General features: G+C 31.7%; 13 protein-coding genes across 15 annotated transcripts; 5 read left to right on the forward strand and 8 right to left on the reverse strand.

The window, feature by feature from the left end:
• Window positions 1–3,627: 3,627 nt before the first annotated feature.
• Window positions 3,628–73,662, forward strand: LOC113394430 (prohibitin 1). 2 transcript variants are annotated; one of them, XM_064220745.1, is made up of 5 exons: window positions 3,628–3,641; window positions 71,994–72,083; window positions 72,280–72,441; window positions 72,615–72,796; window positions 73,093–73,662. In XM_064220745.1, exons 2-5 carry the CDS (start codon window positions 71,996–71,998, stop codon window positions 73,483–73,485), a joined length of 825 nt encoding a protein of 274 aa, XP_064076815.1. In that variant the 5' UTR covers window positions 3,628–3,641; window positions 71,994–71,995; the 3' UTR covers window positions 73,486–73,662. The 2 variants fall into 2 exon arrangements, with proteins under 2 accessions (XP_064076815.1, XP_026487522.1); XM_026631737.2 differs by lacking the exon at window positions 3,628–3,641 and adding an exon at window positions 71,563–71,673.
• LOC113394422 (uncharacterized) lies at window positions 68,396–69,832 on the reverse strand. Its single transcript, XM_026631729.2, has 4 exons — window positions 69,746–69,832; window positions 69,358–69,522; window positions 68,723–68,852; window positions 68,396–68,532 (listed from the first exon to the last, which is right to left on the reverse strand). The coding sequence occupies exons 1-4, from the start codon at window positions 69,830–69,832 to the stop codon at window positions 68,396–68,398; spliced, it is 519 nt and encodes a 172-aa protein (XP_026487514.1).
• LOC113394426 (inactive peptidyl-prolyl cis-trans isomerase shutdown-like) lies at window positions 73,147–75,694 on the reverse strand. Its single transcript, XM_026631733.2, has 4 exons — window positions 75,520–75,694; window positions 74,962–75,265; window positions 74,683–74,882; window positions 73,147–74,602 (listed from the first exon to the last, which is right to left on the reverse strand). The coding sequence occupies exons 1-4, from the start codon at window positions 75,567–75,569 to the stop codon at window positions 73,873–73,875; spliced, it is 1,284 nt and encodes a 427-aa protein (XP_026487518.2). The 5' UTR covers window positions 75,570–75,694; the 3' UTR covers window positions 73,147–73,872.
• Window positions 75,695–76,585: 891 nt separating this feature from the next.
• Window positions 76,586–84,659, reverse strand: LOC113394424 (myosin-VIIa-like). The gene is made up of 11 exons (XM_026631731.2): window positions 84,509–84,659; window positions 84,167–84,424; window positions 83,241–83,425; window positions 81,921–83,128; window positions 81,582–81,826; window positions 80,681–81,508; window positions 80,258–80,596; window positions 79,945–80,159; window positions 77,529–79,852; window positions 76,947–77,443; window positions 76,586–76,812 (listed from the first exon to the last, which is right to left on the reverse strand). The coding sequence occupies exons 1-11, from the start codon at window positions 84,530–84,532 to the stop codon at window positions 76,615–76,617; spliced, it is 6,321 nt and encodes a 2,106-aa protein (XP_026487516.2). The 5' UTR covers window positions 84,533–84,659; the 3' UTR covers window positions 76,586–76,614.
• A 182-nt stretch (window positions 84,660–84,841) lies between these two features.
• LOC113394429 (26S proteasome non-ATPase regulatory subunit 7) lies at window positions 84,842–86,337 on the reverse strand. The gene is made up of 2 exons (XM_026631736.2): window positions 86,002–86,337; window positions 84,842–85,717 (listed from the first exon to the last, which is right to left on the reverse strand). The coding sequence occupies exons 1-2, from the start codon at window positions 86,174–86,176 to the stop codon at window positions 84,912–84,914; spliced, it is 981 nt and encodes a 326-aa protein (XP_026487521.1). The 5' UTR covers window positions 86,177–86,337; the 3' UTR covers window positions 84,842–84,911.
• Window positions 86,338–89,647: 3,310 nt separating this feature from the next.
• Window positions 89,648–90,603, forward strand: LOC113394431 (inosine triphosphate pyrophosphatase). Its single transcript, XM_026631740.2, has 2 exons — window positions 89,648–90,366; window positions 90,487–90,603. The coding sequence occupies exon 1, from the start codon at window positions 89,773–89,775 to the stop codon at window positions 90,352–90,354; it is 582 nt and encodes a 193-aa protein (XP_026487525.1). The 5' UTR covers window positions 89,648–89,772; the 3' UTR covers window positions 90,355–90,366; window positions 90,487–90,603.
• Window positions 90,408–99,378, reverse strand: LOC113394425 (protein artichoke). The gene is made up of 4 exons (XM_064220605.1): window positions 99,246–99,378; window positions 94,720–94,942; window positions 92,030–94,653; window positions 90,408–91,954 (listed from the first exon to the last, which is right to left on the reverse strand). Exons 2-4 carry the CDS (start codon window positions 94,860–94,862, stop codon window positions 90,441–90,443), a joined length of 4,281 nt encoding a protein of 1,426 aa, XP_064076675.1. The 5' UTR covers window positions 94,863–94,942; window positions 99,246–99,378; the 3' UTR covers window positions 90,408–90,440.
• Window positions 99,379–103,928: 4,550 nt separating this feature from the next.
• On the forward strand, window positions 103,929–110,879 carry LOC113394428 (L-threonine 3-dehydrogenase, mitochondrial). Its single transcript, XM_026631735.2, has 4 exons — window positions 103,929–104,140; window positions 107,523–108,047; window positions 109,471–109,737; window positions 110,705–110,879. The coding sequence occupies exons 1-4, from the start codon at window positions 104,041–104,043 to the stop codon at window positions 110,839–110,841; spliced, it is 1,029 nt and encodes a 342-aa protein (XP_026487520.1). The 5' UTR covers window positions 103,929–104,040; the 3' UTR covers window positions 110,842–110,879.
• A 1,004-nt stretch (window positions 110,880–111,883) lies between these two features.
• LOC113394423 (transmembrane protein 18) lies at window positions 111,884–121,407 on the reverse strand. 2 transcript variants are annotated; one of them, XR_010309981.1, is made up of 5 exons: window positions 121,188–121,407; window positions 120,504–120,621; window positions 118,652–118,800; window positions 113,731–117,070; window positions 111,884–112,384 (listed from the first exon to the last, which is right to left on the reverse strand). XR_010309981.1 is itself a non-coding variant. In XM_026631730.2 (4 exons), the coding sequence occupies exons 1-4, from the start codon at window positions 121,242–121,244 to the stop codon at window positions 116,951–116,953; spliced, it is 444 nt and encodes a 147-aa protein (XP_026487515.1). In that variant the 5' UTR covers window positions 121,245–121,407; the 3' UTR covers window positions 111,884–116,950. The 2 variants fall into 2 exon arrangements, 1 of the variants encoding a protein (XP_026487515.1); XM_026631730.2 differs by having other exon boundaries at window positions 111,884–117,070.
• Window positions 121,408–123,102: 1,695 nt separating this feature from the next.
• On the forward strand, window positions 123,103–128,561 carry Glg1 (Golgi complex-localized glycoprotein 1). Its single transcript, XM_026631562.2, has 7 exons — window positions 123,103–124,093; window positions 124,171–125,867; window positions 126,218–126,365; window positions 126,436–126,662; window positions 126,946–127,129; window positions 127,208–127,314; window positions 128,069–128,561. The coding sequence occupies exons 1-7, from the start codon at window positions 123,331–123,333 to the stop codon at window positions 128,231–128,233; spliced, it is 3,291 nt and encodes a 1,096-aa protein (XP_026487347.2). The 5' UTR covers window positions 123,103–123,330; the 3' UTR covers window positions 128,234–128,561.
• Window positions 128,239–129,985, reverse strand: Prim2 (DNA primase subunit 2). The gene is made up of 2 exons (XM_026631563.2): window positions 128,617–129,985; window positions 128,239–128,538 (listed from the first exon to the last, which is right to left on the reverse strand). The coding sequence occupies exons 1-2, from the start codon at window positions 129,857–129,859 to the stop codon at window positions 128,282–128,284; spliced, it is 1,500 nt and encodes a 499-aa protein (XP_026487348.1). The 5' UTR covers window positions 129,860–129,985; the 3' UTR covers window positions 128,239–128,281.
• A 273-nt stretch (window positions 129,986–130,258) lies between these two features.
• LOC113394320 (endoplasmic reticulum transmembrane helix translocase) lies at window positions 130,259–136,087 on the forward strand. The gene is made up of 10 exons (XM_026631583.2): window positions 130,259–130,734; window positions 130,806–130,895; window positions 130,976–131,182; window positions 131,274–133,223; window positions 133,296–133,554; window positions 133,741–133,937; window positions 134,432–134,574; window positions 134,946–135,078; window positions 135,367–135,510; window positions 135,765–136,087. The coding sequence occupies exons 1-10, from the start codon at window positions 130,465–130,467 to the stop codon at window positions 135,873–135,875; spliced, it is 3,504 nt and encodes a 1,167-aa protein (XP_026487368.2). The 5' UTR covers window positions 130,259–130,464; the 3' UTR covers window positions 135,876–136,087.
• Window positions 136,088–136,284: 197 nt separating this feature from the next.
• Window positions 136,285–137,965, reverse strand: LOC113394342 (cuticle protein 7-like). Its single transcript, XM_064220747.1, has 3 exons — window positions 137,844–137,965; window positions 137,275–137,346; window positions 136,285–136,954 (listed from the first exon to the last, which is right to left on the reverse strand). Exons 1-3 carry the CDS (start codon window positions 137,859–137,861, stop codon window positions 136,397–136,399), a joined length of 648 nt encoding a protein of 215 aa, XP_064076817.1. The 5' UTR covers window positions 137,862–137,965; the 3' UTR covers window positions 136,285–136,396.
• Between the last annotated feature and the right edge of the window lie 4,150 nt (window positions 137,966–142,115).

Below are 142,115 nucleotides of genomic sequence, written 5' to 3' on the forward strand. Positions count from 1 at the left end.
TTTTGAATACCAAGTAAATAAGCAAGTACATAATTATGTAGATAAAACAATAAACAAATTTATTGAATAAAAATATATTTTATTAACATCTAAAATATCCCTATGTACATATTATGTACTTTGATCACGAAAACACATAATTGTATGTGTACATACAACGCGGCGGTGTGCGTGTGCACGCATGCGCGGTAAGGAAGCTGCGCGTGAGATCCGCGCCGCAGCTGCGGCGGCCAGGTGTGCAGCCACCCCTCGCCCCGGCCCCGCTGTACTGTCGCTCACTCATTTATTAAGCTGAGATTTATAAATTGAATGAAAATAACTGTTTATTATTTATAAGCTTTTATAAAAATTATATATTAATTAGAAGAATAAAGTAAAACCTCTATTGAGACAATATTTATATCATATAAGATTTATGCATAAATAGGTACGAGTGTCTTTAAGCTTTAAATAGTTAAATACATTTACTATCTACAGTTCGTAATATTTTAATTTGTATCGACACAAATTCGCATAGAAAGTTAATATGCGATCAAGAAATATAAATGATCTAAGCGAAGAAGTAAAATTACTAGATTACATTTACAAAATATAAATAGAATCTCATGAAATATCTTCACGACTGTACTCCACTACCCTCAACTAAATCTGTGAATGCTTGCACAAACCCGCTTCCATGACATAAACAGCCCGTCAAGTATAGTATTTATTCAAGCCAATGTACGCTCGAAATATCTTCGTACTTTATGTGTAAGCCCTCATGGGGCACCGGTCCCGCGAGTAATTATCCTACGTGTTTTTATATCAGATTTTTAGTGAATTATTATTTACGGCTTGGACTACAATGTTCTGGAATTATTTAGATTCCGATACGTTTGTCTATTTAATTTGACAATGTACACTTGTTTGGCAATGTTTGACAACATTTTTAATTAAATAATTATTTATAAATAATTTTATGGATGTACCTTCTATTTTTAAAATTTAAAGTTATTGATTATTTATTAACCATTTTATATGCACAACAAACACATCTTGATTAATATATCTTTATTTGTAATAAAATATTCCATTTAATTGCTTACGTATTTTAATTTTAGTTTCATAGTCGCGTTGGTTAAGCCGCGATTTTTTTTTTCGCTAATCTATATATTTAATCAAGACACTCCGTTCATTTATATCGCGTTAATTCAGAGTTTGTTTAGTTGTAATAGGTTATAGATAACCTATTTTTCTTACAGTACTAATCTTTGAATGCAGACTGGATTCACTTACAATTTGCTCGTATACTATCCTATTGCAAATTACAAAAAAATAATACAATTGTTATTCACCAGGAGCTAAGATTGCCAACCCGTAGATCTTTGTCAAATATATGAGTTTTCAATCCGAACAAAAACAATATTTTTTTATGGATTTAACTTATTATTTATTTCGAACTCGATGGTGTAGGTAAATTACACTAGGAAAATTGCATGACCGACACATGAAATTCCATCAAATGTATACGCTTGGCATTGTGGTGGATAGATCCAAACGTATTTAAAACTCGCCATGAACTCTTCGAAATCTACTTTCATTATTATTAATATGCCGTTTACTAAAGACATTTTTCAGTTTTGAAAGAAAATGACCTCATAGTTAGAAAAGGGTTCGGAAGAAAAGTCTGACAGAAGTGTCACCAACATTTACGAGATGTAACTTACTTTTATATAATGAACTATTAAAAATGTAATCAAAATCAAAATATACTTTATTCACGTAGGCTTTTACAAGCACTTTTGAATCGTTATTTAACAAACTATTTAAAAAAAAGCTACCTCCGGTTCGGAATGTAGATTCTACCGAGAAGAACCGGCAAGAAACTCAGTAGTTACTCTTTTTCAACATCTAAAAATACAGTAATGTCAGTTAAATACAATTATATATGTATGTTATGTCTCCTGCCTGGAAGTCAACAAGCATTAACTCCACGCTTTTTTATCATCTATATAATCTTGTATCGAATAATATGCCTTCTTTACCAATGTATTTTTTACAAATGACTTGAATCTATGAAACGGCAAAGGCAATACCATATTTTTATAATTGAAATTATTTTCGAATAAAATTATAAAACAAACATTGGGACAAATGATCTTCCGTTTACTTCTGACCTGAATGTACGCGATGCGTTTAAATTGACCTCGTGCGATCGAAAGGTGACAATGCGAGTGATAATCACTTTCTGCATGATTTCGTGAGTTGCAATCTCGGAGCGACAATGAAATAAGAAATTACTTTTTTCTCTTAACGTTTTTGACGATACAGTGCATTTAATTCCTTGCTTATATTTCTCTTATACAGTTACATAGCACTAGATTTGATTAATACTTTAAATTTTATTTAATATTGTTAAACGACGATTCAAAAGTACGAAGAGCATTTGTAAATAAAGTAAATGTTCTTCGTTAATAAAGTTTACTTACTTTTAACTTATTTATTTTCTTTTAGATACGAGTACGTATATATCAATAATCAGTGCACGTAGCTTCCACCAAAAAAATATATAAGTAAGTAACTATATAAAAAAAATCATCACGTTAGGGTTTAGAATTAAACGTAAAGCTACCACCGGTTCGGAAAGTAGATTCTACCGAGAAGAACCGGCAAGAAACTCAGTAGTTGGTCTTTTCCACTATTTTAATTACATATGTCTTGTTCAATTTTTTTTTTTTTGACCTGAGGTCTAAACGTATTAATAGGCCAAGTTATAAACAACTGTAGAAATACCTACAAAGTGAGTTCACCTTTTAAGTAATACCTATTACTAAAGGGATAATTCACCGATACTTATTTAACATTTAAATATGATATTTTTCGCACATTAATTCATCTCAATCATCTTTTTCATCCAAAATCCACTTAACAACAGGAATCATTTTATTATAATTGAGATATTAGTACCTAATACGTTAAATTTATGCACTCTTACTCCTGTTGTTTGAGTTATTGTTCGTTAATAGTAAAATACATACTTGCGAAAGTGTGGCGACGGATAATTTGATAAGCGATTAGGAACGTGCGAGTCGGGCCACACATGTTCTTTCTTTTGGATATCAAGAGACTTTTGTTATTTACGACTCTTTAAACGTTTAAAGATTTCTTCCTTCAAATATAATATAGATATATCTTATGCGAGAGCTTTACGGAGAAGTGTATTGGAAACAAGCTTAATTTTTACCTTGACAGATCTTTGCCACATAGTTGAAGATTTCGCTATTGTTAATATTTTTTCAAATATTTCACACGTTCACACTACAGTATTCTCAATGAGGATACGAAATGATTAACACTTAACTATAGATATAATTTTTATTGAGTATACAATTCAATGTACGGTAAATTTCATATAATAATAAGATATTGACTGCTTCGTTTTTGTTGCAGGTTTACAGATATTCAGCCTTCAGTATGTAAACCCTACGATAGATCGCAAGTTATAAAAGTATTAGGAAAATGTATAGCACGATGCATCGCGGGCGCACGGCGATTTGTCGCATTTCACGGCGCGGTCGCGGGTCACGGCGTGGGGTCACGCCGTGATGTCACGCGGACTTTCAACCGGCCACGATAGTCCGATATGCCACAATTTACTATTTGTGAAGATCTAGAACAACCAAAATTTGAGCACGCTGATAGGTCATTTTTAGGTAAACGGTTGATGCCATTCGACCTGTGCTATAATAAACACATATAAACATATCATAATACAAACATAATATTTTCTGACTTCTTAGACTTCAGACTTAAGACAGACTATAGACATATGTCTATGATTTATAGCCACAGAACATATAATGTGCATTTTCATAAATATAAATTTTCTTTATAATTAAAAAATAACGTAAAACAATTAAATTCTATTTAGATTTTTTTGGTAATAATTTTTAAACAAACTTTGATATCCTGCAAGTGTGACATATTTATTGATCAAGAACATTTGTATTCATTAACTAATTTATTTAAATAAAATTAACTTAATGAATTGTGTATATAGTTACAGAAAATTCCAAAAGTTTATTTATGTACCTATATAAAATACAGTAAATGCTTACTGCGTATAAAATATTATGATAAAATAAAGTACACCGAAATATTATCCCATATGTACATTTATAACAAATTTATACCTACATGACTTGGGCTCATATAGTTTTAAGCATATTCACATATATATGTATAATTTAATACAAAAGTTGAATTCAATGAATATTATCAAAAATCACTTGATTCACGTTTATACTAATACTTAAGCTTATAAAATCGGGGTGAGGAGGGACGTGGTCACTAACAGTCATCATCATACGGCATTCCTCACACCAACAATGCCTCGCCTGTCACGGATCTCTCTGTTCACTGAGATGCCTTCATATCTCTAAATACACCGGTACTCAATAATAAAAATTAATGTTTTTTGTCGGTAGAATGAGTTTTATGTGGACTGGCCATATATTATATAAACAATAAATAATGAATATGTTAACGTAAAACTCAAATATATTAACTTAACTCAAGAAGTTAATATTATATTTCATCATGACATCAAAATATGTAATGTCACGTATTTGAAGGTGATGAAACTATATGATTTTATTTTGCAATGAAATATTTTACAAAAATCATTGTATTTTAAACAATTTGCTCTATTTAACACGCATAGCTAACACACCGTACCTTTATAACTATATGTTCGCATCCGACCTACCTAGTGATTCCGTTTTCCACAGCTGAGTGAGAACGCGCCTGACTTCCGCTTCCGGAGCCGCGCCCGCGCAGCATCCGCAGCCACCAGACCGACACGATCAATGCCTGTGAGTATCAGTTTAGTACCTATTTTTCCATAAATATGTATCATTCTGATCGTTTTTAATTTTATTACATTTTTTTTTTTGGTTTTCGAAATTTTTATATGAAAACAGTTTGAAAGAATATATTACGTTGCCAGATACTTTTATACTTTCATAAGTAATATGAAGTAACGAGATAGTCAATCTAGCCACATAAAATATTACATACTAAGAATTATTTTACTTGGAGGTAGGGCTTTGTGCAAGCCAGTCGAGGTACCACTCATCAGATATCCTACCGCCAAACACCAGTACTCAGTACTGTTGTATTCCGGTTTTTAGGATGAGTGAGCTAGTCTAACTACAAGCATAAGGGACATAGATCTTAGTTCCCAAGGTTGGCGGCGAATTGAGGATGTATGTAATAATGAATACTTTTAACAGCGCCATTGTGGTGACCACTTATCATCAGGTGGCCCATTTGCCCGTCCGCCTACCAATTTCATAAAAAGATGAGAAAATAAAATCATTCAAAATACAGACAGTCAATTGTCAATGTTTTTATTTGTCTTTTTAATGAAGAACGTATACAAAAAAACTACAATAAGCGAAAAAGGCTGTGAAAGGTACTCTCTGTGTTATATATATTGCTTGAAACGTAAACCTATATTAAGTATATAAAGGAATTACTATTAAGTGCAATTTTTTTGTCCCTTAAGGCAGATTGCAGATACTCGTGTGTCAAATCGGCTGAGCCGTCGGATGTCTACCCATTAGCCCGTCCGCCTTGACGCTTCCGACGCACAGGAAACAATGTCCTGACGTCATCCGCGTCTCATGTACATGTCATGATTAGGGTATAATATCCCGTTACAGAAATACGACAATGTTGCTTAAACAGAATTAAATAATCAATATAGATAGACTAGCTAGTATCAGCTTCACTAGGCGTGAATGATGCACTGTTTTTATGATTTAAAAATAAATATATAGGTATCCTACATCCTGCTCCGCGGCTTATTCGTGTATATAGTTCTATATGTCCCTAATTTGAACCTCTATAACTAATGACTTAGAACACTTAAAACTCAACAGAAGATTACGAGTTGAAATCCGGTAAATTTAGGCCAATTTTTTTCGTATGCAAAGCTCAAGTGCTTGCAATTTATTTTGTGCTCTACGATAAAGAAATCATGAAAAAACTTGAAATTAAATAAATAGAAAAGGAAAAAGGTCATTTACCTTCTAAACTACATGACAAAACAGAAGAATAGCTTAAAACATTAATAATATTTGTAATTATATCTATAAGTACTACAATTTACACACACATATGCATATCATACGAGTGGATGGATGTGAAATACAAATCGTCATGTCAGTGTTGCCATATTTACAAATCATTACATCGACGTTACAATATCTCTATATTAGTTATTAGCTGAAAGATATTCAGTATAATAGACGCGGAGACGTTGATAAACGATGTAATTTGAATTAGTCATATCAAACCGTTATAGAAAGTGCGATTAGATTCATAGAGGTCGCTTATACTTTATACATTCCAAAATCAAATCAAAATTTTATACCAATTGACTTAAAGTATGTGTGCAAAGTCACTTTTATATTGAGATTTACCGCAAATTCAAAATAACTTTGACAGAATAATCGGCAGGAAACTAAAAATATTTTTTTAAAAAATAACTAAATAAAAATGATTGTAACAATTACTTATATAAAAAAATACTTAACAGGAATGAAAGCAATGACTATAGGCGTATTACTAAAAAATGTAGTATGTGTTACGTCTGGATAAAGTAACGCTTTAATGGTGAAAGTTAGAGAGAAACAGGGTTTATCGATTACAAACAAACAAATCTCTACTCTTTGTAATATTAGTCGAGGTACATTCTTATTAACAATCCTTCACTTTGAAATCGAATTTGATTTAATAGTATTTCAATATAATATGAATACCATGAGATTGTGGCATTTATTTAAAAATATTAGTTAACTAATACTCGTGTGTTATCAATTTTTTATCAGTCATAACTCAACTCAAGTACTCGTTAATAATGTGGATTCACGAAAAGATCAACGTAATTAAATATTCTCGTATTCACCGACAGTACAAATGAAGAACCTAGCTGGCTTTTGACCGTTTCGATATCTGCAGGTGAAATATAATATATATAAAAGTTGAATGAACTAAAAAAAAAATATTATGATAATAAATACTTAAAATATGTTATGACAATTCTTATATCTCTATTCTATAACCTGCCTCGCTGGCTCATAAACCTGCAGATATCGAGGCATTGGAGAAAAAACCAGAATTGGCCCAGTAACAAATTTTTGGGTGTTTCTGTCAAATATTCTCAGTAGAAGTCCGAAGATTGGAAGGTCCGCAGTCATAACACTCACATTCCTTGGAAAGGACGTAAAGCCGTTGGTCCTGCGCTTGATCTCTCACCTGTCGTATCGGATGTACGAGAGCAAATTATACTTTTTTTTTTTAACCTTTTACAAATTAAATTGATAAATGTATTAAGTTTTCCATTCTTGCCCATCATTTCATCGAATCAAACTGATTATAATGGAAATAAAAATTCCTAGAAGACCGTTATTATATGCTTAGTAAAAAAACAATCAATAAAGCGTTCTATTAAAACGTTGAACACAAATAAAACACTGGTAGTACTAACTGAATTGGTACATTGAATTCCATTAACTTTTTTGTTTATCAATACCAGAGAGAATGATCGCGAATCTATATCCGTGGTATACAATTAAAGAAAAAAGTTATCAGTCGTCGTATCACAACATGTTTAATCTATATTTAAAAAAAAAAAATAACACAATAATTTCAAAATACTTTATTATATACATTTACATATTTATCTGATGAAAATTTGGTGTCTTGAATGTATTAAGACAAGTATTGTTTTCGTTCGAAGCTCCGCATATATCTGCAAATCTGATTTACATCAGTAGTGTAAATATCTGCACTACTGATATTGTATTCTATATCTACAGACAAAAACTCACCGCAGACAGAATACACAATACAGAAATATGACTCGCCTAGTATATTTTTTCTCAAATCAATATCATTAATTGTGATTGAGCTAGATTATGACGGCTAAATAATGTTTTTATGTCTATAAATGACATCCATAATAGTGTTTAAAATAAAATTGTATATTATTATTAAGTCAACAAGAATTGAACATACTTTGGGACATTTATTTGGTAAATTTATTTCACAGTTTGCTGGGCACGCGTTCTAACCACTGGGCCATGGAGTGGTTAGAACGCGTGCATCTTAACCGATGTATACGGGCTCAAATCCAGGCAAGCACCACTGAATTGCCATGTGTTTAATGTGTTTATAATTCATCTCGTGCTCGGCGGTGAAGGAAAACATCGTGAGGAAACCTGCATGTGTCTAATTTCAATGAAGTTCTGCCACTTGTGTTTTCCACCAATCCGCATTGGAGCAGCGTGGTGGAATATGCTCCAAACCTCAAAAGGAGGGGAGGACTTGCCCAGCAGTGGGATATTCACAGGCTGTTAATGTAATTAAAAAAAAAATTACAGGTTGCTGGACGCCTTAAGTACCTGGGCAAATGAGATTCGCTCGGCTCTAATGTACCTACAGTTATTAAAAAAATATGTTTTTTTTTTTTTCGAAATATTGCGCTTTTTCTGGACACACCCGCCTATGTTAATTATAGAATCAAAACCAGTCAGTCACTAAACATCTAATTCCCGAAGTATAACTATAATATAAGACAAAATTCACGGTAAGTTTTTTTAACTAAGATATTACGCCCCATATGCCTGCATGTTACGTTGGTCCTCTCACAATTCAAACCAAAACATAACTATACTAAATATTGCTGTTTAGTGGTAGAAAATGATGAGTCGGTGGTAGCTAGCCAGAGGGCCGGCATAAAATAAAAAAGTATTTTACTTTGTATCTAATAGGGTAAGTACCTACTGTGATTATCCAGTACATTACACAAAATATGAAACATTCTCAATAGGTCTTATTTAATATTTTTTATTATACCCTTGTAATAACTAGTATTCACCCAGTGGTCGAGATTACACCATAATCATTAATGAAATATTGAGGAAAGCACATTAATTTGCACTTTTCGTCCATTTTTTTAGACCAAAAGCTCAACAACATACCACAGAAAAATTAAAATAGTTTTAAGGCGAAAAAAAGGTCTAAACTGTTTCGTCTTTACCTATAACATAATTATGAACTGAATCTTGAATCGCTTCCTTTCTATCACTCTAAATAAAAAAAAAATCAAGTCAATTGCACAATGTTATTTAATCTATTAATTAGTCGTATGCGCAAAGCATGAAGGGTCAGTGGTCAGTAAGAGGATAGATCAGCTGGTAGCTCACATAGCACGCGCAGCCGCATCCTGCGAGATGAGACGGGCCTTCCTGCGCTACGCGGTTGCACGCGCCGCTGAGCGCGACCGGGGAGCGAGGGGAAAATAAACCATGATTAAAAATAAATGTTATGTTTGTTGTACGTCACATATCCGTAATAAACGTAAAATAAAAAGTAATTGATTCTTCGTCTGGTACTTATGTGTATTATGTAAATGTAATCATTTGTAGGACATAAATGATGACTGATATGATATGATGATGTACATACAAATATATAGTAATCATTATTATTATTATACCTATAAAAGTATATAATATTTATTAACATAAGAATTGATAATATTAAGTGCTTAAATATATACAAATATGAATTGAAAATAGTTACTGTATAAATGTTGACGTCGTGGAATGGTGGCAAGAATGCTAGCAGCATTTCCCCGTTGAATCGCAATTCCGATCATCTGCGCTAAAAACGAACCAGCCCTCCTGTCACCAGTGGAGGCAATAAAGCGAGGTGTTATACTTTTGATGAAGTTTTTTGCACCATTACGCCAAGAGCATTACTCATAAAAGTTGTTTACTTACTACAAATAATTTGTTAGAAATGGATTAAAATAGAAATAAAAAATGAATTAAAATTATTAACGTTGTAAGATAACTTAACATTTCTCATTATTTTTACTATAATAATGGGTTAATTTTTATGGCTCAATGTTCCCCTACTTCCCCAACTTGTGCGCGCTGGTATAACATTACGCATAGCGGCCGGACATCGCGCGCCCACCGTGCAATCTACCTCGGATTTAATTGTACCTACAGCATCACCTCACCTACTTTATAAACAATTCAAATTAACCTTCCATTACATATAAAATCGACTTATTCTCATCTAATACATACATATTATATTTATTATAACAATCAAATAATATAGTTATGTAAATTTAGCATGATTTTGCAATTAGTAATTTTAAATAACAGTAGTTAGATTCCTTTTTCTTTTTTCTCTATTTAGGAAAGTTACTCGTTAAACTCTTTCTGAAAGTACTTTCACTTCTACTTAACAAGTATTCTTAAAGTAAATATATATTCAATTCTAGTTATATCACGGTTACTTCTTTTGTGGAAAAGTTACAATAGTATTTAGGTATATAAAGTATAAAATTCATAATTTAAGTAATAATAATATTTGTGTATTTGATTTTTTTATATTATTCCGCGATGGCAACAACAAAAATAATCCTTATATATTATACACATGTCTCGTAAATATATACTTTCATAATTTCAATAATAACCAAAGGGGTCAAAAATAAAATCAGATCAATTCGAATACTAGGAGTTTTGGCAGTTAGTGTTTACACAACCATACATTTTGCAAATTGTTCCTGGTTTCTAAGGTTAACTATATGTTATGTTGGGTAGCTCTCGGGTGATGGGAATAAGTGCACAGTTGGTACACCTGAATTGGCGCAAAAACTTGTACACAATAACATACCCTGCCCAGCGCTCCGTTAACACGTCTCCATTGAGAATATCAGTTTTATGAATCGAACCAAACAAATATATATAATCAAAATAATTACATTCGAGACTCTAAATAAAATCATAATAGTAAGTAGTAAGCACAGACGATATTCTAAAACTTTTATAATGATATCTTCTGTTATTTTCGCAGTTCATATGCGTACTTTAAGTATCAGATCAATTAAAATTAAATTTAACATGATGATAGCAATTGTTACTGAATACTTTATCGAACTTAATTTCAGATAGTATAAAGCGTCTTTAAGATGGTAAATATCTCGTATTCCCAAATAAAGAAGCCGCGAGCACAAAAGCTTGTATAATATTCAATAGATAATATGGTTATACGCACACGCTTATTATACTTCACGCTTCTTATATAATAGTACCTTTAACGCGTCAATATTATATTATTATCGAACATGAAATCATTATTCATAAAATCTATAATTTTATGTAAATAAGTAGCACGCGTCTTAGCACCTTTTTATTACGAGCCAGTGGCACAATATTATACAAAAAGGTTGCCACGGGGACGAGATATATTTACACATTAATACGTCAAATTCGATAGTTATGCAAAATTTTATGTCACCTGACGATACTCAAATATTTATATCATGATTTTATATTCGTGGTCATTGAACTTTGATGTCGGATACAGTCGCCGCAAAAAGCATTGTGAACGTTCATACAATTTTTATTCTTTTTTCTGAACTAATTTGTTAGATAGTGCAGTGTTTTTTCTTTTCAGACAAAATTACACTTTCTCCGATGGAATGAGATTGGGTCTATTACCAATTGCAAGTTATGAAAACCCTTAAAATCAACAAAGTTTATCATAGAACAAATATACATCGAACACACTAATATATAATAAAGATAATTATTAAAAAAAAAAATATCTACGAATTATCGACGGATCTTTAAATAAAAGAGAACAGGTGAATCAAAGGCAATCATGGGTCATTGACTGTTTGAGTGTCATTTGTGTGCGCGACTGTAGTTCTTTCAAATGTGCCATTGTAACCTATTGTGTTATCTATCGGTGTAAATTGTTCAAAATAAACACAATGTTTAAGCATTGTAGTCCTTTGTGTTGTTCTATTATGATCTCTCTGATTATAATAAGGACGAGTACAGACATCAGGCTCGTCTATTTCCTAATAGACTTGTTAAAGAGTCTCATTTTTATAGAATACCTGTGTGTTATAGAAATGAGCTCAAACATTCTATTTTCAAGCTAAATAGATCCGTTTCGAGATGTAAAGAGACTTGCTTAGAAAGGCTTTGTTTCTCAAATTGTCGCGACTCGACTTGTCTGCGTCGGACTTAAGATGGCAATGAATGCTTTTTATGTAGTCATTGTTGGTTAATTAAGACGTCGTTTGTAGTGTTTTATTGGTTCTGTGGGTCACCGGGTGAGTGGTGTGTCTGTTTGTGTCTCTTGCTGCTAAATCGATTCTTTTGTTGGTGGATGGGTGCAATTATGTGTTTTATGTAACGGTTTGAATTGAAATTGATCGGAATCATCTGTTGGCTTTGTTTTATTGTTTATGTTTATTGTATTTGTAATCATACTATAAAAATATGTTATAAGCTTATAAAAAACTTTTCTTTATAGATTACTTAGGTATTGTTTTGTAAATTTGAATTGTGATTTTTTTGTCGAGTATTTTACTAAAAACGCACGGAACCTTAACATTTTACCGAACCAACTATTAATTTCTAACAACCAATTTGTAACCCGAAGATATAATTTAAAGATAACGCATAAACACGTGTTGGAATTCACATAAAATCTGCGCAACAAATAAATACCGTCACACACAGAATTATTTCTGCCCTGAATGAATTTAATACGCATTTTAAAATACCTTTTCACGTGGGATTTATGACAGCGAAACCCGTTCGAAGGGTGGTCCGACTTAGGGTGTCGGCGAGGGGTACCTTGGACCCATTTTCTTATATATTTTTTTCTCCTTGACAAACCCCAGCTGCTATAATACGACATGTTATAAATAAAATCGCGATTTTGACCCGTCACGCGTATAAGGGATGCTCGTTATATTCGATGTCACAAATCGTTTTATCGCTTTGATCTTGAACTGTAATCTCTAATGAATAGGAAATAAAGTTTAATATCACGTAGACATATATTTTGTGAGTGTATATCAAAGTTGGGTTTGCGCTACATATTCGACACAGGACGTCCTTTCTGTTTTGCAACAATTATTTTTGAACCGAACTGGAACAGCTTGAATACGTATGTTATGATGATGTTAAATTTTTAAATATTAGCGATATAATACAATTTTAATACGACAAACAACATCTATAAAATCTGCAACACCACCCTAAGAAAGCTTGTATTAATAATAAATATTTAGCGCACATTTAATTGCATCCCCAGATTCAAGACTCTTCCGCAGCACCGTGGGAACTGCCTCGTCCCCTCCTATACACAACCTCTAGCCAATCCACTCACTAGCCAACCGAATTGTTGCTTAACGCTTACTTCATAAAACAATATCGATATAAGCTATTTTCTTATTATGCGATCCTAACGTAGATCAATTCGAATTTCGAATAATATTTAAATATTCTTAACATTTTTTTTCGAATAAATATACAAGCTATTAAAAATATATATCTACGGATGCTTTTAAGTGTAATATCATATTAATCAATTGGTCTATGTAAGGCAATAAGCCGATTATACAATATTGATTAAAAATTAATTATGTATCACAAAAAAACAAAATTTAATTAACGAGATGTAACAGTCTAAAAAAAGTCCTAAATTTATCCGATTTTTTACCACTCATTACCTCACAAAGGCTATCGTAACGTTATTATAACGAAAGTAATAATTTCGGATCGCACAACCGATCGGGTGTAAAATTACATCTACGAAAATAAATTAAACACCAATCACGTAACACCATCTCTTTAAGTTACGTTGAAATATCGTTATAACGCATAAAGCCGGCTGCACGCACAGCGTCTTTTTCACTGATCTAAATTCAAAAATATTTTTTTTTTATTTGAGTTGTATTTATAGCTATTACAAATAAATTTAAAAAAAGAATTGATTAATTAGCTGTTGCTTTTTTGAAAATATATTTAAATAAAAAAAATAATGTACGTAGATGTAATTTTACAAATATATATTGTATATTTATGAAGTGGTAAAAATTCAATCAAAAGACTAAAAGTGATGAAAGTAAAGTTGTGTTAACGATTTTGTTGTTGTGGGTATATGTAGATAATAGATAAAGGTTAATTTAATCACTTACATACTCTTAGAATCTTCATTTCTTTTAATAGAAAAATACATGTCATCTAAATATATTTAATATTTTCTAGATAATGCTCATCGAAATTAACTTTGCTTTTGGACATATTATATCCATGATACTAACAACTGTGACTTAATATTATATATATATTTTTTAATTTACACCCTGTAAAGATACAATTTATATATATGCTTGTTATGTAGAATAATAATAATAAAAACCATTACAATTTTTTCGTAATATTCTTAAGCGTTTACTTTTGTAGGCGTTAATCGGTTTAGTCTGTAGTAAGCCTTAAAACCAGTCATAACGAATGGACCGAAAAATAAACTTTTCAAAGCACAAATACGCGGACGTAAAGTTTATTGGAAGGAAAAAGTAACGGCAAACAGTTCGTAGTCGTTCGATAGTATCACCACAATTAATATAATATTTGCGATTTTGTTTCTAAGAAAAACATTCAAATATTTATTTTTCTTTCTAGGAATCGTAATATAATTTCAAATCGTTCATTTCGTATTTTAGTATTAAGCAACGCATGATGCTTAACGATAATAAATTGGCATTAATTATATTTTTCAAGGGCAGTTTGAATTATATTATACCTATGAAATTATTGAGACTCCCGACCGTTTTGTGACGTCATGTCGCTTGCGCATACTATCTATCCCAACGGCGAATGTCATCTTGTAAATCGAATATGATCGAGATATGTATTATCATTTACGTTAATACTTTACTAGTACTGTTAGTTTCGTATAGTACTCTTAGTTTTAATACAAGATCGTTCAAGTATAAATATAATCTGCAAAAATAACTATTACCTTCACATTTGAATAAAATCCTTCTTTTCTATACACTTACAAAACACAACGGACCTGTCAACATTAATTATACCTTATTTAACGTAAACCGTCCAACGGTTTGTAGAATCAACCCCAACAGAACGTCCATTCTCAAGAATTATCGTAATTTAATAACCCAGTCTTAGACCCGTTACTGCACCGGTCCGGTTCCCTTTGCATTAAGCTCTATTCACTTGCGAAATCGTACAATTGATCACTTGTCTGTCTGTCATTGTCGAAATTCTATGGCATATGTAAATTTAGAAATCGCAAAAAGTGTTTAGAGTCATAAATTCGTAGAGTATTATGTAGATCGGCATCTTACCACGTGTTTATGAGAAAGATTTAAAGATAAACGTAATGATCTTGTTTAACTTGCTAATCATTTGTACAAGTTGTAGATGTGGCGATAAAACTCGCCCTAATTCCGTAGTGAGGGGAAATGTTATGTTTAGGAAAGATTTTATACGTAAAATGTATTAAGTTACAATAGGTACCTGTTAAATAAAGTACAATATGTTTACTTTTTATTCCTGTGTGTTGATTTAATTTGATTAGATTAAATTAATAATGTCATTCGTAATTACTTCTGAGGAGTATTTGTACTTATTCTTATATTTCATTAGGAAAGGAAAGACTAAAACCTCCTCTATTTTTAGTAAGAAGGTATCAAGCTTATTCTGTTCCAATACAGGTTGATGTGGTAAATTTTCATCCAACGCTTCCATGAATTTCATCTCAATATTTTATTTCATTAATAACAAAGAATTAAAAAAATAAAATTAATCAAAACATTCAAAGATAAGGAATAAACAAAAAATATCTCACTCTGGACTCTCGCACCTACGAAATTATTTAAGCCCGTCACTAAAAAAAGTGAAGGTCATAATCCAATACAAATAGCACCATGTGATAGCACGTAAAACAGGCGACCTTGCCAGCTTATGATGATAAAAAAGCTTCATTTACACTGCAACTGTTATTTTGAATGAAGAGCCATTGTGCGACACACGCCCACACGCGACGACCTAACAGGTGTTGCATTGTTATATGCAAATTACACTTTCCCTCTCGAACTATACAATTTTTGGCTACTATGTTGCTACAAATGATTGAATTAAAAACTATGAATCAATGATCGTGACTCGGAGCTTAGGAGAACATTTTTACGAGATTACATTACATGACCTCCACAAGTAGTCCGAGATTATAAGATATAGATTTGTATTCGAAATACGAATATAATATGTTCCGTGAAAGGGTTTTTTTTTTAAGTTACGCAATTAAGTTGTTTGTTGGCAATGTTTTAGTTTGTAATGTTCAGTATTAATGAATTGTTATTTTCCACGTACTTACAATAATTAAACATCACCTAAGTAATGAATGAGAAAACATACTATACATGGCTTTATATGGTTTAATATGGCTTTTCGTTATTGCTAAATAATATTTCGCAAATGTCACGTCGGATGAAGAAACCGTATAGGTACATATTGATGTAACTTTTACCAAGTTTCTATGACATCCTGTAAATGTTCCACTGCTGGTTTAATCGGTTTTCTTTTTGAGGAGAAGGATTGGAGCTTATTCCTCCTTATAGGAGAAGGTTTGGTGGATATACATGTGGCAGAATTTATTTCAAATGAAGCCTATACAGGTTTCCTAGTAATGTTTTCATTCACCGCCTAGCACGAGATGAATTATAAACACGAATTAGTATATGAAAATTCAATGGTGCTGGATAAGGATTGAGCCCACAATCATCGGTTAAGATGCACGCTTTCTAGTCGCCGTGCCATCTTTTCTAGCTATATATTTTCTAGCTATATTATAAGAAATTAGTAAAGTATTCAATTATTTTGAAAATCAATACAATATTTTATAGATAGGTTTCCGAACAATTATTTTTTCTGAGTTTAATTGTCGGTTTGGTTTTTGTTTTAGTTCTAGAAACTTCCTATGTTACTTAGATTTATCGACGGTAAAAAAAATTCTCACAATCTTTAACCCCGACCAGAAAAATATTATGGAGGAATCTCGTCGATGCTACTTCTTAACAATCATATTTTCAAATAATCAACGTACATACATAAACGATAAATTAAAAAAATACATATATCTATTTGATCATATGTATGATTGCTATATAATAAATTCATATTACATATGAACAGCAAAAAATTCAGCTTCAGCCATACTTCCCCGAAGAACATATAACTATAAATCAATCCTTTAAACTAAAAGTAGTTGCCAAGTATAAGCTGAACACGACAGACAAGCCAAGGGCTTTGTTAACGTTCGTAATGCGATGTACGTGCGAAGTATCAATTTAAGGAACTTACAAGTTATATTCGCAACTCTATAAAGGGTCAAACTAGTATTCAAATGGTTCTATTTAAGTACGAAGGTCAGACGGTCATTATCTATCGATTTAGTTTAGTGATGTGACCGTTACGACTATTATCGTGGGAATTGAAATAAAATACAATTTAAATAAAGACTCGGCAACGATAGTTTTAACAGTTAGTATCCTTGTCAAATTAATTTGTAAATGCAAGAAGTTGCTTTATTGTTACTTTTTGGAGTTGAAGCTGTGGCGTTTGAAACGTCATAGAGCGTTTTTGGATGCAAGATTTTACTTGTGTCCTCTTGAATGTATGCTCTAAATACATTAGTTCGTTGTCGTAGTCTTGCAAAAATTGTACCAAATAAACTATGCGAATATCTATTTTGACCATCCACAAAAAATCTAAATTGTTTCTGTATGTATTTTATTACATAAATTAATTAAAATAATGACAGTGTATGTTTACAACTATAGCGTTTTCAATGTCAAAATAGTTCAAGCCTTTGCTACGGTCGAATTAGTCCCTCCTACATCAATCTAATCAAAACTAGCAACTGCGAAACTTGAAACGGCCAAAAAACAAGGAATCATGATAGCTTTAGTGCAAAAACACTATGTAAAAGAAGCTGCTAGATTTAGGTAAAGATTCTTGTCTTAAGGAGAGAGTTTCTACACTTTATCCGCATATAAAAGGGCGGTCCTTTTCTAGATAGGCTTGTATGTGTATGATGTGCGTACTATATTCATTTACGCAAAGTAAGGGTGCGTCTCACTTAGTGGATAAGTCTCGATTGTTCTCGACCGTCTAGTCCGATATTATTGTTAAAGCAAATTGATCGAAATTTTTGACGTAACATTAAATACGTATCTTTCGGGTGTGACCTAGCAGGTTACTATATTGGCATAGCCAAATGTTAAAGCACCTTTATGGCATGTGCGTGAAGGCTTCTCACATAGTGTAGCATTAACTAACAGGAAGTATAATTTATAATATGTATTTATATATAGATAAATATAATAACGTATTACTTTTCCATTTAAATGATTTTGAGTACTTTCATTTACTTTTTAAAGAAGAAAGAAAACACATGCTCAATCGAATTTAAAGTCGATATCGTTTGGTTTATAACCTATGCGAGCAAAATGAAACACATTAAGACCAAACATACGAAAATTATAGTAAGGATTTTTCGTAAGTATAAAAATATATATATAATATATTTATGTGTATGTTACAGTAAAGGTCTGACAGCTAGACCAAGCCTCTAAAGCCTTATTATTCCTTTTAAAGAGAAAACTATGTAAAAAAGAAGCATTTATACAGGTTTCCGCATGCTTTGCATCTTCACCGAGCACGAGATAAATAACAAACGCAAATCAATCACATGCAAATTCAGTAGTAGTTACTTGTCCAGGTTCAAACCCACAGTCATCGGTTATAATTTCCGAGTTACACTGGCCCTTCTCACTTTTCAGTAGTGCCTAAGTTGATCGACATTTAAATATCTGTTACTATGCATGAATTTACCTAGTTTTAAAATAAATGACTTTAAAACTAAATCGTTGAAAAAATATATGAAATTAGCGATATTGTAACGTAGCCTCATATGCTGAGAACATTGTGTGTGATATTACAGCGTTAGTAAACAAACATACGTATTTGGAACACACCTGAGTCAACCGATATCACTTGAAGGACATTTACTCAAGTAGAAATTCAAATGTATACATGCAAATTTATACAATGTAAAATTTTGTTGTAACTAAATTATTGTAATAATAGATATGATCTGCAAAAAAAATTGATTGTTGATAATGATTAAAACTTATGAGAGAAAATATTTAGATTACATAAAAAGTATCTAATTTTAGGCAAAAATAATTAATAGCTTATAAATAAAAAGTTGCAGATACTGTACAGTCAGACTTCACTCCATGCTAGGTACTTAACACTTAGGCCTCGGTCTAGGCCTACTGTTATCTGTACGAAAATTCACAGTTCTACGTTTGCTTTATTATTATTTTTTTGTGTACTTAGTAGAAAACAAAAGGCTAACTTCGTCAGGCGACCCGAGATTTGAATCCGGGACACTGGAATCTGCAGCCATATAAACTAGTTAGAAGTCAACCGAGCAGAGCGAGTTTTTAAAAAACAAGCTTAACAAAAAAGTTCCCATAAAATATACATATTTAATTTAACGTCATAAGTATTCGTCCGTATATTAACACTGTAATCATTTAAAATTGAAAATGAATTAGGGTATATCAACAACAAAACTCCTATTAAATTTTATTAACATTTTGTAAGACTCGACTAAAATATAATACTCGATATTAAATATTGTATGAATTATTATTATCTGTATATTAAAGATGAGTATCTGTCTCTTTGTGTATTAAACATTATAATATTGTATTTTTAATCTGGTAACATGAACATTGACAGATACTCGTCATGGCGGGAAAACCTAATAAACATTGTTTTATTTCTGAGTTAAGTTCTAATAATTTATACCGTTAAATACTTAACAAATATTTTAATGATAATAAATAAACGTAATAAAGCATATCCACGTATTTAAAAACCCAAATCAACAACTGCTATACTTGACTTTATTTTAGGGGTATCATTATAAAGGGTATCATAGTTAAGTTAATAAGTTCATTAGAATATTATCAATAGAAAGCATGCAAAAAGTATTAATAACAACGAAGACCTCTTATCTAACTACCTAAAAATTAATCTACCGTCACAATATTTGCAATGGCAACATTATTTAAGTGAAAACCTTAATTTAAAAATAATTACCGTTCAATACATAAACGTGTAATGGTAACTAGTAGTCTGGTATATTATTACAAGTAATAGATCAACTTCGTTTTAAATTTTGCAATGAAATTAGATTAAAATAATATTACGGAAACATTCTAAAATAAAATACAACACGTAGCACAATTATTTTTTTAATTAAATAAATATTTATAATGAGAAATCTTTTAAGCTCACTACTTTTTCTTGCTGAATAAAGAACTGTTAAACAAGTTCAAAGTCTATGTTGTGTAGTGATGCAACCACAAAAAAAGTATTAACAGCTAATTAAATCTGCCCACGTAAAGTGGCGTAAGCGGCACGCCTCCGCACCGACGCTTAGATCATTTTAATTAAGTAGAAAATACGATAGAACGGCTCATACTGCTATTTGTTTTATTAACTCTTGGAGAATATTTTGTTTGTGGAAATTAATTGCTTAATTATAATTATTTTAGCGTATATCGTAGCTATTATAGTGCTGTGTCTGGTAGTAAGACATGGAGCCTACAATTTTACGGTCATCAAATATGTATAAGTTAAGGTATAGTAGGTATACTCTTTGAACTGTCTTCGGTTTGACTTTAAACATAGACAAATATTATATATATATTTTTTTTAATTAAGACATTTAACACTCGACCTCAATATGTTAATTTATAAGTCTTGTCTTATAAAATAAATTGTAATCATAGGATCATGAAACCCTAAATATAACCTTATACAGCCGTGACATGGGAAATTGGAACCATTATTAGTATCTATAATTTGCAAGGGTATGTTAAAATATTAAAGTTATAAGTATATTGTTAAAGTAAATGTCAAATTAAATTGATCTGTTTTAATTGTTAATAGTGTATTTTATTGCACATTTTCCGTAGTGATTTGTATTAAGTGACATTTCCAAAGGCAGCAATAGAAAATGCGATTTTCACGAGTCGAACGACTCGCTGCGTGCGCGTAACGAGCGCTCGTCAACACCTACCGATAGCATCGCTATGACTGGCTGGAAATTATTCCGAATCGTAATTACGACGATTATTCACGGCTGGCCGGGGGCGGCAGCCATTTTTCAACAGTCACCGTTCTTAATTATGAGCCACGCTGGACGGCTGTCGAAGCTTTGAGTCGCGCCGTCACCTCGGGCCGACTTTGCTTTGCTAGCCGTACTCCGTGGCCGGAGACGGTTATTCTTAAGATGTTCGATATTTTCATATACATCATTAGAATTATATCTTATGGATTTTAAGAGGTGTTGCTTATTATTACTCATAAATTGATGACACCTAAGAGTGTTTTTTTGTTGGTATTCTAATCACTGTGTAGAAACTTTTATACCACCACAAAAAATAATTCAAAATAAATTTAACTAATGTTTCTTCTTTTTGATTTGAACTTTATATAAATTTTAAAAAGTGTATCAGCTCTTATTGGAAAAATAGACAATAAATGAAAATAAATTATCGAATGATTTGAAAATATTCCGTTAGATGTAACTCCATACAAGAACTTGACTAGTGTTTATTTATCGTTTTTGAAGGCTTAGAGAAGACAGATGGAATGCTATGTTTTTTATTCGAAGACGAAACATAAAGTTGGAAAAACAAATTTTAAAATTATAACTGGTTACGCGATATATAGCACCTCTTGTTTTATTTATTTATAACTAGTATAATCGAATCTCATTATGATATTAATTAATTAAAAACGAATGTTTCTGACCTTTGTCATTACACCGGTTTAAAAAAAAACAATTCGTGGTCACCAAATATTAACCTAACAGTCAAGTGATTGAATACTAATATGTACCTTGTTATAAAAACTAAGCAATTCATTATTAACGGCGTCGATTTATATTAAAAATAGGATAACAGCATGATTAAAATTACTACCACGCTAGTGAGAAACGACTTCTAGATAATAATTGAAACCGCCGTTTGGTCACGACTGTAGTGCGTACAGTTACAAAAAAAAATACTTTTAATTTAAAATATTCTAGATTTAGATTAACTTATCAGTTGTGTATTCATGACACACATATTTTATTAAATTATATTATTAAATTATATTATTCCTTACATAACTTCTGAATATTATGAAACTTAATTTAACTTTAAATGTAGATTTTGTAGATTTCCCTAATTTAATAAAATCTTTCGTAGAGAGAAAAAAAAGGTTAATTTTCTTTCAATCAATTAAATTTATTTTACAAAATGAATTAAAGTTCACATTATATTTATATGTGATTCAACATAAAACTAATATTAAAACCCGTTTTTGTCTCATTCGAAAAAGATTTGAATGTCAATTTGAACTCGAATGTACACGGCGGTTCCCGGGCGTGCTGACGCCGGCGCGTCTAATCGGCGTTTATTGGAGAAAACCGATTACTGCTTCGACCAAAACCGTTTCGACATGTCACCAATGGGATTGACGAATTTAACTGGGCCGCTGGAGGCCGTTACTTTAATTATATCTCTTGACTCTTGCTTTGTACGAACTGCATAGTTTCAACATTTTGGAAAAGCTTCAAACTAGTCGTTAGTTAGGCTTGTGTTGCGAAAAGTAACGATTCGTTAGTCGTTTCTATTAGGCAATGAACTAAATTCAACCAACGATTCAAATATTTCAAGAATGATCAAATATTATATATTATGTAGATAAAAACGAAAGTAATTTATATTAAAGAAAATAAACCATAAGTGAATTGATATTGGTTTTGTTAATTATTAAATTGCCTTACATACACAAAATTATCATACGATAGGCCGTACCTGGCAGGCGTTGCGTGACGGGCGCTTTCTTGTGAAAACTACAAAAAGTAAATTATATCGACGGAATCGATCGTTTGATTGATGATGAGTGAGCATTTTTTAATTTATTTCAAGAATTCGTCCGCGTCTGTCGGGGTCAGGTCGTAATATAAGATTAGTTGGATCAGTGGGTTCCCTCATGCTGCTCTTTAAGTCTACAGCATCTACGTATATTTACTTCAAATAAATATTTGATAAACAACTAATTGTAATATGTAAGTATACATGTAGTATCAGTCTTTAAACATTATATTTTTCTTTGATCGCTTTTATTATAACTTTACTTAAAATATAAAAATTCAAATTTAGACCTTATTCTAGTAGACAATAAGGATCATTCGGAGATCATCATTTTACATATTTAAATTTAATCGAATGATTGTAGATGCTACTGATCGAAACCAAAAAGATATTCAGCAAGTACACTTTTATTTATATATTGAACAGCAAATATACGAATAGATACATTTAAATCCTGCGTGTAAACCAACTCACCGAAGATAATTTTTTTAATATTCCATCAGTGTCAGTAAGATAGTACAACTTCTGTACGGATTTCGATCATTGTTAACATAAAGTTGTGAATATAAATGAACGAAGAAGAAATAACATTTAAAAAACAGAAGATTTTTTATTAAATTCCGTTAAAAAAATTTTTAGTCAATTCAACGGAACCCAAATGAATACAATAGTATCGCGAGTTATCTTTTTTTTTTACATAAATTTTGGCTCAGGTGTCTATCGCGTCTATTAATATTAATTGACGTTTGTGAAATTTTGACTCTAATATACGAAGAACAATGACTGTGCATCGTTGGCGTGTAATTACTGCGCGCTCAATTTCTTTAACAAAAAATCTCCTAAGTGTTTTTGTTACGACTTTTACCGAATTTCTATAATACTGTTAAATTTATATAACACAAAATATATAATTGAATTGATAATTGTTATACAATAAGAATTTCGAATTAAACTATCGCGGTGTCTTTTCCAGTTCGTTACAATAAAACTGACAGTTGTGTATTCATGACACACATATTTTTTTAGTAACTAAAGAAGTAGTAAATTTTAATATATAAATGCTATAGGTTAAGACTGTGAAATTTTCTCTCGCGGTGTCTGTTAAGAAATTATTAAAACAAAACTCAGATTGTACAATTGCTGTAGTCCGTGGTACCTACAATTTGTAGAAAAATATTTTGATTGCGTAATTTGGTTTAAATTAATTCAGCGTGAAGTCCCTTATCCTGGATCAAATAAGGTATACGTTATCGAAAATATACCTAATATACGAAAATACCCATAGAAACATCGACTTTATATATGACATTTGTTTATTTTTTTATTATTTATTTATTTTTTATTAGTTTATTGTAGAACAATAAATATATAAAAATATTGATATTAAATAATACGTAAGTTAAATATAAGACAAAATTATACGTATGAAATTTGATGTTATATATAATAACTAAAAAAAATTTAGTTAAATAATAATTACCTATTATTGTTTATTTAATTTGATTGGTACACTGATTAAAGGTCACTTGGGGATAAATGGTTACCAACGCTCAGACATTGTCGTCGTAAGACATATTAACTCACACGGCCAATGCGCCACCAACCTTGGTAATGTTTGTCATTTTGATAAAAGTATTTTACTGTAAGTGTAGTATACGTAGTGTACTTATGCATTATCAATATCGTTACATGAGACTTTTCGAATCCATTCGGTTTTGTCTTACTTTCTATTCACTTCATTATATTTTCAATTATATAAATAATTGCTATTACGTTTGGAATAAACAATTTAACTTCCTAAGACTGCTGTTGGAGAACTTATTTCGAACCAGTAAAGTCCGCTGGTTAAATCATGAATTAAAATTAATATATATAATAAATTTGAACATTATTGTATGTATGTATGTATGTATATGTATATGTATATGTGTTTATTTGTACTCGTATATTGAACAAAATATTTATATTAATTATTTTTTTCTCTTTTTTCTTTAAAATAGTTTTATCTGTCATATCTTTTCACTATAATGATTAAATGTATTGTTTGAATTTGTTAATACTTAATTCTTAAACAGGTTCATCATTTTTATTTTTTTACGTATAATGTGACCATCGTTGTTGAGTTTAAAACAACTGATATGTACTATTTAAGCTATAAAAAATGATAATTGTAAACTTGTTTTTGGTTCCAATAAATTAAAAAAAAAAAAACATTACGCCACCGTTATTTGCCAAACGGGGTACGTCAAATATAAGTTACAAGTGAAAACTCCTAAGTTACTGTAGATTTTGTGCGGTTTTATATTGCTCACCTGTGTCCACAAACACAGATGCACTCTTTATAAACTGACCCTCATAATCTGATGCGACGACAAAGTAAAAACCGATACAACCAAGAGATGAGTTTTCCGAAACAAGAAATTATTAATACTGACAAATTTCTCCTCAAACCTCTACTGAAAATTTATTTACAGAAAAACTCGATGTAAAATACCCGTTATAAAAATAAGACTGTGAAAACATATTCTTTTATTTAATAAAATATAAGTAAATAAACATAATATTCCCATCCTGCTTTCACGCTTCAACGTTAGCCACGGTTAATTTGAGACACTGAATGAACTTTTTCAATTTAATACTATAACGAATTGTAATAACTTGAAATACATCATTAGTTTCAATTATTTACCACCTAATTTAAAAATAGACAGTGCAATGCCATTTACAAAAACAGATTCACTTTTTTAATTTGTTTTTGGAATATACGTTCAAGGCATTTTCTGTACTATTTCCTAGTAGTTTTCAATAAATATAAATAAAAAAATAGAGGTGATCAATGAGGCACCAAATGGTAAGGTCTTAGCCCAATGATGCTGACATTTTAAGAAATAAAAACCACTTCTTGTATACTGACAATGCATATCCCTTTTGCATGTAGTATTTTAATTTCATGTTTTTATATTGTGATCTAAAACACTTTTATGTATTATCAGTAACCTACAATGATATCATTGATTTATTTAATGATACGATGGTTGATAATTACTTTACTATCGTTGGTCTAGCGACTAGCTGTAAGACCACAGATCCCTATATATCCCTATATATAGGAAGTTTAAGCCGGGTCGGGCCGATAAAAAAGTTATTGAGTTTTTCTATCGTAAAATTCTCAGTAACAGAGTCGGAAGAGAAGAGAGGAGTCAGTACGGAGTCTGAATGTTGGAAATGTACACCGCCGTTTTTTTTATGTTATAGGGGGCAAACGAGCAGGAGGTTCGCCTGATGGAAAGTGATTACCACCGCCCATGGACATCTGCAACAAACCCCCTGGGGTTTGCAGGTGCGTTGCCGGCCTTTAAGGAATAACTACGCTCTTTTCTTCCCGTGCCTCGGCAAGCACAAAATGCCCTTAGTCTTGTGCCTGAACTCTATCCGGAACGGTAGGGAACACGGGAACAGAGAGTGTACTTGTGTTTGCGCACACATACATGTATGTACTTTAATATATCCTGCGTATTTGATTGGTCTCCGTTTAGCTTGACCAGACACCATGGCAGAAATCAGCCAGGATATCATCAATCTTCTCTAAGTATATTATACATAATATTTGAAGAGCCAATTTGGTCCAAAGGCCAAGTACAAGTGGATACTACCGACAGTTATCGTCTTAGCTTCAAATTGAATTTAAACAAAACTTCATATATTTCTAACAAATATGTCTCGAATATGGCCCGACTTCAAACAAACATCGTAAGAAAACTTTGAAGTCAAATGAAATTCTGCCACATGTACCTGCGAGCGCTAAAAGAGCGAAAGTGGAATATACTTTTTTTTTCTATTCTCAATTATTTTTTCACCGTCGTTTGCAGTCAAAGGTAACCTCTGCATTCAAAAATAAATGTTTCGAATTTTAAATTGAAATATCATATTTTAGTTTGCTATATTTAGTAATTATAAACTAATGACTCGTATGATTTATTTAAAAATTTAACGTCTAAACATGTTATAAATTAAGGAATATTATGATACTTAAATATTACTTAACATTAGGATTATCTTGACCTTCACTAGTGTGTTATTGACCTTAACATTTAAATAACAAATTCAATAAACACATCACATATAATATAAACAATTTTACCAAAGAGTATTTATGTTTTTTTTGTCCTGGCAACATTGGTAATGTTACCAAGTACCAAGTAACAGTCTATAAAGGCCCCTTCTTTTTAAACGGAGGTTTAGCTTTAGCTGGTAAGTTTATAATCAATAAATCGAGTCTTGGATAATTTATATAAGACAAAACTAGTTAGAAACCAATGAATCGACAAATATGTTAAGTATAAAAATTATAATAAACGCTATCTTTTATAAGTAACATATCTTAGATTATTATTTGAAAAATAAAAAACAATATTTAAATTTTGCACGTATTCATTAATTATTTCTAGAGATGTTAGTTTTTGATAATTTGACTGCCTTGTTAGTCTAGTGGCTAGTTTATAACGTAGCATCCTCAAAAGTCCTAGGTTCAAACTCCATACTGGGCCAACTAAAAACAAACAGTTTATCCTGTAAAGAAATTCTCGGTAGCAGCCCAGGGTCTAGAAATTGACAGTATTGATAACCCCGTATCTCAGAAAGCACGTAAAGAAGTTATTCCGACTGAATTATTTCCGGTTACGTTGGATATTACTTCTCAACATGATGAGAGTGAGGGAATAGACGGTGCACCGGATTTCTGGACAGACTTGTGCAATCTTTAATGTATAATATGTCCTATACAATTTTGGCTTCTAAAATCTATGAGAGAACGTTATATAATATTTTACTTGGTGGTAGGGCCTATGCATGCCTGTCTCGGGTACCACCCCCTCATCAGATATTCTGCCGCAAAGCAGCTATACTTGGTATGGTTGTGTTCCGGTTTGAAGGGTAAGTGAGTCAGTGTAGTGAGTCACTACAAGCACAAGAAACATAACATTTTAGTTACCAAAGTTGGTGGCGCATTGGCGCATTGGTTAATATTTCTAACAGCACAAATGTCTATGGGCGGAGGTGACCACTAACCATCAGGTGGCCAATGGTTGTCTATATAATTTAGTTAATTTCAGTGTTTGTATTCAAAATAGGTTAAAAAAAGTACATGAAAATCTTAATAAAAAAATATTGCTTGTTAAACAGTCTTTTGTTTTATTAGACGAGTAGGACTAAAGGGCCAGTGTGATTGATCATCGAGTTAATCGTCGAACTCGTCACGTCGACTCGGAATGCGTTATTTACGATATTTCATTATTTACCGGCACCTAGCAACGCTTCTCGTAAATTTTGATCTAAGTATTAGAGGATTTAAATACAACAGAAGCGGCATTATTTAATATTACAAATACATTTAACAGAAATTCGATATATTTTATTATATATTATTGAATTAATTTATTTCATAAACATATATTCTTTTTGTATACCTATTTTATAATATTTTCAAATGTATTAATCAAAACACATACTTATAAATATAAGTCTTGGCTTTGAACAAAAAGAAAATATATTTATTTTAATATAAATCATTATATAAATTAAATTATGAAATGGGCCAGAAAATCCATATTTAGTATATATTTGATAGAAATATATAATTACAAAAGTTGTAAATAAATTTATGTTTATTTTATATGGTGGTACCCAGAAGGGCTTTGTGCAAGCCCATCTGGGTAGGAACCACCCACTCATCTGATATTCTACCGCAAAACAGCAATACTTAGTATCCTAGTGTTCCAGTTTGAAGGGTGAGTAAACCAGTGTAACTATAGGCATAAGATAACATTTTAGTTTAAACGGTTGATGATATAGGGTTTGGTTATTGTTTTTTTCTTGCAGCGCCAATGTCTATGGCCGGTGGTAACCTTACCATCAAGGAGTCCGCCCTGCTACCCGTCCAATATCATAAAAAAAATTACAAACATATAGAACCGCCAACAAATCCAAAATTATCACTTCCGAGGTACTTAGCTTATATCCGAGGCTGGGTCAGTAAAAAGGCGATTAGGTATTTCTGATAATTTATTAATTCGGAATAAAAACGTGAGACAATAAACATTGACTATCATTAAAAAAAATTATAACTCTCACTTACATACTCTACGAGTATCTTATGATCAACACGTTAATTCAGGAATCATCGTATTAGTACAAAAAAGTAAATGAAAAAAAACTTTTTGATTGTATATCAACAATACGAGTACAGTTATAGTATTTATTTTAATACATGCTAGGCACTAGGCATACATTTTTTTATTATTTAAATTTTTTTCATAGACAGTGTAGAGTCATTGTGTGCGGAGTATCATGCTTCATAACAGTCTGCTACGGAGTTATTTATTCTGCCAGACGAGTGTCGCTGTAAAGGACAGTGGAACCAAATATAATTTTACAAACGGAAACAATATTTGTCTACCCAAATTTGTAATAAAACCAAAATAAAACAGACACTCTTTCGTAAATACAGTTTTACTGAGACTGTTTTTATATAGGTACCAAAAGTATAGTTAGTACAAATAAAATTAACACAATTAAAATATACTTTAATTTTTTTTAAACTGCTTAAGTAAGTAAAATAAATAAAACAATGTCACATCGACGGAAAACAAATTAATATCACTATGATTGGTATACATATTATGTGTTAAAAAGTTCAACCAAATCGTGTCCCTTCTAGCGAAACGAGTTCATCACGCAAGCCAGGTAGCGGAGCGCGGCGGTGCGTGCGTGTTATTAAGATTGTAATTTTAAATGAGCCCTTGTTTTAATTGAGTTATGGTCAGTGTTACGCCTGTTAACTGATGATATTTTGTGTTAGCTGAACTTTCTTAATGTAATCGTTTTGGAATTTATTACACACTAACTTTTACTTGTTGATGCGTGTTTACAAGTACGTATTTCATGTGTCGAGGATGATCTAAGTCATTTTTGTTGCAAACCATACCATGTGCAATTTTTATTCGCAATTATAACCGAGGGTTGAACTTGAACTTAATGAAAACCCGAACAGCAACCTGCTGGCTCAGTTATTGATTGCAATTATTATTATATAAGACGGCGACTGCGATAGAATATCGGCACGTCATCAGTATGCGCTTCTGGTACAGGGTTCTGGTCTGGGTACAACGATACAGTATGACAATTCTTGTATTTTATGTAGGTAATCAGCAATCACAAATTATAAAGTAGGTATATTATAATTATCAGAGTTGCGTGAACCAACGGTCCCGTTTGGAAGGCCCGAACTGTGTCGCACTTTATAATAAAATTTAGCTTCCGACTCAAAAGAATTAAAAATGTGACAGTTGTCCCTTCAATCGATTCCGATCACACATTTTAATACCTGAAGACCAACGGTTAAATGCGAACGAAACCGCAGGTGACAACTAGTTACTTATATGATATGAATATGGACAGATGAGAGTAGGGTTCTCTGTATCCCGGGAACTCCTCTAGTTTGGAGGCCCACAACGACCAACCGTCAGGGTATCACGGTAGCATGCGCAAGAGATCCCGCTATGACATCTTCACTCACCCCACATTCACGTGGGTAAGAATCGATTATATATGAATATAATATATTATCTGGTAACATTAAATTATGTACTTTAACAACACAATAATAATTACGAACAACATTTAATTTACTAGATACGACACTATAATAACTTTTATTATATCGCTCAGAGTTAACAAATATTTATTATAACACATTAAATTTAACATTATTAATTGGTCATACTGGATTTAGTCAGCCTACAGTCTCACCTATTTTATCTTATTTAGAAAAATCTATTTCACATAATTTATAAAAATAAATCTCACAATCAGCAATTATTTTAATCTAAATCAACGGAATTGAAATTTGAGGAAAACGTGTAGCTTTATAAAAATTTCAGTTTCCAAAAATGTTAGCCGTTATTTTGACTTTGCTACAAAATACATTTATAAAAAACAAGCTTTTATTAATCCACGTATTAAAAAGAAAAAAAAAAACATACTGGATTGAATTGTCGCCGGTAGCGAATGATGATTGAAATTCCTGTTCAATCAAAAAGTTTAGTGATTTAAAATTCAATTCCAATGTTTGCCTTACACATAAATTAGAATCAAAAGGTTATTTATATAAATAGACAAAGAAAAACAGTTAAGCTCAATACATTTCTCTTCTGTCGGTCAACCGATTTTCTTTCTTTTTAATGGCAATAACGAGGTTAGGTATTTAAAAAAATTACCAATAAAGGAATTGGTAACAACAGTAGAAAAGTTTCGTTACATGCAAATACATATATGTACTATGCTTTCCTCTGTGTGTGTATAACTATAATTAGGATAGAATTTCGACCACTGAACTAATACTCAAAATCAAACACTTGAATCATGTTACACCGATGAATTCGTTTTTAAAGCTAACACCATTTCGGAAAGTTACTACCGAAAAGAACCGGCAAGAAACTCAGTAGTAAGAAATAAACTGTTCGTAACTACTTACGTTTATAATTACAATATAAACCGTTCTCTTTATAAAAAGAGGTCGTTCCAATGAAATCGAAAAGCAGTAATCATAAAATACATGACATCTAGTATTACAAGTCCACACAGTCGTTAATATAGCAGATTACATGCCGTGAAACAATACGTTCTCACGAAGTAACGTACGTTTATTTTGGACGCGCACTACCTACGTGTAATAACGTAATGATATTCTATTTCTTTGTAACACAAGGGCATAACTTCTCACGGAAACGAATTGTTTCAGATGTGAGAAATATCAATAAATACAATTGCACATGACCAAAATTATATTCAGGATTTCATTTTAAATGTTTGATTTCCACGGTTCAATGTAACATTTGTTTTACTTAATAAATAAACTGAGTTTTAAAAATATTTATTATTATTTAAAAATAATAATTTAAAGGTTAATATAAACATTTAGCAAACTCTTTATCACTCGTTAGAATTACAATTAACGATTACAAATAATAATATTATTGAAAATAATAGCATTTTATTAATTTATCGTTGCCAGGTATTTCCTTAATAACGTTCACTATTTGCATGGACGAAAAACCGAGACGTCATTTAATAAATCACCGAGTGAAATATTGGTGGACGGTCGAACGGCGACCTCGCTTCCGAAACCCATCAGAGACGGGCCAGCAGAAACAAAAAGGCGCTGCCGCCGGTGCACTTCCGGTGCTGCCACCGCTGAAAAATTACTAGCGAGTTAATACATTATGAATACTTGGTGTAGTGTCCCGTTTGAATTGCTGCCCAAGCAATCATTACTGGCTGTTCGTTTTATACGAATTTCGAATGTCAGAACCAACGAATAGATTATTCATTACGATTTGTTGAAGAATAACAAGAAATGGACTCTAATATTGTTTGTTTATGAGCGAATTCCTTTATTAAGGTTTTATATTTATTAAAATTTAAAAATATTACTGAACATCAAGTTTTCCATTTTTAATTCTTCTAAATATATCAGTTAATATGTACTTATTTTCAGATATCACTTATAATAATTAGCAAGCAATTTCAGTATATTAACGGACTATATATTTAAATTATATCCAAATCACACTTGAATACCTTTTCGTTTCGCATTGAACTCTTTTTGTGCGACAATACAAATGATAGCCATAACGATCGCCATTTGTCAATGTACCGTCTCGTAAGTACCAAAAAATCCTAATGAGCTGACGCGCCACAAGATCTACCTTCATAATGGATACACTAATTCAGTTAAAGAATAACAGAATCACCTAAGTGATGTCCTTCAAACCTTCCCAGAAGTTGACGCATGGTTGCTTGGTGAAAAAATTGTACAATTATAACTTTGTTGCTGTAACGTTGAGTCGCTTGTGGAACGAAACGGGCCCTTTCTTTTGTTTTCGACGAGCTCACGGGGCGAGCCGAATCAACTTGGCGACTATATTTGTTTTCTCTAGCGTTGTAAACATGTGTTTTGACACAGTCCTTTGTCTAACAGGTATTTTTTTGGAAATTTCTTCTGTTTATTACCGATTATAAATCTACTTTGAATACTTGGAGACAAGTGACGATGTCGCTGATGGTTTGAATAATGTCCAACAATATTTTCGGTAAAGTAAATAAATAGAAACGATGAAGCAATAATATACCATGAAGGAGTCATCTAACCGATTTCGGCCAATTGTGGCCATTCTCAACCATGACCAGCCAACTTTACAAGACTTATTTTAGTGCGTAATAGACACAAACATGTTAACTTTCAGAATTCCATGAGAGCCAACGCTTTTGTTCGAGGTCCGGGAGATCTTTGCAGATGAGAGCTGTTCGCCGAAAATTTAACTGGCCCTGATCGTTTATTTAAGTAATTAATAAGTAATTAATAATTAATTAATATATATATACTGACCATCGCTTCTCAATACTTTATAATGTGATGTATAGCTTATCATGTAAAATTGTTGACGTACTTACAATGAGTACACGGAACAAGCATTAGTTAGAAATGAATGAAGAATAAAAAAAATAGGTTAGGCAAAGTAGACGTTTAAAACAACATGACACATAATTAGAAAACTTTCAAAATTATAAGGTACTTTTGTTACATTGTTTTAAATGCCATATTTATTATATGTCGAATAAATAGTTCATAAACTGATAAAAAATTTAAACCAATGACATCGTACTAAAAATGTATCTAGATATTCATGATTATCATTACCTTTTAGGCTATAGCGTATTAGTTGGAAAATGTTAATGTATACGCGAAATTTTATTATATAATCAAAAACTTAACCCCAAGAAGCACTACTTTTGCGGAGTCGGAAAGTTCATGTTATAAAATTTTATTAATTCTACATTAACTACATTTATCAACATTAAAATGTGTGTTTCATTATGATAGTTAGTGAACTTTGAGAGAATATGTGCAGAATATCACATATCGTATATGTACCGTTATCATATTATATGTCCATGGGCGGTGGTAGTCACTTTCCATCAGATGAGCCTCCTGCTCGTTTGCCACCTATGACATAAAAAAAAAAAAAAAATATCAAAATCGGTTAACAGGACAAATTGCCTTGAATTATTGTACTTTCAGCAAAAATAAGAAACACTTCTTAAAACTGTTAAGGCGTACTGAGAATGTTGACAGTACAAAAAGATTGTTAGTATCTTATCTTATATATCAATGTTTCTTTTAAATAAAAAAAAAATGTAGAATAAATTAAAATCATTTTGTTATTGTGCTATCAGACACGTACTTATACATGACATTTTAAATGTTTACTAATTTTTAAGCCATGGAAAATTGTTACGGCCAATGCAAAAATTTGGTATACGTGGTACAAATGTCAAGGCATTCGTTTCTGGTTTTTATTATTATGAGACTTTTTTTTCAGTGTATATTCCTTCGTTCGTTTAGCTTCGTCTTTAATTCAAGATGAAAAGGTTTGTTCTAAGCAAACATAGCTAATAAAACTAATGTGAAAGTTCAAATATTTGTACGTTTGTGTCACATTCTTAACTTAAAATAGTGGGGGTGAAAATATAATTACAATGTCATGCCAAAAGCTAAATGATGATATACATGATAGTTAAGAGTAAACAAAATTAAATTAAGAAATACACACTTCATGCGTTAAAAGAAAACAGTTTCAAGATTTTTCTAATCTCAGTAATATTAAAGACAGGGTTTATGTGAAGGCGCGTACGAAGTCTCAACAGCATAACCTGCAAAAAAGTACCCATAAACAGTCCGTTTATGATGGCAAATAAAGCTGGCCATCTTCCCTGTAGTCCCGTAGTGAATTATTGCTTTATTGCTTCAGAAATATTTCACAAACAGAAAATATTTTATGATTCTCCACTTAAGAACCGCCATATATCATTTTAAGCCATAGATAATAAAATTCGTAAGTCGCCACGGGCGAGACAAAGGTTGTACGGCCGGTTGCAATCCGACGGATCTAAATTAATAACATTTCGAATATTTTAATGTAACATGAGCACTATCTCCTAGAATGTTCTTAAAGCTCTGTAATTTTTTCTTTTCGAATATTTATAAAATATATATATTTGACAAGACACAAGCAGACGTATTTACCCGTTAAACAACAATGTTCATTGGTATTGAACCTCCATGCTCTGTACCTTTGTTGAATCTAAATTGTTTTTTATTGGCACTTAAACCGAAACACTAGTATTTTATATAATTATGTTTTGAATATTTATTTGAAAAACATAAACACACTCGAGGCATTTCGCATCAGGTCCGAGCAAACATAAAATTGGAATAGTTAATGCTCGAAGAAATCGTTAAAACGAGTGAAGACTGTAATTGGAAGACATTAAACGTAACCAGGATTGTTATATTGTTATAGCTTACTCTTAAAAACCTTTACCGTGGGCATTAGTCGTCAGTATTTACTCACATGTTACAATGTTAAATTCGATAAGCGTATGTTAAATGATATGTATAAAATTAACCATAGATTCAATCGTCCTCACAATAATTAGCACGTTATATTATACCATTTTAATTATTATCAAAGTCAAGTATTATGAAAGGATCATTTTTAGGTCCTTTTCTATTTTTCGTATACATAAATGATCTTCCTTTCAATGTTAAAGGCATTGTTTGCTGACGATACTTTATTACTTTTCACGGTTATTTGAAAATAAGATAATGATGACGATGTTAAAAGTGAATTTGTACGAACACAAAATTAGTTTACAAATCATATTGGTTTTAAGGTTCCATAAGTTTTAACCTTCAATAAAGCTAGAAATTAACATTTTAAGCAACATATATGATCATAATGTGTGTCTAGAGTATCTTTAAAATATATTTTAGTACCGTAACTTTGGTGGAATCCTCTTTTTTAGGATATAAGTAGGCGTATGAGCAAATGGACCACCCGATAGTAAGTGGTTACCACCGCCCATAGTCAATGAATGGCAAGCCAGCTAGAGGCATTCCTGATGGAAAATGACTAATTGAATGTGTAGGCTCTTTTCTTGAAGGTTCTTAAGTCGTATCGATTCGGAAAAAAAGGTCAGAGAAAGGTTACACAGAGTAGTTGCGCGAGGTAGATAACGCCTTAAAGATCGCGCTGTTGAGAATCTACATCTATATCTAGGTGTAGATGTACGAAGGTGAAATTTAGCGGCCACCAATTTCTTCAAATTCAAACTCAAATTCCTTTATTCAATACAGAAGCTTACTACATACATTTACATTACACTTACTTATTGATAGTCAAATTGAACTCTGCCACCTGTTCGGAATAGAAAATACCCTGACCTGAGAAAAACTGGCGAAAGAATCTCAGCGGGTCTTTTTTTGACAATTTTATTATTTACAATATATTCAAAATGAAAAGAAATAAACAGGAGGCGATCGTTTCATTTCCAGGGTGTGCTATCAGTCATAAACTCACTAATTGTATAATTCAAATTTTGAAGTCACTATCACAAGACAATATACAGTTGCTTATTGATTGTGAAAAATCTATAGTTCGGATACTAATAAACCGGTAATAATTAATTAACGATTATATTTATCCCTATTTATCTAAACCAGTAGTTCCCAAACTTATTTTTCTCGTGGACCACTTTCAAAATTTTACTGGTTTCGGTGGACCCCTTGCTGCTACATTTCTACCACATTCTTAAAGTCGCCAAAAAATAAAAATTGTGTCACTTCTGAGTTCCGTCCATATATTAGAATAGATAAAATAAAAACGAAAAATGGTACATTTATTTATTTATAAAAAGAATAGAACTACAAGAAAAAAATAATAAGGTAATATAGGTTCAGGTCATAATTTTAATTAATGGAAAGGATGTATTTGATGGAGTGTCAGCAAACGATCAATGTTTGGCTTTATTTTTGTGAGCAATAACCGCAAATCCCCCCGCTTTGTGATGTTTAATTTGCCCCTTTTTTTGTTAAGAGGTTTGTAACGGCACTAAAACTAAAACGATAAGGTATGACGAGGGAAAAGCTATTAAAAATTTCCTTGCGATTTCCCACAGTCCGGGATACTTTTCGGATATTTCTACTTGCAGCCAAAATGTTTGATAGCCTTTTCTAAATTTCACCTTCAGCTCCTCATTGGTGCTTAGCTCGAGCAGCTCCTCTTGTAATACAACATTGGCCACTTCCATTTCATCAAATGGATTTATGATCTATAGTGGTATACCCATCGTCAGCATATCTTCAAACCTGGTTTTGAAGTCATCATGCAGGGCACTTAAATGTTGACTATAGGTATGGATATCCTCATCAATACATTCTATCTGCGACAAGTTTGGAAATTGAGAGAATTCGCGCCGACTAATGTTTTGCCTCATAAATTTAAATTTCCCAAGAAAAGCCGAAATTATCCCCTTTGTTTTTATTAAATTCAGGCTGTCACCTTGTAACTGCAAGTTAATTTCAGTAAGTTTTTAAACAAATCTGTCAAATACGCAATGTCTGCTTTGAATTTGATCAAGTTTTCTTTTAAATCTGGATCTCTACTTTCTAGGAACTCTAATACGGAATCGAAAACAGAGTAAAATCTCGTTAAGCATGCACCTTTCGACAACCAGCGTACTTCAGTGTGTAAGAGCAGTCGTTGGAAGTCTTCATTTTCGTCGCACAATTGAGCAAATAAACGCGTATTCAATGCATTGCTTCTGATTTGGTTGACAGCTTTTATTACAAAATGAAGAGATTGGTTCAACCTGTCACTTAAATGTTTTGCCCCAAGATATTGTCGGTGGATTACGCAAAGAATAGCTGTAAGTCCTGGTATAATTCTTTTGAGATGACTTATAAACCCACGATATCGCCCGACCATTGCAGGAGCTCCGTCTGTTGTCACTGAAATAATGTTTGTAAATGAAATCGATTTTTCCGTAAAAAAATTACTCAGGACATTAAATATTAATTCGCCTTTAGTGTCAGTCTCCAAAGTTCTGGCAAATAGCAATTATTCGTGAATTTCTTCCTCCATAATAAATCGGACATATGCCAATAATAATGCTTCATTACCGGGTAACGTTGACTCGTCTCTAAGTCAAATGGAGATTTGTGCAAAACAGTTTTTAAAACCTCTTCAACAGCGGGTAAAATTTGTAGTTATTTGCAAGAAAAAATACAAAATTAATTGCTCTGCAATATTGCTTATTCGGCCTTTTTGAGAGGTAGTGCTTCTCTCGTGAAAAAACAATTGAATATAACGTGCTGTGTTTGTCTTCAAATCGAAAGAGGACAATTAAAATATCTGTAAGTTACTAAGTTACCTATCTATACAAGCAGTTGTGATCAACCGACTAGTACACGTAAACAAAATACTTAAGTACTATAAAAAGTACCAAAAAAAAAGGTAGGTACTTACTTTTCTCCGGCACTAGCAAACACTGATATAAATTTTCTCACACCTTTTTTTCGAAATTCCGGAAACAAATAAATGCGTTTGCCTTTGGCATCAAGTATTTATAGTGATGATCAAGTTCATGTCTGAACAAGCATTAAGCATTGCATTGTCGGGCGGATAGCGCTTTGCAAGTCTGTACACGAAATTGTACGTAATATCGAATACGCAAGTTTGGACAAATAACAGTCGCTTGTCTTATTAAAATATTATCTGCTTAGTTAGGTACTTAAAACAATGTAGGTAGGCCCTTATAAAAACTATGCTTACATTTTTGCTCTTTACTATCAAAAGCAGATAAATTTTCGTGGACCCCCATTAACATCTTATGGACCCCCATTTTTTATTAACGCCTACGTAAACCCCCAGCAAGTCACCCGTGGACTCCTGGGGGTCCACCTGGACCACTTTGGGAATCACTGATCTAAACTACCCTAACCATTTCTGATATCAGTTAATTTTTGCTTAAAACAAAAACCAACATTCAAATTCGGAATATAGTTCAAGATTATGTCAGTATCATTAAATCTATTTGTTATATATCGAGTATTTATACAATTTATTTTAAGCAATCTTCTGTAATTTAATTATTTTTCTCGCTTATGTATTTATTAGTTTTATTTAATTATACATTCTTTCAATAACCATTGATTTCAATGTTTTACATCTGTTTGGCATCCCGTGACGACCACATTTTTTATCTTTATCATTTTGCGTGTTTTGCATGGCATATCCGCCATATTGGATTTAATATGACATAGCCTATAACCGCTACTCCAAGACGAAGATATTGAAACTTTTATCTATTTATTTATTATTGTGTTGTTTTAGGTTAAGGGTTAACAGAGAGTCTACTACTATTATGCCTTCAAAATTGAATTAAGCCTGTAATCTCGACCGTACCGTTCAATCTCCATCGTGTCTTCTCCATCGCACGTGACATTGGCGAAATAATCTGTGACCTCTTGGCACAAATAAAAGCCAGAATGAAAAAAAAAAAAAAGATATTGAAACTTGATCTGTCAGAATATGATATATATCCTTAGTACAATTTAATCCCTGTCATGAGAATAGATAAACATATAATATACGTAGACTGTTAAAATATAAAACCTCACTGTTTTTCCGTCAAGTCAGTAGTTATATAACTTAGGTACAGCCCTAGCCCTACATGAGAATCATAAACGTTAATTAATCTGGCAAACTGTAAAGTGCTCATAATGTGTATGAAACGGACAACCCATCATCCCAATTTAACGCGCGTCGTCCCACCCCTGCGAAACAACTTATAATTTACATTGTATGTATTTATTTACCTCTAAAATCTAAATGTATCTCTGTCTTTATTTATAACTGATAGAAATCGTTTTTGTAGTGAGTGTGATATCATTATCAGTATATGGTAGGGCTTTGTGCAATGCCGTCTGGGTAGGTACTACCACTCATCAGATATTCTGCCGCCAAGCAGCGATACTTGAAGTTGTTGTGTCCCGGTTTGAAGGGTGAGTTAGCCAGTGTAACACAAGGGACATAACATCTTAGTTCCTAAGGTTGTTGGTGCATTGGAAAAATAAGGGATGGTTAATATATCTAACAGCGCCAATGTCTATGGGCGGTGGTGACCGCCTATCTCTATCTGTCTCCCAAATGAAGTTGTAAAAAAAAAGTTTAAATGTAAAATTTAGTACTGTTTAAGTTTCCAAGAGTTCCTTAAAATAATAAGACTATTTTACGAATTTTCTGATAAAACTTTTATTTCAGGTATAAAATGAACTATACTAATATTGTAAATGTAAAACTAACTCTCTCTGTCTGGCCATGGTCAAGCCACTGAACTGAATTTGATGAAATTAGCTATGAAGCAACTTTCAACTTGAACTCCAAAGAAGCTACTTTTTTACGCCTAATACTGAGGACCAACCCGTAAAAGACGACCAAAGTCGTGGGCGACAACTAGTTTAAAATATACTTTTTAATTTGTTTAAATTAATAACACACCAACCAAATTGAAATATATTTTAAGAAAATTACTTAGCTCACAGAAACTTATACAGTATTTATGTAATACACATATGTACATATATACATAGAGAGGATCTATTCTTTAATCTTATCTAAACGGTCGGTCAGCCTGTCGGCATTTTACACTTCGTGTGAAACTTTAGAAGCGGCGACGGGGGGTTCCATTAGTCAAAGTGATTAGTTTTCGACGCTTTAATGTTTCAATGAGATGAATAATCACCAGCTACAGTGACAAATGTGCTGGTTGCGCGCGCGCACCTGTGGAGGGATGCCCCCCTTTCAAGACACCGCTTCATCAATCTGCATCGCGGACTATGTAATCGATGAAGATGTACATTTATTAATACGTTCCAGTGTTACCATATGTTTATGTAAAATAATATACCGTTTTTAAAAACTGGCAATAGTAACGAATGTCACTATACTTTTAACCAATCGCTATCTCCAAATCAATCTTTACTATTTACCGACAATGAAGAAGCGATGATTATTATCTCATATCTTGTTACTCTATGTACGTTACTGTTGATTTAATTTGGACGTCAACTACGTGATTGCGATTGTAAATAATCTTATTCTCTTTAACTTATTGCAAGGACTTAGAGCAGACATGCCGTTAGAGCTGGGTGGATTGGTGTAGGTATAGATAATAAGATGATGTCATCCGGACATATTTCAACCGCGACAGCCATTCTCAAAGAAGGCTAGCCATATTATTGTTCACATGAAAACATAAGTTTGGTTTCCATTCTTTCATTCTCATAATCCGATGAGACGGGAAATCTGATCCGACTGATAATTCAGAGATAGGATTAAGGGTTTTACGTGCTTTGTGAGGCACTGTCCTGTCAATACTACCTTAAACACCGGAGTGCTAGTGAGAATTTCTGGACAGAATAACATTTTTTTCCTGTCCCGTCTCGCAGCTTGAACCCTTGCAGCTTGAGGTTCTCGATCCTGAGGTCGTTTAGGCTAATCACTAGACGAACGAGCAGAGGTTTATAGATATTGGGTAGTAGTACAGCACTTTCCTACCGCAAAGGAATAATTACAATGGTTCATTATGAAGGGCGGGCCAGGGTTATTTCAAACAGAAGTGACCACACACAATCAACTATCCAAGATCAACACGTTTGCATAAAAATATGAAAACTAAAATGAGACTGAAACAAAATATTATTTTTATATTTCAAATAATGTAAATATATTAATAATACATTATTATATTAAAAATAATATATATATTAGATTTATATTTCAAATAAATATAACTAGCAGCAATTCTATTTATTAGGTATGTTTTTTTTTCAATAAATTTACTTTCATTTAAGTTACCTTCATAAAAAATATTACTACAAAATTTTAAATCATATTTATGGTCACCCTATTTTTTATAAATGAGTTAACTAAGGTTTACGAGTCAAGGGTTAAAGCCCGACGTGGTCTAGTGTCGGAGTCTTCTACTCGCATCATCGAATCGATATTTTTAAACGTCAACTGCATACTTACATCGATATTTATGTCGAATATATTATATGTAACTCTCGATATGTTTCACTTCGCTATGATTGAACATTGATTGAGTTCTTTGAAGTAAGCCGCCTTCCACCTCGTAAGATTTACAACTGACGTAATAGCTACTGCGTTATATTATTATTGCCCGAGTAATGAAGTAAGTAAATATGACTATCAAAACCCAAGTGTATTAAAGTTGGTAATATATTTTTATGCAGATCACTTTGACCGAACTATTCCACTAGTAATTATTCTATTTGGTGGTGGCTTTGCGTTAGACAGTCTAGGTAGGTTCAACCCACAGATCACATATTTTACCGCAAAATAGCTTAATATTATTGTGTTCTGATTTGAACCAATACTTCAGTGTACATTGCAGGTACAAGGAACATAAAATTTTAGTTCCTAAAGTTGCGGACCCCTTGGTGGCATAAGGAATGGTTATTATTTGTTAGTGTAATTCTGTATGGGCAGTTAAGACTAGTTGCCATTGCGAGTCACCTACCTACTTAAAAAATATATATACTATCTTAACAGTGAAAGATGAGTATAGATATGACCGGTTTGCAAAACTCGTTCCATACAATCATGTTGCATTTATTTTTACTTCTAAAGTGCACAAATATAGAGTATAATTTTATCAAGCGTCTAAAGGAAACACTGGTCATGATTTCTATAATAAATTAAAAAAGTTTTAGTCCAGATTAATATTACGATGCTAATATAATCTTCAGCCTAGGCACTGCAGTACATACTGGCATAATATAATATGTTCCTAATTACTAATTCTCACGTGATTTCTTATAGGCGCACAGTTTGCAAAACGATATAACCTAAAGCCCAAGAGTTTGCGTATTGGCATCTACGTATGTATGGGTGCAGGCCCATAGACACACAGCATATAACGGCTACAGTAGGTATAGGTGATAAATTTACGTGTTCGAATATAGAACAATAATCATACCCCATTCTAGTATAAGATTTAATGATGTGTTAACGTTGTATAAATAATTTGCTACAATAAGATAAATAACAAAAAATATATAAATACATACATAGTAATATTACTTTATTTATTATTTGGCCATAAGTCACTCGGGTATGATGAGACAGACCGGCATCAACCGTAGCTTCATAAATCAAAACATTCGTGCTGTGATTTATCAAACTTGGACGATACACAAGTTTTAAGTCTAACACCTGTCAGGTATCGGTAATTAGGTTGCTGCGTTAGAATTTTTTAAGGTTATACAATTTTTAATGTCACCTCTACACTGACCTTTCCTCATAACTCTATTAATTTTTTTTTTATTAATTTAAACACAATCGATAATAATTTAATAAGTATGAGTAGATAAAGATTAGCTTAGACATATAGAAATTGTATATTCGCGTGTAATTACCTGCCTCCCAAATCATTAAACACAATTTAAGTGTTTCAGACTGCGGTTACCGCGGTGACCGGCCGCACGCCACACAACACGATGATGTTGCGTTTTTTCACGTGCCGGTCTCATTTGTAAAATGTTTTATACCTTTTTTATATCTATAAATATTTTTATGATACATTCCACACTGCCATTCGATCGATCGTTATCAGATTAATATTCATCATGCACTCGCGTTTCAATTTAAATAAGAATAGAAATGACCTTACCCCATTTTATAAATGAGCTGTCAATTTTTTTTAAACGTTGGAAAATGGCGCAAGGTCATATCAATGACATTTTCTAGTTTACAATGTATATTTAATTTTCTAGTATAGATTGAATTTAATGAAACAATTAATAAAAAAATTAAATTATCGTTTCGAAAATATTGGAGACTCAAAAATAATTTTAATAGTCACACGCTCACATAACTTAACGAATTTTACCAATTTGTACGAAACCCCATATCTTTGTTCTCAAAAAACCACAATTTTATTGTGAATTAACATGTTTATATTCAGACTCATTTGGTCAGTGGTCTTACGATGTATTTTTATTTATCTCGGATATCTGTTAATAAGAAATGAATCATATACATTTAATAACAAGATATATTTTCGAAGAGTTGAACTTTAATTTCAAGTTATGTCCAGGCAGACTGGATGTCAAAGTTATGACGTGTTAGATTGATTATCGGATGGATGTTAAAATACGTTTTATGACTTTAAGGCGAGCTTTCTGTGTATAAGTATCCTAACAGATTCGTTACTGGCATTGGTTATGCTCGACTCAATAACCGATGTGTTCTTTTTTTAAATTTAAAAACATTTCATCACACGATGAAATTAAATTTGCGCAGGTATTTTAAGCAGATTATTGAGCTTTGTATTTCAGCAATATAAATAAACAGCGTTTTTAAATTCCACGTTTATTTAAATCGATGCAGTGCTCTCTTTTCGCTATGAATTGTCACAAGTAGTAACACGAAGCTCAATTAGACATCTTAGTTCCCAGGATTGGTGGCGCATTGACGATGCACACAATGGCATAAGAAAATGTTTCTTCTAGTGCAATGGCAATGGCCTATGGGTAGTGATAACCTCTTACCAGCAGACATCCAAACATGTTTTATTTAAGTAAACTTTAAAATTATATTTTTATTTAAGTATAATTGAATCATGAATATTTCAACTCGACCTACCTCTACGTTTCAGAAAGCAGTTTCGTTTCGGAAACGGCAAAAAACTCGCATCGTTGCTTATAAAACAAACCTGATTTACAACGTGGTTATTATCCACAATTACTATTCTTGATCACTCCTGCGTTGGAAATCGAGCTAATTCTATGCATCTTTATCCAAAAAGTATTGTTTTAATGTAAAATAAGATTTATTGATTAATTGTCGTAATTATAGGTTCTAAATTTGTTATCTGCTTATATATTTGCAAGACTGCCTACTTATTTAAAACTTGTACATATTTCCGAATAAAATGAAAATTATTCTACTCTGACACGGAGATCGACGACGTCAGTGACATGTGACTTCAACCTGCCACACAACCGGAACAAACGCGAGTTCAAAGCACGCGCGACGGCCCGTAACGTCAAAACATTCCCATCGCATGCCAAAACACGCTAACATTAAACTTAAAATAAACAAATTTTTGTATATTTATAATTGTTAAACCGGAAATGGACATTGGTAACCATTGGGTTAGGACACGTGAATTTAAAATGAAGATTTCGGGATTCGACCCGGTCAAGAATCCCTGAATTTTCATATACTTAATTTGTACCTATAATAATAACTAACTACCAGACCCGACTTTGCACGGGTACCATAAAAGTCTACATAAAAGTTTATATTATAATATTATAAGCTTCAACAATCATCCTCCTGATCATCCGCCAATTTACACCAAAATTTTAATTAATTACATACCTTAACTTTCCTCGTGACTCACTCGCATTAGTGAAAACTGTATACAAACAGTTTAGTAGTTATTAAGTTTATCGCGTACAGACGCTGTGGGCGGGTTTATAATATATAGCAATTTTCGCGGTCGGCTTTAAAGGAAATCAAGATGAAGAAACCTGTATCTTTCGGATGAAAAACTACTAATAGATCTCATGAAAAACTGCTATTCAACAACCCGCATTGGAACAGCTTGAATATACTTCTCACCAAAAGCATAGGCCTTAGACCAACTGAAAAATTAATGAGCTGTTAGCTTATAGTAAAAAAATACACGCGTATAGGTTTATACATAGAATTACTTTATGAGTCATATTATGCAATAACTTTAGAGTTCGTCAGGCATAAATCAAACACCCTTGATAGATGGTTGCTTACCCATAAACATTACTATTATTAGCTAACAACCTCGTTGGTCTATGTGCTGGTTAACATATAAGCTTACAGGTCAAGAGTTTCGGGGTTCAGATATTAAGTCAGCCAATAAGAGATTATTGGGTTTTTCTGTCGAGAAATTATCTCTAATACAGTCAAGGGCTTAGGATTAGGAGCAGGGCCGGACCGTAAGTTTTGGGTGTCCTGGGCTAAGACTACTTAGGGGCCCACCTAAGACATATCTGAACGTAGACTTGAATTAATTGAATATGTTTTATTAATTGCAGGACCCGCAGGGCTGCAAACCATACGATCTGTTTAATTTAATAAAGTTATGGATTCTTTCTCATTATTGTCTATTTTTGACTTTGACTTGACTTAGCTGGGGCCCCCTCGAATCCACAGAGCCCTGGGCTGAAGCCCAAAAAGCCATATAGTAGATCCGGCCCTGATTAGAAGTACTATGTTTAAGCACATATTTGTTCTTCATAATATCTCCTATTCAGTAACAGTTTCTCGGACATCTGATAGAGTCAAAGTGTTTTCGATTATGAAATATATAAGAAATAATTTTACTAATTAGTCCATTCGTGCTTTTAAATGGATGTATAAAAAAGATAAAAAAAACATTGGTGTGAATTTCTTATCATTTGTAGCAAATTCATTCCTCATCCTAATGAATCCTAAAATCATCAGTATTTGTATTGCATATTCGGTCTAATGATATTCATATTTTCGTATAGATATATTATTTTACACCGCAGTAAGTTTCTTTAGTCAGATTTCAAATAACCCTTTTTAACTTGGATACTTACGCAAAACTTCAAGATTACAGCGCTTGAGATGACCTTTGACCTAAAATAAAGCGGCATTGAGAATACTCTCTATTCATTAAAAGTGACAAAAAAAAAATTCAATTTTCTAAAATTGTATAAACAAATATATAACGTTAGTTTTTAAAAGAGCCTTTCAATATTTCTTGACATCACTATAACCGTGGAATAAATGTGGAATAATCGAAATAATATATTATGAAAATACATATTATTAATACATCCAAATCGGAAACGGAAGTTGCTATATCCTATTTGATTAGGGAGATGATGCGCGCGCGCAACCTAGCTCCGCGATCCGAAACAAAACGTTCCATCCGGTTACGAAACATTATACAACAGGTACTTTGTTCATGTTTATTTATTAAAATTAAATGACAGTTCTAACGAAAATAAGCAAACATCGCTTGAAGACGCTTTGTTTAAAGCCATTTCGCTTTAGTTCATACAATGTATCATTCGCGTGTCGTCTCCATAATCACGCCCACACTTGTAGAAAAACATATGAACATTATAATTCCCGTTTTAGTAACTACAACATAAAACTTAAACTACCAGTATATTGAAGGTTTATCTAACTCTTTAATGTTTGCTAGAAACATTAAAAAGTTAGTTTGTGACTGTTTGGTGCGGTTGCTGGAATTGCTTATTATTTTTTGACCGATCTTATTTCTCGAAAGACGTAATTTGAATGACGGATCTTTATCACAAATAATTTCATTGAATATAGGTCACGACAAATATTATATTCAAAGTGATTTCACTTTGATGACAAAAACGTCTAAAAACAGATTATATCATGCTATTTCTAATAACAATTACTGATATATCAATGAAGTATCAGGTATTAACTCACATTTTAATTAAATAAATATTATAGCTACGGAAACGCGACGACAAATTGTAGGTATTTGAATATGACAAATTCATTTCGGCTTTTGATTTAAGAACTGTTATGTTAACATCGAAAAATTTCTTCGTTTCCGATCGGAACATAAATTTATATAATCAACATTGAACAAACTCGGGCAAACATAATTGTTAGGGTCCACGCTCTACGGAAACGGTGCCCTAATGACACGTCTAATACGACCACGCGCGAGGCATCCCACAATTTACCTGTTACGAATTAGACGCAACCCATTATTTAAGTATCGGTAGCTAGCGTGCATCGTTATCGTTAATTTGATTTCTTTCACGAATTCTACGGCGCCATTTGGCCACTAATAAGGCCGTTAAGTCTCATCGTAAAACGCAATTTCCCCTAAACTCGAAAAAAGACAACGCTTATAACTCAACATGAGTTAACCCGATTTGACTTGAGCTTCGTGCAATTGGTTACTTCTCATTATTATAATTCGCAGCTTTTAACTCTTGTAATACGTGAGCGTTGCGCTTATACAAGACTACAAAGTTAAGGTAACGAGATGTTTTAAATGGTACTTATGAAAATTACGGTTCTCCGATGAATTAGTTTAGGGAGTGTAACGATGTGCTTTTTAGGACGCGTTGGCGTTGTACCGCAAAGGTTAATTATTAGTGATGCCCGTCGCTTCATGCATGTCAGACAGGCTGTAATTAACAATAGCATTTTAATTATACAAATTCTAGATGACTCGAAAAATCTCTATGGTAAACTTTGAGCGATTTGTTTATTAGTAAACAGTATTTGTTAATTTCAAACTATAACGGCATAAACCTGTCTGGGTCCACCCACTCATCACAACCGCCAAGCAATAATACTTAGTATTGTTGTCTCGGTTTGAAGGGTGTGTGTAACTACAGAGACAAGGATTATAGCACCTTAGTTTCCAAGTTTGGTGGTGCATCGGTGATTACGATTGTTTCTGCTGACCACAAACCATCAGGTTGGACTATTGGCGACCTATATTAAATTATAATATTAAAACGAAAAGTAAACTTCATCGTAATCATCGGAAAAAATATACCGCACATTGTATTTATTTTAAGCCTGTATGATATCAAAAGATTAAAAAAGATAACGCATAATAAATTTACAAAGAAAAACTTAGAATTCAAATGGGTACTCATTAGGTAGACAATCCTCTAATCAAAGGTCAAGTAAAGACGTACGTATATGTACACCTTATATTTTGTTACATAAATGATGCGAAAGTTAAAGACCACATAAAATATTATGCGTGAAGCCTTGGTCAAGCAGCGAGAAAACAAGTTCTTCGCTTTAAATTTGTATATAATATTACTGCATTAGGATATTATTATTTGTCACAGCAATTAAACGTTTAATTTACGCTGAAAGTCACTAAGACAGACTGCCTGCCAAACTGTATACCAAATGGTCAGATATCACAATCCACTACCTAAGTTCTTTCAAGTAGCTCTTCGATTATAAAAATAGATTGGTAAAGAAGGCATATTATTCGATACAAGATTGTATAGACGATAAAAAATGCGGGGAGTTAATGCTTGTTGACTTCCAGGCAGGAGACATACCATACATATATAATTGTATTTAACTAACATGACTGTATTTTTAGATATTGAAAAAGAGTAACTACTGAGTTTCTTGCCGGTTCTTCTCGGTAGAATCTACATTCCGAACCGGTGGTAGCTTTACTTTAAATAGTTTGTTACATGACGATTCAAAAGTGCTTGTAAAAGCCTACTTGAATAAAGTATATTTTGATTTAGATTTTTGTGATTTTGATTTTTCTATTGTATAGCTGTAGTTTTAACGACACAATAATACCATTGACAAAAAAAAAATAAACACACAATCTATTATTTATTACAAAGAGTGAAAAAAATATTCTTTTACCTTTAATAATTTAATTAGTTATCGATATATCATTCAACAACATCTTCAAATAGTAACTAACGTAACGGTCTATTGAAAGATCCCCGTCATTAGTAAGTTATTTCACACGCGAAATGAATCATCGTTGTTGCTAATTTTTAACATCTAACGGCATTTTAAATGTGCATTTATCGAAATTACACGCTTTGTTTAACAGAAAACTACTTTATAGCATTATTAAATTTTTATTAAATGTTCTAAAAGTGGTATATTATACACTTATGATGATGTTTTTTACGTTTATACAAATATAAATTAGATTTACATTTTTATTTTTAAAATATTTAATTAAGATTTGACTGCAAAGGATTGTACTAAGAGCCTAAATTGCTGTATAATAACATTCCAGTGTAAAAGTCAAGATCATTTCGAACGACATTTATGGTTATAAAATTGAAAAAAAAAATCTATTTATGTTGTTGCAAAATCGAATAAAATGTTATAGAATATTAATTCCACTAGAAACAATCCGTGCAATGTAGACAGTGAGTCTCGTGTGTCGATACATCGATGCAGGTAGGCATGAATGACCGGCGAGGCGCCCCGCTGGCCGTGAGTTATGCGCCGGGCTCCCGGGGCGCGGCCGCTGCCTTCACACCTCCGCCCGCGTGTGGTCCCGCGGTTTACGAGCCGGCTGTGGCTGCTGCGCGCGCGCATATCGCTTTAATGCAACAATGAGCCATCACACTGAATATTGTTTTAAAAAAAGGATATATTTCTACAGAATAATAAGATGAATATTTCTGTTTTTGATTAAAAGAACCGTTTGGATATTACTAGTATGCTAAAACTATATTAAAATTTACTTTTAACATTTTTTTATTTGTTTTTACTTGTTTTTATAATTTGTAAAAAACTTCAATTTGTTCAGTTTTTGACTCAATAGCATATAAATTAAAAAAAAATACGAAACATAATAAATATTTTAGGAAAGTTAGTACATTTACGGTTATGTGATAAAATATCGAGCTGGTGACATACGGCATAATGCTTTCCAAAGCCCACCTAAATCTTCGGGCGTTACTAGAGTAGATATCTTGAACGCGAGTATTATAATATTAGTCACATTAGTGTGTATACTTCACTTGGAAATTATTTTATTTCTCAGACTTATTACGGCCTGCCGGTATTCCTGAGAGATACGATACTGGCTGCCGCCATTTTTATTGGACAAGAAGGAAATTCTAACGTTTAATATATTGTGAGTAAAATGTTTCGACTTTTATTTATTTAAGTACCCGTGAGTACGGATCCGATGTAGGTTGCATCCAGAAGCTATTTTAATAATAAGTATATTTATTTTTCTTTTGTAGTATTAGGGTTTTGTAAAAAAAAACACAAAAATTAACTGTTATACATATAATATTTTTGAAATGTTCGAATTTAGAATGATTTTAATCGTACATAAATCTAGTTATTTTTTAATAGAATTGTGTTTTTAATGTTTTTTTTAGATCTTGCTCCGAAATTCACAGATTACATTTTTGTACTTTTATTAGAGAATGTTTTGTCGGCTTAGTCAGCAGAAGGAATAAGTAGGGATAGCTAGACCAGATACACTACTTCTACTTAGGATTCCGTCCCTCCAATGAAAACCCGGAATGCTTATAGGAGCACTTACGTGTCTGGCAATCCGCCTTCTTTACCAGCACATGGATGGTGGTAACTACCACGGAATATTAAAGAACTTTCTCCACACGAGTGCGAATTTGTACTTGAAAGGTTTTGTTTTTAATAATTATTATATATTATAGAAAAGTTCTGGCCGCGAAGGTCACCCACGGTCAATAATATTAGGTACATAAAGGAACTAGGAAGGTTAAAGAATTCTAAAATACGTTTTTTATAGATCCTCCCTTATAGATTTACAGTTTTGTAGATTTATAGACCTTTATAAACACATATATACATTTATAGAAAAAAAATACCTCGCTACTAAGTACGGGATGTCAGACATTTTTATAGTATTTTATATCCTATAAGCATTGCAATAAGGGCTATGAAATACTTTAAAAACTCAAAGGTTTACTGTAAGTCCGGTTATTTATCGCTGTCCTACTGCCCGGTAAGATTTATGCAGCCACAGGAAATCACAGCAGCGATTCTTTTATCTTAACCGTAAATATTTTATTTAGTGCCTTATAGAGTAATTTAAGGCTGGAAACCGAAGTAACTTAAACAATTTATACAATCAAGTAAAAATTAATAACATTCTTTACTCAAATATAGTAGTTATTTTGGGTAAAGAACGTTTATTTTATTTTAAATCGATATTTATAATATGTAATATTTGGAAGTTTTATATTTCAAAACGATAAAATACTTTTATGTTTTATCTGTTTTAATCTAGTATAAATTCTTAGTATCTATGCCCAATATCTAAAAAAAAAAATTATAAATACATATTTATCGTTTTGATTTTACAGCTAAAGTTAGTCGTATCTACTCTCTTAAATAAGTATTTAATATTATAAAAGCTTAAATTAACATTATCTATGGTGACTATCTTTATAATCATAATCAATATTGTTTTTGTAATTAATAGGAACAATGATGCACATTTTTCCATTTCAAAACCATTAAATTGAATTTGAAAATATACAACAAATTATAATTTGTTCAAAAAGTATTTTATATAATTAAATGACTTAAAAACATATTGCTATATAAATATCTTAAACATACACTTAATATTTAAATGTGAAAATGAAGAAAATAAATTAATCAGTAATTGAATCTAGATTTGTAGAAAAAAAATCTTCTTCAGAGGAAACACCCACGAACTAATTATGCTAAAAGTATAAGGGAGCCAGTTAAATTATGATCATTAATATACCTACTTCATGTATATAAATTGTTTTATAAGATCAAAACATTATTTGAGATGGTGTATATAACTCCACTGGTGTTGTCAATAATCTGGAACGAAATAACTTAATTGAATGCATAAAAAAGTCGGTTATAGTTTTATATATATTTTAAAATTGATGTAGTATAAAAATATATGTATAAGTATTCAATAGATTTTTATATAAGAAATAGTTTTTATTACAATTCGCGCCACGTGTTATTTAAAAGTATGAAAGTAAGTAAACATAACCAACATTTGACATCGAACTGACGCGATATCATTAGTCGAGAACTTGAAGGAATATTCTATACCTAATATTGATTATGGATTTATGAAAAAATGGCGTTTTAAACGTCGACAAAATTGTTGTCGGAATTTTGGAAGTAAAATTAAGGTGAATAAAATTGGTGGATTATAAGACTAGGTACATAGATGACTATTATGTATATCTTATTTATTATTATGTTCATTTCTTCGAATAGACATGCTTGTGCAAAATTATTTGTACGTATTTATTTAAATTATAAATTATGCATAATCCTTTTTTCATTTGTGCGTCCTGGACCTAATATCGCGAACAACGTGCGGGGGCGTCGAGTGCGAAAGATTTATTAAATGGCTACTGTATTTACCTCACAAACTGAGCAACATAAGTGAAATTTATTTCGCATTTAAAATAATTATCCTTGCGCTGTTACATCGGTTACTTGGAAACTACGTTATTCGAAATCCGTCTGACATTTGCATTGCGCCTTTAAATATAACTGATAAACTTATTTAATCTAAACATTAACATGTTGCAATCGACTGATAATATAACGATATATATATAATAAAATATTCAGGCAGGCCCGTTTCTAGAATACAAAGGATTCAATAAACCTAGGCGTTGTGTAGTGCGTGTTGGGCGCGCCGATGACGTTCAAGTCTTGGACTGTAGGTGAGGCACCTCAGAAGCTCTCTAAAAAATCTTTTTTGGGTTATCGCCAGAACACTTCTTGATGTGCTTAACCGATTTTATCTGACAATTGTCATATAGGCAAGAGGTCTGTTGGGTTTTAGTATAACACACTTGTACTTCTATCAATTAATTACAGGTTGTTACTATACTTTATTTAAATGTATAATAATACCCGCTGAAGACATGATACCGATAAAAGTCATTGCATTTCGATCTTAAATCTGTAATGACATTTACGATTGACTGACTTTTAGGTCATATATGCGCCGAGAAGAGTTATTGTATGTTTATAAATTATTGCATTACAACCTCTTTGGACGCGATGTGGGGATGAAATTACAAGGTCAAAATCAATTGCAATGGTTTTACACGCATTTTTTTTTTGACACAAAGAGGTTATAGCTCTGACATGGATACTAAGTTTTGTATCTTAACTTTTATATAAGCTATAACAGCACCCGAAAGTACTAGAAATACGAATTCAAATCGGTTCTACTTAGGTCCCTCTGTACTTGTAAAGATTTAAAGGTTTTTTCATCGACTGAGACATCTCACGTAATCTCAATTATGATTATTCATTAAAGGAATTAGGATTACATGAATTGTACTCACAAATGATAATTACAATTTACAGGTCTATATATAGTACACTTCGTTAATAAAAATAAATTCATATACAAAAAAAAATTAAATAACCAAAAATGTTTTGTTCCTCCAACATATCGCGGAAACAAAAAGGCAACGAAAGGCAGCATAACTCAGGCAGCAAGATTAAGCCCCGTTCGCAGATCCCATTTGCAGATTCATTCTCTTAGATTAAGTTACAGCCATTGCTACATTGTTGCGTTTTCATGAGAACTTTATTAAACACCTTCATATATAACGCTACACGCTGCCCACGCTACACAGCACAGACATCCTGTCACCCTTGTTAACGTAAACGTAGTATTTTTCAAATGAATAACATTATAGTTATGTATATACATGTATAATTTAACAAAGTTACTGTCACTATAAATTGTTTTTTCTGTTAAATCTTAATCTTTTATTTGAGCCTCTGTGGGTTCTTATATTTCCTCGTGCCTTGACTGCCTCATTTGTCTAGTGGCTACATATAAGGCCGTAGATCCTGAGGTTCTTGGTTCAAACCCCAAGTCGGGCCTATAAAAGTTTTCTATCTAAAAAATCTCAGTAACAGCTCGTGGTCTGAAAGTTAAAAGTGTGAACACTCCTGTGCCTCAGAAAGAACGGAAAGATCATGATCGTACGTTAGAGCTCCTCCCAGTCGTGTCGGATTGACGTCACATCGGATTGTGCCAGCGATGGAATAGAGAGTGTACCTGTGTTTGCACACGCACTTGTGCACTATAAAATGTCATGTGTTGGCTGTTCTCTCTTAAGATTGGCCGTCGTGGCGAAAATCGGTCAGAACGACATTATTCTATTTTTGCATAACACATACATAGTAAATAATGTTATACATACGTTGTTTGTATAAATGTGCTGTGTAATGTATCTCGATTTAATGTTCAATTTCGCCCAGTGGTTAGAACACGTGCATCTTGAGCGATGATTGCGGCTGTAAAGGCAAGCACTTTGTTGTTGTTGTTGTTGTTTTTTCATGTGCTTAATTTGTAGTTATAATTCACCGCGCAAAGCCTACATGTGTCTAATTTCAATGAACTTCTGCCCCACTTGAATCCACCAATATGCATGGGAGCATCGTGTCGCAATTAGCTCCAAGTTAACTCCTCAAAGGGAGAAGTCTTAGCAGTGGGGCATTTATTGGCTGTTACTTCTATTTATATTATTATGCTTTTATAAATTAATTATTATTAAAATTAGATTTAGTTCATTATTATACTTTTCAAGCAATGGTATCTTACTTTAATTAACTTTAAAAGGTAAAATTACTCATAGGTTTGCTTAAAGTATATTTAACTGACATTTTGACACGGAGAGAGTTTATTTGGTTTGGCTGTTTTAACGAGTCATTATTGTCATCAGAGTAAAATAAGCTTGATTATTAAATTAACCTCGCCTGTTTAATGATAATTATATAAAAATTTCAAGGCAAATACGCAATCCGAAGATTGATTATATATATTATCTATATAGGATCTATTAATCTATTTGGTTTAATATATTCAAATCTTCTTAGATTCTGAGGTTAAAAATATTTTTATTTTATTGATATTTGATTTGTAAGAGTACATGTTTTCGGAAGAAATACAACACTCAATTCAATAACGACTTATTTGCTTTTAATTTAATGTCTTCTATTAAAGGGAATATAATAAATGGAGATACATATACTGGAATAGTGCAGTTCCTGACTGTACTGACCTTCTTCACTTTTGGACTCCACTAGCTCTTACCATCAAGTGCAATGAGGCAATGTCTACCCGGTAACAATAAAAAATAAATATTCTTAAACGAATTAATGACTAAAACGAATAAAGCCCCAATTAGAACTTATACATACAATCAGATCGTAATATTTTTTTAATAATTTGATACTTTAGTACATACGTAATTAAATTTTTAAATTTATTAAACAATATCGACAATATCTAATTTAAAATTATTTATTTCCAGAACAATTGTTATAGTTAACGCATGCTACAATCGAAACCTATCCAATAAACCTTTTGTAATATGTCACAGGAAAAAGATAAAGATGGTCGCAAGTTTCACGTAAGCGCGGTAGGCTACAAGATATCATGTTATGCTACCGTATGAACACTACCAAGCCTTTAGGCCAACTGTCCACAAAAGTACACGCACAAAATAGCACAAACATTCGAAAAAAAATCAAAAAGAATAAAACTAACAATACAAAGTTAATCGTTGAAATCGTCAACAGTATTACGATTAATATATATTCGTGTAGCTTCAGACAATGCTATGCAACTGGTGAACAAGCCTTAGAAGTCTTATATTCCGCAGAGGAGATGCAATCTGGACGCTTACAAATCGCACCGAGCAATGTAGGCGCGATTGAGTTATTATATCTTCCTGTTAGGCTACTTGTTTTTGTAGACGGCGTGTGTTTTTATTAATTACGCGCTATAAATAATAAATATTTTATGTGTAATGCGATACGAGCGCAGGTTAGCGCGAGATGAGGCGCTCCGATACAACGCGGGTGGACTATACTGTTATTATTCAACTTTTTGTAGTGATTTTTTATATTGTTTACTTATTTTATAAACGTGTAAAGACAATATACTCAGACATTGAATTGCTGATCAGATTAATGATTAATCTTTGGCCCTTAACTTCAGAAAATCTATTGAATATCTGATAAATAAACACAATATTTAGGTATCATATTTAATAATTGGGCCGACGAGTTCTCGAGTGGCGACCAGGGACCGGAAGACGCAGCGTGGGTAGGCTCCCAGAAGGTGGTCCGACGACCTGAAGTTGGGTGAAGGTCGCGGGAAGCCGCTGGTTGCGGGCTGCACAAGACCGGTCGCTGTGGCGATCTTTGAGGAGGCCTATGTCCAGCAGTAGACGTCCTTCGGCTGAGAGATGAGAGAGATTTAATAATTATTGTGTTTTTTCATGATATTATTATTACATGAGTAGTATATTAATATCCACAACTGATTACTGAGTTTCTTCTAGGCCCGGTCGTACAATGACGATTCTAAATTGGATAGTCGTTAGGAAGAGCCTACTAGTACTATCTACTTATTATCTCAATACATAATATATTTATTTATTATCGTTGCAAATTCAACAAAATTGATTTAATGATAGTTTTCATTAAGATCGTTATCGAGAAAGTTTATAGTTATGATAAAATAATAAATTAAATTCTAATCTAGGTCTGTATACAGAATATTATCCAATATTAAGATTGAAAATGCTTCGTTATGAGACGTGACGCTGCAAGCCAATGGCTCGTTAAATGGAACTTTTGTCCCACTCGATAAGCCTTCGATAACTTTGAAATACAATTTCTCTTAAGTTTAATATTTCTGAAGTAATATGTTAGATGTTATATATTGATTTATTACAATTGAAACGTTATAATATAAGGTATTCATATTTTTATCATTAAATTTTGTTTGGATATATTTTTCAAAGACCTTATGTGGATTTAACATTACTTACGTTCGCTTAGTGGTCGAAATTTGACCATTATTATTCAGGAAAATATATATCTGTCAACTGCTCTGAACGATAACAGGAACGATAGTAAATTAAATTCTATTTATTATTAGTAACGCTTAAGCTCGTCAATAGCTTCGACAAAAATAAATGAAAACCGGCTATCAAACAGAGAAGTAAAAAGGTACTGAACCCTTTGTCTTTGCCTGTTTATGTCCAGATTTACTTTTCGGTGATTCATTGAATACTAGATAGAAATGAGATAGATGAGTTGGGTTGAGCAGAACTATTATCATAAATAGCTTTACTTGTGTCAAGATCGTCGCTTAGTACCCAAATATGTACTCATATTTTATAGCCTATTTTATAGAAAATTTATTAAAAAAAAAAAACAAGGATACGAGTATCATGATAGAGAATTCCTTTAAAAAATCAAATTATAGTGCCCTGAAGGTAGTATAAAATTAAAAGACGCGTCAAGCACACGACACTAAAATATTTCACTCAAGCACTTCAATCACGATGTACGCCCATTGTTAAAATTTAAACGGCCCTTACTGCGGCACTTAATATTAAGACTTTTCAATAAATCACGTAAGTACATATAAGTAGAGGACACGAAGCCAAATGACATGAGCTCAAATAATTGCACTAATATATGTACAATTTTATTAACCGTCGTTGAGCATGCATTGTATTCGTTCCTAAACAGGTTTTTCTATATCAATATTCTAAAAAGGTCTTAAATATAAGTGAAATTTGCCTTCCCCTTTTGAAGATTAAGTAAAGATTCATAAACAAACTTAGATGATATATATTTAATAAACAATAGACACACACAAATATGAACGTTGTTCGTGAACAATGTCCTTTTTAATTCCATAATTATTTAGTTATTTTATGAAATTTAAATGAACTGTATAATAATTATGGTTTTGATGTAGGCGTTGACAATTGCAACATTTTTTTTTTTACTTCCGCAGTGTCATCGTCGTTCCTGGTATTTTGTACAAATTTGTTAATTTTCCTGAATCAATATAATCTCTAAGATAAAAAAAATGAGCTTATGACGAATTAAGAACAAAATAATTCGAATAGGACAAAGAAAATCGCGAATTTTTGAAACCATTCGTTGTGACGTGTTCTTTTATTCTGAACCTTAGATAATTTATATCAATGTAATCTTTGTTAATGATGAAAATGGATTTAAAACTAAAATTAATAAATTGCGTGGTATTCGTAGTAAGTTCAAATTATTGAGTTTGATTTATTTGTTTAATTTATTTCTAAAAAAAATCACTATTAAATATAATAAATTGTACACTATTTTGAATAATAATTCCCGAAAAATGCTCATTTCGCAATTACCTATATGTCGTTTCAATATTTTAAATAGGTGATAGGTTATCTAAATAATTTATTACGAAACATAATTTTAAGTCTGAACGTATGAATGTTTATAAATCATAACGCGTTAGAATTTGAAACAATATTGCAAAATAGCCTCCGTGTCCTCCATCTCGAGCGCTCCGGCCGGGAGCGTCTCGCACAATGTACCGATTATTTATTGTCATTATACACTATTACCGTCGCTAATAGTCCACGCTGCACGACACACCGAAAATTATTTAACGAACGACAGTTTAAACGGGCCCGGTTATTTGAAAAATTTGAAAGACACGTGCCTCGAAAAACTTGTCACGAAATTTCCTTGACGCGTATCTTTAAATACAAGTGAATTGTTCTGCAAAACACATACTTAAATTTGGAATAAAAATATGAATTCATTGTTATGTGCTCAAATTATCGCAACAGAAACGGTCATTTTTTCCCGACAAGATGTTCGTATTTATTTATTTTATAACATGCAGGCGGCCAAATGAGCCACCTGATGATAAGTGGTCACCACTGCTCATAGACATTGGTGTTGTGAGTAATAGTAAACATTCCTTACATCACCAATATCCCGCCAAACTTGAGAACTAAGATGTTTTGTCCTTTGTGCCCGTAATTTCACTGACTCACTGACCCCTTAAGCCGGAACTCAACAATACTATGTACTGCTGTTTGGTGGTGGAATATCTGATAAGACGGTACCCTAACCAGATTTGTAATCATTTATATTTCTTTTAAAATAATAAATGACATAAACGCTAATATTGTTTTATATAAATAAAAACCTTTTTAAAATAATGAATTCTAAGTAAATTAAAAGCCTTTATAATCTATAATGTATCGTAACCATTTCATTACCCGGGTCTTATTAGGCACGTCACAGGAGGACGGCGGCCGCAGGGACGAAATCACATTCATCATACCCAACATGTCGATATCAATCAGTCGATTAATGAACCAACCATCCATTAGGACACAGATCGCCCTTTAGAAACTGTACTCCTTTGACATTCGTATGTTTTAATTAGTTGCTTGGCTTATTAACAAATTGCTTCGCCTATTCCATAGTATTATCATACAAGTTAATACTGAAATTTTAGAATTACAAACTTAAATTATTTTGAATAAAATTTTAATAATAAGCGTGGCCAATTAACCTATTTCATAAACTATAGATAGCATTTTTATTGTACACAATCAGCATACAATTAAAATGAGAAATATTGTGAGATAAGCCGTACTTAGTTTTTTTTCACATTCATCAACCGGCATTTGAGCAGCATGGTGGAATTAACTCCAAAAACAATCATAGGATTAAATGTACTATGATGTTTTTTGCAATGTGTTTGGTCCATGTATGTCACGAATTTTTATTGTACATGAATAACTGATAGAATTTTAGTTACGAGTCACGAATAACCACCCGTCAAAATGGTTACTGTACGTTTTATACATACGACTTCGAAACTTACGAAACGTTTTATAGCGACTATTAAATTATCCTCGTATGACATTCTATCAACCGTAAGCAGTACAAACCATTACTTGAAAATAGTAATTGGAAGAAATGGGCCCAATTTTTAAGCCGAAATAAAATTCGGTTTAACCGAATTTCGGCCGCCTGAACCTAACTTCGACATTCGGCCAAAATTCGGCTCTAATGCCAAACAATCGGTGCCAGAAAAAAGCAAAACAAAATATTAATGGATATAATATTATCTATCATAATTGTAAAATAAAACTAGGCCTTTATATACCCATGGTCATTTCTGTTAGTAGGAACAAGTAAACCTTAACTTACAATGTGAAATAAATTAAATTATCTTCTTCTTGTCCGATATATTACATAATATACAGGGTTATTTGGAAAACATTAATAACCTGCTAGATACTAATTTTAGTGCTCAAATGTAACTTGTTGTATGTGGGCAATATTGAAATCTCAAAACAGCGCGCTAACTCGAGAAGAGAAGGTTTCAGTGAAACCGAATTTTGGGCGAAATTCCTATTCGGAGCAATCAACATGCGGCCCATCACTAGTAATTAGACATAGGACAAATAAACAGTAGCGGCTTTTGTAAATCAAAATCAAAATATACTTTATTCAAATAACAAAACTACATTAAGTGAAGCTACCACCGGTTTGAAATGTAAATTCTACCGAAAAGAACCGGCAAGAAACTCTGTAGTTACTCTTTTCCAACATTTAAAATACAAAGTTATGTTAGTTAAATACAATTATATAATATATGCTGCCTGGAAGTCAACAAGTATTATCCTCCATGATAATATGCTTTATTTACTTATGTCGACTACTAAGATTAATTAGTCATACTTTTTGTTATTATCTTCTTCGTAAAACATTTAGCCCACTGAGAAAGTGCACAAATGTAATATACCTAATATACATATGCGTATATATGTATTAATTATTTTTATTTCATTGTTTCAGAGTCGTTGAGATTGGCGCTTTTGTGCTCTCCTGACCGAAGATAAAAGAAAAGAGTCTCATTCAAGAAACATAATATAAATAGAAATCTTTTAAATTGTAAATAGCAAACACTTTTGATGTCATAATATATTTAACGATTCGTCTCCATATGTTTAAATAAAGCTTATTTTAAATTAAATTACGCCTTTTTATTATTACAATAACAAACTTCGTATTTATTTAAACAAAATTTGTTACCATACAATATACCCTTACATTTAATGTTCTGTACCTACATCTATATATACATATAATAAAATCGGAGTGTCTGTTTGTAATATTAAAATAACCCATTTTTATTAAATGCATATGTATGTATACACGGTACATATACCAAAATAACATTTTTTACAATTTTTGTCTGTTTGTTCCGGCTAATCTCTGGAACGGCTGAACCGATTTCGACGGGACTTTCACTGGTCGATAGCGGATGTAATAAGGAGTAACTTAGGCTACTTTTATTTTAGAATTATATATAGAATAAAAATAAAATCACGCTACAATATCCAACTGTCGCGGGAACAGCTAGTTACTTTATATACAACAAGTTTTCGGCTGCGTGTTAGGGGTGGATGATTTTATATTGAGATCAAAATGCCTGAGTCCTTCCTTGGGGGTCAAATTTCATCGAATTCGGTTCAGTGGTTTAGCTGTGATAGCGTAACAAATAGAGTTATAGACGACCAATCGCATTTATAATATTAGTATAGATCGTTTACTCTAAAATTAAAATTCTAAAACGAGATAACTGGTGTGCTCGAGTTAAAATTAGGTTAGAGCTAAAATCCCTTTCAAACAATATCAGTAAACGTACTTAAGGCTGAAAACTTCTTGGACAACATGGTAGTCGCTCAATTGACTCCGCACACAGTCGAAGCGCTATAGGCTCAACACAAACATGGTTTTACGGAGACGATGGCGATACATAATCTCACCCGTTACCTTTGCTTTGTATTAATAAAATCCTAGCACGAAGAAGTTTTATCGTTTCTTTGTTCAATTAAGTAACTCTAACTAAGTCTTTATAAATTTCATTATTCTGCAAAAATTATACAGGAAATACAATTAAATATGATTAAGAGCTAGAAACTAATGACCGTTAACCACTTGACACATGTCTCTTATTTCATAAAAGAAAATAAATTAAAAGGGTGTAAAAGAAACTCGACTTTAATTACTCGCAGCTACCATTTATGTTAAGCCAAAACATTCATTAAACTCATCACTTTATACACTATACATTGCTTCTAGTATACTGTAACTTAAAATATTCTTTCTTAAATAATAATTAATGGTTATCGGCCATCAAGAATATCTTGTTGTTAACATCAAATGTGGCTTAAGTTCGCGTGTGTTCATACAGTCGACATATGGACGTGGGATGTCAGGTGGGCCTGAGGGCACCTGTTACATATAAAATAGATCTACCAAAGCTCTTCATACAACCAAAGAACAGTTTTAGCTTGGCGATTATAATATTGTAAAAATAAAAAATCCGCAATTTTCTAAAAAACCAATAACAGTCTGAAACTATACTGCTGCTGCACTTATACTTATCTTAAGGAAAGGCTTTGGAGCCTATTCTACCCCTGGTTTTATGCATACATTAATCAAACAAATAGGAATCGTTCATTTAGAAAACAGCATTTTCTACGACATTTTCTAGATATTTGGTCATCAAAATAAAATACTTATTACCATGTCACAGTACAGTGAACTTTTTACTTAATTCACGACTATCGTCAAAACTAACATAGCGATGAACGTATTATGTCCATACTTCAGTCCATACTTTCAAACTTCAGTGGACATGTCCAAGATAACCACCACTGCCCACTGGTACGTTGTTATTCAATTGTCGCCATGAACGAAATCATTTCACAAAACTCAACTTGCGGACGGCGGGTGACGACATGACACGGATGTAAGCACCTTGGTCATTTCATGGAAATGCCAGTTTGGTTATTGAAATAAAACAAAACAATATATTTGAAAATATTTTACTAATCGTTGAATTTTGGGAATATTTTAACTATAACGATACCGACGGAAATATTATACTCTACTACTAACATTCTAGTACTGGTTAAAATGTTTTAAAATAAGTTTAATTAAATTTAGTATTTATAGCATTCTTTTTATTATAATACTAATAAAAAAGTTTCATCAAAGATTCTTACGTAGTTTTTATTAACTCCAGGGTGTACATCAGATAACTCGAAAATCATTTCCAGTTTTTCTAGGTCGCTGTAAGCAACGGCGGCGACGCGTGCCCGGAAGCGTCACGGCCGCGTGAAGACCGGAAATGGGCAGGATGACCGGATCCTATCTCCGCTCCTGCCTACCTGCCGCCATGTTGTGACGTCACTCGCGCTCTGTGACAGCATCGCCAGATTGTGGATATATTTGGGGACTATTATTATGTTTATAAATAATAAATCTCTGCACTATAAATACCTTAGTTATTTAATCTACACTGGTATTATAGTCTTAACATAAATAAAGAAACCATCAACCGGTTTTTTTTATCTTTAATCATGATAATATGTGTCTTACATAATAAGAATATGTGACGAAATATAAAATCGGTCTCCTAATTAAAAAAAAAAACTTAACGCGTCACCGTATGTTCAACATACAATACAAAATCTTAAATCATAGGTTTACAACGTCACTTAAGTAGCATGCGATATTTTATAGAAGCTATTTAAAATCTAGAAATTTTCTAACGGAAGCTTCCAAGCTTTTGAAAACGCGATGTTCTATAAAAATCTTCTTAATCGTAAGTCTCCGCGACGGTTCGGAGCTGGAGCATCCACGGTTATCATTGCGAGAGTATATAATTGTTGGCAATTTCATGTCTCCATTCAACCCATGAATGGCAACCATTAGGCGAGGCTCTCAGCGCGCCCTCCTCAGCTAATAAGTGCATTTCGCTCTACAGGACTCCTTAGTGCCATTTTTAAAAACTCGGTAGTTTTTTAAAAATGGCCGGAGAGACCATTCTGTAGCTGTGAGCGGAGTTATAATGGAAATTGTTGTTTAATTGACGCTATTAAGCAATTTAGTTAAGTAATTAATAAGATGCGACTAACTCTCTCGTTTCTTGGCCGCGAGAGTAGTTTGTTAGTGAAAATTTAAGAAGCGGTTTAATTTCTGCGTATTCGAATGTTTCTTCTGAAAATTTAAAATGTAGCGTGTTCTGTTTTAACATTAATAATATTCTGAGAGAATATGATTTGTTTCGTATTATAAAGTTAAACAAAAAATATTTTAAAAAATTAAAGACTGTTTATAAAGAGTAACTTATTTTTATCCTAAAATTAGCATAAAATGATTTTTTAATTGCATTTAATCTGTTTTTAAATATATTATTATGAAAATATAGCGTTTAATTTGGTCTACCTACTTGTTTTTTGGTCATTCATATCTTAGTTTTAAGTAGGTATTTAGTCTTATTATTATTAATAGATAATAACACATAAATATGAAATTTTTGTTTTAGTGATATCACCTAAGTAATTAACCATTTGAATACAACTTTTGACTACGCTCAAATTCGAAACAAGTTGTAAGATAATCTTAAAATATATTTTTTTACCTTCGATCATTGTTAGTATTTAACATAAAGAAAGAAAATAATAGCCTGCCACATACATTTCACGGTGATAGATCAAACCTCGTGTAGAGCCATCTATGAGGGTACCATGCAATCACCTTTAATATTACCACCACATGGGAATACCATATGCCAATATTTCGTATTACTCGTAATATATTTTATATATTGTAGTTTGAAGGGTTATTAAGACATTGTAATAACATTGTAATGACATAACATCTAAATCCCATGGTGTGCGCTTTAAAAGTGAAAAGTGAAAAACACTTCTTACTGTAGCAACTTCCATCTCTTCTAAGGCAAGATGTATTTGATCACTACGCAGGCTTTGCTTGAGGCTCTGCCTAAAACAAAATTAAAAAGTAACCCACCCAACTGTCTTTACGATTTAATTCAGCGTCAGTGTTCCATAGTAAATTTGATTTTATTAGTTATAATAAATGTGTACATGGACTAATTATACTGAACTATAAATATGACATAAGTACGTTATTATTAACATTATTTTTTTATGGCATTGGTTGGCGGACTGGCATATGGGCCACCTGATGGTAAGTGGTCACCACCGCCCATAGACAACGGCGCTGTAAGAAATATTAACCATTCCTTACGTCACCTATGCGCCACCAACCTTGGGAGCTAAGATGTGTAATTAATGTAAAAATGTTGTCCTTGGTTTATTACAATCGTACCTTCCCCGCCCACCGTTTGCGGCTTTAGTATTCTCACTCGTATACCAGCTGCCGTTCCACTGCAAATTTTAATATTTACCGTAAAACATAACGAATTACCGTAATAATACCTTTTACTTTGTACATATTTACTGCTATGTTAAAGTCAACTGCTTATATACTGAAGGAATAAACTTACGTATCAATTTTTGATATGAGAAATTATTTTATATTAAACATTTTGTCCCAGTAACTATTGGAAATAAAATAATTAATGATTGCAAAAAAATTACAAACATATGCATATAATAAAGATACAAAAGGGGCGGTTAATTTATTTTAAAATTAGCTAACAGAACAGCAGAATACACATTCAAATGCACAATTGAATACACCGATGCAATCTCTATTCTTTGTTTTTTAGACAGATTATATTAACAGCGCAGCCAGCGAGATCTATCCTAGGACCAACGGTTTTTACTGTATGATACGTTACGGCAATGTACATGCTAGCTCTGGACTGCTTCTATGTCTGACAGAAGATCATAATATTTTTATTGACCCGACCCAAGATCGGCACTCAGGGCCTTAGGATCACCATCAGTCTTATAGACTATCCAATAAATCAACACAGCAGCTGTATTAAAAGTATTTTAACAATTAAGTTTGCGTGTGTAGCATTTATTCCAGCATACTTATTTAATTTAAAAAAACATTGCAAATATTTTCAGTAACTTACTGTATGATATGTGCTTGTTTTATGTAGGTACATACCAATAGAATTTCAGTTTTTGTAACTGATATATATTTATTTAACTACTTTTACATCCAATTTAAAATAAAAACCAATTTCAATTAAAAATAATAAATCTATGTTTATTTCTATCAAACATGTTATATTATGCACAAACACAGGTGCACTTTTTATTCCCTCACTCGTATAATCCGATGGGACGGCAATCCGACACGACCGGATAGTTCAAGTACGAGACCAAAGCCATTAGCCCAACCCGAGATTTGAAGTCATGACCTGCACATTAGACCATGGAGGTCGTCAAATACATATAATAGCTTACTTGGTGGTAGAGTTTTGTTCAAGCTTGTCTAGGTAGGTACTACCCACTCTTTACATACCCCCCTTTCTACCGCCCAACAGCAATACTTAGGATTGTTCCGAAATGATAGGTGAGTCTGTTTAATTACAGGCTTAGTTTTCAAGGTTTACGGCGCATTAGCGATGTACAAAGTGGTTAAAAAAACTAATTTTACTTCCTAATAAACTTAAAAATATCGTCCCATTGCAATAACACGAATATTTAAGTAAGGACCAACCGTTCATCTGTCTTTCACTTAAATATTGCGTGGCAGTACAGATTGTACTTAATTGGCAATTTAGTATACATTATATGCCGTCATTTAAACCATATTCCTTATTATTTCAATGAGTATTATCCCTGACAATGGAGCAGACGAGGTAAGTCACGACTCGGTGTCCCGCGGGCGGCCACCTGTGCTCCTGTGTTCGAAATATTGGGAAATTTTTCATTTTTTTTAATAATTCCACGTCATTACCAAACCGCAACGTGATCGTGTAAACGGAATGCAAAGATTTTATGTTAAAACATTCATTACGCATATTATTAGGCAATTGCTTTGCAATTATCAGATGCGTTCGAATCGTATCGAATGAGTTCAAACTAGAAATATATCTATAGATAGGTAGCCATGTATGTTCGAGTAATTTATTAAGTATATACAAAGTGTTTCATATTAGGATAAACGATGTTCAAGATTATGTATGTTTATGGACCAAAATTTAGTACCAAAAATAATACTATAGCCTAATCCAATCGAAGTAAGAATAAAGATAGACAAACCTTAGATTTACGTATTCAAAGCATTTGTTAATAGCTCGGCTATATTATTCACTACTAACAGTTCTTGATTAATATATCTTTTTTTTTTTATTATCCATCATGCACTTAGCTACTTATATCTCCTTTCATTTTACTTCCAAAGTTCCAATAACAGATTCGTCGACGTTCAAAACATCACTTCTTCGAAAATCCATAATGAATATCATAGACAATTCAAGCTTACGGCCAATGACATTGTTTTTTTGGCTTTTGCCCTCTTTTAGTTGAAATAGGCTATAGAAGTATAATCGCTTTTGTATTTTAATTAGAGTAAAGGAGAAAATTAATGATAAACCAATAAATAACTAATATATCTCGATGTTTTTATTTATAAATATATCACAATAATTTAATGTCAACCGTCTTAGTAATTAATATGTTATGATAAATTAAATAAGATAACAATATACAAAAACAACCAACGTGCCCGCACAAAATAAAAAATATTTATGACATACTAGTTGTCGTCTACAGCTTCGCTCACATTTAAAATGTAGTTTATGACCTTCCTTGGTGTTCAAGCTTACTTCATACCAAAATTTATCATATTCGGTGCAGTGGTTTGGTCATGAAAGAGAAAAAGACAATTATTACACAAATATATATATATATATTTGTGTAATAATCTATACTTTTATACTAATATTATAATTGCTATGTCTGTCTGTTGGTCAAAGGCCATATATATATATATAATATAATATATATATATATATAATTCCTGATAATTAGATAAAATAAAGCATGAACTTGTAAATAATCCATTGCTGGTCAAAGGCCATCGCTACAACGCTTGGAGCTCATTCCACTACGCTTGCTCCAATGCGGTTTTATGGATACACATGTGGCAGAATCTTATCCAATAAATACAAGTATAATAATGTTTTCTATTTAACGGCGATCTATCGAACAGCGGCACGAGATTAATTATTGTCAACACAAATGATTGCTTAGGAATTTGACAACTTTCTTAATTAATTGAATAAACTCCAATTTACCTTTTTTTTTTACACTAAAGTCACACGATCCGAAATATCAATACAGTTATGAAAACGCGAATGTGAAACTTCAGTATTCTTCAATTTATTTTCTTCTAGTTTTACCACTTCGCTTCTTACAAGCACTATGACGTAGCACTGCATTGCTATTTAAAAAATAAAGGAGTCATAGATAACCAAATTTTAATAAGTACAAAATGGGAAGTTCTATTTATAAAATAATTTATAATTTATAACAGTTAAAATTAATAAAACTGAAATTCATAAATAAATTTGAAACGGTATTCAAACAACCTGTTTCTCTACAAAAGTATTAAAAAGTAAAATCTTTTTTACCTATTACAAACAAAGCGACGAACACTTCCGTGAACATTTTTCTGGAAAACAGGAAGCAGGTTGGCACTAAAGCGGCTAGCGTTGTGACCAGCGCATAGTAGTTATAGAGACGCAACATCGAGACATCTTTCTAAAAAAAAGGGCTTATATCAGCATAATTTATACGAAATATTTTTTATAAATTAGATTACTTGGTGATAGGGTCTTGTGCAAGTATGAACTCGTCTCATCTCATCAGATATTCTAGCGCCAAACATCAATACACATTATTGTGTCCCTATTTAAAGGGTGATTGAACCAGTGTAACTAGAGTCTCAGGAGTATATAACCTCTTAGTTCCCAAGGTTGATGGCGCACTGGCGATGAAAGGAATGGTTAATATTTTTTACAGTGCCAATGTCTATGGGCGGTGGTGACCGTTTACTATCAGGTGGCCCATTTGCCCGTCGGCCTACTAATATTCTAAAAAAAAAAGTAAAGTAAGTATATTAATTAGATATAACATAAAGACGACGTAAAACATTTTTGATAATTAAACGCCTAGATAGTTACTTATAAGTTTATTCTAAATTATAATTAGAATATGGAGCATAGTTAAATGTATAATTATTCTGTAATGTGAATTACGTTCGTACCTGGTAACCAGCAATAAGTAGTAAGAAATTGAGTATAACCCCCATTCCGAGGATGCTAAAAAGGACGGTAGATATCATAACCTCAACCGAAGGGTCATGGGTTATTGAAGTTTTTTGCAACTCTGTGGTAATTACCAAGCATGTTACAGATAGGACTGAAAATATCTGTGGACAATATAATTATATTATACGGTTAATTCACAAAAAAGGAATTTTAAACATTTTCCGCATCCGCATCAAAGACAGTGAATTTTAATTTTGAAATGTTGTTAATCTAATAATATATTATGCAATAAATATGTAATAAATATGTACAAAACTATATACTCCTAACTCACATAAATAATTATAATTTTTACAATAATTTTATTCTTATCAAAATACTCACTATATTTAGATAAGCAAACAAAATGATTCCCGGTCGTAAAGGTATACAAAAACAACATCGATTGACATCTGGGACCTTCATTTGCATCTTTACCGCCTTAATGCAAATAAAAAATTATAAAATAAAAATTTATTGGACGTGCGTGAACCACGATTAAACAATAATTACTGTTTGAATAGCAGACAAAAATATCTCGTAGGTGAAAGCTTATATTTATATAACAATAAATATAAGAACTCGTTATCTTTACTAAAATAAATGCTTAACTATTACAAAATGTTTCTATATATAATATGCATAATTGATTCAATATTAAAAACTTATAGTGTCTGTCCATACCCTACACACAATCTAGTAATCGAATCTAACTTTTATAATACACTACCCATAACGAAATATTTATTTTTAAAACTGTAAGGCAAAATATATTAAAGGAAATGTAGAGTCAAGTTTATAATATTCGTGAAAAACAACCGTATAATTTCTCGCTAGATAACTTGCAATACAACTCAATCGACGTCTATGGCAAATAAAACAAAATATTTTTACAATAAAATTGATAGTTCGTATTAATTCGTCATAACCTTTACTGTTCATTGACACTTATATCAGTTCAATACTTATTATTTGCAAACTAATTTTTTTTATAAACTGTAGCTATTAAATATTAATACATATATATGGCAATAAGGTTTAATGTAAACTATCGTAGGATAGTTACCACGATTGTACGAGAGTTTTTAATTTTAATAATAAATACAAAAATGATGTACACCTTTTATTATTCGAATTCGATCATTCATTGCCGTACCATTTTTGAAGTTATACTTCTTTTAGGGCGTTATGACAAAATAATGAGAAAGAATCTTTTTGGTGCGCGCACGCCGTGTGACTTGAAAATTAAAAACTATACGATGAAGCTGCTCGCTAAACCAATAAAGTGTCAAGTCGCTCAAAACAGACAACTTCACACGTTATCTATTTATACAATGTTTATTAAAATTATGTATAGATTCTACCAGTTTTACTAATATACAAAATAAGATGATTTTGCATAACTTGTAGTATATGAAAACATAACATCTGTGTGGAACCCTAACAGATGTCATCGTGAGAAAGCATAATATATCACAACTTATTAAGCAATCGTTTTCAAAACCTGCGTAGGCGCATCAACAATCACTCTTAACTCTAATAACCTCTAATAACATTTAACCATCTTATACTTTATAAGCCTAATGATTTGCTTATTGAAAGTTATTGCATAATTGAGCCACCCGTGCGACCCTCAGCAGACTCAAGCCGATTATTATTCAAACAATTTGTTTATTTTTCCTTCAATTACCATTTGCTTCACTTAGTTATATTTTTATGTCAGTATACTCATATCTGTATTTGTTTTAGTCAGTACATAGTATTAAATAAAGACGGCCGGCCGGCTTGTTGGAAAAGGTTAAACATTTTATTCTCAAAACGAGTATACACATCTTTCTAAAAATACACTCATAATTTCATAAAAATGCTCTCAATATATTATTTTTTAATTGAGATAATACTTTATTTTGTAAACATATTTCTATCGGAACAGCACTGTACTAAGAGTATAATTGAATTATTATTAAAATATAGTATTATATATTTTACAGCAAATATGTACATATTTGATAACTATCTAAACTAATTTTGTTATCTAAAAACAAAGAGTATAAAGACTTTACGATAGCAACATTACCACACGAAAATTAAGAATTCTGTGTTTTTTTTTAATCACGAATTCATATATTTGTAGGTTTGAATTTTCTATAATCTATGGTACCTTATAATCGCAAGTCTTACGTGAGTGGAATCGGGTTTTTGTGATTTAATATAAAATATAAATAGCCAAATAGTTTAATTACAAGTATATCGCATTTTACACTTTATTACAGGTAAAAGATTCAACTAATATGTATAAATTTGTACTAATTTTACAATTCAAATCCAGTTGTTTTGAGGTTATATTAACTTATTCCGAAAAGGTTTAAAGTAAATTAGTTTACGAATTACATAATTATGAATTATATATTACGATAATTAAACGAAATACCTTAATGAATACATCAAAAATATTTGATACAATAACATAAACTTTGTAATTACATTTTATATGGTGTAACAACAGAAAAGTTTCCTTTTAACATAAAATGCACTTATGCTGCACCCATACCTATTTATTTAGTTATATATTGTCTACATAATTACATTTCAGAAATGGCTGCACAACTTTTCAACCGCATTGGGCAAGTGGGACTGGGGATGGCCCTGGTTGGAGGAGTCGTGAATTCAGCTTTATATAATGGTAAAGGATTTTTTTTTCTATATTACCACTGAGCAAATAGTATTTAATCATAGACACTTTAAATACATATATAAATCAAACAATGTAAAAATAATTTTCTCATTTAAAGAATAGTCCAATAAGTACTTCTATTCTAGTTTATACTGTCGAAAATATTTAATAAGGCTTTTTAAAAATAATTAAATAATAATTGCAGTGGATGGTGGCCATCGAGCTGTTATCTTCGATAGATTTGCTGGAGTCAAAAACTTGGTTGTGGGTGAAGGCACCCACTTTTTCATACCCTGGGTGCAAAAACCTATCCTTTTTGATATCAGATCAAGACCTAGAAATGTACCTACAGTGACTGGAAGTAAAGGTAAACAATCTTTAATATGTTTGATTTTATAAAACTTGCACTAAATTTTAAAAAACTGCTGTTTAAGTTATATTCAAATAAATAAGATTTAACATCAATCTATGGAAAATTCTTTCTAAAAAATAAATTCTCTAAAACTTATTATTTTAATAAAAAAATATTAATGTTTTCAGATCTTCAAAATGTAAATATCACACTCCGTATCTTGTTCAGACCAGTGCCTGATCAGTTACCTAGAATTTACACAATCCTTGGAGTGGACTATGATGAAAGAGTATTGCCGTCCATTACTGCTGAAGTCTTAAAAGCAGTTGTTGCACAATTTGATGCTGGAGAATTAATTACACAAAGAGAGGTGTGTATTTTTGTCCATATTTAAATTTCTTTATTCAATGTATTGGTAATAAAAGTATAGGTAATAAAACTATCTGAAAAACCTAAGAACTAGTGGGGTAATTTTTTGTCTATTTTGTAATATCCAAGAGGTGATCATTTATTTCCCAAATTGTATGTGTTGACTGTATGTGTGTGCACTATGTATTATATACAAACTGACTTATTGTAAAATCTACATCAACTGTATACTAATATTTTTAAAATGAGTTACTTATTACAAATTTATATTTGAAAGTATTTTTTTCTATGTTGCAGATAGTGTCACAAAAAGTAAGTGAGAGCTTAACAGAAAGAGCAGGGCAGTTTGGCTTAATTCTAGATGATATCTCAATTACACACTTAACCTTTGGCAAGGAATTCACACAAGCCGTAGAATTAAAGCAAGTTGCTCAACAAGAAGCAGAAAAAGCTAGGTTCCTAGTAGAAAAAGCAGAGCAACAGAAGAAGGCAGCCATTATTACAGCGGAGGGTGATGCTCAAGCAGCAGTTCTACTTGCCAAATCATTTGGTACAGCTGGTGAAGGTCTTGTTGAACTTCGACGTATTGAAGCAGCAGAAGACATTGCCTACCAACTCTCCAAATCAAGAAATGTTACTTACCTTCCTCAAGGCCAAAATGTATTGCTAAACCTTCCAACACAAAACTAATGAATTAACAACTTAAAATTGCTGGTAGATGTTTAAGGTTCATGTATGCATTTGCATTATCAAAATAAGAAGACAGAATGTTGCATTTTGAAGAGTTCATATTGTTCCAACGGGAGTGTAGTCATGTGTTAGCTTTATAAATGTAATTATGCATTAAATAAACTATAATTTGTTGAATTTAAGTGATTTTATTTAATTATATTAATAATTTTTAAAATGGCCTAGTAAAATTTTACTTTGAAGAAAAAAGCATGGGATACATAATGTAACTTTATTACAAGAATTATAACAAAATTATGCACAGTTTCATACTCTTCATTTGTTAATCATCACACAACCAATTTTTTTTCTTTCTAGTACAAAAATTCAAAATGACTGTTTGTTTCTTCAAATGAATAAATCAATCTTTGATTCTATAGGAACCTGTTCTTCTTTATCCAATAAATAATCTTTCTGAATTTGATTACAGAACAAATTTTCTTTTACGCAAGTTTCTTTAATATAATCCATCTCAGCTGCATTTAAATTATCAGGTAGGGTCAGTTTACATATATTAACATTTTCCTTGAAATTCTTTATTAGATTGTCTACTTCTGTTTTAAATGAATCATTTATTATATTTGAGTCTAAAATTTTATTTTCAACAAGTTTGGCTTGATTACATGAAGCTCTTGTCTTAGTAAGAACTGTAAATTCAGCAATTATTTTCTCATTATCAGGACAAAGCTGAAGTGCTCGTTTCAACCTTTTTTGTGCTGCGTCAAACTGACCAATCATTCTCAATGCCTTAGCATTATGAAAAAGGGCTTTTACATTATTCCAAAGGCTGTTTAACCTATTAAGCTCCTTACATATTGTACAAGATTTCAGTGGCTGTTTTGTTTCATTATAACAAACCAATAAATTGATATACAATTTGATTAATAGTTTTTCTTGTATGTTCTCCTCTTTTTCATCAGCCAATCTGCATCTGTGTAACATATTAATTGCCTTCCTAAAAGACTGTATTGCCACAGTAAAGTTTTTTGTTTTATGTAATGTTACACCTAAGCTATATAGCACTTTAACTTCATGATGAACTCTATCAAATATATTAGACTCCGAAAAATCTAGTTTCCTGGAACAAAAAAGATACATATTGTTATAATAAAGTAATAAGAAATTAAAGCTACATTAATTATTTTAAAGTAGACCTACCCGTCTTTAGGTGTGTTGATACTTTTTATAAGCTTTATATAAAAAATACAATCAGCTTTAGGTTTTATTCTAGGTGGGACACCCATTTGTCCATACATAACTACATATGACAAGTGAAACACAGCCATCTCACCAACTAACATGGATTCTATGGCGATTTGTATACCTGGTAGCAAGCCATTTTCATTAAGATTTACTACCTAAAACATGATAAGATGAGATATGAAATTATAAACAATGATTACAAAATATTCTTAATTTAATGTTTATATATCTCACCAAAGGTTTATGTGATTTTGTATAGTCAAAAGGCTCAGTCTCATTTTCCCAATAACCTGAAAAAAATAAGGAAACAGTGCATCCTTTATTTAAAGGTAATCCCCCACCTTCCTCCAAAATTTTTTTCTTGACAAGTCCATTTTCATCTACTGGTTTCAATTGTTTCTCAAATACCTCAAATGAAGAGACCGGTCCTCCAATATAATCAATTATTTTGTCTTCATTATTCTCAAATATAGCATTATATTCTGTGTCATCATAATCTTCATTTATGTGAAGAACAGAACCCGTTGTAAAAAGTTTGCTGTAATGTAGCTGCACTTTAAAACTCTTAAGCTTTGGTTATAATAATTTTTTTTCTAGTGAGATTGAACTCCTAGCTTTGTATAAATATTCCCATAGTTATTCTACTGTTTGTACATTTACTTGTAAGTTTTTTTTTGTATTATGTAGAGACTGTAACTTAGGTGTTATTTAATATATAAACTTGAAGAAACTTTGATTTGTCTTGTTAGTAACTTAAGTGTAACTTTATTCTAAGAGAAAAAAAGCACAAACCCTAAATCCAAGCCATTTTCTAAAGCTAAAGGAGGCTCTTTCGTATCCATTTTCGTACAAGTCTGTTCGGAAAAAATGATAAGATGTTTATAATTATATAAATGTCAATTCAAATAACAATTGCAATACATTTAAAATAAATATATCTTGACATTCGTCATCGCTAATGGTATTAATATTATGACATTTTTTTTTTGTTAAATTCTTCCCTCTGAGATAAGCCAAAGGTATTGCAATATACATCTACATTTTTAGTTACCGTTTTGACATAAAGTATTAAAAATTAATTGAATATCACAAGATTCAATTTTCGGATTCAGTAATATTTCTGTGTTACGGTATTTATGCTAAATTTATATAGTTTTCTTATATTTAGTTATTTTTTAAAGTTGACAGATAATTAACTAATTATAATGATATATTATGATTTTTTCAAGCAACTTATTCTCAGTGAACTCACTAAACAAGGACAACGAAATCACGAGATTTCTTTATAAGCTTTTATTACTAAATAAGCTGAAAGACTTAACGAAGTGCCTACCTATGCCTGCATATCAACCAAATTATTCTTATATCTGTTTTGAACAAACTGACAAAATCCCTTTTTTTTTTATTTATAGCCTTACGAGTATGCACGCCAGCATGAAAAAGCAAGCAACGAAAGAAGCAGCAACTAACACTAAAGAAGGCAGATTTTGGAAAAAACTAAAAGAAATAAATATTTATTCGTATATTAAAAAAAAAAAAATTGTTATGCGATATGATTAATTTGAAAATGGTGTTAAATTTAGTAACGAGTTCTAGTGCCAATAATTTGTTAAGGATTGGACCATTGGTATAGTATAATAGAAATACATAGAAGTATTAGGTGTTAACAATAAGCTATTAACTTCGACAACAAATTGTGTTATTACGGAGGTGCAATATGACATTGTGACGTCATATCGCATGGCCAGTAGTCACTCGGTTTTATTTTCTAGCGGTTAACTAAGTGATATTTTAAAATATATAGGGTATAAAAAACTGAAATAGATTTAGTACTTTAAAAATTATTTAATAGCTTTTTAATGTTCATAATCTAACTTATGTCCAACATCACGTCCTTTGCTTTTGTTTCATTGCCTGTCGCAATACAGCAATATATGATGATATAAGGTCGTCCATTTTGTAACCTAGCGATGTTTCACAAAGAATCTTCGTTCCACGAACAAAGTTGCCCATTGTCATGTGGAAGAATGTATTACCCGATGACCAGTTAGATAGTTGAGAAAATGGATAGGTTACTAACAAATCCTGCAATAAAATAAAAAAAATCAAGATAATAATACTCTTATCAGTTTAATAGACGACGACGATGCAATAAATTCATTAATTATGTAATATGTAAATCCAAAATAACAGATTCGAACAAATAATTTCCGACTTACGCGACTTTGGGGATGTATAACACTGACTCCATTTTTATTTATTCCTATGACAACCATTTCGGGATAAGAAGGATCTGAAGTTTGCTTAACTTCAAAGAATGCTGTTCCAAATGTTGGAAATTGATAGATTTTCTTTAAAAATTGCTCTTTCGCTTCATCTTCTGTCATAGGACCATGTTTAAGATACGCTGCACTAATCGCAGACTTCCACTGGGAATTGGATTGGATACTCGTCATATCGGGTGGTATAAACTCTTCTAGCATTTGTGTTATTTCGGGTAATAGAGATTGATCATTGCCATATCTAGCTCTATAAATGAGGGCAGCTAATTCAATTAAATCTTGTTTTGAAGTTTTATGATATCCGCGTAAGTATTTTGGAAGTTCTTGTGGAAAGTAAAATATTTGATCTGCGTTCATATCTCTACCAGGTATTGTGTTAATCCAGAGTTTCTTCATAAAGAATATTTGGTAATTCATCTGTAGTTGGTTTCCTGCTGAAATAAAAATCAATGTTAATTTTCTAATCAAAAATCTGGACTGGGAAATGGTAAACGCATTTTGTTTATTTTTAATACCCACCTCCACGTACTGGACGTGTTTGTTTCATCCATTCTACAAGTTCATGAATAAAGTCAAAGAAGTAATAATTTTCTGGAACCGAGAATACCTTATCAATAATTTTTACAAAAAGGCTAAAACCATCACTGTTCTTTAGGTTCAGACGTCCAGTTATTTGCTCACAAAGCTCTCTGGCTTTTGTGGATGAATCAACTTCAAAAGCTTCATCGGTATCATCCGGGAAATATACTTTGTGATATATTTGCATACTTCTATGTTGTATGGCTTCAACCTCTACTACATATGGGGCATATATTCTTGGTCCACCTCTTTGTATTTTAAATATACGTTTTAAGCAATCTTTTGCAATAGGATGTGGTCTTGTCTTTAGAAATTCTACAGTTTCTTTTATTAAAACTTGTCCACAAGCAAAAATACCCGTGGCAAGCCACAATAATTCCCATCCCCTCTCTTCACTAAGCTGTATTCTATTATTTGTTAATTGCTTCATTATTTGACAATAAATCTCATCCCTCATTGCGGGTTCGTTTGTGGGTCTAAATATTTCATCAGTATATTCAGCAACGGATCTCGCTTTTGGCGCTGGCATATCACCCATATATTTCAGTATAGCAATGAACGATGCAACCGCTGCCTTAGACAACTTCTCATCATCTTGTAATTTTTTAAGTAACGGTCTTCTTATAGGTTCGCGAGCATGAGACCATAAATTACCAGAACCTGTTCTTTTAGCTGGAGTTATTGTTGATTGTCTTGATATAGTGACATTAGTATCATAATTTTCTCTAAAATATTCCTCAGCAAACTTTTCAAGCGTATGCATTTTTTTCCTTTGTATTGTGTTGTACTTAGAATGAACATTTTTGTTAGTATTTATATTTCCTTTCTTAAATACTTCTAATATCATAGGAGAAGGCTTCGATAATGTTGGTAAAATGTATACTTGCTCTGTTGGAAATAGGCCTTCATGGCCATTGCATTCACCATGACCCCATGTCGCATTCATTAATGTTTCTCCTGTTGATTCTTGCAAAAGTGTAATTAGATCGCCTTTCTTATATTGCAAGAATGACGCAGCGTCACTGTATCCTTGAGAATCGCTTTGAGTGATAACATAAATTGAACGTCTTTTTAATCCATCTATCAAATATATAATAAGTGCACTCATTTCACTTGCATCAACACTCTGGAAAACAAACTCTTCTTGTTGTATTGTTCTAATCGTTATTCTTCCAACTTTATCAAATTCTTTGTCATCATCATAGGCTACATAAGTAACTTCAGGATAAGATATTTCCAGAAGTATATGCTCTGATTGGTCTACGATATAAACACCAGTCCAATTAACAGCTATAATTATAAGGTCTTTATTGATCGTGTCACCTTTCAATTTAATAGCTTCAAAAAATCTTGAAAAGAGCATCGGCCATTTTATTTTAGAAAATATTACAATATCTTCTTTACATCTTAGAGGATCAACTGAAGATTGTATGCTCGGAGAGGATTCAAAAGCTTTTGTTATAAGATGTTCCCATTTTGTTAAAGCGGCATCGTTTGATTGAATAAATTGATTCGGTATATAGTTCACTATTACCTTTCTCAACACGTTAGGGTCTATACGTGGGCCATACTCAATGTAGTGCTGTTGTGCTGCAATTATTGCCAAATCTTTTTCTGAATTGCATCGGTATTCTCCAAACTTTACTCCTTTCACCACCTGGTGATAAATTAAATTGGAAGCTATTGGATCATCCGCTGGATCATGCCAGGGTGTAAATACCTCTTTTCTATAAAACAAGCGCCAGGGAGCATTCTTTTCAGGAGTACCTTGTTCTCGTGCAAATTGTTCACATTGTGATATAGCGTCCATGATATGCTCAGCTTCACTCCCCAGCGAAAGGACTTTATCATATAATGTTATATAAAGTGAAAATCCGAATGCATCAGAAAGCTCAATATTATCGGCTATTTGTTGACATACTTCTTCAGATGTTGTAGCTGAATCGGATTGAACTGTTTTTATAGTTTCGTTCATTAATGTCACAGTCAGAAGAATAGGCTTTTTTGTTTTCGTCGCTTGTAATTCCAACCAACTAGGAGGTTGCGTACGTGGACCATTTTTAAATGTTCTTACAAGTCTACCTTCACAGTAAGGGGCATAACCAGGCGGCCCTACTCGAATAAACGAACGTAAATACGTAATAAATCGTTCAGAAGGTGGGAAACAACCAACACAAAGAGATAGTAAAATCCAACCACGTGCATACGAAGCTTTTGAAGGATTATTGGTAAGTTGCTTGCATAATTGGGCAAAAATTTCATCTCTGCAAAAAAAAAAAAAAATTGTTCATTTATAAATTCTAAAGTTGAATAATAATGACACAATTTATTTTAAAAAATATTAAAAATTTTCTACCTAAGTTCTTTCCTAATAATACCATGCCCAATAATAAAGTGAAGTTTCTCCAAATTCGTACTACGACGTGAATTCAACCATGTACTGTACATTTCGTTTGTCATGTCATCATTAACGAGATTTTTGAAAAGTTCTTCATTTAATTTAGTCTGCTTTTTTAGGGTTTTTTGGAGCATTTTACTCTTTCCCTGCCCATGTTCTTGAGATATCATTTCCTAAATAAAGGTAAAATTATTATTATAAAAAAACAGATTTTTTTTTTTAAGACTTAATTATATAATCAACATTATATATTAATTTAAAACAGACTAACTTCAAATTCTTTGCTTTTTTTAAAAGCTCGGCCAACGGTATCATACAATTTAGTCATGACTGGAACATTATCTATTTTATCATCTGTATACTTTGGTTCCGATAAATCACCCATAAACCTCAAAATTGTAATCCAAATCGCTTGAGATGCCATTTTGTCAATTGGAGATGGTAAATCTAAAAGGGAGTGTTTCAACGGCTTGCGAGAATATTGATGGCTTATATTTCCAAGGAAATATGTGGCTGCAAACTTTTTGAAGTCATATTCGTCAAAAGGTTCTTCTTCTGGTTCTTGTGGCAGTGGAATAACGCTTGAAATTGTTGGTTTAGCCGTCGTTGTCTGAAATTAAATTTACTTATAAAAATCAACATTAATATTCATGAAGAAATAAATTGTATTTATGAGTATTATGCAGTTATTTACCATTCCAAAACCAGTACCTCGTACTGTACCTGCTGGCGTCGCGGTATCTTTCAAAAATCCGAAAACATCGTCAACATATCTATCATCTATGACTGTAGTATTTTGGACATTACTATCAACCGCAACTTCTTTTGCTATCCAAATAGAAGACATAAGATCATTATATTTCTTTTCATACCCATCCTCGGCTCTTTTAATGTCACCTGAGTTGTTTTCTTTCTCTTTCATCAGTTGCGCTAATTTAGCTTTCATTATGTGACCCTTTTCCTTGACTAATTTTCGTACGAGATACCCTCTACAAAAAGCTTGAAGATGTCTGAAGAACGTCCTTAAGTTTAAGAAAGTTTTTCTAAGTTCTCTTGATTTAAGGACTGCTTGTAATCTAAGATAACCCCTTCTCATTTTTAGGAATTTGCTTCTAAACCCACGTGCTCGGAAGTGTTTTTGAATTGTAATAGCTGCAGCTCGAAGCCGCAAATATCTTTTTCTGCAAATTAATCTTCGAACATTAGCCTGAACTCTGATTACTGCCGTTATAAGTACCTTATGGCGTAGTTCTTCAAGTAAGGTGTCGTGATGATCTTTGAGAAAAACTTTTGTAAGACCTAAGCGGAAATCATCGTCTTTCAAAACTTCACTGCAGATCTTTTGAGTCGCGTTTTTACAATCGGTTTTCTGTGCTAGCGGAATTCCAGGAATGACAAGACGGTAGCGGTGCACAAATTCAGAGTATGAATATCGTATAGGATATCCTGCCTGTCTTATTTTTGCAGTTTCCATCAAACCTGCATATCTAAGTTGTCGAACGCACAACGCGCGGTCAAAAATCTAAAAATGTGTTTAAAAAAACAGCGTTTTAGAAATTCAAAAATAAATATGAATTTATATTTTAATGACTTACCCGTGGCTTTTTAAGTTCGTTTGGTTTTATACACCGTATGAAAAATGGATGACATGCAAACAAAGTTTTCATAAGTGATTCGAGGGAAGTTTTGAATTTGTGACTTAAAGATACAACTTTTCGGCTTCCACTTTGAGCTGTTACAGTTTCCGCCGAAAACAGATTCTTTAAAAACGAGTTATTGGAATCGAGTATCATCTCTTTTATATCTGGGGTTAACATATCTCTATTTTTGTCCAGAAACCCTAAAATAAAAAAACATGTTTATAAACCTAAAGCAAACTCATCTATAACATGTTTTGTAGTAAATAATGTCATAATAATTGTATTTACGAATACCTTTTACTTCATACTGAACATCTCCAGCAAAGTGTCTTACACCAAATTTGTGTTCGTGGGTTGACTTTGGTGTAATATAAGAATTTTTGTTGCTGTGATTATTATTAAGTTTAGATAGTAGAGTGAGGTCAGTGCCTTTAGGAAATCTCGATTCTTCATCAATAAGTGAGAGTAAATTCATAGGTTTCTGTCCGATTAAATCAAGATTTTCTTGATTATCAACATAGTTAATATTTGACCATATTATTCCTTCTTTAGCATATTGCTCTTGTTCCAGCTTAAAAATATGTCTAACGAAAAATTGTTGCAAATTTTCATTGGCATAATTGATGCACAATTGCTCAAAACTGTTTGATTCAAAATTTTCAAAACCAAAAATATCAAGAATGCCAACTGAACCACTGGCAAGCTGTTGATCTCTATGTAAAGTTTTGTTTATAATTTCTACGATATATTCAAAAATATGTCCGTATATGGCTTTAACAAGAGCGTCACGACTTTCTGTTGCAGCTCCGACTGAAATTGGGGAAACAATTTTATCACCATGAGCAATTAATGTTTTTTGAGTTAAAGCTTCACTAAACCGCGCTTTGTTAACTCCGAGAAGGGCAGATATTCTATTAGCATTTGTTGCATCTGCCACTTCAGAAGATTCAATATTGCTTACATTAAAAGATTTAAACTTAAGATTTCCCAAGTGTAGAATCGCAGCAAGGAGGCTGAATATATCCCAAACATCGTTGTCAGAAAAATTAAGTACTTTAAAAGCCGACCTTATGTCTGAGAACTCCAAAGCATCATTACGACCATCACAAGTAAGCATTTTTCCTGAATTTAAATATTCAAAGTCTGCAGGTTTTCCAAGGTCCAGTTTCTTTTTTTCATCGGCAGAAAGTCCAGTGACCAGAGAATAAAATATGTGGTAGTTTCTTTCTCCTTTACTTTGCCTTACAATTCTCGATTTTTCTAAAAGGTATTGGTCAATATTTCCACCTTCTATAACTCCTTTACGACTAAAATAAATGTTAATATATTTTCCGAATCGGGAAGAATTATCATTTTTGACCGTTTTGGCATTTCCGAAAGCTTCTAGAATCGGATTAGTTTCTTGGATCTGTTGTTCAATCCACGAATGTTTTCCACTCGCTGCTGCAAGATATTGCAACAGCAATTTGGTGCTTTCTGTTTTCCCTGCTCCGCTCTCACCGCTGAAATGCATTACGTGATAATGATAAAATCGAGCTGCTTATTAAATATTCAGTGTCAATGTAGAAAATGAAAATGATAATTAAATATGTGCTGTAATTTATTTATGCATACCTGATAACCACACATTGATTTGTTGACGTATCTAATAATTCTCGGTATGAATCATTTCCAATGGCAAATATATGAGGCGGTATATCGCCAATATTTCTATCTTGATAAAAATGAATTTGATCCATCGTATAAATTGGTAATATCTCATATGGATTTATTGCTATTAACATGGTACCTGTATAAGTCTGAAACGAAACAATATCTTATAAAATAAAAGAAGTTACAAATTTTCGGAAGTCTTAGTACTTATATAATATTGTACATATGAAAGAGCTCTTAAAGCACTTTTTATGTTAACTAACTACTTGCTTATCTTATATTCTGAAACAATACTAAAACCGCAAGTAAGTAGTTTTAAGTTTTATTAACGTTTAGTAATTATTATTACTTTTTATGTTAGAGGGAGGTTCAAATGGGTTGTCCGATAGTAAGTGAACAACCCCGTCCACTGTAAGAAATATTAATCATTCCTTACATTGCCAATGCGATGAGACCAACCTTGGGAAGTAAGACGGTATGTCTCACCCTTCAAACCGGAACACAACAATACAATAGTATTGCTGTTAAATACTTGATGAGTTAGTGGTACCCAGACGGGCTTGCATAAAGCTAACTAAATCTTTATATTCGTTTGTAAACCTACTTTGATTTATTTAAAAAAAATGAGGAAATGAAACTAATATGCTTCGTAAAGTGCTATGTTAAAGATAGGCTGTAGAAAAAAATGCGTCGAAATAAGTGTTTTAAAATAGAGTGAACTTTAGTTATTATTACCTACAATTCGTAATAATAAAACGAGTATCTAAATATCCTTTCTTGCAGGTATTGATTAAAATATGACATCTATGGTCGTTAACTACTTATGATAACAATAGGTCTGTAAAAATAAATAACGACATAAAATTAAAAATAACAATTGTTCTTACGTATATAAGCTGTTCGTTATAGCGTATATGCAGGTTCCGAAGTATTGTGTACTCTTGAAGTTCTCCAAGAGTTATCATATCTTCCACGCTCTTAATAGAAGTCGCGTGTAACGGCTTAATGACATTTGTAACAGCCGTTGAGAACACTTCCCCATTGTCATCTTTAACTTGTAATTTACCACCAGAACTATTTAGCACTTTAACGGCAATCGGTATTTCAAATTCAGACTTCTTTTCCGGTTGTAACCAAACATAGTCCTATAAAACATAATATAGGACTTATATTAGGACATTGCTAAAGTCTCTGGGAATTAAGTGTTTGTATTTATAATAGTTACTTACAGATATTTGTATGCGATCTGCCATTTTTAACCCCTTTTATTGAGATTCTACTTATTGGCTAAATATTCCGGGACTTACATTACTGCTGCAGTAATAAATGAAAACTGCCACATTATTTATCAATGTTCTAGATTATTTATCATCATTGTATAGATAAATCAATCTTATCAGAAATACTCAATGATAGTGTTATATGACCGGCTTAATAGGCATGATGATTGTATACTACTTCAAATTCAAATAAACAAATCTATATTTATACCTATCTTTATAAGATATTTAAAGCATATCTGCTTACAATAATTAAGGTGCTTAAATAATTATGCAATAATGTAAATTAGTAAATACCATTTATTAAAATAATTCAGTGTTACAAACAACTTAGACTAATGATGATTCCATATTACTTCTTTTTCTCTTCTTTATCTTTTTTTTCTTTCGTTTTATCATCACCCTTCTTCTCATCCTTTTCATCTTTCTTCTCTTTTTTCTCTTTATTGTCCTCCTTCTTTCCTTCTTCTGCATCTCTATTTGTAATTTTATTATTTATGAGGTTGTGTAAGGCAATAATTGATCTTACTAAAGCAGCTAAATAGACTACAAGAGACTGATCATTTGTTTTAATGTATAAATTGTCAAGGAAACTATCGCTAAATATATCAGGCAATAGATTGAATATATCTTGCAATTGATAAATAATTTGATGGTTCATGGGCAAGGAGCCTTGTCCAACTTGGACTAGATAATCTCTGATTTCGCTCAGTTGCGAATGAAGTCCACGAAGACCGAGTAATTGATTTGTAACTCGTTGGGAAAGGCTGCCAACAGTTGTATCCTTTATATCTCTTAGTAGATGTTCAACACCCACTTCTTCAGCTTCCTCAGCTCCAATTTCACTGGGTACATGTTCAAATGTCCTTGTTGTAGGGCTGCCATCATCATGAACTTCTTCTACAGCTTGGTATGCCTCAGTAGGCAAGCCTAAGTCTTTAGGCTTAGCATCAATAATTACCAAGACAGAATTAGGACAATACCGTCTGATAAGCTCATTTATTGCTACATCATTCTGATGTAGTTTGGGGCCAGTGTGATACCAGCCTACTACTTTCTCACGAGCATTCACCTTTTTAAACATTCCATACATGTTTTCCAGATAATCATGATCAAGGAACCATACCGACTTATCCTTATCATCTTCATCAAAGGGAACTGAAAAGCAAAATAATATATTCTTATAAAATATAGCAATATTTTCTTTGATTTAATTTACTTAACATGTTCATAAGAAAAAGTATTACTTTATGATAAGACTTCTTTGTCTAGTTTTCGTATAGTTTAATAGTAGAACTTTAAGATTTAATGTTAATGGCATTATAAAAAAATCATAGTGATATTTGATAACAATTTCATTAAACTTAGATGAATTTAAGGAGATATTTTGTTGTGACATAAAAACACATCATTAATCATCCGTAAGACCAAAATATAATTACCTGCAAAACTATTCGATACATCCAACACTCCCTTTGCTCTCCAACAGCCAAGAAGAACTCCAACGACACGCTTTTGGTTACCAATTTTACCCATACGATTGAAATGGTCTACGACACTAAGTAATACCAAAGGATGGACAACCACTTTTGTGGTCACTACCTCCTGACTCGGCATTTTATGATTTTATATTAAAAATTCCGATACAGAGAATATTGTTACTGATTTCAAGTAATACGACAAGAATCAAATATTTTGTTACGATGGTGAGCTAAAGTGACAAAAGTAAATTCGCCGATCATCAACCAACAAACGATAATTTGACAGTCATTCTAGATATATCTGCTCTGTGGTCAATACAGATAATTAAATTACATAATACAAAATAAGGATAAAGAAAAATAAAACAAATAATTAATATAACTCAATATTAAAATATAAAATCAATAATAAATTACGAAATGAATAATATTTTTTTTAATAATTGCGTAGTTATTTTAAGATCAGCTCATTACTTTAGATACATTAAATTACAAAATCTAATTTGATTTATAAAATGGTTTATCTATTGCCACAATGGTTAGCAGTTACAAAAATAGCACTGCAAATAATGCTATAATACCCTTATCTGATATTTTAAGGTGACAATGATTTTATGTTAAGCATTATAATTGTTTAATCCCAAATAGGTGACATATAGTCCGTTCACAGTTATTTTACCTCTGGCTATTAAGTTGGCTAACTTGTGCAATATGTTGCTATAGATAGTTTCTAAAAATCCTTTGTATAAAATTAGGAAATCGTGATAGATGAGAGAATATTTGGTGGTAGTGGCAGAATGATATGAAGCTGTCCTTCATATAAAATACCTATTTACTTCTAGCTGAGCCAATTGGAGAATTATATTTCTAACCCGTATACCAGTGATATACCTACCTAATTTTGTGCAACCGATGGTACACATATGATGATGGTGCACAATATAAAAAATAATACAGTAGGACGACGCCTTTGATCTCGTGAAAAATGCCGACAACTTCTAGACGGCGTTAGGATGCCAGGGTTGTCACAAGTAAACAATATTTATAAAATTATTTTTTATTGCAAATCAACATCGTGAGCAATATTATAATTAAAACAATATTATAACTTAATATAACAATGAAAACAATTTCAAATCAAAAAATCGATGTCATTTATATCATCTCACCGGTACAATATGGCGTCTGGTTTATGACGTAATTATCACTGGCCAATATACTGATATAATATAGTAAAATAAATCAGCATGTAAATTATGGAATACACCCTACATTTTTGATACAAAGTGAAAAAATAAAAAAACAGACACGCGTTAGCCCTGAATGATGTGTCCCGAACTACTAACATTGTTTTGTTTGCAGTTCGGGCTCGGCATTCCCGCCTCTCGCCCCTCACACCCCTCACAATTGCCCTGTCTAAACGTCTTCGTTGGACGACTGTATGGTTTTTTAGACTGTGGTAGTAGCTAGAGGAGACAGGCCCGTAGATGGATGTAGGCGTGGCATGGCGTGTTATACATATAATTATATCTGTACCAATGTCCTATACCTTGTAAAGTCATAAAAATATTTTTGTAACTATATAATTGTTTTTTGTAATAAATAAAAACAAGTACGGATTTGGTCAAAGCTTTTATTTAAAATAATAATGATCTAAATGGACATCATCAGAAGAGAACGAATAATCAGAAGTGCTATCAGACTCGGTAACCAAGCCATCGCTTACTTGTGTAATAATTTTTTTTCAATATCGACGTCTACTTTTTATGTCAATATCAATCTTTAACTCTGCTAAAAGTTTCGTTAAAGTTGGAACCTCTTTCCTGACTGCGTATATTTCGTGTATGTCATTTCTAACTTCATAAAGTGTATTACTTTTTATTAAATGTGTTTTTTTCTCGGTGTACAGATTTTCTCAGACAAACCTGAAATTTAAAAAGCCTTAATTAAACTTAAAACATTTAATTTACTCTTACACATAATGTTACCGTTCACCATTAAATTAACGATTTCACTTGTACGAAATTAGAAAATACTTTTACTAGATATAGTGTTTGCCATGGATGGAAGGTGAATAATACCATGAACCATATTGGTACAAATCTATTCATTTGTAAAAATTGTAATTTTATATGATAATCATTAATATTAAATTATAAAATTTCACTAAAGTAGAGAATTATTTTTCAACATACGGGAATTTTTTAATAGCAGATAACATTATTTTACATACCTGTCAAGGCAGCTACCCGCTTCAAACGAAATTATAGGGCCTTTACTAGTTTTTTCGTTTTTTTTTTTTATTTACACACAGCTAGCACGATCTTTCTCCCACTACTCTGAATTCGGTTGCGGTTTAGTAATCTGCTCCAGGAGCAGGGGGTAGAGGGGCTGTGGGGAAGGATATGAGTATTCTCCCTATGCTCTGGTACCATTCCCATCATGCGAATTTGCTTCGTTCCTGAGATATTGGCAAAAACTAATCTTATAATTGTAACCTCAAATCAGGCTATTTATTAACAATTAACTCAGTGGCCTTCGGCGCTACGGGATGTGCAGCACCCCCTTCGCACCTTCGGTTTCTTAAAAAACACTCTAGGGGTAAGTCCGACAAGACCATATTGAGTCAGAGTTAACAGAGTCGGTTTTGTGTCAATTTTATACAATCAAATGTGTAAATCTAAGTTTTCTAGCAAAATCATCGAAATAAATCACAACAAACAAAATGAGCACTCATTCGAATAACGCGAGTCAAAAAGAAACAACGAACGACATATTTAAATATGAATAATGTCAAAACATATTCGTGATATTTGACACATTCATTTAGCGTTTTGACATATGACAAGCACCTTATGTATATTGCACCCTTGTCGTACTTAAACAAAATAGTTACTTATCCTGCTCTTATAGTGATATTACGATCTATTTGACTTATTTCCGCGTGTATAGGTTATGATAGTTTTTCTTAATTTTCTCGAAAATGGTGCAGTTTCGCAGGACGCGAGTGGTATTGTTGTAATCAGGGACCAATCCTCTAACATATACAACAATTTGTTCCCCCAAAATCGTGGAGCATTATTCTAAACCCAACCCCTGAATTCTTTTTGGCATGAATAAATGTAATTATTCACTGAATTTATATATAATTTACATATAACTCGAGGAGCTCTGAACAATTAGACACTCAGTAATGCCAACCTAACGCGCAACCTCTTTGATAGATGTCAGAGGTAAAATAACTGTGAACGGACTGTAGAAAATTAATAGGAAAAATATATATATAACTTATTCCCCCGGCAAGACTTTAGTACATGGTATAATTATATAGTTAAAAAAACCTCTTCAATGTAAATAATGTTTTGTAAAAATACGAAAATTGTATATTTATTTTTATCACATTGTAACAATGTGATAAAAATACACATACCTGCTGCAAAAATTTCAATTTACGATCTGCTTTACCTTTGCAGTGTTATCGTTTTTCGTGATATTTTAAACAAATTATATTAGGATTCGATTAATATAAATTATAATGAAAATCTAATAATAATTATCTGTACTTTTGACACTTGAAAGTTATATTTTAACAGAACTATCAAATGTCATTAAAAATAAACCAAAATGCTGAAGCACATGTTTCGCAGATATTCAAAACATTAACTCAACACTTTTTCTAATAAGTCCACAATAAATTTTGAAAACCCTCTATTTCTGTAACTATAAAATAAAATGAATAAACGAACTCTTACATTTGTCACAGGAAATGTAAAAAAGTTGGAAGAGGTGAGAGCTATTTTAGGGAACAATTTTCCATTGGAAGTTGTGAGTCATAAATTAGACTTACCAGAGTTACAAGGAGAAATAAATGAAGTATCAATTAAGAAATGTCAAGAAGCAGCCCGCCTTATAAATAGGCCAGTATTTATCGAAGATACAAGCCTCTGTTTCAATGCTTTAAGAGGCCTTCCTGGACCTTATATTAAATGGTTTCTAGATAAATTAGAACCAGAAGGCTTGCATAAGCTACTAACGGGATGGGAAGATAAATCGGCAGAAGCAGTTTGCACATTTGCATATAGTTCAGGCAATAGTGATGATGATATAGTTATTTTTCAAGGAATAACCAAAGGAACTATAGTTCCACCAAGAGGTTCTAGAGATTTCGGATGGGACTGCATTTTTCAGCCATATGGTTATGACAAAACATACGGAGAATTACCAAAGGAAGAAAAAAACAAAATATCCCATAGATACAAAGCATTAGATAAATTAAAGACTTATTTCATAGAAAGGAATGGACAAATATCATAATCACAGTGTAGTGTATGTATAATGTTATTCAATTAAATAAATAAATGTTACAATTGTTTTTAAAGTATTTATTACCATTATTACATCTAGGATAATATTAAGATTAAACATAACATTGCTGTATATTTTAAGGTGATATGATATACCATAATATTACAACCTAAGGAAGATTGAATGCCAGGTGCAATGTAAGATTCTAGATTAGATTTGTTGTAATTCTTATAATACCAATCATTATTGTCAGCTTGTCTTGGCTTGTTATTATTTGAACTCTCTTCTGAAAATCTTGTCTTACCCTCGCGATTGATAACTGGGGAATAATTATATCTAAGATCATAGTGTTCTGCATGAGGTAAGTTAACCTTTGTTACTGTTGCTGTTCTACTGTGGTTTTTTGTTAAATCGTCATTGTTTGGTAAAAGTATTGCAGATAGAGCTGTAGGTTGGCTTTCAATATATTTATTTATTTGTGGTAGCAGTTTTGTTGTCACAATAATTGGTGCTGGTGTCACACTACTGGTTTCAAGCCATCCCTGAATAGACATATCATTACTTGTATCTGTAGTTATGATACCTTCTTTTTCTGTTGCTTGACTAATTGTTAGATTAGACTCCATTAGATTGTATTTACTTATATTTAGAGGATCAGTATTCTGTTCTTCTATATTTTTAGTTCTATTATATGTTACACGGGTACTATTATCATCACCATGGAAGGCTTCTAGCTCATGTAGTTCACTTTTAACTTTTTTATGGGTTGTACTGTTAATGCTGGTCGTGGTTGGTTGTATATTATCTACAGCTATAACATTATGATTAAATTTTTCATTATTAAAACTGGCCGAATTCCCTTCATTACTTGTTTTTGTAGTATATAATGTACTGATTGTTGGATCTGGTATTGGTATAAAACCATTTGTTGTAACAGGAAGCATTGGTGAGAAACCACCAGTTTCAAACCGTGGAGGTTCAGTTACTTGATATTTTTTAAGATGTTGCTGGTTATTTTTATTATCAGACCAGTCTATTTTCCGACCTGTGTTTAATAATTTTCCCATATCTATTGATGGCAAGGGAACACCAAAAAATGTGAAACCACTGCTAGGAACTGGAACTTTCAAAGCAATTCCTGTTTTTTTATGAGTTGTGTTGGACATTGCAGCATAAATTGTTGGTGTGTTACCTAAATGATTTTGAGATTTTGTAGACTGATTGACAGCAGGATTCATATTTTCCAATAATGTTTCATTGTATGGGTAATCCACATAATCATCATAAAAATATTCTGATTCTTCTGGCAATGGCCGGTTGTTTAATTTATTGCCTTGGTAATTATTTTTAATGTGTGTTTCATAGTCTTTTATTTTATCCAATGATGAGTAAACTTCTGAAGTAGCTAGGCTTGGTAGTAAAGCTTCATTTTCATATGTCATACAGGATTTTAGATCTTGATTGGTAAATTGTACATTCAAACAGTCACTTTTCGAAAAAGGCATTCCTTTCACATAGGAGCCATCAGCACATTTTGGCCCTAGAGACGATGATTCCGACAACCATGACTTTAACCAAATAATTGCACAATTGCAGACAAGTGGGTTACCTATAGAAAAATATCACATTAGTAAATCTATAGTAAAACATTAAATTATTTATAAAATGTGAAGTTGAAACTTACCATCAATATCCAAAATGGCTATATTGTTTCTCAACTTAGCAAAATTATCTTCATACACCGATGTTAATTTATTATGTCGTAAAGACAATACCTTTAATCTTGGCATGTTATCAAATGGTTGATTGCTAATATGACATATGAGATTATTGTCTAAATTCAGTTCAACCAGCCACTCCATATATTGAAAAGATTCCTTACTAATTCTTGTGATCTTATTAAAACTTAAATCTAGAACCTCAAGTGATACCAGATGTTTAATACCTAAATTGTCCAGATTAATTAGTTGATTATTGCTTAAATTAAGATATTGCACCAAAGGTAAATTTTCGAATGCTCGTATTGATATATATTGCAATCTGTTGCTTTGCATCTCAATAATTCTTAACTTTGAAAGGTTCGAAAATGCTCGATCAGGTATTTCTATAATATGATTTCTGTTAAGGTAAATAGACAATAACTTCGGTAGATTCGCAATAGCCATAGGATGAATTATTTCAAGTTGATTATTTTCTAAATCAATAGTTTCCAAATTATTCAAATCACGAAAGCTCCCAGCCCGTAGTTCAGTAATTCTGTTACTATGCAGTTTAATTTCTGCCAGAGTTCGTATATTATTGATAATATTACCATCAAAGTTTTTGATATAGTTGTGGCTCGCATCTAACACGTTCAATTTTGATAAAACGTTTAAAGAATTAGGTAATTCGTGAAGATTATTAGATGATATGTTCAGAATTTCAACATCTAAGCCCCTGCTTATTATATTGGGACTTATACTTTTTAATTTATTCTTGCTAAAGTCGAGTTCTGATAGTGCAATATTATTTTGTATTGCTATAAAGTCAAAATTTTCTATATTATTTCCATGTAAATTTACTTGTTTAAGGTATGAAAGTTTACTAAAACTTTTTGGATTAATAGTTATGATTTGATTGTCACTTATGTCCAGCACTTCTAAGCGTTCTAAATCACTAAAAGTACTAGCTTCTATCTGTCTGAGGCCGTTTCGATTTATGTAAAATCTACGTAAATTATGTAAAGTCTTCATACCTCCATACTGTATTTTTTGTATGCCATTATTTGAAAGGTCGAGAGTTCTTAATGAAGGCAAATCTAAATCAGGTGATGGAAGCATTGGCAAATTAGTTATTTGATTTCTTCGTAAGTATAAATGCTCTAAGCCTCTTGGTAGACCTGGTAGAAATTCAACTAGTCTATTCGAACTCGCATCTAATTCATACAGATTTGGTAAATTACGAAAGGTAGCTGGGTGTGTAGAAATTAATGCATTTCCCGATATATTTATGTATTCTAACAAAGGAGTCTCCATGAAAGTAATAGGATCTATTATAGTTAATTGATTATTACTTAAATCAATTCTTCTCAAAGCTGGAAGATTGTACAACAGTTTTGGCTGTAACCTTTGAAAATAATTATTAGACAAATCTAAACCTTTTAAAGCAGGTAAATTCCAAAATGGGCCTTCATTCATATCATTTAACGAATTATTACTTAAATGCAATTCTCGTAATGCAGGCATAGCAATGAATGCATCTGCTTCAATAAATTTTATATTATTTCTGTTTAAATGCAAACGTTCTAAACTTGGATGTCCTCTGAGAGCGCCTCGTGGAATTTCTTGTAATAAATTATCACTCATATCCAAATATCTTAATCGAGGCAATGCATCAAGTAAGGATCGAAATTCAGATATGTGCATTATTTTGTTGCCGATAAGTGAGAACTCTTCAACTCCGCTCCCTGATTGTTGTAAGAAAGATTCAGGATGTATTCGTATTATTTCGTTATAATTTAAGTCTATAACTCTTAATTTCGGTACTCTGTGAAAAGCTCCGTGATGAATTATATTGATATTATTGTTTGACAAATATAAAATTTCTAACATTGGTTGATCGACAAACGCTCCTTCACTTAATTTACTTATTATATTAAAATTAAGATTTAATGTTGAAAGCATTGGTAGGTCTCTTGTAGCCCTTCCTATCATAGTTGCGTCTGATATCCTGTTATTACTTAAAGATAATTCGTTTAATTGAGGAAGTAAAGAAAGCGCTCGCATATGAATAGATCTAATTCCGCATTCGGTTATTTCAAATTTTCTAAGTTTAGGCATATTGTAAAAAGCATTTTCTTTAATTGTATTCAAATTTAAACTTCCTTTAATAAACAACTTTTCAAGATTTGGTAAGTTTCCAATACTGTGTTCATTTATACTACTTAAACTTGCGGACTGTATGTTCACATATCGAAGTTTTTGTATATTAATTAAGGTGGGTATTCTTTTAAGATTATGTGATTGTATTGTTAAAGCTTGTAGGTTTTGTAGCTTCATCAAGCTCTCTGATGGTAGACTTTTAAGATCATTTTCCACTATAAATATTTCTAGTAAATGTGGTTCTTGAGATTCTAACCATGTTGCTGATACTCGTTCCAAACCATTGTGCCGGATCATTAATCTAAGAATCTTGACATTTTGAAATAGTTTTCCAGGCAAAGAAGGCAAATAGTTGTTTTCGATTATTAATTCATCGATAGGATTTCTAATATATTCGCCTATCCTTTGAACACCTTTTAGTACTTGTGGCAAATCGCTGTGCGTGCACCTAAAAATATAAACCATTAGAAAAAACTAACTTTGAAAATAATTTTGTTTAAATTCTTTGAGTTACCATATTTGTATATCGTCTTGACGATGAGTACATATGCAGGGAAGAATTGTATCTGATGGTGGACATACTGTTTTTTGTCCTAAAGTAGCTTTAAGTATTACCAGAGTAAAATATATTAATATTTTCTGTTTGTTCAACTCCATTCCTCACAGACTGTCATTGTTGCATTCCTGAATCATTAATCATGATTGTTATTGGTAGCATCTGAAAGAAAAACATATTTCTTTTATATCTTTACACCTTTCGAAAATATTTAAATCCATTCTAATTAAACATGACAAGGATCGAATTGGGCAACTCCGTATTTATAGATAAACTTATCTCAATCAGTTTGCTTATATATAGATCTCACCGCATTACATAAATGTTTACGATTAAGATGATGATGTGTGATAGACGATATGGTTAGAAAGAGTGTTACTTGTGAGATGACGTCCAACAGAGAAGTATGGAAGAAGAAGACATGCTGCGTCGACCCCAAGTAAAATTGGGATAAGGGCAGGAGAATGATGAGGATGATGATGACTAAATTGGATAGTGAAATGCCGTCGCAGGTAGTGGGTAGGAATCCTAAATAACCTGGTACAAAGGGGCCGGGTACCTTTTTAAAGGTTTCCACTGCATATGCCGGAGGACTCTGTAGTAATAATCAGTATATAGCGGATAAACAGTTATATGAGACTCAATAACTCATATAATTAATTATACAAGTTTAAAAACAAATTACATTTAGAATTAAATTTTCATAATATGAGTGGTATCGCGAATATTACTTTTATGCGATATTGGTGCTGATTATATTATCATTATTATTGAATGTTTCGGTTTGTTTTTTTATAATTTAATCGATATTTCTTTATAATAGAGTCATATAACATGCTTCTGTTTCACTAAAGTTTATCTAACTCTAATAAGTCAAGAATAGCCAAGTATTTTTCGTCGTGACCGTGTCGTGTGCAGAACCTTTGGCAATGTTTATAAAAATGAACTTCCAGACCGTGTTATAATAATGTTTCCTGTATTTCAAATAATAGTTTTTATTGTCGAATTGCGTCAAGGACGCAATGAAACAATATAACTGTTAAGACAATGGTCAGTTGTGTACAGTGATTAAGTAACACTTTCACTACTCCAGCCATTGTTTTTATTTACTATCTTTGCCTTACTACTTGACGTTTTTGATATTTGGGAAGTACGGTTACGCAAAACTTCAATTTACTAAATTAATTCCATAATTACTGTCCCCAATATAATGTGATTAATGTTATATTTTGTATGGAGTGTTATTTCAAAAAGATTAACACGAAGATCACACAAGATCCTTACCTTATAATCCCTTACTCTCCTAATCTAATCTGTCTATGATGGGCCAGCAAATTTGCGCCGTGTCAGTGTGTACCGAGTATTTCTTGACATAAAAGCTCAACAAATCACCCAGGATTTGAACCCAATACCTAAGCATCAGCAGGCTTGTACGTTTGAGAAACGGGGCAATGATATTGTTCTATTATTCTATATTGTAATTATATTGTTTTTAAATGCAAACAGACGATAAAAACTTCTAGTACCTCACGATATATACTTTTACTGCGAAGCAAGAGTTAGATTATAATCACGTAGAAAATATTTTTTAATTTTTGCTCCGATTAGATCCCGCGATCTTCGGTTACAAACCAAGTGATTAGTAATAAAACTGCGAGTGGTCTATATTAGGTAGAATAATATTTAATAAATATATATTACTATGTATGCAATAAGTAGCATAGCACTATTGTTTAATCGATAAAATATCTTCATACATCATTATTACAACATATTTGACAGTCACAGTTACGTGTATTGCAAGTAAAATAATTTAGTTTGTACAGTTTTCTAACGTAACTTGTAATCACTCAATGGGACCATGAGTTTTCGTTACAGTTACGCAGTTACGTATCGTACATAACTGTCACATGATGATTTTGTCATAAAAAACGTATTAAGTGCACCATACACATAAGATTTAAGAAGTATTTATTGAAATCTCAAAATGATGATTTAATTATATTAGGAATATTTTCTAGTTGTTCTTCCTTTATAATGTATTCCATAAAATAATGTCCGTGTAATAAAAACCTAAGAAGTAAATAAAAAAATGTGTACGGAATTTTTATCTTTCAAATAGATGAATGCTAAATACAACAATTGTTTGTAGTCCTATGTTCCAGTTATTACAGACACAAGGGCATAACATATTAGATCACATGATTCGCTGCGCATTGACGGTGTAAGGAAATTAATGTCTATGAGGTATCGCCACTTACGGTACTATTCCCGACTGGCTCTCTATATCAAATATAGAAAAAATGCCCTTATCGTATAACAGCTGTAACCCGTTCTTTGATTTGATTTTAGCACCCAATCGCAATATTAATCTTTTCGATTGAGAAAAAATATTATTGAAGCAACATACCAAACTGCTTTACAAAATGCTGCAACATTTATCTACTTAACTTTATCAATGATAAAAGTTGCTAATATTGTTCTATCTATACTGAAATATAATTGGTCTATTTCTAGAAAATATGACAATTCGTGTCCTCAAATGGTAATAATACAAAATTATAACATTTTCTCCACATCTCGTATCTAGATCGTGATTGCAGTCATCACAATTTCATGCAGTTGAACATGTCCCCTTTACAGTATTCAAACGCTTACCTAATACAATACTTAGATTTGTCCTAATAAAATGTAACTAACAGCGTTACGGACGGACATTTGTGAGAGAGCTATAAGACTAGCTAAAGACAATATCAATGAATTTTGACGATATTTCGATTGGTGCCAGAAGGAACAAAAAGCTTTTACCAAAAACAATACCATTTAATAATACTATTAAGAAATTATCGTGTTAACAACCGAAAAAACATGGCGCATTTTTCAAAATAAAAAAACCAAGTTTGCAGGAAGCTCGATACTTAATAAGCCTACTTAATTTTCTTTTTACAATAAATATATTATCACAAACTCCGTAAATGCCAATCGAAATATATTAAAATTCATTGATAATCTCTTAATTCCGTTTTCGTGTAAGTAGTAATGATAGTGATTGGTGAAATTAATTAAAACAATATACATATATGATGTGAATATATCACATGATGTGAATGCGATACCAGCATTTTTATTTTACTTGCAAAGGAAAAAACAAATATTGCTAAACAAAGTGGAAATATTTACCTATATTTTGATAATCAGTACCTTTTTCGCCTTTGTTTCTGAACCGATTTATTTTTGTTTCGTACCTACTATTGGCGAGCTTTAGTGTTATTAATAAAAATATAACCTTACAAAAATTTGGGACACTAACTCTACATAGTATGAAATAAAGTCGCTTCCCGCCTTCTGTACGCTTAGATCTTTTGAAATGCGTAACGGATTTTAATAAGGTTTTCATCAATAAACAGAGTGATTTATTAGGTAGTTTTATATGTATAATACATGCATCATTACATAGTATAAAACAAATGCTTAGATCACAAAGGAATTTGATGCGTGTTTTTTTTAACAACAACATTTTTTATCGTTTACTTTTTACGAGAAATAATGGTTTATTTTCGAAGTGATTTTAAGCAATACATTATTAATCCTTATCCAATTAAGTACCATAAATAAAATTTGCATCTAATATAAATCAATATGGCCCTTTACAGCATGTCATTTAAATGAATATTTTCGAAAATATTTCAATTTAAAATGCAGGGACATATCGGTTTTTATTGACTGAGAAACTGTGAACGTTGTAAGACATTCTGTAGTATATTTAGTATCAGCATTGCACCCATGCGAAGCCGGGGCGTGTCGCTAGTATTATAGTAAAGAAAAGTCGAGAATATCAAATTATTGTAACCGTGTGATGTCAGTATGGGTAGCTAGTAATATGTATCAAGTAAAATTTATATAATACCTATTGATTAGTTATATAGACTATTTATTTTTAAAATGTATATGTTACTTCCGCTTGCGTTGTTTTTTTTTAAATAATGCCTTAATTTGCCTATTATTTATTATTTATATAATTTAATATGCCTAGATGTCTCAGAATATATTCCTTAAAACCAAAGAGCGCGATTTCTAATACTGCCTATATTATCTATGCGTATAAAAATTCTGAGACAGGTCCTTATCCAACACTCGATTGAGCAGCATAATACATTTGCTCAACATCTATAACTTTAATACCACATTTACGGCCTCTTAAAATAAATAATAAAAAAAAAAAGAATAGCGACTTCCATGAAGTTTTCATTAAGTACAGTATTTTCTAGTATTTATTTTAAGCGGGTATTATAAAAATAAAAGGAAAAAAATATTGTGCCCTCTATATTTAACTAGATAAGACTATAGTAGATACGAGTACCTACAGTTATGATCTGCTTATTATTCTTCCCTTGTCCGAAAGGATTCCCTCTATTATTAAAAGCATACTTAAATCCAAATCCATACATAAATGTACCCTGTTACCTTTTAGAAAAAAAAAAAACAATTCCCATATAGATGTATCAGTCACCAATGATTCGAACGCGGCTAACGTGCGGTATTATATTAGTACAATTGCGTAACTCAGTGTTCACTTTCAAACAATCCCGGACCACTGAAGTCTCTGATAGATAAACACGGACTGTACACAAAGTGTATTTCGCATGCAAACACCAGACTTTCGGTTCATGGCTCGATGCGCACCAAGTAACTTATCTTTCACCATTGTAGCGCGTGCCTTCATACGTAACCTCGCCTTCTAGAAGTAGACGTGCAAATCGGTATTATCTATGGGTGTACTTATAATTTTAACTCTGGAAGAAGAATATATTTATTAGATTATTATTGGTAAGTATTACCAAATTTAAAGTCAGTCAATTGCTAAATGTTTATGAAATTACTATAATGTAACCGGTAATCAAATTATATTGCTTTTGTGAAGTAGAAAGGATGTACGTAAAAGTTGTAAGGATTATTTTCATATCTGTTGTTGCTTTTAATATTGAAAATGTTGCCTATGCATATATAATTTCACGTGACGTAATAAATCAAGTTTTAAATTTAAGCTTCGTTTGTACCCTATATTACAATTTCCTAGTGATCGCTTACTTGTTAAGATACATAGATATTAAGTTATAGTATTCTGTGAAATACGATCTTTATGGGTGAAATTTGACTATCTTATTGCTAAACTTTGCAAACTGTTTTTCAAAGGAATTTTAATTTTTGTACCTAATAACTGGAATAGTTCCAGATCTGAATGTGACAGAACTACATTTTTTTAAATTTCAAATCGAAATCTCCTTCTAGTTAGGATTTTTTTATCGTACAGAATATCTTTAATTAAAGAATAATACGTCTGAAAAATTATTTACGTTAATCTTTGACTGATTGCAAAATAAAGATTGCATATATTTTTATCAAGATTAATCCAGCAATGTAGCAACTTGGAATGTTTATACAATAAAATTGACATATTATTTAATAGCACGATTATAGTCGGTCGAACTATTAAATTTATAGTTAAATGACAAAATAACAATGAATGAATGAAAATTGATCTTAATTATCTACGTACGTTTCCCTCTTCCTATTTAAGCTTTATAATTGTTACAAAAGTTAAAAATGTTTACGAAAACGCTTTGAAACAACGAAGATTTAAATTACGTAATTGAAATTGTCATATTTTTTTCATTTAATAAGCTCATATTACCATAGTAATTAAAATAACACATGAATAACGTGTTAAAGCAAACTGTGTTTTGGTGTGACTCTCTTATTCTCTCTATTAGGGCACAGTTAAGTCCTATTAGGTTCTTTGACCGGGCTAATTGTTAATATTTTCTTAGTCTGTAAGCTTGAAACTATTGATCTCAAGAGAGGCTGACCACTGGTGGCAATATGGCCGACTACTAGTTTTTGGCGGCTGAGCACTGTTGAAAAGTGCCTTATTTTGTTAAAACATATTTTTCACTTTATTAAAGGATAAGTTTGTAATTTTTGTTAATTTTGTAACAATGTTTAATAAATGAGTAAGTCAATTTATGTAAAAGCCGTTCAATTTACTCTTTCTAATATTTTCTTATATAAGTTTGAACCCAGACTTACCACTAAAAGGCTGACTACTGGTGCCAGTACTCTAGTAGGATACCATTGCCGAAATCCATTCGAGGATGCCGGCAGAATGGCTCCGACGACGCTTGCGCTCTAACCGTTCCTCGCGGAAGCGTTCCCGCCATTTCAATGCCTCGAGCGCACACGGAGGGAGTGCGCTTTCGCCGTTCTGACGGAGGATACGGGTCTGCTGATAGACTCTCGTGTTCATATCCACCAGAATGTCCAAAGGCGGAAAGCGTGCTATGACTGTTCCCGCCTCGTAGGATATCGTGCGATATCGCACCTCGCACTATGCGGATTGCCACTCTCCGCTGCAAACTATGCATCTTAGTCCGGATAGGGCCGGCCTGAACCATCTAGGCGCCCCGGGTTGGACATGTCCTCGTCGCCCTTTAATATTTGAACGGGAATATCCAAGACCGCCCTTAGAAATCGTGGACGACCTTTATTATCGTACGCAATGTGTTCGAGGACGACTCTAACGACTTTATTATTTAAGTATTATTATTAGTTATTAAGGGCATGCAGGAGAGGATGCAGGAGTGTCCTGACAACACCTCGCCTCTCGAAATTTGGCATCCTGGGCCGTCGCCCCATCTTCAAGCCCCCTCCTATCACCGGCACTGGCTCATTTATTCAAATTATAATAAAACATTCCATATTTTATTCAATCCGTTAGAGCATCTAAAAAGAGAATGTAACATATGTACCTATATATTCAATACTTAATGATAATAATCGAGAAAAGTCGGAATAAATAGTTGATAAACTATAACTATAAAGTATTATTAACTTTATGAATTTGTGTCAAAAATAAACTGTGTGCTTATTAGAACGTGCCCTTTTTTAAAACTAGAATTTTTTTTTCTATATTTGTGTGAATGAGATCATTTAGTTTTTATTACTTATAAGTATTTAGACTTTATAAACAATGTGGAAAAAATACTGACACGCCCGCTAATAAAGGCCTCAGAAAAATTATATTATTATTAAATTCACGAGTTATTTGCGACCATACGATATCCGCATCAAAACCAGTTGACCTTGTATATTGCGAAATTGATAGAGACGCGCAAAAAATCTTAGTATCTCCCCGACGATATTATGTTTGAACAATTTATTTGGTATTAAGTGTGATACATTTCCTTGTTTTGTAACACTGCTATAATAAATATAATATATATATATATATAACAGTCAACATAATATTATAATGGTACTAAAAAAAAATAAGATCGAATATACATGAAATACCGTAAGGCTGTTAAGAAAAAAAAACATATATATCAAAATTAAATTAAATCACCAGCTTCTGAAGTCCTGTTTAAAGTCAAGTAAATAGTTTTTTATTTAATCTGATTGGTCATTGGTAACCAATGACGCAATAAGCGACCAACGAGAGTTAAAATTCAAGTTAAATTAATTAATCTGATTTTGACCAACGTTTGCGAAACTGAAGGATAATTCGTTTAATGAACGGATTCTTATTTTAATTTTTTAAAATACAAAGCGTTCTCAGTTTTGAATTAATCAATAAATGTTTAATAGTTTTACTTAAATATTTATATGGCGCCAAACCCTCTGTTTACTTATACTTCTTGCTGTACGTACTAGTATCTAAAGAAGGTCCATAACAGGACCTTAGAAGCCATGTAGGGACCGCTAGATAGGTAAGGTTTACTTCCAATACGTTAGCAGTTATTATGGTCAACACTTAATAACTGATTAAAATATTTAAAACTAATGACAAAAATAAAATACTTTTAAACAAAAACAAAAAAGGGACGGATAAAGTTAAAACTGTTTTGACTTTGGATTGCCACTTTCCGGAAATCTTCGACGGTCAAAAAAAGGAACCAACTAAGATCTCAATGTATGCTGTATAAAAATTCGATAAGCAAAAAAAAGGTCGACGGCTAACGGCGGTATGCGATATTCGAGAACGAAAAAAATAAAAAAAAACAATTTCAATTAATAATATGTATTTCTAATGTCCTCACTAAGTACTTAGTGTTAAGTCTATTTTAAGTCACTTCGGTATTTAGATTTGATAAACAGTAATAAAAATATGGGTAATGCTATTTTGATATAAAGTTCAAATTAACTGGTTTTAAAAAAAAGTTTAAATTTTTGTAATTTATTGCTAATTTAAACTAAAATATATAAATTGTGTTGAAGCGAATCCAATAATTATAAGGTACTAAAAATAAAACTCAACTTTTATTACCAAATGTAATCTCTTGTAGTAAGAGCCGAGATGGCCCAGTGGTTAGAACGCGTGCATCTTAACCGTTGATTGCGGTTTCAAACCCAGGCAAGCACCACTGAATTTCATGTGCTTAATTTGGGTTCTCATCTTATCTCATAACATCTCGTGCTCAGCGGTAAAGGAAAACATCGTGAGGAAACCTGCATGTGTCTAATTTCAACGATATTTTTCCAATAGGTGTATCCACCAACCCGCATTGGAGCAGCGTGGTGGAATATGCTCCAAACCTTCTCCTCAAAAAGGAGAGAAGGCCTTAGCCCAGCAGTGGGAAATTTACAAGCTGTTAATGCAATCTCTTGTAAACGTTGCATCTCATTTAATCGCAATGACAGTGTAGCGCAGTGTTCATATTTCATGTCGCACTTGACGTCTAGCGTTAAAGAATAAACTGGAGAAGCCTGCAAGTGTCGGGTGAAAATCTGCCACCTGTTTATCCGCCAGACTCTTTAGAAGGGTGGTGAAATAGGATCGTAAGCTATGTCTTCCAAGGGAGAGGCGTGAGACATTTACAGGCATGATACTTATGATAATTTATTTCAACAAAGTTAGAATCGTTTCATCGCTAGGAAAATCTAATTTCCTACATACTTGAATACGCGTATTCTTTCTATACGTACATAATTAATTTTCAATGTCAAAATAGAATACAATATTTTAAAGGTACAAAACACACCCACCTCTTACTCCAATAGAATTTATTCGTGACGTAAATTTATAAACAGGTATACGTGCGCGTCTCTGCATTAAGATTCATTTTCGCATAACATAAATATAGAACCAGTTTTTGATATCAAACACTAACTTAAACCTTACTGTTCACTTAACACGTTAACAGTTCAAATCTGTCTATAAGACAGCAATAACGTATTTTCGCAATAATAAATTTGTTATATAAATATTATATTTTGTTCAAAATGACGTTGTTGAGGAAAGCATGTTGTGCGTTTGCTATTAATGCAAGAAGATATAGTTCTAACGTACAAAATAAAAAGCCTCCGAAAATTTTAATCACCGGTAAGTCTATTTAGGGCATTCTTGGAATGAAAACTGAACTTAGAATGTTTATTTTTCGTGTAAACATTGCTTTGAATAAAGCAATAAATAATATATGAAATATTATTTCTATATTGAATTTAGAAATAATATTTCATATACAGTTTTCATGAATAATCAATCATAGAAATAAATAATTATTATTTAATTGAATATTGGTATCGTTTAAAATTTTGCGAACTGAATATCACAAATAAGGTTCTAGTGACGACCTAAATTACAAGCAGTGTAAAATTCGCGTTATGTTCGCTGGAAAGCCTTGACATGCGGTTTTGCAGTAATTGTATATTAGAACAACTCGTTTCGATATTTCGATTTAAACTAGTTTTGATGTGACTCAGTAAATCTCAAAATACAAATGTATTCGGTTCCTGCTACTTATTATGGCCTTGCTATATTTACTTCGCAAATATACATGCAAACATGGTAAATAAAATTTTTATAACTATACCTAAAACAACTTGGTTAAACAATTTTTTTAATTGATTTATTCATATTTTAATCGGAACCTTTTCCATTTAAATTTTAAAACTAATTATGTCGTAAAAAGGATTTTTAGGGGTTCAGATATGTTTGCATAATAGTAAATTTTGCAACTATATCGTTATTTAAAAAAAAAATAGCAATCATTTTTGTTCTCGTTTAATTTTAAATTTATGTTCATTTTCCTCATATTAGTTTCGTCACTTTAGTCTGACCGTTGCTTTAAATATAAATTATATATTAAACAGTGACTTAATGATACTTTTTTTTTATTTGTTATCTTTTATATATCTCTCATATCTCACCACGGTATATTAAAATACAAAAAAAAAAACAGTAACTGTGTTTTGACGACCTCAAACAATGCGGAGTGCCATTATATGACAATCAGATGTGCAAGTCTCAATTTCCCGTATGTATAATGGAAACCTGGGATGCCTTACTTGGTGGTAGGTATTTCTGCAAGCCAACCTAGGAAAGTTACTATTAATCACATATTCTATTGTCAAACAGCAACTCAGTCTTGTGGTATTATGATTTGAACAGTGTGTGAACCGGTGTATCTACAGACGTCAAAACCTCTTAATCAAATTCCAAGGTTGCGCATTAGCGATGTAAGGAGTCGTTAATATATCATACAATGGCGGTGGTGACATAAAATCAGGTCGCTCATTTTCCCGTCCGCCTAATTATTTTATAAAAAAACTCATTTAACTCACTTACGTAAAATTGTGTAAACTAATTTATATATATTTTCTTGGAAAACTAAACAATATATTAATAATATTCACGTAGTTTAGTTTATATCTGATTTGTTTGTTGAACGGATCTTTCCACGTTTCCACATCAGCATAAGTAAACGTATGACGAAATGAGATAAACAATTAACTTACACAATAATATTTACTATAATTATTATTCATTTTTGCAAATAATGTACACTTAAATATCAAAAAATAGAAATATTAATTTTTGCTATATATATGCTTTTTATGCTTGTGGGATAGTAGAGCCAGAGAATAGCACTGGAAAAAAGTGATTGGCCATCCCGAAAAACTTTAAAACCTGGAGAGAAAAATGTAATAAACACTACCTTTGTACCACCAGAAAAGGTTTTGTTGCCCCCTCTCCATATTAAATTGGGGTTGATGAAACAATTTGTAAAATCGCTGCAAAAGGATGGAGACTGTTTCAAATATTTATGTACAAAATTCCCGAAGCTGTCAGAAGCAAAGTTGAAAGAGGGAGTTTTCATCGGCCCCGACATAAGAAAACTTTTAACGGATCCTTCATTTGTGGAAACTATGAATGAGAAGGAAAAAGAAGCTTGGGTATCGTTCAAGGACGTAGTGCGAAAGTTTTTGGGAAATACTAAAGATCCTAACTATAAAACCATTGTACAACGGATGCTAGTAGCATACGAAGCTCAAGGCTGCAAGATGAGCTTGAAGGTCCATTTTTTACACTCTCACATAGACTATTTTCCTGAAAACCTGGGAGCTTACAGTGAAGAGCAGGGGGAGCGATTTCACCAGGATGTCCGTGATATGGAGAGAAGGTACCAAGGGCGATAGGATGTCACTATGCTTGCTGTACGTTGCTTACTGTTGGCTGCTTAAGCGAGAAACTGAAGATGAAATTCGGAAAAGGACTCGTCAAAGTATCAAGCAAAAGAAGAAGAGGTTTCATAAAGAACATGAATAAGTATATGTATCAAAATAATATTTCGTTTGCTTTAAAAATAAATACTTATTGTTTGAAAATTTTGAATAAAGGAGTGTTTTAACCAATTTTTTGTATTTGAATTTGCAAAAAATACTTATGTGATAGAAAAAAATGGCCATCACTTTTGAAATCAGCGCACTCTAAAACATATAGTTCAGTAAAAATATCTCATGCAGTTGATAAAAAATTTTTTTTGGCAGGCCTGTGTTATTATTATAGAAAACGATTTTTTATATCTAATAATATATAACATTAAATGTAAATATTTTATAATGATTTTATGTACTATTTTTGGTTAATATTTCTTATGGCGCCAATGTCTGTGGGCGATTGTGACCAATTACCACCAAGTGACTACTTCGCTAAAAATAACTATAAAATGAGAATAATTTTATGTATGTTTTTCTTCTCGATATTACTTTCACGTGCTTATTAAGATCTTAGATTATAATAGTAGATCCTACATCGATAGCACAATATCTGTATATAAACAGATAAAGACAACAGTTTTGTATCAGTATTTTCTTCTCCTCTGTTTCTCAAGCGATTTTCAATTTAATTCAATTCTTAGTTTAATGGCTAGTTTAATATTTAGTTATTACAATTATGAACAGAACAAAACGCTCTTTTTTGGTGGATACATGCTTCAGCTTCATTAAAAAAAAATAGAAAAAAAATATTAGGACATGCATTTCGTGCTACGTACGAAGGTACATAAATAATAATAAAAAATAATTTATTTTTCTTGAATGTTCAATGATTGAACATGATGAAACACTAGTTTTCGTTTAAAATAAACTCATTTTTTGTTTAACAATTTAAATTTATTGAATACTAAAGAAGTAACAAAAAATGAACACATGAATTCAGGTTTTACAATAAAATTACCTTTTACTAACTCTAGCCACCTTTCCTACTGTACCTAATGAAACATATAAGTATTAACGCATTAATGTCGATTATAATTGTTCAAATAAGTTTTTTTTTTTTAATATAGGGTACACGAGCAAGTTCTCCTTACAACAAACACATATTTAAGATTTCGGTACTAAAGTAGATTATTAGAAATTATTTTTGTCCAATAATATATTTAGTGACGAAAATCTATATAAACTAATGAAGCTTCATTTTACAGGGGGTCTAGGTCAACTTGGAGTCGAGTGCGCAAAACATTTAAGAGGAAAATATGGCAGAGAAAACGTTATACTGTCCGACATTATCAAGCCAACCAATGAGGTTTTCAACGATGGACCATACATCTTTGCCGACATATTAGATTTTAAAGGCCTTCAGAAGATAGTCGTTGATCACAGAGTTGATTGGCTTATACATTTTTCAGCACTCCTTAGTGCAATCGGTGAACAAAATGTACCGTTAGCAGTGAGAGTGAATATAGAAGGAATGCATAATGTTATTGAACTTGCAAAGCAATACGGGCTTCGTATATTTGTTCCGAGCACCATTGGCGCATTTGGACCTGATTCACCGAGGAATCCTACTCCAAATATAACAATACAAAGGCCGAGAACAATTTATGGTGTTTCCAAAGTACACGCGGAATTGTTAGGCGAATATTACTACCATAAGTTCGGATTGGACTTCCGCTGTTTAAGATTCCCAGGCGTAATATCAAGTGATCCTCCAGGTGGAGGCACCACAGGTCGGTTTTATACATACATATATAAGACTTCGTTAACAATCGACATTTTTACAAATTTTTAATATTTTTAATCAAATTTCAAGATTTTTTTAGGACCAGCATTGTTCATTTATCTCAACTAATTTCCACCGAATTTGATTCGTTTATAAGACGAGGGCCTTCAGGTGTGAATTAATTTAATATTGATAAAAATATTTAAAATTTAAAAGAGTACTTACTCGCACATTATTCTATTTTCTATTATATGATGTTTAAGAAGCCTCGTTAGGATTTAGATACTCTTATTTCTTATTGAAAATGTTTCTTGGTACAATTTTTACTACTAGGCTAATAATAGTGTTTACCTCATGAGCAAAAATAAAAAAATTGGTAGGTAGGTATAGTACGACACAATTTAAATGTAGCATCGAAAAATTTAAAAAAAAAGGACAATTAATCGTCAATTTTACTAAATCAAGATTCCAAGATTTTCTTACATACATAGTTACAAGTGAAGCGTGTTAAAAAGATACATGTCACGAACTGGGCTCAAGAAGGAGACAATACTTAATCCGCCGAATTGTATTATCTCTATACAAAAATGGTAACACGTTCATAAAAGGATATACGTGTATTCACCATTCAAAATATATCTTATTCAACATAGACTTACACAGCTTCATATAGCTTAAGAATGTTTCGAAACTGTAATTTATATTACCGATGTTGAAAGGTAAGTACGTTTGATCTCACATCAAATCAACGCTTAGGTACTTTACTTGATTGCGGTCAAACGCAAGTCCATCTCACAAAAACAAACATATTTATAAGATTAAAATATTAATTTATTTTTGATAAGTATTATTACAAATTAATAAAATCCTTAAGGATAAAATCATTTTTTTACGTTTGAATTGCTACACTTAAATTCGACCCCGTATTTATGGCTCCATAACGCCAAAAACAGTTTAATCTAATTTACATTATTTTATCATAATTATACCGCAATCGCGAAATAAGTTCCATCTAGTACCTACATTTCAAACTAAGCTGCTCATACCATACAATTACGATCATAACTGGAACTAAACAGCCTCTTTTCGCAATCAACTACCGTCCAGCACTAATCCAATATTTATATCCTAGCGGATAAATATATTCGCAATTAAATTCGTATTTTAATTGTGTAACACAAGAAAAAATGTTTATTAGTTTGTGATATTAGTATCTTCATGTAATAATTCTTTCATGCTCTGCTCTAACAATCACGGCTTCGCAAAACCCGTTCTCAGTGCGCCTCTGATTTGCGAAACGAATGTCTCTATGTCTTAAGGTCAAACTGTACTGTATTAATAATAAGTCTAGTCTAGTAATAGTCTGTGAGTACTGTCTACTCAAGTTACCTGTCTTATTAATAAAAATATAGCTAATCAATGTTTTACAGATTATGCTATAGCTATTTTCCACGACGTGCTGCGAAAGGGTCACTACGAATGCTATCTGAAGCCCGACACCAGACTACCAATGATGCACGTGAAGGATGCTCTTCGCGCACTTTCGGAATTCTTAGAAGCACCAAGCAACACGCTTAACAGAAGAGTATACAACGTCACATCAATGAGCTTCACTCCTGAAGAACTGACCGACAAGATGATCAAACATATTCCAGATTTTACCATCACATACAAACCTGACAGTCGGCAGGATATCGGTATGTCACTTTCAATTATTAAGTTACTTATAATTATTGCTTTAGTAAACTGTTACTAATATGCCAAGGAGTAATAACGAATAAACAACTTTGCCATTAAATTGACGTAATGTCGTTGGTCGAAATCATGAAAAATCTATGATATTTATTTTACGTAATAGTTTCGAATGTCAGCGAAGTTGGTAGGTGTCGGAACTTTGGAAGTAAAAATTAAAGTGAAGTAGATTTGTATTATAAATAAAAATATATTTACTATTAATGTAGTCGAGCTATTAGCAAATAGCTTGATATATAAATCCAAGGCTTTCTTATTTATTCCTTCTTCGATTGGAAGAGTTGACTATAAGTAATTATTTCCTAAGGGATTATCTCAGTGTCTTTGGTAAGATAGTACCTATATAGTATATTATAAAATTGACATTACGCCAGAGAGTAGGACCTATGCGGATATCCTTATAATGTTAAAAATATATCCTAGACAAGACGGGTTAGTGTGCAGTATCAAAGTAAAGTAAAAACTGTGCTTTTTGACGTCTCACTGATGTTCTAAGGCCTCATCTCCTTTTTGAGACGGCTTGAAGCTTACTTCACCATGCTGATTAAATGTGGTTTCAATTCAAATACAGTTGACCTCACGATGTTTTCCTATGCCGCTCAGCACGAGATGAAATATAAGCACAAATTACGCACATGAAAAACTGTTGTGATTCCGTTGTTTGAACTCGGATCCATCGGTTAAGATACACGTCTTCTAACCACTGGGCAATAAAGGCTCGTAGTGGCGTTAGTCTCGTTATAAAGTAAAGCCCGTAATGTCCAACTGCAGAGTGCAGAGCAAAGTTCTCTCTTTTTAAGTAAGGTTTACATTTAGGTTTTACGTTACCTTCCGGGTGCGTATTGGCCCAGCTGGAAACAGTACAAAGCATGTTATGTAAAATATTTTAAAAAAATATTATTTTTTTTCCAGCTGATTCCTGGCCCCAAGTGTTCGACGACAGCGAAGCAAGACGAGACTGGAACTGGAAACCCACCGTAAACTTGGACGATTTAGTTTCCCTTATGATAAAAGAAGTTAAGGAAAAAATAGTCGCCAATGGCTTTTGAACAAATATTTCAAAAAATGTATATACAATTTTAATTATTTCCGTCGTTTTATTTATAAAAAAAATCACACATAATATTATAAATTATTTTAGAATTATTACCAAAACTTAATAAATAATAATAATTAATAACCCAGTATGTATGTATGTAGCAGTATGCGGGCTGCCAGCGAATGCAAAAGAACTAGGTGAGATCCTAAAAATTTTGTTATGGTATTCACTCCTAGAACACGCCTTAACTGAAGTTAAATTAATACTTTTAGCTACAAAAATATTTAAAAAAAAGTTGAATGAAAAAGTAAAATAAATAAAATTAAAAATGTTGCCTAGATATTTCTATTACTCGTCTTTATTGGAGTGAGGGTTCTTAATATTATATCATCATTGCTAAGGAACTATTTCGTTGCTTAAAAAATATATAATATTATCTTCAACTGTACAGTAACTCATATATTATTAAATGTAAAAAAAAATATATATATGAGAAATTAGTTTCTCTTGCCTATATATTCATAGCAAACATTTCATACAAGTCGACTTGGAAGTAAAAATTAATATTCTATGGGCGACAGTAGATACCTATCTGTTTTTATATTTTTTGTGGTGTTTGCGTGTTTAGCGTTCATACACGTGCCGAGTTACTTTATTTATATAGATTTCGTTGATGTAAGATATCACAATCTTAATAATATTAAAATGTGAAAGTTTGAATATTTGTTACTCATCACAAAAGAACGGCTGAACGGATTTTGATGAAGTTTTGAATAGAGATAGCGTATTCCCTAACTTAACATCATAATCACCCTCTATAATTTTATATGTATATACAATATTCATATAATACTATCGTCATCTGGCAGACGTTTTCCTACCTTTTATATTGTCCTGTTTTATATACGAAGATGAAATGCTGAAATCTAGTGAGTTGCACCAAAATGTATAAGATAAAACCATACGTACATATCACGCCAACTTTATTGGTGATCGGCCAAATTATGTTGAATTATATATTTTTATCTCTAAGATTTTTAATAAATAAAACATTTACTTAACATAAATTTTTATTTAAGCATTTATTCATCATCGCCAATTAGTTAACTGTTAGTACGTGATTTAGGCAATATGCTATCAGTGTAAGAAAACATGACATTGACAACTATTACATACAATACAAGACCTAAAATTGCATATCTTAAATAAATACTTATTATCTTTAGAGTACCATGTACATTTTAATTTTCAAGTATATTCTTACACTTACGGATTTCACTATAAAATATAATTCAAGGTAATACCAGTTTAAAACAAATGTAACAAACGTGATGTTTTATTGACGTATTTGTGAAAAAAATATCTAATCATAAATACATACAACAATTACTAAAAAATACACAATTTCGACTTTTTTTTCGATATTTAGTTTAGATTTTAGCTATCGATAAACGCTCGACGAGTCTCGATAAAACTACAGTTTCCGTTGCTTTCATTACGGAGCGGGATCTTCGAAACGTGTTCTTCTCAAAGCAGAGTAACATTTTGGTAACCTGAATAGTTTATGATAATATTATGAACACCAGCTCACATTGCTTTCTTACGGTACACGTACCATATGACATTAAGAATCACAACAAAAATGGCCATGAAAATAATGCCTTAAACATTTCCAGTATATGAAAAATTCCAGAGATAATACTATATCAAGGTATTTTTGATAATTCGGTGTACAATATTTTTTTAAAGAAAAAGTTGCCAGAATATAACATACATATATAGAGAAAATCAAATTGCAAACTACGATTAACAATTGTTTGAAGTTTGATTTTCTTTAAAAAAAAAAAGTAATAAAATTATATTACTTGTGGGGGTATAGATTGAGTTAATTATCTTTTATGAGAGCAATATGCTTTCTTTATTGACAATCAGTCTTCGCTGCACATCGTTAATCTAATAACGAGAATGGACGTAATTCAAATTGTGTTTATACCTCCTATCACCTCAACGACGACGATCATTATTAATATCAAGTCAATATATGACCGACTTTACCTTAAAAATGAATGCGTGTGCAAATTCAATTAAATCCTTTTGCGTCAGAACCGTTTCAATAAGATGTTACACATAGAAACGAACTCAGACACGACATTTAATTTGTATTAGTTTGTACACAAAGATGTTTAATGTCAATAAAATGGTTAATTTTATTGAAGTTTAATAACAAAAAAAGTCTCAGTAATATTTTCTTATTTTAAATCATGTTGATATAATCTACACAGTGTTACTAGTTGTGAAAATTCTAACCACTTAATAACTATATCCATTACGTGACATATCTACATTGTTTTTTATATTAAATATAATAACATAAAAAGTAAAATCGTTTATATGTATATTTTAACAATAGTCATTTGTTTTCGAACACAGAATTTCCCTTTTAGTGTTATATATCAACGCTGCATTTATAAAAAGCAGACAAAGACGGAAATAAAAAATGTAGACGAAATATTTACAGCGGCTTACAAAACTTTTCTCCCTTAACAAAACATATTCTATAGATAATATATTAAAAAAAAAAAAAAACCGAAAATAAATGTCGGTCGACTTTTTAAGAACGCAGCGTTATAATATATTTTATAGGTCATCTGTTTACGAATAAATGCACCTAAAGAATTACTCTTACATTAATTTAGAATAGTGACTATCGTTTTAAATTCAACAATTTCAGCCTATAATGCGTTGTATCAGGCAAGTTTACATCGAATTATCAGCACTTACCAATTACATTTATATTACAAATTACATATCACACAAAAAAATAAAATATTCTTTATACCGATGATTTTGTTAATCGAAAAATGTATGTCAATTGCACGAGTATAAATTGTTACATCACCATTCCAGCGAATGACACGTGCCGTATATCATGAAGTACAACACTAGTTGAGCGGGCACGTGCCGCGATTAGCCGTAAAACTTTACAGTATAGCTCCCTCAGCTATATAGATCTACAAACTCACGAACGAACAAGCGCCACTCATACAATCACGACGATAAGCTTGGAGGGGCGCGCCTTCGCGAGAGAATAGATTTAAAGCGATTTTTATTAACGATTGAGTTCAAGAGCAACCACGGTTAATAAATTGCTCACATTTCTTTGTATACATGTGATTATCACGTGGCGTTTAATCTGTTAGCAATTTTATATTATTGTTTAACAAGTGTACTATTTTATTTATTATATTTACTTTATTTATTTGGAAGATGTATATAAAGGTAAATTTATGGCACATACAAAACATATTACACACTGAACTATTGTATAACGTTATTTTTTCTTGGTAACTGGTATTTGAATTAATTTAATGAATGTAACGCATATTTTCAAAAAAAAAAATTTCAAACTTATTTATTCAAGCAAATGAATAAAATATTATAAACATTTTCGTGTAAATTTATCATCATCAAAATAAAAACAAATTGCTCATCACAAAAATTAAACATAACGAATAATTACATAAAATACAATTACATTTTAAATATCACGGATCCAGACTAATCAAATTTAATAAGTCTACATCAGTAGTTCCCAAATTTATTTTTCTCGTGGACCACCTATTGGCATGTGAACTAAATTTAAATTTGTTTAATATTGGTGCTTTTATGCTCTTAGTAACCCTACGAGTATTTCGGCAATTAAAATCAATGAATTTGAATTTGATAAAAACTGATGACGAGAAAAATAAAAAAACGGTAGGTACCTTTGGCATCAAGTATTTATAGTGGTGATCACGTTCATGTCTGAACAAGCATTAAGCATTGTCGGGCGGATAGCGCTTTGCAAGTCTATACACAATTTGTACGTAATATCGAATACGCAAGTTTGGACAAGTAACAGTCGCTTGCCTTATTAAAATATTACCTCCTTAGTTAGGTACTTAAAACAATGTAGGTAGGCCCTTATAAAAACTATGCTTACATTTTTGCTCTTTACTATCAAAAGCAGATAAATTTTCGTGGACCCCCATTAACATCTTATGGACCCCCATTTTTTATTCACGCCTACGTAGACCCCCAGCAAGTCTCCCGTGGAACCCTGGGGATCCACCTGGACCACTTTGGGAATCACACACATAAAAAAATAAAAATATATATACCTATATAATGATGCTTTAAAGTACTTAAGTACACGGTTTCTATCGAGATAATTTGATATTATCATTATAATCACACGAAAATTATACCTTCTAACATATTTAAAAAAAAAACGGATTAGAGTGTCAACGATTATACATATTTATCAACTAATCGAGCTCTTAGTAATGGGAAAGTGTGTCGTATCTCTCCCACATGTAGTGCTGTAAAACATCGATATTTTAATAACGATTATTTTCAAATTCATTCCTTAAGAGCCAATGAAATAAAATATATTTCGGTTTTGACATAGATTACATATAAGTTAGTCATAAGTAAGGCAAGATTTAACCAAACCGCATAAAAAACTAGTTCATAGACAATTAATAGTATAACTTCTTGCATAATAAGTAATCGTAGATTCTTTGTTCATTCTCACATTCGTGTTTAATGACTGTAAAATAATTTAACACGCAAGATTTTTGTTTAAATTTTTACGTTAGTCATTCCAAATTTAAATTATAAATATACTAGCAATTCGATAACAGTAAAAATTTATGTACATTTTCGTACATAATTATTTGTATAACTTCAGTAACGCGCATTCCGTTATTACAAAGATGACAAACAGTAAACATACTTCGAAATATGAAAACGTCCGGAATTATCATAATTCACGTCATAATTAATACGCAAGAGTAACTAGCGCGAAAAAAAGGATGGAATTAAAGTTGTTACCTACTAAGAATATTGACACAGATTCCAAATTTTAAATATAATCATTTTGTCTTCAATCGCCTAACTATGAACAATAATTCGGTTTTTATACGTACATTACGCAAATGTGTACCAATTACGCGAAAAATATGTTTTTATATAATTGTATAATAAAACGTGTTGTAATAAAACTAGTCAGAAATATATTTTAAAAATATCTTCCGTTCCGATCTTTTGTTAAACATTATCTTTGAACTAAATTGAAGAGGAATTTTTCTACCAGATAGTCTACATTTATTTCTCTAAGCTGGTCTCATCGACCTCGGATCTGAACAGTGTTAGAACTTGCAGTCAAAGTTCAACACAAGCAAGCGGTATGTCTTACTTAATACAACTTACTCTTACATTAATAACTTAGAATATTTGAATGGATATTCTCTTGACATTATGTTTACGCACAAACACCAATTTTAACTAAACTTATATAATAACATTTATATAGTAACAATCATTAAATATTGCACATCTTATTATGGCCATTGACAATAATTGACGTAGAACACATAGATATAGTCATCATCACGTTACCAATTTAATACAAAACAGTAATGAAAAATGTTAGGAATACTTAATCAATATTCAATAGAAAATGTTAAAGGTAAACAATATTATTGTTTTTTAGAAAATTAATTTATTTTCGTATAACAAATTTATCATTGATTTAGTCAAGAGAAATAGGAAATTTGATTATAATTTTAGTGAAAGAAAAAAAAAATGTCGCCTCGATGTTTATAATAATAACGTGAATAGGTTCGTTACATGTTTTCTCCTGTCATATATAAGTTACATGATAAATTAGAAAACCATAAACTTCATAGAACACAGTTGTATATGTATACGGGCTCGAAGGACCAAAATCTTAATCCTACATAATGGGTTATTGAAACAATAAAAAGCAGCACATCTAACGCGTTACTATTAATATCTTAACACTAAGGATTAAAAAAAACATATTTCTGCGAAAATCCAATACACAACGCAACACTTCGCGTTAACATCCACCCTAAAAGTCACTAAAAGTTTTAAAGCTTAATCATTTTTAATGAACGTAATAAGCCGTTAGTAAATAAGCGAATAGGTTTAGGATAAAATATTCATCGTCAAATCGAAATAAAATATTTTAAAATCAGGATACCTTGCCTCAGATGTTAGCAATCAGATATCAAATCAGTTCCGATATTACACTATAATACAGTTTGTTTTACTTATTCCGCCTTCATGTGTAGCTGCTGCTCTCTGTGCATGTTCAGTTCTTTGAGGCGTTGTCTGAGCTGCGCTTTCTTCAGATTTGTCATTAGTTGTGTAGATTGGTAGAGCCATGAACCCTGGAAATATTTCATTAGTGTTAAAATTCTATATTGTTTATACTATCTATCATTCTAGCCCTTCATTTCTTCTTCATACCAAATTTTCAATTCAGTTGTGGTTTACCCGTCTTAGAGTAACAGACGGACAGACATATAAAGTTACTTTTGCATTAATAATTTTTGTATACATTGTGAACTATTAAACCGAAAAATTTACAATTCGCTAATATAAATATTTTTTTAAAAGCGAAACCAGTTTCACGTGTAATATAAATGCCATAATTGATAATATTATTCTTCGTTTTCTTAAACGTTTACAAGTTTTATTGGCCCGATCCGGTGGTTTTAGCTCAGAACCTGAGGATACACAAGCTATCCCCACTAATGACTAAATCTACGAGTCGATCGAGGCAAAATCACATTGATTACTATTTTATATAAATACTCAAAGCTAATTCAATATTCGTTTCATTTAAAGCATATCGAATAAAAATAAAAAAACATGATTAACCGATCGAGCTCGTTTTTTTTTTAAAATACTTCGAAAGAGGATAAGTTCAAATAAGTTTGACAAACAACGATTTTTAAAATGACTACTATAAGATATAGGAAGTATATAAATAACAATAAACTTATATATTATCCTTTTACATTACATTTTGATAGAATAATACAATACGTAATAATAATTATCTTTGAGTTTTTAGTTTATCTACATTTTTATTTTGAGATAAATCTTACGATCAAATTAAAAGTTAAAAAGTGCTTAAATAATTTAGAATTCGAATTCGACACTGGCACGTAAATATTTTAAATTACCTATCTGAATAGATTACAAAACAACGTAACCTTTGGATGTCCGTTTAATCTGTACAATCCATATAAACGAATGTATACGGCTTAATAGCGATTTAATGAGTGTTGTTTTTTTTTTAATTTAATTACGTTGCTATATATACACTGCAGTCTTTCAACGGATCGAATAACGTAATTAAGGTTATGATATCTTTGTATTGTTAATCTTCTGAATTTATATAAAAAAAATATGAATCATAAATTTACAATGCAATTGCGTTCTTAATATGAAGAAATAACTTTATAATCATAACCATTCCGGTCACTTATGTTATTTATAGCGTGTAATTGATATATTTTTGACGATAAATAAAGTAAGTTAAACCCGGAATGTTTAATAATAATAACATTAGGAACACTTACAATTCATTTGTAGTTAGATAAAAATAACTTTGTAATGAATTAGTTGCCCGTTCGGACTACGTACGGATAAAATAAGCATTCAAATATTATTACTTCTTACTTTAAAGAACATAGACTTTCATACAAAAACACCTCTTCCACTTCCCCCTTAAAGTTTAAGCATATATTGCTTAAACTTTAAAATCAATCTATAATCCAAATTTGAACTTTCTAGATTCTGATAAAAATTAGTCAGGACATCGATCTTATAATCATAGTTGTTATATTAATATAATCAAAGAATATTTAGAACGGTTATAATCGAGGAACTCGTAGATAACGTACAATCATCGGACCATGGCGTGACTGTAATACGAGATACGAAAAAATATATCAACTTACCACCATTATCATGCAGTTTAGTAATATAGGTATACAGAAGACGACCGATATGAACAGGCCTTTACTATCGAAGTATTGCTGCCTTGAAAATAGATTCCAGTTCCTTGCGGCAACTTCATTTATGCTCTCCGAAAAATAAACAAGCAATACTGCAAGAAAAAATATATAAAAATACACTTTACAAATTTTGAATAATAATACCTATACACCGTTACTTTGATTAAACATTTCAAAATAAAATAACATACTATATTTACTAATTTAACATTTAAAATTGAATATCTTTTGAATCTAACCGATTGTTCGGTTACTTCATCATTTTTCACATTTTAATTTTACTCTTCTTCACCTTATCTTTTTATTTCACATATACATAGATACCATAACAATATAAGATAAAAGAGGTCATAAAATTATATAAATAACAGTTTATTAATTAAAATTTAGATAATAATTTCATATCTGAAATAATTTGACAGGTAGAAAACACTCACAAATTATAATTATGTCTGAAGAGCAAAATAAAAAAACCTTGGGTTTAAGATAAGAAAAATGTAAATAATACAAACAAACCAGTGAGCCATAACTCTAATTTCTCACTAATGTAATGCAAATATGTAGATTAATTGAACTAAATTCTTCAAAAGTTTTATTACATAGTAACTCTGATTTCAGCCAATACAAACCGACATGTGAAAATATTACTTATTTATAATATATAGACTGCTTTATCATAAATCACCTGATTTATGAAGTATATATATACCAATGGCAATCACAATAGTATTTCATTTTATTGTATCTATAGATTTTGACATATAAAATCAATTGAGAATTGTCCCTCTTTAGCAACTTCAAATAAATCATTGAGAGGATTCCTAGATTTAATCTACATAAGCTAATATCCACAATTCCTATACTAACATATCACATAAATACAATGTGAAATCTGTAGGTAAGCCAAGCAAGTGATATATTTAACTTATACCAAACATTTGCAAAACTAAATACATTAGAATTTAAACAATGAATATTTATAATTTCGAACACTCTTCGACTAACAATGTTAAATATCAAACAAGGTTTATACGAGCATTGTTAAAGGTCAAGAACATAACATTAACTTTCTCGAATTGTTAATTCTTTTTTTATTCAACTGGATTGTTTTTAGTTATTCAATAAAAATACTTTAGAATAAGTATATTGCTTTTGAATGAAACAAAACCAAAAACACAAAGCATGTTAATGTCAATTTGATTCAATTAATAAATTTGATCAACATTCACACTGATTTATTTCTCCGAATTGAGTTCCTAATATGGAAAAATTACTACAAATTTCATAGCAGAGTATTTCTCCACAAAATGTAGCTACAAAGCCATATATAACATATTCACTAGTAAAAAATGTCATACAAATGCATTAGAAAATTTAATTTACACAAACCAAAGTAAAAGAAAAGATGGAGGATAAACAACTATCTTTATCATTGAATCTGATTCAATATTTAGGTAGTATGAGCTACATCCAAGTTTAGAAACTTTGTACAAACATCTACATTAGAGAATATTTGTTGCAGAATTCCAATTTTCTAACATAGAGTGAAAACATCGAATGTCTATATACATTGGAATAAACATAAGTGTTTACAATACAATTATAACTTATAACTGCCATACATACCCAATAACAGTGTTGATATTCGTAATTATCTGCTAATGTTTACTAGTGAATATGTAGTTTAACATTTCAATAATTTTAATTTCTTATGGTAATCTCTATATGGATAATAATGCTAATATTACAAAACAAAATAACTTTTTAAAATAAAGATGGATTATTAAATACTTACATAATGTGATGAAAAGGATTATTTGAAAATTGCTATAGTTCCTTGTTGAAAAACAGGTAAAAGTAACTAGTACATGAAAAGACAAGAGAGCTATGAGCCATGGGTCTCTCCATTCAATCTGAAAATAAATAATATATAATAATAATTATATATATATTAGACTTATCATAACATACACTAGTTTATTTCAAAGTAAACAGTCTTTATAACATAATATAAATATAATTTTTCTTTATATCCAACAGTTAAACATAAAAGGAAAGTCTTTTAAACAAATGCAAAAATGTGGAATATTTAAATTCTAATAATTCAGAAATATGTTTTTAATTAAAATATATGTTACATTAATAAAAATATAAAAGTAAAAAGGTAGTTATTCAAGGATTTAAAGAGATAGTCGTATGTTATATAAAATTAGAGACGACCTCAATACTAACTAAGAACTAAAGAAAATAATACTTCATATTAAACACAATTATCACAAAAAAAATACAATATATAAATAGAAATAATATCAATATATATTTTTAAAATTAAGACCTGTAAATACTTTTTTCAATGTGAAAATTTCGAATAATACACTTTCAATATTTATTTTAGAGTACTTAATGCACAATCCTTATATTTTTATTAACGTATTTGCCGCATCATTCGATGGACTGATGGAGTCAACAAAATACTTACACTTTTAATGTATGAAACGAAATCTGATATTTCATTGACTTCGATAAAACCCTCCATGATTTTATTCTTTTGAGATTTATCACAAAATTCACAGAGTGTATTTACTTTACGTCCTCAGATTAATCACTAATTAAAATGTATAGTCACAGAAGTTAGTAGGAGTTTGAGAGTAACACAGTAAAGACAAAATAAATTTGACAAAGCGATAAATAAAACAAGTACCTATAGAGGCACAGATTATATTACAAAATAGAGTATACTAAAATTATATATAAATTTGGAAACGAACGGTCATATTAAAGTTGTTTATTTAATAAATGCGAAGTGCCTGATTTATTAAAACAATTCTTCCATCTTGATATATAACTCAGTGCAAACTAGGCACGTTGCATTTTAAGGCTCATCAACTGCGAATGAAGCCCGACCTCGCTATAATTTTCTTTTTATTTTGCCATGTATAATCTTGATTATAACAGCATTGCGAACCGTCCTTTACAGGTTGCATTTGCATTTAAAACGTGCTAAGCTAAAGGGACTATCTTGTAGTTTCAGCAACTTTTATTGTATAAACATGCGTTGCGCTAATTTGAGAAATGCGGTGGTTGGTTTTGTAAATAGTAATAACATAAGACGTCCCAATACAAAACAAATTAAATAAAAAAGTAATATTTTTAGCTCTAAATTTTGGCATGATCGTTCTTGACAAGCAGTCCATCCCAATTAAGTAGAGTCATTTTTCTTCATTAAAGTAGATAAATAATTTTCGGGCTCAGCTAGGCCACTCAAGGTAGCTCAAGCCTCGCTGATTTACGTAGCTCAGTTAAGTGTTTTTTGACTTCACGCAGCTACTCAGATTCAACGGGAATGTGTTCCAAAATAACACATGAAAATGTGCCACTGGAGGGCTAAAATATCCTTTCATTTTGAGGTAGGTTGAGATAGGTTGGAGCATATCCCGAAAATCTTTTAACCGAATGTTAATGCTTTGTTTAAAACTAGTAAGATAGTATACCATTGTATAGATACAATACACGAAACCCAATAACAGTATTGTATATTATATATTGAATATATTGATAACTGAAATGTTCAAATTATGTGTGTAAGGACAAATTTTATTAAAATACATTTATAAGAGTGTTCCATTCGAATCGATCAATAGTAGACGTCAAAAGTCAATTAAACAGCAATCAACGGTGGATCAACGTAGGATCTCCATTCGTAGTATATTGCTTAATACGTATTATACATCATATTATACATATCTACTATATTCTATACGATTCGGTATAGAATATAGTAGAAGGAGTCGCACGACGTCGATTGTTCCCTTCTACCATAGATCGACTATCGCACGATTGGTGTGATAACAAGTCGAAGATCCATTGTTCCATTATTCCATTCTTCCATTGATCTTTGATCAAAAGAAGAATGGTACAATCAACGTCGCCGTGGAACAATCAATCGATCATTTGCTAATCTTCTATATCTATACATATATGTATATGTAAGTATACAAGGTATATATATCAAAATAACATTTTTTTCAATTTTTGTCTGTCTATCTGTTTGTTCCGGATAACCTCTGGAAAGGCTGGACCAATTTTGACGGAACTTTCACTGGCAGATAGCTGATATAACTAGGAGTGACTTGGGCTACAACAAAAAATCTCAAATGTTTAATTCAAACGCGTAATTATGAAGTCGCGGGCACAGCTAGTAAAAAATATAAATAACTTGCGATAAAAAAAAATGTATAACCATTTTTTTTTTTTAATGGTTTGTAATTAATTTCGTTATAGAATTTTGTAATAACAATGCCTGTAGACTTAGCTATGTTAGAAACTCTATGTGAAATAAATAAGATAGGTATGTACGTATACCGCCATATTAAATATTCTATATTTTTGTTGTCAAATTGTCAATTTGAAATGTCAATCTATAGAAGCAATAAAAAAGTTGTACTTGTAAGCGAATTTGTATTTTTTTGGAAGTCTTACTAAATGCTGTATTGCTAAAATACTCATTAACAAAAGAAATGATACGTTATTAAGCGAAAGTTTATATTATTATAAGTGTACTCTCGGATTTTTTCAATGATAACAAATAATAAATAATATATTATAAAAGCCGGCGCATAAAAATGTATAATCTTAAAATTTCCAAAACAGTGTGCTATTTCTTATGCTTTATCTTAAGCAATGTTCAAGGGTATCAGGAAATAGAAAGTTTTAAAACTGCAAAAGAAAGATATATATTGGATTTAAGAGGATGTTCTTTATTTGAAAAACAATGTTTACAGTTAGATGATGATCTTGATCTATTGGCTTGTGCATTAAATACAACTCATAATAACAAGACTCAAATTCAATTTCTTTGTCAACATAAAATTTGGTCGCATCAAGCCGATTTACTTGACAGTAAATTCCTCGAAAATAAATTGAGAATACCATGTCAGGACGAAAATGGTATAATAGATTGTCTGGGCACAAATTTGAACTCTATAGACTGTGTTTTGAAAAAAAAAACAATTTTAAAAAATAAATCTTGTTGGAGAACTATAAACAAATTAGAAACATTAATATTTAATGACTGGCAGATAACAGGTAATTTTTTGAAGAATTGCTTGGATGACATTGAGGTACATAATTGTGGACGGATACCACCAGACCCAAAAAGCCTTTCTCAGACACATACATTGATATGTCTTCAAAGTCTTGAGGAAACATTGCGTCCAGAATGCCAAACAGAAATGACTGCTTTAAAAGAAATGAAATACAGTTCTTTACAAATTGACAAAATTGTTTTTGCTGCATGTAATTTAGATCAAAAGAACTTTTGTCCAGATGAAGTTCCCGATTCATTATTAATGTACAAATGCCTCGTAAGACATAAATTTGAAAATGGTAAGTATATTGAATTGTCAACTTAATCTTATGACTAAACAGTATAGTTAGTGGTATAAATTAAATGTCTGTTTTAGCTATGACTAAACGGTGTCAAGATCAACTATTTTATGTTCAAAGAAACATGGTAATGAACTATAAAATGAGCAAGGGCTTGGTGAAATCATGTAAAGAAGATATTCGTAAATATCATTGTCGCAAAGGAGTAGTTGACGATAAAGGGGTACGTCTAGCACAAATTTTGTTGTGCTTAGAAAATGTTTCACGAAATGAGAGCATAAAACTTTCCCCTGAATGTGTTGCTGAAATGACTGATCATAGAAAAATGCTTATGGATGATTATAGATTATCACCAGAATTAATGCAAAATTGTGCCAATGATATAACAATGCTTTGTAGAGGTATAGAAGTTGGTGGTAAAACAATACATTGTCTAATGGAACATGCCAGACCAAGAAAACGTAAAGACAAACGAATAAGCTTAGCTTGTCAAAGATCGTTAGAGATATTGGTACAGGAAGCTGATCCAGGTGAGGATTGGAGAGTTGATCCAATTCTACGCAAAGCTTGCAAACCAGTTGTAGATAGAGCATGTAGGGAAGTTAATGGTGGAAATGGAAGAGTAATGTCATGCTTAATGGAAAAACTGGGCACAACTGTTATGACAACAGATTGTGAAACAGCATTGCTGCAAATACAGTACTTTATATCTAGAGATTTCAAACTTGATCCACAATTATATAAAGCATGTAAATTTGATGCTGTAACTCAGTGTAAAGCTAAACTTCATTGGGCTGATATTAATGAACATCCATCTGAGAAGGATCCCTTAATACTACCATGCTTGTATAATTATGCATACAATTCAGAACTTAAAGGTATATTGAAACCAGCCTGTGAACAACAAGTGAGACGAGTGATGCGCCAAAGAGCAGTCAGTGTGGATTTACTTCCAGAGATAGCTGACACTTGCATAGATGACTTGGCTAATCTTTGCTTTGAAAATACTGGTAAAGGAGAAGAGATTATGTGCTTACAAACTAAGATTAAGGAGCTTTCATCTAAATGTAAAGAGGTTGTTACTAACTTTACTGAAACACAAAGCGACCACATTGAATTGAATCCTGTAGTCAGCATTAATTGTAGAGTTCCTATTGAAAAATTGTGTTCATCTGAACTAAAAAGTAAAAAAGATGAAGATGATATATTAGATTGCTTAATTTCACATAAAAATGATCCAGAAATAAAATCGAATGTAAAATGCAGAGCTGCCATTGAACATGAACAACTCATTTCATTAAAAAACTATAGGTTTACTAGAAAGTTTAAAAATGCATGTAAATCATATGTTATGAGATTCTGTCCAAAGGCACAAACAAAGTTGCAAATTGTTATTTGTTTGAGTGAAATAATACGAAATGATACTATAACTAGAAGGAAACATACAATATATAAAGAATGTCGTCAACAGCTAAGAAGTCAACTTTTTCAACAGAAAGAAAGCATTGATTTAGATCCAGATCTCAAGGATGCTTGTAAAAAAGATCTACAAGAGTTTTGTCCGTTAGTACCTCATGCAGAATCAGCAGCTTTAGAATGCTTACAAACAGCAAAAGGGAAATTAAGTGAGAATTGTAGAAAGGCCATATTTGTAGTAAGGAAACAAGAATTTTCAGATAATGGTGTCGACTATCATTTAGTAACAAGCTGCAATGACATGATTGATTTATACTGTCACAACACTGAACCAACAGTCCTTTTGGATTGTTTAAAGGTGAGTTTTACATCATTTGATTTGCAAACAGATTATATTTTGTAAGTAAATAAGGCATAACCATACTCCCCATATTAAGAAAAATGTTGGTTTATACATACCATTTTTATACATGTTTTTTTCAATATGTTATCATTTACTGTTGTACATGAGATAAAATATAAACAAATAAAACTCAGTTATTATTGACTGAATTTGAACCTATCATCTCTACATAAACATCATGCATTGAATGCACCTAGATGGATATTTGCATTTAATGTTAAAAAATGTTAACCACAGAATGTTTTGTATCAGTTTAATGTATATTATGAAAATGATGTAAAACAAAGTATATGTATTATCTTTAGGCTCATCGTTTGGAGGCAGACTTTGATAACAATTGTAAAATTGTAGTTGTTACCAGAATGATAGAACAAAATATGGACTATCGGTTCAACAATAACTTGCAAAACTCTTGTAAAGGAGACATAAAAAGGTTTTGTTCTGATGTAATTGGTAAGTTTGACTAAATACTATATTTTTACAGCCACATGCAAACATCTAAAAAAGAATTAAATTTTTGTAGCTAATGAACCACATGATGTTGAGCTTCAAGGAAAGATGTTATATTGTTTGAAGGAGAAATTCAGGGAGTCGAAACTTGAAAAATCCTGTGAAAATGAGCTGGCAAATGTGTTGAAGGAACAAGCATTAAATTATCGCCTTGATCCCCTCTTAGGCAAACTATGTAAAGCAGAAATACAAACAATATGTTCAGTGCCAAATGACTCCATTACGAATTCTGACGGTCAGGTAAATATAATATGAAAATTTTAGTACACTGTGGTTCATTTTCACCAAAAGATTTAAAAAAGAAAGCAAGTAGATCATTAATATAAGCTTTAAGCAGTCATCCAGAGTAAGCTAATACCCAAACTTGGTAAAAATAACAAAATTTTACTGCACAATAGTTTTTTTATACAAAGATTTTTATTTTAATTATAATTACTGGCACAATTCTCGAGTTAAAATGAAATTATTTTATGTGTTCAAATATTGTGTTGTTTAAATAATTAACCATATAATTATATTCTAGGTGGAGGAATGTTTGAAGAACGCACTATTAAATCATAAAATTGTATCAGGTGAATGTGCTCGTGAAGTTGTACAAATAATAGAAGAAACTGAAGTTGATATTGAAGCTGACCCCTTGTTAGAGCGGGCATGTGCTTTGGACTTGTTAAAATATTGCAAAGATCTTGAACATGGAGCTGGCAGACGTAAGATAATAATTATCTCTTCATAAATTACTATATAATTGCTGATTTTATCATTGCTAATTATGAATTTTTTTGCAGGTTTAAAATGTTTAAAGATAATTCTTAATGACAGTAATAGAAAACTCGAAGCAGAATGTCAAAAAGAATTATCAAGTAGATTGGAAATGTACAGATATGTTGCATCAGTGAGTATATTGTATTTCTTATAATATGATGACAACTGTCTTCATGTAATTATCAAATCGTAACATACGGGAGTTGATAAGTACAAAGTTTCGACTCAACCAGCATAGACATTAAGCCGCAGATCTCGAAGTCTTCCGATAAATTTATAGTTTTCCTGTCTTATTTTGCGCCCGAATTATTTCTGGTCGTGTCGGATTTGCCGTCACATCGGTTTATGAGAGTGAAGGAAAAGAGGACACTTATTTTCATACCGTGGCCGAAATCGGCCAGTACATCAACGGTATTTATATACCTAGCAATTAAAAACATTTCATAGTACAACAAATATTTTTTTATATTTCATCTGTCTTGTAGAAACTCTACATATTTAGTCTATTGATACTCTAAACTTAATGTCCGACTTATTTGTCCTAAATTGCTGTCCTATTAAAAATGATTTTTAGCTTGTACGTGAAATCTTTCACCCTTGTAGTCGTAGTTCCCGATACCAACTAAGGTGGATGAAAAAATCGGGTTGCAATTCATAGTAGTCAAGTAAATTTATCTCTTATTCCATATAATTTCTTTTTTTGCTCCTGTGTAACTTCAGCTTCACTTTAAGATGATATAGGTACAGAAGGTAAATTGAAATATCTTTCTGTCAAAGTAATGGAAATTAATAAATGGCGAATTTAAATCTTTATTTCATTATCAAGTTAGACAATCTTAATTTGATAATTGTAGAATAATAACATTAAATTGTTTCCTTTTCAGGTAAATGTGATTGAAAACTTTGGAGATGTGTATGATGAAATATCATCATCACCATCCAAGAAGTACTTTTTAGTTGTAGGAATATCAATTGTAGGATTAATTTTTATATTTGGTTTATATTGTGGCCGTATGACAAAGAGGGCTATGTATATAAAAAGAAAATAGACACATTTGTGTAATAACTAGTTTAATAATATTCTTATTAGTAAAAAATTATTCTTTCCACTCGGTAATCTCATCAAAGTCCATATCCTCAATGTTGTTAGATTCTGTTTTGACTATATTAGACTTCTCTTCTTTTTTTACCTCAATTTTAATATCACCTTTTAAAAGTTTCTGACTTTCTTCAAAAAACTGATTGGGATGATTAATACCTAAACCAAGATCTGTTTTGTTAACTGCATCAAAATATTTACTACATGCAATTTGGTAGTGACCTTTCTTAGCCATATCGACAACATCATTGACAGCTGTAAAATAATTGAAATTTTAATAAATCTAAAAAAATCAAAATAATAAATCATATTAATTACATAGCGTTTTATTACCTTGAGCATCTAATCCGTATCCTTTTAGTTTATTTTTTAAGATACCTGAATCGCAATGTCTATATGGACAGCCATGGCATTCACCCGGACCTACATTAGTGTTTATGATTTTTAAACAGTTGAAGGGAGTGTAGTTTTTTTTGCTACCTTCTTTTCCATAATTATATCTTATATTGTATGCATATTGTTTCTCGAACTTGTCTAATTCCATAATTTTTGTGAATTCCTCTCTCCAGAATCTGAGCGAATCTTCTAGTGTTACACCTATACCTTTTAAGTAAAGTCCATATTGCAATCTTCCACCATGCTTGAGATGATGAGCTGAACGTAAATGTTCATGAAGTTGCTTCATACATAAAGGAAATGATTTAGCAGATAAGAAATCAAGACTTTCTATTGGGACTGTGACTTTTGTATCACTTATAAAATCATTGCCAGAGTATGATTGATGTAAGCCTTTGAGTAAGGACACAAGTCTCTCATCTTGTTCAATCTCACCTAAATGATGACAAGCAACTGCCAAACTTTGCCGCAGTAGCATCCTAAATTGGGCAGAAAGTACTGAAATGAAATCTTTATGAGGAATATAAGCATATCCACCACGAAGATAAACTTTTCTTGATTTTACCAAGTCAAGAACTTCATAGAATTTTACCTTATAAAATTTAAAGTTTTCGATATTTTGATTATTATGATAAAATGTTGATTCCCTTAAATATTTAATAAGTTCATTCTTCTCATCATCAGATATATTGGTGTAGCATAGATTGTTTATTTTAAAAAATGAATCAATTGCATCAGTCTTCATAGTCATAAATCTCATTTTAAATAACTCCAGTTCTCGAGAAATAAACCAGCGACGTAATTCTTCAGTTCTGCAATATGCTAATCTGAGTATGAAATGAGCTATATGATCTTTTCGCCTAGCTTCCAAATCAGGCTGAAGTGTCCCACAACCCGATTTTTCGCAAAGTTTAGCATAGTACTTTAAGCCTTGATTTTTCAAATCGCTTATAACAAAGTCAGTCCATTCCTCGGAGAAAATTCTGAGTCCCTTTAAAGTCGTGGCTGTTGCCAAACATCTTAGCAAAGTAAGTCTTTCCAGAGCTAAACTTTCAAATTCTTGTAATGATATATTATCAGTAGGAGGAATCTTGTACATTTGTAAATCATGAGGATAAACATCAACAAGACTGCCAGTAGTAACTGTTTTTACAGATTTCCTTTTTATTTTAAATTCCATTACAACAAAATCAGTTATAGTTTGAGCACAATAATCACTATAAACTTGTTGTACTATATATTGTTTCACTGTTCAAACTAAAATAAGAAACACAGTCACATAAAAGACTTGAACTGAAATTGGCGCGACTTTTGACGTGCGTCGTGCAAGTGACTTTGTCACTTTACTTTTAATACGAAGATTTTAATAGCTACTACACTATACACACTGTCTAGTTAAAAAAAAATAGTACTTTACAAAAATAATCAAACAAAATTTTATTGAACATATTTCTAAAAATTTACTCGATTTAATAAGGATTTTTTAATAATTGAGACATCTTATTATTATGATTTATATATTTGGTATAAATCCATGATCAGAGGAATTTCTCAAGTAGTTGTCAATTGTCAAATTGAGCCTGAGTCAAGACTCACGATTCAAGTCAAGTGACATGGATATTCGTGTCATGTTGGATATTGCATTTGAATTTAATTTAGTCGAATATTAATTGTAAATTTCTATTTGGAATGATTGGTATATTGTTAGGAATAAATATGTTTGTTATTATCTGAGTTTATAAGTATATTAATTTATTTTGCACTAGATATCTAAAGTTTAATAATATGGCACCAAACAATATGCATTCGTCATTAGATGATTTAGTTCAATACACACAATTATTTAAACCTTTGGCTACAATTTTCCAAGGAACAATTCTACCCTTCTTGATAATTTATCCATTGATTTTCTATTGCTGGATATTTGTGTACGGTTTCGAGGATAACTTTGAAGCAGGGTTTGTGACTGTTTCGGTGGTCGCAGTCATACATATTTTCATTTGTCTTTGTTGTTACTGGAGTGTTCATATTCAATGTTTCTTGTCGTATACGCCGGTAAGTAATATACAGTAAATCTTTAAGAGTATATGCTTGAAACACTTATTAATTTGACCTTTCAATTGTAGGTTAAGAATCCTTTACAAGCGGAAATTGTTAAAGTAGTTCCTACTTCTAATAATGGGTTTTCCGAGATTGTCAAACTGCATCATGCGAAGGTAAAGAATTGTCTGCCAAATGAGTAGTTTTTATAAAAAAAAATCTAAATTTATATTATATATAAAAAAATCTGTTGTAGTCTACAAAATCAGAAGATGCAACCCCAGATGTCTGGTTCATATTTCAAAAGAGTAAATATGTTTATGATTGGGATAAAAAAACATTCCATACAGTTGAATTTCCTGCTAATAAAACATATGAAGAATATACTGAATCCAAAGGATATATAGATGATGAATCCATTGCTACAGCTGAGAAAGAATTTGGGAAGAATGAAATGATTATGGTATGATATTTAATGAATTATACATTTAATGTACATTGAACTATTTGGTAACAAAATGGACATTTTAAAGTTTTTAATTAATTAATTTCAGGTTGTACCAGAGTTTATGGAACTTTTTAAAGAACGAGCAACTGCTCCATTTTTTGTTTTTCAAGTATTCTGTGTTGCTTTGTGGTGCCTTGACAAATATTGGTACTATTCTATTTTCACTCTGGTTATGTTAGTTATGTTTGAGTGCACTCTTGTTCAGCAACAGCTAAGAAACATGGCGGAGATAAGAAAAATGGGTAACAAACCATATAATATAAATGTATATAGAAATAGAAGATGGCGTCAAATTATAAGTGATCAATTGGTACCTGGAGACATTGTATCTCTTACCCGCTCACTAAGTGATAATATAGTTCCTTGTGATATTGTGTTATTAAGAGGATCTTGTATTGTTGATGAATCTATGTTAACCGGTGAAAGTGTTCCACAGATGAAAGAACCTTTAGAGAATGAAAAAGATCTCAAACGAAATTTGGATGTTGAAGGTGATGGCAAACTTCATATGTTGTTTGGTGGTACTAAAATTGTTCAGCATTCATCACCTAGCAAAAATGTGTCATCTGGGTTAAAAGCTCCTGATAATGGTTGTATTGGTTATGTTATTCGTAATGGCTTTAATACATCCCAGGGTAAACTTTTAAGGACTATTTTGTTTGGTGTTAAAAGAGTTACAGCTAACAATCTTGAGACCTTTGGATTTATTTTGTTCCTTTTAATTTTTGCAATTGCGGCTGCAGCATATGTCTGGATAAAAGGGTGTGAGGATCCAGAAAGAAACAGATACAAACTATTTTTGGAATGTACTTTAATTTTAACATCCGTTGTACCTCCAGAGCTGCCAATTGAATTATCTTTGGCTGTGAATACATCTTTATTATCTTTATCAAAGTTAGCTGTATTTTGTACAGAACCATTTAGGATACCTTTTGCAGGAAAAGTTGAAATATGTTGCTTTGACAAAACTGGTACATTAACCAGTGATAATTTAGTAGTTGAAGGTGTGGCAGGAATAGGTGAAAACACAGATGCTACAGTTATACCACTTTCAGAGGCTCCTATGGAAACTATTCAGGTTCTGGCCACTTGTCACTCTTTAGTACAACTGGACGACGGAGTCGTTGGAGATCCATTAGAAAAGGCTACTTTAAAAGCAGCTGAGTGGAACCTCACAAAAGGTGATGCCGTTGTACCAAAGAAAGGTAAATCACCTGGTTTGAAAATCGTTCATCGAAATCATTTCGCAAGTGCTCTCAAAAGGATGTCTGTAGTAGCTGGTTATCAAATAAATGAGAGGGGTTTTATAGAGACACATTACATAAGTAGTGTGAAAGGAGCTCCGGAAACTGTTAAAACTATGCTAAAGGAAGTTCCTAGCCACTATGACCACGTGCATTTAACTTTATCTAGACGAGGTGCGCGAGTTTTAGCTTTGGGTTATAGAAATCTAGGAAAATTAACATCACAGGAAATTAGAGATTTATCGAGAGAAGATATCGAATCTGACCTTACGTTTGTCGGTTTTGTAATTATATCATGTCCCTTAAAGAACGATTCCAAAAAAGCAATCGCTGAGATTGTTCATGCATCACATTCCGTTGTAATGATTACTGGCGACAATCCTTTGACGGCATGCCATGTTGCGAAAGAGCTTAAATTTACTCAAAAGAGTGAAGTGTTAATTTTAACTGAATCAAATGATAGTTGGAATTGGAAATCAATAGATGAGACTGTAGAATTACCGGTCCAACCGTTTAAAACTTCAAAAGAGTTGACGAAAAAGTATGATCTATGTATAACTGGCGAAGGTCTTACATTCCTAAATAAATGTTACACTAAATTTTTTTTGGAAATCATATCGCATATTAAAGTTTTCGCTAGATTTGCTCCAAAACAGAAAGAATTTGTCATAGTCACACTTAAGTCACTCGGATACGTAACGCTGATGTGTGGTGATGGTACCAATGATGTTGGAGCTTTAAAACATGCCGATGTAAGTATATTTTAAGTATCCATTTCTCGAAAATTTACATAGATGCCTGAACATCTATTTATAATGCTTCAGGTGGGTGTAGCAATTCTCGCAAATGCGCCAGAACGTATACGGGAGAAACGTGAAGAACGTCCGAGTCCAATTGAGCCGGATCTTCCTCGTCGACTGCCGGCCTCGCGAGACGCACGCGCCGAGGCCCGGGCTGAGGCCGCGGCGAGGCTGCGACGGGCAATGAAGAAGTTGGAGGAAGAAGATCAGCCTCAACTCGTTAGGTTGGGTGATGCTAGCGTTGCTGCTCCCTTCACAAGTCGGCTGTCTAGTATACTTTGTAGTACGTAAATTATGTTTTTATTTTTTGTCTCCTAAAATTTTTCCAATTTTGCATTTTTTTATTATTATTACAATTGTATTTTCTCCCTCTTTACTCACAAGCTTAGTTATTACTGCATGATATGATTATGACGTAACGAATGAAATACACGATTACGATAAATAAAAATTGATTTATATGTTACAGTTTGCCACATCATCAAACAAGGGCGTTGCACTCTGGTGACAACACTTCAGATGTTTAAGATCTTAGCCCTCAATGCGTTGATATTGGCATACAGTCAGTCTGTGCTTTACCTTGATGGTATTAAATTCAGTGATGTTCAAGCTACACTTCAAAGTCTTTTGTTGGCGTCGTGTTTTCTTTTTATATCGAGATCTAAGGTTGGTGATTTTTTACAAGTATTATCTGTTTGGTTCACGCCAAATATTTAATCATATTAGTATTAGTGACCATTTAGATATTTTGATAAAAACAATTCAAACTGAATAACAATAGTTGTTTTGTGACTTTTTTTGGCTAAAGTTTACACTGAAACGCTAGATATATTGAATTTCGAGCTACCATAGTTCACCATTGCCTTAATGCCGCTATTTTATTTATTTCTCATTTAGTCCACCGCAAGGGACATGTGTTTCCGCAAAGACCAGTGCACTCTATATCCCCTAACTTTTAAAATACAATTCGAAGCCCAATTAAAGAGTTCAGGCGACAGACACATGCTCGTCGAGACACGATTTTAACACACACAGCCAAATTTCGAACTCTAGGCTGCCACTAACAATTTCTTTACAGAAATCTTTTCACCATCCGGCCTGCCAATACAATAAGTTATATATTTGCGTAAAATAATATTGTTTGTTTATTACGTTTTCAGCCTTTGAAGCAACTGTCTAAACAGCGCCCTCTTCCGAATATCTTCAACGCATACACTGTAATGACGGTGCTCGCGCAGTTCGCAGTACATTTCTTGTGTCTGGTATATTTAGTACGTGAAGCTACTCTGCGTTCTCCTGACAGGTAGATCCCACGCTTTAAAACTTAAAAAAGCACTATTGCTTAAACATAGAACTATTTATATCATGAAGGGCTGGGCACTGCCCATATAGATATTTGTACTGTTAGAAATATTAATCATTCCTCGCAATACCAACGTTTTCAAATTTGGGAACTAAGATATTAGTTCCCAAAGTTGGTAATGATAGTCCCTCATTCACCCTTCAAACTAGAATACTAAGTATTTATCTTGTAGATTAATATTAATTGCATGCTGTTTTGTATTATTTTTGGGTGAAATATTAATCAATAGATAATTGGGCTGATTATTAAAATGTTTCAAATTAAATGTTACAATTTGTTGTTAACCATTAAAAGTTAATATACATTTACAGGGATACAAAGCCAAAGTTGGATATGGATTTATCTGAAGATGAAGAGCGTGTGTTTACGCCGGATCTCGTAAACAGCACTGTCTATATTATTTCTATGGCACTACAGATATCAACATTTGCTATAAATTACAGGGTAAGTTGTTTCAGCGACATTTGCATCTTTATATTAATAATTTATGGAGACATATTTTTTCTGTTCTCTAACTGAAAAAGCTATGTATGTGTAATAAAACAATGTATGGAGATAGACCTAATCTATCCTATCACTAGATTGTACTCTGTTCGCTGATCAACTATACTGCGAATAGCCAACAATCTATTTGACCGCTCATCAGTAGCTATGTATGGACGTACGTTATTGGCTTGCGTGTAAAAATAATTCAATAAGTACAATGCTCTTTATGTCTTTACTTTTCGACAGGGTGAACCATTCATGGAAGGTCTAAGAGACAACAAACCATTGCTGTACAGTATACTGATATCTGGTGGAGTTGTGTTCGCGCTGGCGACGGGAGTCCTTCCCGACCTGTCTAATTTGTTTGAAATCGTGTACTTCCCTCCAGATGTAAGTATTGAGTTCTTTTAGATTTATATAAACGTAATTTAATAAAAGACCACTTAATTTTGTTTTGAAAGATTTGTATTAAAATATTTTTTAAAGACAAACCTTTTATGTTATATAAACTATTTTTTGTATGTTTGTAATGTTAGAAAAAAGACGCCTTGTAAGCCTTTTTATTGGTTTCATTTTTATACAATGGACGAATTTATTTTAAATGAAAATAATAATTGAAATTATTTAATGCTTTTATTTTTCAGTATCGAGTGATTTTAGTACAAGTTTTAATAGCGGATATGGTGTTCGCTTATTTGGTGGATCGCATCTGTCTGTGGCTGTTCGGAGACGCGCGCGTCAGCACCGTGACGTAGCGCACCACGTACGCGTCCACGCACACACCGCGGCAACCAATCGCGTTGCAGTGTTCTTTATATCGTTGTGTGAATAAATGTTCAGTGTTATATGTCGGTGTGTGTGGTGGTCGTGTATAGACTCACAACAGCTCAAATTATATGCATTTAAAGTTATGTAAATGTGTCAGTGGTATTTTATTTATGAGAAATAAATGTGTAGTACATTTTAATGTTGTTTTACTTATATACAATGGTCAAGGAACTCTTAATTAAAAATTATTGTTATATTATATTGATTGTAATATTATTTAATTTTTTTATAATACATATTTTATTAAATATTTTATGTTATAGTTATATCAGACATGTTATGTGTACTTCTAATGTCATTAGGAGTTCAAACTTAAATAAAAATAAAAAGACAATGGAGATTGTACATGTTTTTATTTCTTCAATTACAAGTTTTAAAACCATGTTAATCACAAATACGGACGCTGAAAGACCATAGCTTAACTTTTATAACTTAAGAGACAAAGTAATCAATGTTTCCATCCTCCATAACCAAGACCGAGGTTATAGGATTCTTTCAATCCCAAACCGCTATCTAGTCCCCAGCTGTTAGTTAGTCCCAATCCGTTATCGAGTCCCAATCCGTTTTTGAGTTCATATCCATTGAGTCCCAATCCACTGATTCCCAATCCACTGAGTCCCAATCCACTGAGTCCCAATCCGTTATTTAATTCCCAACCTTTATTTAAGCCTCCAAGATTGAGAATGTTCGATGAGTAAGAGATAGCCTTACCATAGATGGGTGCTGCGATAGGAGCGATTTGTTCGTAAACTGGTTGGATGTATTGTTTACTAATCACTGGGGCTTGTATGGTCTGTGGATGGATTGCATTTCCAACACGCTTGACGACTGCGTTAAAACCTCTTACGGAATCTGCACTGTAGTCGACTACTCTCAAGGTGCCGTCGGGCTCGGTGAGAGAATAAGAACCCTTAACGACGTCGCCATCGCGAACCTCTGATTGTTTCTTGTTGTCTCCAGTATGTGGATCATTGACAGCATAGTTGAATTCATAGCGAGGTATGGACTGGAATAAATATATTTGTTGCTAATAATTCATTTGTCTTAAACAGATAGCGCTTTTTGAATTTATTTCGAAAAAAATACTTTCATAGTAATTAGGTTAAGAAGTATATTATGACGTTTTAAATTTTAAAAATAAATGCGTATAATTAATAGTCTGTTAAATTGATTTGCATCAATCTGCTGCTCTGATTAAACTATATAGTGTTATTTTTTACTTCGACAAATAGACACAAGACTATCTGGCAAATTGAATTAAAAAAAAAAAATACGATAATTTTCCTTCATAAGTACAGCCTGCTGGCAAATACACTGTTAACTTACGTAGCTGTCAACTGCCGCTACTTCATATCCTCCGCTTGGAGCAGCGACGGCTGCACCAACAAAGCAGGCAATCTTTGTCAAATATAAAAAAGATAATTATTATAGGTACTGTATTAAGAGTACTGAAATGGTTATGCACAAATATAATACAAGTTAACAGATACAAATCACGGTGATCAATATCAAGTGTAATTATCGTGAGGAAACATGAATGGATTGGAAGAAAAACACAATAGATGTCAAACATCCTCGTAAGAGTTTTCAGTTACCATTATATTCATTTAAAAAATTGAGTGACTTAGACGTGCTGTTTCAAACTTATATATGTAATACGAACAGACCCGGAAGCGCGTCGCTATCGCGAAGCACGGATATTATAATGGTACCAATTTTGTGTCAAAATATTTAACGGCTTTTTTCGTGATGTGCGTAAGAAAAAAAGCGAAGCAAAGTACATAATATGATGAAATACTTATACGTACTTATATAAAACATATACCTGGTTATAAAGCAGAAAGATTTAACCTTTATTTAATAATCAGATTAGAAAAGTAATAATTTCAACTTACCGCGACAAAGATATGCATTTTCAATAAAAAGTAATTTCTTTCAGCGCCTGAGCAAGTATAATACGTTGCTTTGTATGACTGATAAAGAAATACAGCGAAAGTTGATTTTATACTAACCTCGCCTCTACGTTGGTTAACTCCTGATTATCCTTCAGTTTTTCACGCTCATTGACTATTCGAATAACGTGATTTGTACTATTTTCGTAACATCACAAAATTAGGACTAATTACGCTACAGTTACTAGTTATTCATACGCTTTAAACTTTCAACATAAGCTGAATTCATTAAAGGATAAACTTACGGTTAACTTTATATACATATGTGTACAAATTCTACTAAGTATAAAGTTATCTAGCTTAAAGTTAAAAATTAATATGTAGTTGATGATATTTTCATTATTAATATAGATTTTATTTTTAATTGTTAAATATTCTCTGTTTTTTTTTTATAGATGAATGTTGTTGTATCAAAACGACAGCACGAGTGTCATATTTCTTTCCTTCGTCTAAAAGTTACAGTGAAAATATATCCTTAAGATCTGTAAATAATACCCAAAAAGTATTTAATTAAAACTTTTGTATTCATCATAAAATAATTACATACATTAGAAATGAATATGTAGAAAAGTAGCACCTTCACGCTAGGTAATCATCGAAATTGTAATGATACCGGAAAATTATTCATTTATTCAATATTTACATCGCAATTGGTTTTAAAATGTGAACCTTCATTGGACATAGACGTAAGTGATGGATTAAATTAACAGTAACGCGACCTGGTTATTTTTTTGGATTTTAAGTAAATCATGAATATTTTTTTCACCGATATTGAAATTATGTGCACATGCATAATTAAATCGTATTGTGTCAGAAAATAATATTGTATTCCGATTACAATTATTCTTCATAAATTAGAAGTCCTTATTACTAATGTTATAATATATCAGTATAACGTATAGGTTATCTTTCATAATAAAATATGCAGCCATTTTCCTTTTGAATTTAAACTTAATTTTGATATGGCGGATTTTTTGCTGTCTTGATATGTCAATCATTTAATATTGCTTGTATTCTACTAATCTGAAAGGAATAATTTTCATAGACAATAGATATAGCTGCTGTTCACTATCACAATTTTCTAACAGTTTACAGAATTTCAATTGTCATATGAAGCCATAAGGAAAATAGTATTGCGTTGTTAACTGACCGAATTACTATACATAGATGTAATTGTATGTAGGTCTTATATTTCAGGTATAAAAAAAAACGTTTGAGATAGTGTAAATTCAGTAAAACAGGATAACAAAATAAATTCAAGTTTGATAATAATTCTCTAACATATATAATATTTTACACTGCCTCGCAATAATGTAATTATTTTTCGTAACAAATCAATCTTATAAAAAAAAAAAAATAGTTTTTATGCATGTCTTAAATATTATGCCACATAAAATAAGATTAATCAAAGTTAAACAAAATATTGAACAATTAATTACATTAATAATTTTATATATAATAATGTATATTTAATAGTTTCGGTTATATTAATTATATGTAATAATAATTTGATATAATTAATTATGAAATCCAATGGCCTAACACCTTTTGGAGGTTAGGGTTACTCGCTAACAATAGTTACAAATTTAAACATAAATAATAATAACCGAATGCATGAAAAACAATTATTTAATTGTTGACACATTGCACTGACAATTATCAGAATTAAATTTGTATTTGTTTCGTTTCTGCGTATGAAAATAAATAATTAAATTGTATTTTTCTTAAAAAAGACGAACAGTGAAATTTTTATGACATAATTTTAAACATAAGATATGAATAATTTAACTTTATAGAACAAAAAAAAATCTGTTCAAGTAAAAGGAAACGAAAAAGGTCGTACAGAAATTTGTGCAAAACACAACATTTTGACTATTAAGCCTGAAATAACATCCAAACAAATAAAATAGCGAATATCATAATGTACGGTTAATAAAAGTAAAACTTGAACTGTCATTAACGTTTTCTAATTAAATAGTTACATTTTACTATTTTGACAAAGTTAAGTGTTCTTTTCGATATTTGATTATTCTTCACGAATTGTAATTTATACGTTGCAGCAAGTAATTCGGCTCTTCGACCGCCTCATTACCCCTTTTCAACGGAAACACTCTTTCCAGACTTACACAAATTCACATTTGCAATCAGAACCCGGAGAAAAGTTCCGAGCCACCCGCGGCCCCGCGCCCTCCCCATGCTGCCTTTAATTAACAGAAAGTGGTTCATTAGAGCTTATTCATTAAAGCAAGGAGTAATTAGCGAACTCTAATGAATGCTGTAATAATGTAAGAGCGGCCGCTGCGGACTGCGGCCCGACTTCTAGATTAATCTAGAAGCTGGTATAATTTAGTAATGGCGTTAATTTATTACCGACTTGATTGCGGGATAAACGATCTATTAAAACTTTGCCTATACAGAGAATTTATTAACTTTTTGTTGGATTAGAATTAAGTTCTCCTATCAAAGGGTACTCGAAGTATAGAAACGACGATAAGCTTATATACTATATGTTAACTTTATATACATAATATAATCGTAAATATTTAATTCGTGTAATAAGTCATATAATGACTGTGTCTTGCCAATTTTTCTAACTAGCACCCTTCTAAAATGATGAATGAAAATGTTTGTCTATTAGTTTAGTCTATTTGAATAAAGTTTATATTATGTAAAAAAAAAATACATTGCGCAATGTGATTGATATATCAATAATTAACAAAAAAAAACCTGCTTTGTTACAAATGATAGTTGACATTAATTAATAAATTGGTAAATAATACTTTAATTGGAAACTAAGATTACGCATAAAACTTTTTAGAGTCCCAGTATTTTTTATTTATTACTTTTAAATTTCGAATACACACAAAGATATATAAAAGAAACATTCGTTATCATTTTTCTTATTATTTGAGAAATCTCTTGTTAAAGTCCCAGCCGGCATGTTAGCATGGTTTGCCGGACATTGTACGCATAATGATGTATACTGACATCACTAAAGTGTATCGTAATAAGCAGACTGAAAGAACGGTGTACAGCGATCAGAATAAGTTTGTTACATTTGCATGATTTTTTTTTCATTTTCCATTTTAATATACGATATGAAATTTTATAAGCTTTAAAACGAATTTGTCTCGGTTTATATATATATTTTTGGGACGACACTAAAAAATTAAACTTTCTGAATAAAAATGTTGTAAGAACGACACGTAAAAAAAACCATGTACATGACTTGTACAACAAGTTATAGAATAAAACTTTATTAACAATAAGTCTTTAATAATATATCACATTATATACAAAAACATTGTAGACCGATACAAATCTTCTAGTTCTTCTATAATAAATTTCCACGTGATTTTTTATTACATGCAATTCGCGTTTCAAAATTTTAATGTAAAATGGAATCTTGTACTCGAGTTGCAGAGTGGACAGGGTGAGTTCGAGTGTTCTAAGTAACTACATGTCATAACGAACGCTGCAGGCTACTTGCTAGGTCCCTGGTTGTCGACTTATGTTATGTACTTATATGAATGTTAATTCGGTTATAAACGTATATTATTAAACAAATCTATTCTGACCCACGAGTTATTTACCCTTTAAAATACAAGTAGAACGAATGGCAAAAAGTATATTGTGATTTATTTTTTATATTTTTGGTATATATATATAATCTCGGCTCGCCGGCTTCGCACGGGTCCAATGCTGATACTAAATATACTACAGAATGTCTTACATACTGTAGTACATTATTATGATCTATCTCGTAGGATTTAGCCAGCGTTAGCAATGTAAGGGCAAAAATGTGTTTATTTACATCACTTCAGAAACCTCTAAAACTTATCAGTATTTCTCTACTATATTGTGCATGTATTATACATATAAACCTTCCTCTTGAATCAATCTATCTATTAAAAAAACCGCATCAAGATCCGTTGTTTAAATTTAAAGATCTAAGCATACATAGGGACAGACAGTGGTAAGCGACTTTGTTTTATACTATGTAATGATTACAAATGCGAAAGTAATTTTGTCTGTTACCTCTTCATGCTTAAAACGATGAACCAATTTAGATGAAATTTGGTATGGACAGTTCCGTGGAAGGACAGAGGTTAATTTTTATAACGATGTGAATTAAGTAAGGAATTTAAAACTCAGTATAATTTAACTTTTAGTTAACTTAAGTAATGTTTGTCCTTTTTTGATTAAACAATTTAT

Source organism: Vanessa tameamea, chromosome 4 (assembly GCF_037043105.1).
Source record: "Vanessa tameamea isolate UH-Manoa-2023 chromosome 4, ilVanTame1 primary haplotype, whole genome shotgun sequence".
NCBI lineage: Eukaryota > Metazoa > Arthropoda > Insecta > Lepidoptera > Nymphalidae > Vanessa > Vanessa tameamea.

Bases quoted from the DNA above. Each gene is read 5' to 3' on its own strand.
- LOC113394422 (XM_026631729.2), bottom strand. From the start codon at position 69,832: ATGCAAATGAAGGTCCCAGATGTCAATCGATGTTGTTTTTGTATACCT. The intron at 69,523-69,745 runs GTGAGTATTTTG...TATTGTCCACAG, and splicing joins TGTTTGCTTATCTAAATATA to ATATTTTCAGTCCTATCTGT. The intron at 68,533-68,722 runs GTAAAAAAGATT...TTTTTTAAATAG, and splicing joins CGTCGCTTTGTTTGTAATAG to CAATGCAGTGCTACGTCATA.
- LOC113394430 (XM_064220745.1), top strand. From the start codon at position 71,996: ATGGCTGCACAACTTTTCAACCGCATTGGGCAAGTGGGACTGGGGATG. The intron at 72,442-72,614 runs GTAAACAATCTT...TAATGTTTTCAG, and splicing joins TACAGTGACTGGAAGTAAAG to ATCTTCAAAATGTAAATATC. The intron at 72,797-73,092 runs GTGTGTATTTTT...TCTATGTTGCAG, and splicing joins AATTAATTACACAAAGAGAG to ATAGTGTCACAAAAAGTAAG.
- LOC113394426 (XM_026631733.2), bottom strand. From the start codon at position 75,569: ATGGATACGAAAGAGCCTCCTTTAGCTTTAGAAAATGGCTTGGATTTA. The intron at 75,266-75,519 runs GTTTGTGCTTTT...GCTACATTACAG, and splicing joins GAAAATGGCTTGGATTTAGG to CAAACTTTTTACAACGGGTT. The intron at 74,603-74,682 runs GTAGGTCTACTT...TTTTTGTTCCAG, and splicing joins ATCAACACACCTAAAGACGG to GAAACTAGATTTTTCGGAGT.
- LOC113394424 (XM_026631731.2), bottom strand. From the start codon at position 84,532: ATGGCAGATCGCATACAAATATCT. The intron at 83,426-84,166 runs GTAAGAACAATT...GTTTCGTTTCAG, and splicing joins ATAACGAACAGCTTATATAC to ACTTATACAGGTACCATGTT. The intron at 81,827-81,920 runs GTATTCGTAAAT...TTTTTATTTTAG, and splicing joins TGTTCAGTATGAAGTAAAAG to GGTTTCTGGACAAAAATAGA.
- LOC113394429 (XM_026631736.2), bottom strand. From the start codon at position 86,176: ATGCCGAGTCAGGAGGTAGTGACCACAAAAGTGGTTGTCCATCCTTTG. The intron at 85,718-86,001 runs GTAATTATATTT...TTTGCTTTTCAG, and splicing joins TGTATCGAATAGTTTTGCAG to TTCCCTTTGATGAAGATGAT.
- LOC113394431 (XM_026631740.2), top strand. From the start codon at position 89,773: ATGAATAAACGAACTCTTACATTTGTCACAGGAAATGTAAAAAAGTTG.
- LOC113394425 (XM_064220605.1), bottom strand. From the start codon at position 94,862: ATGGAGTTGAACAAACAGAAAATATTAATATATTTTACTCTGGTAATA. The intron at 94,654-94,719 runs GTAACTCAAAGA...TTATATTTTTAG, and splicing joins CAAGACGATATACAAATATG to GTGCACGCACAGCGATTTGC. The intron at 91,955-92,029 runs GTAAGTTTCAAC...ATTTTTCTATAG, and splicing joins AGCCATTTTGGATATTGATG to GTAACCCACTTGTCTGCAAT.
- LOC113394428 (XM_026631735.2), top strand. From the start codon at position 104,041: ATGACGTTGTTGAGGAAAGCATGTTGTGCGTTTGCTATTAATGCAAGA. The intron at 104,141-107,522 runs GTAAGTCTATTT...TTCATTTTACAG, and splicing joins TCCGAAAATTTTAATCACCG to GGGGTCTAGGTCAACTTGGA. The intron at 109,738-110,704 runs GTATGTCACTTT...TTTTTTTTCCAG, and splicing joins TGACAGTCGGCAGGATATCG to CTGATTCCTGGCCCCAAGTG.
- LOC113394423 (XM_026631730.2), bottom strand. From the start codon at position 121,244: ATGGAGGGTTTTATCGAAGTCAATGAAATATCAGATTTCGTTTCATAC. The intron at 120,622-121,187 runs GTAAGTATTTTG...ATTTATTTTCAG, and splicing joins TCGTTTCATACATTAAAAGT to ATTGAATGGAGAGACCCATG. The intron at 118,801-120,503 runs GTAAGTATTTAA...TTTTTCTTGCAG, and splicing joins AATCCTTTTCATCACATTAT to TATTGCTTGTTTATTTTTCG.
- Glg1 (XM_026631562.2), top strand. From the start codon at position 123,331: ATGTATAATCTTAAAATTTCCAAAACAGTGTGCTATTTCTTATGCTTT. The intron at 126,663-126,945 runs GTAAATATAATA...ATTATATTCTAG, and splicing joins TTACGAATTCTGACGGTCAG to GTGGAGGAATGTTTGAAGAA. The intron at 127,315-128,068 runs GTGAGTATATTG...TTTCCTTTTCAG, and splicing joins TGTACAGATATGTTGCATCA to GTAAATGTGATTGAAAACTT.
- Prim2 (XM_026631563.2), bottom strand. From the start codon at position 129,859: ATGGAATTTAAAATAAAAAGGAAATCTGTAAAAACAGTTACTACTGGC. The intron at 128,539-128,616 runs GTAATAAAACGC...ATTATTTTACAG, and splicing joins ATACGGATTAGATGCTCAAG to CTGTCAATGATGTTGTCGAT.
- LOC113394320 (XM_026631583.2), top strand. From the start codon at position 130,465: ATGGCACCAAACAATATGCATTCGTCATTAGATGATTTAGTTCAATAC. The intron at 130,735-130,805 runs GTAAGTAATATA...TTTCAATTGTAG, and splicing joins GTTTCTTGTCGTATACGCCG to GTTAAGAATCCTTTACAAGC. The intron at 130,896-130,975 runs GTAAAGAATTGT...AATCTGTTGTAG, and splicing joins TCAAACTGCATCATGCGAAG to TCTACAAAATCAGAAGATGC.
- LOC113394342 (XM_064220747.1), bottom strand. The intron at 136,955-137,274 runs GTAAGTTAACAG...TATTTATTCCAG, and splicing joins TAGCGGCAGTTGACAGCTAC to TCCATACCTCGCTATGAATT.